The sequence below is a fragment of the Myotis daubentonii genome, chromosome 14 (genome assembly GCF_963259705.1).
Source record: "Myotis daubentonii chromosome 14, mMyoDau2.1, whole genome shotgun sequence".
Classification (NCBI taxonomy): Eukaryota; Metazoa; Chordata; class Mammalia; order Chiroptera; family Vespertilionidae; genus Myotis; species Myotis daubentonii.
Genome location: NC_081853.1, coordinates 43038468 through 43182646, shown reverse-complemented (window position 1 = coordinate 43182646; position 144179 = coordinate 43038468). Strand labels below are relative to the sequence as shown.

The following is a 144179-nucleotide window of genomic DNA, read 5'->3' as shown; positions in this document are numbered from 1 at the left end:
TGCTCACCTCAGATCTGAGCAGTTGCTGCAAATGAAGAATGCTCCTCAGGCTGAGTCCTTCACCTTCACCAAGGACGATTCTGTTAGGTGTTCTGATTTCTGCCTTTAGTTGGCCAGCTTATCACCCTCTGAGCTGCTGCTTTCTCCTGAAAGGCTTTTGCACTTTTTGGTTTGCTTGGGAAGCCCTTGGACATATTTTGGAGTCTGCAGATTTAGACTTACTTGATTTGTGGTTTTGCTGAAAATTAATTTTATATTTTCTTTGTTCTCTCTGTAAGATACACAGGAGGTAAAGAGGAAAACTACAGGCCGACACAGCCATATTTATACTGAAAGTATTATATGTTTATAAAATAATATTTCCAATACCTTGGTAGTTCCCAGATCACAACGGCTTCAGTGTAAAAGGTTTGCATTCATGGTTCTTCTGTTAGAGATGAGTGAGGAATGAGAAATCAGTAAGAAGTGATTATCTCTGTGCTACTGTCTGGATTAGGGTCTCTGCAGTTTGGTTCAAACTCAGCAACCTCCATTGGCGTTCACTTGGCTCAAGGGAAACTTACCCATCTTTGTGGTGCCACAACATGAATTTGGCATCTCTCTCCAGTCTTTTCTCTCATTGTTCAAATAGGGAAATTGGGATTGTATGCATATTTCAATAAAGTAAATCACATTAAACATGTAGTGAGTCCCACATAGAGAGACATGGTAGGTACATCTTTTCATAAAAATACCCCTGAGTGATTTTTTTTTTCAATGAATCAGACTTGTATACATCAGTTGTCTAAAAGAAGAGCACAGCTGCTCAGTTTGGTGTCCATGCAACATGCTACAAAATTGACTGAAAATTTTGAATAAAATAACAAGATTGAGACAAGAAAACAAGAAGCTAGTATTTTTCTTGGCTGGAATCCCTGAGAACCCTGAATACTCCCACATAAATATTCCATTGTCAGATTTCCTATATAAATGCTTCCTATATATTTCCTATATATATTATCTTCTTTTGCAATGCCTTTGGTGTCAAGTATCATTTTCAAAAACATTCAAGCTCTCCTATGATTTTTTAGTAACTTTCTCAAATGGGGCTGGGAAATGTCCTTTTTGCTAAACAGTGGGAGGAAATGACTGATTTTACCCTTTAAAATATGAACATTTCTTAAAGAAAATGCTTAGGTCTTTCCTGCATAAGATTAAACAAACTAAATAGGACTCAGGGGGCTGTTCCTAGTTCTGGTGTCATTTGTGGGATCAAAAAGTATTTATTAAAGACCTACAATGTTCCAGGCCCCACACTAAGAGCTGGGGTGGAGATTTTTAAAAACTGTAAATAAGACATTGCCCCAAGTCTTACTACAGTGAAGTGCAGGAGACAGATGAGAAAGTCAGCAAGCACAGAAGAGTAGAATGAACATCTTAATGGCTGCATTGGAGAGAGGTCTAGGAGCACCGGGTCGGGAGTCCTGGTAAATGGGGTCGGGAGAATAAACTGCAGGAGGACAATGTGCAGACTGTGTGCTCTGAGGGAACAGGAGCCCGAGCGCCTTCATGGAGGAAGGCAGTGATTTCAGAAAGAGGGAATTGCATGTGTGTATATACTTATGCAGATGGACCCTCCACTGAGGTCTCTCTTTCCTTTTACTTTCCTGCCCTTGTCCCCTTCTCTTTATCAGCTTCTAAACTAGGCCTTCTTTTCCTCTTCTCACTACACTGATCACACAGAGAAAATAGGAAATACTGTTCCTATTATGTATAGGAGTCACTAGCCTGGATATAAAATTGCCTCTAAGATCAACCAATGAATGCATAAATAAGGGGAACAACAAATCTTTCTCTCTCTCTCTCTCTCTCTCTCTCTCTCTCTCTCTCTCTCTCTCTCTCCCCCCCCCCCTTTTCTATCTTTTTCTCTCTTCCTCTCTCCCTCTCTCAAATCAATTTAAGAAATATCTTGCCTCTAAGGACCCTGGCCCTGACTAACAGTGGAGCTGGGAACTGGACTGACACAAAGGGCACAGTGCAATCAGATACAAGTGATGGCTACAGTGACCTCTGCCAGGAGAGGTGAATGAAGACTTCCCAGAAAGAGAGGTTCTGGGAAAGGAAGTCTCCCCCTTTCTGGAGCTCCCCACCGGGCAGGGCTTCCCAGAATCAAATCTAATTTCCTTTCGCTCAAAGGTAAGCGTCAACCTAATCACCTAGTGTGGGACACCCGAGAGCAAAACTTGGGATTCTTTTTGGCTTCTCCTCCAGGGCAGCAGGAGGGGAACTCCCTGTGGGAAGCCACGGCACCCCTCCAACACTGCTGTGAGGGAGACGGAGTAGAAAGCACAATGCTAAGGAACTGCTCCCACCTGGATTGATTTTTGCCTTTCAGCATTGAAGCTTTTTCACAAGTTACATTCCAAGAGAGAATATAGACAATGTGCAGGCTGTAGTGGAGGTTAAATTAGAGACAGAGCTTCCCCAACATGGAGCAAAGCTGTTGTGATAATGGGACGAGTTCCCTGGGGTACTGAAGGAGAAGGAAGTAATATTCCCTTAGCGTGGCGAACAAAACTTTTGAGTAGAGGCCTTTCACAGTCATTCCTATTCCCTAAGACTTTAAATAATCCTTTCTGAAAGTGAGGCGCCATCTATCTTTGCAACAGTAAATTTAGGTGCTTGTCTCTTTTCTGCTTCATTGTTATGTAAGACTGTACAAGTTTTCAGGATGCAAAGTTCTCTGAAAACTTCCTTGAATCCTGGCTCTGCCCGCTGCAGTTCTGCATAACCTCGCGAGTTCCCCTCTCTGAGACTGATTTTCCTCATCTGTAAATTAGTGAAATATCAACAGCCTCAGGACTTTCTTTAAGGTTAAATGAGAAAAATCCTTTTTAAGGGGTTGCCTAATGATTCTGTGGCAGAGATGTCTCTGTGGTAGTAATTGATGGGAAATGATTATCCATCAGGGAGGACATTTTCCAGCTCCCTTGCTGGAAAGAATGATAGGGTCAGTGCTGGCTGATAGTAAGCAATGGGTCCATCCTTGGTCCTCAGCAATTAAACACACCTGTGTACCCTCCTCATACTTTCTTCACTTCATCTCTGGCTGCTCATGTCTCCCGGAACATTGGAGCTTCAGAGTGGAAGTAAATGTGTTCCTGAGTCAACTCTCACATGATAGTTACTCAAAAAAATTTCATCATAATGTGTTTTTCAGAAATGAGAAGAAAAAAAAAAGTCATTGCCTTAAAGCGCTGAGGTTTTCAGGTTATTTGTTATAAAGTTAGCATACCTTGATTAATAGGAGTTATTATTCCACAGGGGAGTCACTAATCTATTATCCACATAGTTACTAACATCATTTCACATTTTTCCACATGGGTAATAAGCTTTAACATACTTTAATGCTAAAAAGAGCTACCAGTAGGTTTTTCACTAAGTATCAGAAAGATGTTTAAGAACGTTATACATTTTATGAGAGAAAAACTCATGTCATCTCTTTTTTGCCATTTTACTAGAGCCTTAGTATAGTGTGCTTAATAAATACTTACTCATTAAATAACATATTAGGGAGGATAACTATTGAATAACAATATACCTAAGATTTCAGTGGCTGACCCCATTAGAACTTTTTTTCTTTTTTGCTTATGCATCAGTTCACTGGGGTTCATTGGTGAGCCACTTACCATGTGGAGATTCAGGGGAGCAGGATCCTTCCATATTCTGGCTCTAGACCCTCATAGAGTCTTAGAGATCTCTGATGCATCATTTTCATACCTCTAGCAAAAGGAGATCATTAAAGATCACTAAAAGTATTTGATTGCTCTGACCTGGAAGTGATGCATCTCACTTTTGCCTATTCCATTGTCCAGAACTCAGTCACATGGCCACATGGTATCTCAGAGGAAGTTGGGAAATGTAGTCCAACTGTGTGCCCAGGAAGAATGTATGTATATCCTCTTTCTGTTGTAACAAATTACCACACATTTAGTAAATTAAAACAGCACAACTTTATTTACTTACAGTTCTGAAAGTCAAGGTCTTAAAGTGTTGGCAGGACTGGATTCCTTCTGGAGGCTCTTAAGGAGAATCTTTTCCCTTGACTTCTCTTCTAGCTTCTAGAGGCTGCCTGCATTCCTTGGTCCATGGCACTGTCTTTCATCTACAAAACCAGCTGAGTAGAGTCTTCCATCTCTACCTCTCTGACCTATGCTTCTGTCATCACACCACCTGCTCTTCCTCAGACCATATTGCTTTCCTCTTATGTGGACCCTTTTGATTACATTTGGCCCATCCAGATAATCTAGGATCATCTTCACATCTAAAGATTCTTTTTTTAAATTTAATCCTCACCTAAGGATATTTTTTTCATTGATTCTTAGAGAGAGTGGGAGGGAGGGAGGACAGAGAGAAACATTCATGTGAGAGAGACACATCAATTGGTTGCCTCCTGCACACGCCCTGACCGGGGCCCAGGCTGGGGCTTGAGCTGCAACTGAGGTATGTACCCTTGATCAGAATCAAACCTGTGGCCCTTCAGTCTGCCAGCCGATGCTCTATCCACTGAGCCAAACTGGCTAGGGACCATCTCAAGATTCTTAATCACATCTTGAAATTTCCTTTTTTCTACCTAAGGTCACATATTCACAGGTTCTAGAAATTAGGTTGTAGATATCTTGAACATCTTAGTGGTAGGGGGTAGGGGACTAATTCTTTTAACTACAAAGTGGGAACAGTTTGTGGTGAATATATAGCAGTCTCTGATATAGATTATTTAATTATGAGACGATAACAAGCATTTCCCTGAGTAGACAAGATCATCTTTGACTTTTCAACAGAATACTGTTTCCTAGCAAAGTGATTAAGGTTTAAAGAAAGACTACACTCTGGAGAATTCAAACAAAAATAAAACAGGGATCTAATTTAAAAGAAATGGGACAAGTGTCTAGCTTCTGTTCTGAAACTAGAGGGTAATGTGAGGCCTCCCTCTCTCTCTCTCTTTCTTTCTTTCTTTCTTTCTTTCTTTCTTTCTTTCTTTCTTTCTTTCTTTCTTTCTTTCTTTCTTTCTTTCTTTCTTTCTTTCTTTCTTTCTTTCTTTCTTCTTTCAGAACGAAGAAGCATCCAGTTGCTAGAATGACCTTTGGCTAGCTCTCTCATCTAAAATAAATAGGCATCTCTGCCTCTCAATTTTCTTCCAAGACTCAAGCCATGATTTATACATAATGCCTCAAAACTCTGGACCCAAAAAATTAAGAATCCTCCAGCAGAAAGTCCCCAGAAGGGCAAAATATGGTGAATGCTATTTGAACTTTACAAATCACAATTTTAAAATATCTATTTGCAAATTAGGAGGCCCTCCTAACACTAATTAAAATATCCTTATCAACCTTTGGCAGGAAGCACTGCTCTTAATTTGAAGACATGGGTTTAGAAGGAAGGTTTGGGAATAGTAAAGGAAAATAGACTTTACTCCCCTCCCCCACCAAAAGAAAACTTTCTGACTACATAAACTTTGCATACATGGATAACTATATTGATTCCAATCATAGAAAAAAGAACTCTCTCTCTCTACTTTATAGTATTAGAGATATTACATAGAAATCACTGTTTATTTTGATAGATATATATCTTACATTTATTTAATGAAACAAAACAAAAAACACACACCTCATTTGACCTTTTCCAAATGTTTGGTTAAATCTGAATGCAGAGGTTCTTTTTCATTTTTGGAAGGACGCCACGATGGAGTACTCTTGGTTGAGGCTGTTAGTCACTGACAGCAGAATCCACTGTGGCGATTAATCAGAAAGAAAGATGAGATGGTAGTCAGCAGTAAACAAGGGATTCAGGTTTAGATGTCACTCAATGCAGAAGAATGCAGCCAAATGGATCAACACATACCCAGGAACTCTCTACTAGGAGCATCACTGCTAACACCCCCTTGTAGTCAGGAATATGAGGCCAAGGACTAGACCTTGAGCCATCCCGATGGTCTACAATAACCATATATCTGCTAGCCCCAAACTGGGTCTTTCCAATGTGGGGCACTACTTTCTTTTTCTCCCTTGACCTCTAAGACATATGGGCAAAATTTAGTTCCCCTGTGGATTTCTACCTTCCTGACGGTTTTAAAATGTAATTTTCAGTTTGACCAATTCTATAGCTTAGGAAAGCAAGCTAGAGTCTGTGTTGAGAAAAGCAATATGTAGTATGAGCCATCAATATAAAGTTTCCCTCTTTTGGAGTCTCTTCCCCACTAAAAGTAAAGCATTTACTGAGCGCACAAAGGCATGTTCCTGGCATTATGTGCTTTTGCCAGGATGGAAGGTCAATACTACCAATTACATGGACCCTGGGTACCCTTGACCCCTGCCAGATCCACAAGGGTTCTGTGGCATCTCTGTGTAACAGCGACTGGATACTGTTCCTGCCTTCTGAAAGATTCTGTCTTCATTGTAATGCAGGATTGTGTTCAACTCAGCCCTGCAATTCCAAAAGCAGGAGGAAAGAAGAGTTTTGGCCCTAGACGTCATAGAACATACATGTCAATAGGGTGCATAAGGATAGCAGCCCATGGCAGCTCAGAAAAGCCTGGGTGTCTTCTTCCTCCCACTGATTTCCTGTTGTCAATGAGGCCAGGAATCAAGCATAAATCCTGTCAGGGAAATAGAGGGATCAAGCATATTCATACACATTCATAGAACACTCATATATTTATCAAGCACTTTCTTCAGAGTCTTGGGAGGTAGGCAGTTGCAAGGGAAGTCTTTGATTTCAAATAGTGAATAGCTACTTGAAGGGTAGAGTAAGAGCATAGAATACAATGTGGTAAGTGCTGGTGTAGAATTAATGCGTAGCACTTAGTGTAAACCAGTCAACATATTTAATTGACCAGAATAATTCTATATAAAAGGGAGATTGGCTGTATCTTGACCCTGAATTGAGCTATAGCTCTTGGCTAAGTTGGCTGCAAGTGCCAAACTCTATCGTGATGGGTCTTCCAGGAGAGGACCACTGTTTTCCTGGCAGGTGGCCTCCAGTGGAGTGATAACAATCTCCATCCTTGGACACCTGGTCCTTCTCCTAGAGGAATGCTGTAGAATTCCAGAAGCCTTTTCAATGAATGCATTTGTCCGTGAAAGGGCATTAGTTCTACAAGATTGCGACAAATGCTGCGGATTTCTTTCTTCTTTAGAAAGTAAACGGATCCATCTTTGTCCTCCTGAAACTTTGAAAGTGATAAAAATCATCTACAAGTGGAGCCTTGGACTGGAAGCACCACAGCTAAAAATAGAAAACTTCCTGCCAGTCACAGTTTCCAGTCTCCCCCTTCATCTGCAGATCCAAAGAACCTGAGAAGTCTTGAAGCATCCTGTAACCCAAGTGCCACATTTCTTTGTGAAGGAGATGTGATTGCAAGAAAAGAAGCTGTTGCTTTGAAAATTCAGGGGGAAAAAACATATTTCTCTAGAAATTACATATGGAATATGTGCTAACGTGTCTCTGTACATCACACTATTGCAAAGTTTACTTTCCCTCCTGGATTTGCAAGTCTGGACATTTTGGAAAAACTATTCCTCATGGTTATTTAATGTTGACTTTCTTAGGAAACCATAACTTGGAATTATAATGACCAAGAAAATATTCACTGCTTCCCCTGAGTTATATGGGAAAGCATCTCACACTACCATGACAACGAGACTCTATAAAACCAAATCACAAGCCCCTAATCCCTAAAAAAAAGCTCAGTCAACATCATGGAGAATTTCTAGCTGAAGGAAGAAATTATACACTTCAGATTATTTGGAAATAGTGAGATATTGAAACAAATTCATCAAACATAAACAGATGAAATTGTCAGCTTGCTTTAAAATGAAATCTCTATTCTAAAATAATAACTAGGGGTGTGTGTGTGTGTGTGTGTGTGTGTGTGTGTGTGTGTGTGTGTGTTTAGGTGAAAAATTGATACTCAGAAACTATTTATATCAGCCATAAAACATTTGTAAATTGCCTGTATCTTTCCTATCTACAATGGCAGTGGGATAATTTCTCAAGATGTAACATTTATTTCTTTTTTACTCTGAAGGTTACCAACTATTTTTAGGTTACTAATGAGATTTTGTCCATTAATCCAGGCTTTTCAACTTCTAATTCTAATATTTTGACACAGAACCACACCTGCAGAGTAGAAGAGAAAGGTTGGCTTCAGGCCTTTTCCTAAAAGCATGACTCCTTTTTTTAAATTCCATAATGAGATTTTTTGAAAGTTTGAAAGGAACCATTATTTTCTTTTAGTGATCGTATTTTATGTCACATTTCAACTTCTATGCCTCTGATATTTGTCACCTCAATACTGCTTTGTCAAGACTTCATCGTAGCATGGCTCCCTTTTTATTCTGCACATAATGAAAAAGAGCATTGAGTGGAAACTGACACTTTTCATGAGTTTATCCTAAGGTAGGAATTCATTTACATCATCTCAAGGATATTTTAGCATCACACTGGGTACACTAAATTTCACAGATGAGAACATTTAAAATTAATAATGCTGCTGTTCGGAAGAAAGCTAAATGGGACACAATTGCTGCCTCTTTTCACAAGATCTCCTTTGATTTAATTTGCATGCATAGAAGGTGATTTGTTTTAAAGGCTCACAAGCATTTCCTGCAGGACCTCATGTGCCCAGTCATCTACATTTTTTGCTTCCTTTTTATGGAAATAGGGGGCATGGAACAAAGAAGATATTCTCCAATGGCAACACACAGGCATGTGTCTACTCTGTTCCACTCCCAGCTGACTCCTTGTTTTATCCTCATTCCCTTTTCAGATCTTTTTTTTTTAATTAAAAAATATTTTTATTGACTTCAGAGGGGAGAGGGAAAGGGAGAGAGAGATAGAAACATCAATGATGAGAGAGAATCATTGATTGGCTGCCTCCTGCACACCCCACACTGGGGGCTGAGCCTGCAACTTGGGCATGTGCCCTGACCGGGAATCAAACTGTGATTTTCTGGTTCATAGGTTGATGCTCAACCACTGAGCCTGCCGGCTGGGCCCAGATCTTTCCAGATTCCATCCCCCACCTTCTTCAAGGAGCCACCACCAACTCTTCCCACATTGAGTTCCTCCAGTTCCCCATGTTTTTGGATTTGGTCTCTTTAAGTTTAAGGACCACGTTTTTAAAATTGTACTCTCCTCTAGTGCTAGGTGCATAGTAAATTCGTTTTCTCTGCATTTATTCAATCAATAATTCATGTTTTCTGAGAGCCCTCTAAATGTGAGGCATCACACTAAGTGCTATGAAGGCAACAGTGAACAGCATGGTCACTGCATCTTACTTAATGTAATGACTGAACCTTCAAAAAGAAGTGTTCCTTGGGAAGTAGTAGCAGCCAGCAACTTAGGGAGTGTTGTCTCCATTTCTAGCTTCCTCAGACCCCTTGGAGGTCCTCTTTGCACTCCTGCTTCTCCTCATCCACCTGGGGTTATACTTCAGGCTCACAGGCCAGAAAGCCCCAAGATGCTGGGACACAGACAACAACAGAGCCAGGATGCTCCGACACAACCCTCGGATGGTCCCATAGCATCTCAGTGGAGCGAGATACCCTAGATATGGTGAGAGAATTATGGTGACTATGGAACCTGGTGTTTTTTATTTCTGTTTCCTATACATTATGGGTCACATGGAGCAGAAGTGTAGAGGCCAAAGGCCCCTTGATTTCTCCCCATTTGTGGTCCTTACTCCCACCCCTTAGTTCCAGTACCCAAACACCAGCTTCTGGGTGAAAAAGTACAGAGGAAGGGTACCTCTCTGCTTTGGGATAAGCAACGTAAAGGAATTTCTAAGAGGCTGGAGAGCAATATTAAGGTTTGTTTTTTTTTATTCTGATATCATTTACCATTTATTACTTGCATTGTTAGGTATGTGTTGTGATCATTTCCTCTTTACCACATTGGTAAGAAATAGATTTTGCCCTACAAGGATGGCCAAACACAAGACATCCAACATTGGATAAATAATGTTGACAGCCTTTATTAGTCACATGTACTCACAGCCCAGAGGGCACACGCTACGCAAGGTTACACAGGGGTTGCACTTGGGCACCGAGGAAACAGCCAGGGGCCATGGGCAGGCTTTGGAGGAGTAAGAGACTGAGGTGCTCACTGGTTTGCATGGGAGGAAGTATTTGACTTGTTTGAATAAATTCTGTGGCTGGCAGGAAATTGAAGTACACTACTCAGGGATAATCAAGGACCTGATGATAAAGAATTGTTTGGTGAGGGGTTCTTATTCAGGGGATCAGAGTGTTCAGAAGGGAGCTTAGCAGTAATCCACTCATTCCTTTTCAGTTTCACCAGATGTCAAAGCAGCACATGATAATGAACCTAAATCTTAGGTCTTATGACTTATATCTAAGCACTCTACTATGCACTTGACAAACAACATTTCATTTAACCTTCATAATAACCCCAGTAGATAGTTATTATTATTTCTCACTTTATGGTCCAAACAACTTAAGTTCATAGAATTTAAATCACCCCAGGTGACTTCCCAGGAAATGGAAAACCAAGGATTCAAAGCTAGATCTGACTCACTGGATAGCTGTGACATGTGCAGTGATACAGCTTGTGAGGGATCTTTTGCAGGTCATACCAGGCCGCACTGTGGACTATCAATGCATTTTGACCCCAGGATGTGAATGAGGAAGCGAAGTGAAAATTCTTGGCGTTCCTGCCACCTACTTAGCATCTTCTCAATGTACTTTGGTCCTTAAACAAAGTACTAATTACTTTGCAAAACCTCAACACATTCCATTCCCCATGGATTATGTGTTCTTTACATTTTATGAAGGTTTCAGGCAATCTCCAGGAGATAGCCCAGATAAAATATAGACATATGACCTGGAATGATTTCCAATAAACTTATTTATGGTGATTTTTGGAACTGAGCTGAACATTTGCTGATATTTACCAGAATGCCTACAGTTATTTGCCGTTTATGTGAGAATCAGATAAAACACAACAGTGATATTTTGTATTGAAAGAATTTTCCAAAGGAAGAACTTGGGTTGCTTCTATGCACATCATACACATAGTTTATATCCTTTTAAAATAAAGGGTGTCCTCCAGGCTTAGAAAGCAGTGGCATTAATCATTTTCTTGCCACTTATGTTGGGGACTATTAAATTAAAGCAGTAGACAAAATTCTTGAAGGAATTCTTTTGTTCAAACCTTTAGCTTTAGATAAACTGTTGGAGTTATTTCTTATAGATTGTAACAGTCAGCTATTGTTGCCATAATAGTGCATAACAAGAAACCTAAACATCTCAATATTTTAAAAAAATGTTATGGGCTGAATTGTGTCTTCTTAATACCCATATGTTGAAATTCTAACCCCCAATGTGATGGATGGCATTAGGAGAAAGGGCCTCTGCAAGGTAATTAGGATTAGATGAGGCCGTGAGGGCTTTGCCCTCAGGGACTGAGTGCTGTCTTAAGAATCCTGGGAGAGCTTGCTTCTGACTGCTCTCCGCCATAGGAGGGTAAATGAGAAGAATGTCATCTATGAACCAGGACATGGGCTCTCGCCAGACAACGTATCTACCTGCATTCTGATCTTGGATTTCCCAGCCTCTGAAACTGTGAGAGTTTGTTTTCTGACATTTAAGCCACCCAGTCTATTGTGTCTTTGTTATAGAGACCCAGACAGACTACGACAAGGAGGAAACATTTATTTTTCTTGTTTATAGTTCTGAAGGTCAGCAAGGGCGATTCTGCTTCAAGTTACCAGGTGATTTGCTTCAGGAAGTTTGGGAATTCTGTTTCATGGGTGTCTCATTCTCCTTAGACCAGTGGCTACCTAAGATATGTTGTTCTCATGATGAATAGCAAGAGCACAGGAAGGTGAGTGGAAGCATTTGATGTCTCTTAAAGCCTGGACTGTGAACTGGCACACTGTTACTTCTGTACAGGGAGAGGTGCTGCAAGTCATAGGGCATTGGGTCATGGTCCAATCTCTACAGAGGTATTTGTTTTCCTCCTATTGGCTCTTTACACCATGCCTTCTGATTCCTATAATACCTATATGAGCAGCCACTTCAAAATGTCATTTAAGCCCTAGCCGGTTTTGCCCAGTGGGCAGAGCATCAGCCTGCAGACTGAAGGGTCCCAGGTTTGATTTCAGCCAAGGGCACACGCCTGGGTTGCAGGCTCGATCCCCAGTGTGGGGTGTTCGGGAGGCAGCCAAGCAATGATTCTCTCTCATCATTGATGTTTCTATCTCTCTCCCTCTCCCTTCCTCTCTGAAAAAAAAATAAAAATATATTTTTTAAAAAATGTCATTTAAGTTAGATAGGGCTAAAACTCTAAGAAAAAAGAAGACTAAAATTATATGGCAATTACTTTATCCCCAAAGCTGCTATTTTTCTAATTTTTGATTTTTGCTTCTCAGATGAATCACAAAGTTGTGTTTTGGTCATATCTCTCTTGTTTAGGAAAACTCAAAAACTGAATTTATGCATATTTTCCCAAAGAAAAAGGTATACCTTATGGCTGACATACCCAATGCTGTGATAGAAAAGAGCAATTGGGATTCAGCATACACCCATAATGTGATCATTTTAGTTTATCATCTTAAGCAAGACCTTTTACAGATCTCAGTACTGGCAGTGCAATGTCGTTAAGTGAAAATCAAACATTCAGGTAGTTATTAAACTGTATAGTCTATAACTTAGAATGACCAAGAGTTATTAAGCATGGCAGCTTGGTCAAGACATACAGATAATGAACACTGATGAAGTTCAACATCCCTTAATTTACAAAATGCCCAGCTCTGCCTCCCCATGACAGGTGGTAGCCAACTTCAGGAGTGACGGCCAGACTTGGGATGGGACATGTGATGTTGACATAAGGAGATGCAGCACAGAACTTCGAGTATCAGAAGATTGAGGTCATGGTCCCTGCTCTGTCTTACCAGCTCAGGGACCCCGGGGAGTCCCTAAAGGTTTGGGGTATAGATCCTTACTGAGAGAATGAGGATGATAATGATGCATAGTGGTCTTGGGCTTAAGTGAATTAGCCCAAGTGTTAAATATTATGATGAGAATGTAGACCCATGGTCTCCTGGCCTGGAGCAGCACTCTGAAGCTGCAGTTTGCCACATGGCCCCTGGAGTTGGATTGCTTGTGCTGAAATCTCTGCTGCACCTGGAGGAGGTGTTACCTTAGGTCAATTAATTATCTCTCTGTGCTTCATTTCCCTCCTCAGTAAAATGTGACACATAATAGTATCTACCTCAGAAGTTTGCTCTGAAGAGTAACCAAGGAAGGCATGAAAAGTGCTTAGCATGATGGTACATACTAATTGCTTAATATATACTATCAACTAAAAAATAATTGCTTTCATTATTTTGTGGCATGTGTTAGATTTCTGCAACAGAAAAGGGCCCCAGAGAGCATTTGAATGTATTGAGTCTTAAAAACAATTCACTTCATTTTATTTTTTGACAACTAGACTTTAACCCTGTACAACAGTTTAGTTGGCCTTTTAGACTCTGTGTAATGAGATTTGAATGGCATGGGAAAGAATATTGCAGTTGTTTTCATCTACTCTTAAAGAACATCTCTTTTTGTGAGCTCAAGGTACAAGCATCTTGTATCCTGTCTCCTGAATGAATGCTCAAAGGTTGCCCAGACCACCTAGGAAACAGGTCCTCACATGGATGGAGATGTAGGAAGAGCTGTGAGGATGAAGATTCCAGCTGATTATGACTCTCAGGTCAAAGATTAGAAAAGAAATTTAATAAACTGCATTAACATGAGCTCAGTTATTTTCCTGCGAGGTGACAAGCGGGTAGTTTTTGATTTAAAGCCTTCATTAAAAGAGGTCATTCAAATAAAATGAATTTCATCCTTTTCTGACAACCAGATCTAAGACCATTTAATCTCTGATGAAGTTTAAATCTATTTTTGGCTACCTCAGGTTAAACTTGACAGTGAAGCCATTTTGCCTAGCTAGAGTAATTAGGCTGGTTTCATGAAGCTTCATAAGTCCATGTATTTGTCTGATTCTATTATTTTCACGTATCATCATTAAATTTTAGGGCCATGGGCCTGCCTTCTCTGTGGGCGGCATGGTTTTTATAGAAAAGGGTGTAGCTATGTTGGGGACGGTGTGGAAGGTGAAAACTCAGGAAGAGCTGGGCTGGCTCAGTGGTTGAGCATCGACCTATGGACCAGGAGGTCATGATTCGATTTCCGGTCAGGGCACATGCCTGGGTTGTGGGCTCGATCCCCAGTGTGGGGCGTGCAGGAGGCAGGCGATCAATGATTCTCTCTCATCACTGATATTTCTCTCTCTCTCTTGCTCTCCCTTCCTCTCTGAAATCAATAAAAATACATATATTATTAAAAGGGTTCATGAAGAGCCACACCAGCCTCAGGACCCTCGGGGGTCGTGTGCAGGAAGGCCTGGCGCAGTAGCCCGAGAGGAAGACAAGAGCCCGACCCTGGAAGTCCCAGAACCACAGGCGAGGCAGCAGGAGAGAGGCCCATGAGCTGGCCACGCAGCCTCCTGTACCTGCAGGCATAGCGTGTGCTGTGGGCATGGGGAGGCGAGGGGCTCCCTTGTGGCGGGGTTCAGAGACGCTGTCACTTCCAGGTTCGTGGACTGTGCACCGGAGCAGGAGCGGGCAGTTGGCAGTGTCTTCCGTGGCCTCCCACACACCTGGCCTGCCTCAGTTTCCTCTCTGAGACCCTCTGAGGTCTCCAGCCTTCCTCACAGGCTGCGCGCCCTCCAGACAGCCACACACCACCCAGGGCCCATGGGAGAGTGTGGGCTCCCCTCCCTCCCCGCTCTGGGAACGGTCCAGCCACCCTTCTGCGAGCCAGCAGGTATTTCCTGCGCCTCTTCGGTGCCAGGCATTGTGCTGGCGTGCAAAATGACCAGCACAGTGCAGTGCCCACTCGCACAGAGCTCAGGGTGCAGGCAGGAGGAAAGACTGGGAGCTGGTGATGACACAGTGCACTCAGGGTTATAAGAGGAGGAGAGGGCCCTAACCAGTTTGGCTCAGTGGATAGAGCGTCAGCCTACGGACTCAAGGGTCCCAGGTTCGATTCTGGTCAAGGGCATGTACCTTGGTTTCGGGCACATCCCCAGTAGGGAGTGTGCAGGAGGCAGCTAATCGATGTTTCTAACTCTCTATCTCTCTCCGCATAGATGTTTCTAACTCTCCCTTCCTCTCTGTAAAAAATCAATATATTTAAAAAAAAAAAAAAGGAGGGGGGGGAAAGTCCATCAGGTGGAGGAACAACCCGTGCAAAGGCCCTGAGGTAAGAAAGGTGTGGGGCACTGTTCAGGAAGCCTACAGATTGAGGCCGGGGTGGCTGAGGGACCCCGCTCCGCCGGGGGTGTGAGCACGCGGGGATGGAGATTTGATGGAGGACAGATGAACCATGGAAAGTGCGTGAGCCATTGATCAGAACAAGTGGTCATCTGAAGGAGCAAGGTCTGGTGAATAGCAGGTGGGTTAATACTTCCCAGGCAAGATCTTTTAATGTGTCTTTAACTGTTTTTGAAGTGTGTGATGGTGCGTTATCATGAAGCAAAATTACTTTGCTGTGTCTTCTGGCCCATTCTGGTGGTTTTACAATCAAAGCATGGTTCAAATTGATTATTTGCTGTCAGTAGTGATCAGTATTAATGGTTTCACCTGGTTTTAGAAACTCATAATACACCACACCTTCCTGATCCCACCAAACCCAGAGCATTGTCTTCTTTCCGAATCAATTTGGCCTTGCAGTCACTGTTGATGGTTGACCTGGATCAACCATGATTTTGTGCATTTGGGATTCTCAAAATAAATCCACTTTTCATTGCCAGTCACAATTTGATGCAAAAAAGACTTTCTTTCTTGCCGTTGAAGCAACATTTTACTGAGGACTTTTTGGTTTTCCATTTGTATTTGTCTTTCGTTCAGTTGATGTGGCACCCATTCTCCTTCCTTTAAAATCTTTCCCATTTCTTGTAAATGATACGAAATTGTTTGCTGAGCAACGTTTAAACTTTCTGCAAGTTGTTTTTGAGTTTGACACGCATCTTCATCCAATAATGCTTGTAATTGTTGGTCTTCAAACTTTTTCAGTTCACCTGGATGTTCTTTGTCTTTCACATTGAAATCATCACTTTTTTTAAAAATATATTTTATTGATTTTTTACAGAGAGGAAGGGAGAGAGATAGAGAGTTAGACACATCGATGAGAGAGAAACATCGATCAGCTGCCTCCTGCACATCTCCCACTAGGGATGTGCCCGCAACCAAGGTACATGCCCCTGACCAGAACCAAACCTGGGACCTTTCAGTCCGCAGGCCGACGCTCTATCCACTGAGCCAAACCGGTTTCGGTGAAATCATCACTTTTAAAGCATTCAAACCAGGGTTCACAAGTATCTTGAGATGGAGCATGTTCACCATAAGCTTCCTGAAGTATACGATAACTTTCAGCAGCACTTTTCTTCAAAATAATGAATTAAAACTTCCCGCAAATGCTCTTTTTTTTGGCACGAAATTCGACATTTTTAAGTGTAAAAATATCTATGATGCTAACACCTTCAGAAAATTTGACATATGAAGTTTTGAAGCTTGTTGTCAATACAACAAACTAGCATACATATCGAAGCGCATATATCTCAACATATGTGTAACTCCATCTATAAAAGAAATCCACATTATTAACCGGTACACCTATTAAAAACTAAGCACGACACAGAAAAATCCAGATGTGTGATGGCATTGATTAATTGCATTTCCTGCAAAATACTTCCTGGAAATCATGGGTTAATATGATGTGTTAGTTTGTTGAGGCTGCCATAATAAAATACCATTTCTTAAACAACAGAAATTTATTTTTTTTTCATAGTTCTGGAACTCTAAGATCAGTATATGAGCAGGTTTGATTTTCTGAGGCCTCTCTCCTTGGCTTGCAGTTGGCCACCTTCTTGTTGAGTCCTCACATTTCCCTCGGGTACACACATCCCTGGTATTTCTCTGTATGTTCTAATCTTTTCTTGTGAGGACACCAGTCCTATTGGATTAGGGCACACCCTAAAGGCCTCATTTTAACTTAATTATCCTTTTGAAGGCCCTATCTCTAAATATAGTCCCATTCTGAGACATTGGGTGATAAAACAACTTTTGAGGGGAACACAATTACAGTGATAACTATGGCACCAATTGGAAAGAGTAAATGGGGGGCGGGAATCCCACAATAAAGTACTATTGCTTGTTGTCTTATAATATGAACAATGACGATATAATCTGCCAACTTTGAGTTGAGGTAAATGTGAACCTTTTCATCCCCCAAAACTGGATGTTGTCTTGAACCATTACTCTTCTCCTTGCTCTTCCCTGAAGGTTCTCTGAAGACATTCATGTCTCATAAATGAGAAGTGAATTGAGCAAGAGTTTTGTTGAAAACAGAGCTTCCTGCAAGTCCCAGCTCGCTCACTTGTTACCTGGAGACACCGTGGGTGGGTCACTGAGCATCTCTGAATCTCAGTTACTTCCCTTGGAAAATGACGTTATACTCTCTTTCTTCTTTCAAAGCGGGTGGGGGAGTCATATGACAAATAGCTATTGGGGGCTGTGTGATTATGAGGCTTAAACTTGTGTTCCTGAATCTTGGTGATTCAGGGATAGTTTCATAGAAAAGATAATGGATATCAAACTGCTTTGGATCACGAAAGCATGGGGAAACAAATGATAAGAAATCAGAACTTAAGCAATATAGAACAAGACATGAGTCTGGAACACTCTATAAATTTGAGGAAATGTAAAAGGTAGGAAATAAACAACATTTTCCCCCCTGTTTCATTACATAAAGGGTTTGAGGAGTCTTAAAGAGATACTTGTAATAAAATAGAACATTTCCAATAAGGAATTTAAAACAATCAGAATAACTGATGTTGTACATGTTGCAGAAGATGAAAAGAAGAGGAAATTAAACTGTAGCTCGATGAAATACAGCTACTAAATTAGAAGCACAGATTTCTTCTTTTTCTCTCTTAATTTCATGGCATGTGAGGCAAAAGAGGAACTTTATCATGGGTTCATATGACACTCTCCATGATGGACAGCAGTTTACTTTTTTAAGGCAGCAAAGTTTTATCAAGCACGATGTTGGAGAAGAAATTCCCAGTAGAGGCTGTCCTGTTGATTGCTGATTACTGATTGACCACCCTAGATCTCCAGAGAAGAGAGGAACCAACAGGAAACACAGAGACCAGAACCCAACCTTCAGGGATCACAGTTCAGGAGGACTGGGTGAGGCATAGGTACCCAAATCTTTCACAAGCTGTCTCAATCTGTCAGATCATTAGCCAGGCACGGGAAGCATTGATGTAGGGTATACTCAGGTATCTTAGTTTGAGTTCTTCTAATTAGTAGAAACTGAGGCAAGGATTTGAGTCCAAAGAGTTTATGTGGGAGATGAAGGGGATGCTAGTAGGGTAGTGTAGAAATGAGACAAAGAAGGAAAGACCCTCAAAATACCTGGTCATGCCTCACCAAACACATTACCATGATGAGTAAGTGGAGCTTCATCAGGCTGGGGAAACTCGGTGACAGGAGAAAGCAGAGTTTTATTGTGGGATAGATACATGCTTCCAGAGCAAAAGAGCAGGTTGTTTATATATCGAGTCCCCAGTAGCCATCAGTTGAGTGCTGCTCCTAGATGGTGGCAACTCCCTAGCATCTTCAACCTTCTTTGTAAGTGGCCAGAGAAAATCCTCATGCAAATGCATGCAGGAGGTGCCAGTTAGAATCTGACTGGTAGGAGTGAGGGTAGATGTGGCTTCCATAAAGCAAAGCATTAGATATCACTGTCACCACCATCCCAGGAGCAACCATGGAACCAAAGGACGTAATTTTCATGATTGAGAGCAATATACATGTCTTCCCTTCCCAAGACCATGGTTGACTGTCGGTACACATGGTATTTCAGGGTTGAGCACAGAGGGATGGGTGTGAAGAGAGGATGAACCATTGTGGTTCCCAAATACCAGGTTCTGCTCACTGGCTGAATAAGCTAAGGCTTGCCTTTTTCTTTTGAACCTCATGTCTCTCTTGAACAAATTAAGACAAATGTCTTATCCTATCCTCCATTTTTATCTTGGGCCTTAAAACTAAGGGCCTTAAGATGAGACTTCATAAAACTAAAGGATGACACACATGACTAAGAAGTGTGCCTTAGATGGAACAAAGGACTTTACAGGTAGTTGGATCTGGCTCCACTATTGCACATTAGCTGTGTGATTTGGGGCAGAATACTTTCAGGCTCTCAGTTTTCTCATCTGTAAAATGGGAACAATGATAGTGTATACATGGCAAGGCTATTGTGAAAACCAGGGAAGGTAGGAACATATGGAAGGAACATTATGCCAAGTGAATAATAGCTTTGGTTAGGGAAAGGTGAAACCTTTTTCATTTGTAAAAGGTTATTTGTGATTTATACACAGGACTTCCTCGGTTCATGTTTCAATGTGAAGATAGGGCTCGTCAATGGTGAAGTGCTGAAAATGTCAATTTAAGTCAGACCTGCTTGTTCCCCCAAAGCCTTGCTTCTGGGTAGAACTTTTCTAAGTTTTTGTTCTTCGTTTCTCATTTCACATTCTCTTCTTGTTACTGCATCTTGCTCCTCAGAGAGATAGGGAATTGGCAAGACTTCTGTGAGGATGAAAGACCCTGAGGGCCAACCAGCATCTTTTATGTATTTTTCTTCCAGAAGAAATGTGGGCAACCCTAAGGAAGCTGGATTGGCCCTATCCGACTCACTATAGGCCTTTTTAAAAAATTGTTATTGATTTCAAAGAGGGAGAGAGAGATAGAAACATCAGTGATGAGAGAGAATCATTGACCTGCTGCCTCCTGCATGCCCCACACTGGGGATCGAATCTGCAAACCAGGCATGTGCCTTGACTGGGAATCAAACCATGATCTCCTGGTTCATAGGTCGCTGCTCAATCACTGAGCCACCGTGGCTGGGCACTATGGGCCATTAAAATCTATTTAGCATTCAATGCCAACAGCTGGTTTGTTCATCTTTAGACCAACAGCCAGATTTCAGATCGTCCTCCATTTTATAAACTCTTCTCTGAAGAAAATAATAAATAAAATATCAAAGCAAAAAATAGAATGCTGGTCCCAACTAGTGTATTCTTTAGGGGCCTAGCTTGTAAGGTCAGATCTAAAAAACTTTTGTCAGTTGGATGCCCAGACACTCACAGGGAAAGAAAGTAAATGCATTGATTTTTTTTTATGAATAATGAGCAAAATTTAGAACATTTATCAGTCAAAGGATAATCAACTCAGTTGATTTATCAACAAGCATGATCCACTCAGTTGCCATTAGTGAGAAGCATGAGGTTTTCACTGAACTTGGGGAACACACACACACACACACACACACACACACACACACACACCTCTTAAGTGATTCATACTAGCTTTGGTTCTTTCAATGTTGAAGAAGTTAGAGCCATACATAGGAGTGGATTTCCTTTTACTGTCACCCCTCTTCTCTGGGTTGGAATGGAAAAGTCTTGGACCTTGAGGAGTTCTCCTTGCTGTGTCTATGTGACCCATTTATTCATTTGGTACATTTGGGACCATCCATGTAACGAGTTTGGGCAAATGTGGAATGAGGAATTCAGGTCTTCCTTTGCCCTGAATTCTGATTCACCTCTTTGGCTTTGGGAGAGGGCTGGGAGGGCATTTCCAAATGTGTCGTAAATGTGTTTGCCTCTGGTTTGCTTTCTGTGGATCAGACGCAGCCAACCTGGTGAATCAATGATACCACTTTGGGAAAGGGCTCTGGAAATGGAGAAGAACATTGCTTAATCGCACTTCCTCCCTCCCTGCCAGCAGGGCTGCACTTGACCACTCAGGGTGTATGATGTTAGTCAAGGGAACAAATGCTAATCAACTCTTCCTCCCCAGGAAGTTGCACCCAGATCGTTTGGAAAACCAGATCGTGCCCTATTTGTGAAAGGGAAACAGATCCTCTCACCATATCTGAAAAAATCAGAAGCTTTTTAGAATCATAGCTATTCCTTATTATAGCTCTGTGACAATGTAGAAACCTTAAATGCCTTCTGAATCCTCAAGAAACAGCTGCTGATAGCCAGTGATATTTTCATGGTGTATATTATTATGCTGTTCTGTTTCTCTGAAGAGTGGGAAACAGTTTACTGGGAGAGGCAATTGGTTCTCTGAGAGGGATGCTGGAGGAGGACTATGGAGACATGAGTGTCAATCCTCAAGCCTGAAGGGTTTCAATTTCAACACCTGTGAAATCAGTGGGTGAGATGATCTCTAGGACTCTTCCAGTCCTGACATTCTAAGACTTGGCCTGTCTCTAGTACCTTTAAGAGTTAATTAAGCAGAGTTTTCATTCTCTAACTGTGCCAGATAAATGAGCGAACTTACTCTATAAACTGAACGTCTCAAGCCAATAAGGAAAACCTACCCACATCTCAGACTGCCTTATGCTTGTTGATGTCAGAACAAGAATTATTGTGGGTAATCAGAGGAGGCCATGAAAAGAACAGCGTGTACCTGGCAGAATTTGTATATCAGTGCATTACAATTTTCCAGGGTGTTCTTGAAAGTTAAATCTTGCATTACATAATTTTTTAGCCCTTTCTTAAAAATGTTCCAGTTCGGTTGCAATGTTTTATGATTTCCCTTGCTTCACCGATGAACATATTGTCAATGATAAGGCTAAAATCCCCTGGTATTTTTTAATGTAAAAGGTTGAGGTTATGAAGCTAAAGGAGAAGGTTGAGCAAAGAAGCTGCTATTTAAAACATTTAGAACAGGGGTCCTCAAACTACGGCCCGCGGGCCACATGCAAATACAAATATTGTATTTGTTCCCGTTTTGTTTTTTTACTTCAAAATAAGATATGTGCAGTGTGCATAGGAATTTGTTCATAGTTTTTTTTTAAACTATAGTCTGGCCCTCCAACGGTCTGAGGGACAGTGAACTGGCCCCCTGTTTAAAAAGTTTGAGACCCCTGATTTAGAAGGTACGAAGGTGTATGTAATTTGTGAAAGTGTTTCTAAAGTGAATGTGACTCACCACTCAAATAAATACACATTATTTAAAATTATAAAGGGTTATCTTAGCAAGGGCTTGATTTTCCTTTCTTTGGGGATTAAAAAGGGGTATATTTAGGTAGGCATCTTTCTATGGTCTTATTTACAGAGATATATTATAATGTTGTCCTCCAGGGGGCGTTAAATCTTCAGCAAAGCTCCAAATTCTCTGAAGGTCTTCAAATCCAGTTAACCCTCAAAGCTGACAGTCTGGCTTCCTTCTTATTGGAATGCAGGAGTGTTGGGGCCCATATCCTGAATTTCACATCTCAGGCTTCTAGATTAGGCTTTAAACTTTTTAGAAAGACTAGGGTGGACATGAAAAACCAGTGGCGTTTGTGGGGTGGGGGGTGGGGGGTAGTGGAGAGGGAGGAGGGAATTGTCCCAATGTAGCCTGGTCTGAAAGCCCTACAGCAGGTCTGACCTCCATGGTTCATGCCAGTAACACTTTTAAAGTCAATTGATATGTCTAAAATGATAGCGCTTTCTAAGGGCAGAAATGTGATTCCTGGAGGCCCAAAGCTAACCTAATATGGATTAGAAAAGGTGATGTTGGTAAAAATGGCAAAGGATACCTCCTTCTCACCAAAGGCCCACAAAGGGCTATTTTTTTCTCTCTTATTTTTTTAATGCCACCATAGCTCAGAAGTGTGCAAACCTCTAGGTCTGGGAAGCCAGCAACTTTATGTAGTAAAGTCTATGACTGTAAAGTAATACAGTACAGTAGTTAAGAGGTCTGTAGGTTCTGGATTTGACTGATTGGGTCTCATTACCTGCTTTACTTACTATAGGCTCTAGGGAACTGAATTCATTATGTAAATTCCCACGTCTCTGATTCCTCATTCACAAAAGACTATCTCATAGGGTAATTGTAAGGATTAATTAAGACAACCTCAAAAAAGTACCTGGTACATAGTAAGTGTTCCATAAATACCATCAGTTACTCCTATTCCTGAGTCTGGAACTGAGATTACTATGGTCTGCCTCCAATTTGTCTCTCACTTCTCCCCCTATATAATTCCTTCATCCCAAATACCTCCCTACACTTTTATCCCTTTGCTCTCTCTGCTTCCTCTGCCTTCCTTGGCTACATCACCATCTGATGAGATCCCACCCAAATATTGAGAATTATCTGTAATGGCACCCTAACATCTCCTCAACCCCCCCAAAACAACAACAACAACAACAACACACACACACACACACACACACACACACACAATTCCCTACTCCAAGAACTAAATGAGCTTTCTCCTATTGTTCAGATATCACTGAACAATATCAGGGACATAATATCCTGAGGTATATACATTTTTTTAAACCTAATACAGTGGGGCCTTGACTTACGAGTTTAATTCGTTCCGAGACTGAGCTCTTAAGGAGCTCGTTAACTCAAATTACTCTATCAACTCAATGCAAAAAATCGGCAGAGAGACAGCTGGTATCTCAAAAAACTCCTTAGTTGGGACAATCATAAGTCAAGGCCCCACTGTATGGGTGCATTTTTAAATATGTAGTTTATATCTCTTTAAACCAACCCAGTAGGAACATAATGAGACCTCCATCTTTGGAGAGAGGAAGACTTGGTTCAAATTCAAGTTCTGATACTCTACCGGGCAAGTCATTGAAACTGTTTCACCCACAGTTTCCTCCTATGTAAATGGGGTACAGTTGTCACTTTTTCATCCTGTAGTGAAGGCTTACAGACATAATAGTAGTATTAGAATGCCTTGCACCGTGCTTGCACACAGCTGATTATTAGGACCTTCCTTTTTACCATGGCTATTTCTGTTTGTCACATACCCCTGTTCACCAGAAGGTAACGTTGAAGACAGAATATTGTCTTTTTCTTTTCCACATTTCTAGAATAGAGTAGAAGTAGTGTGTTTAGCTTTAAAAGGACCTTTATAGCTAAACACACCAACTTTTAGATAACAAACACCTGGAGGCATCCCAATTGATTAAGCCTCTGCAGAATGTGTATTCCCACCTGGGTTTACTAAGGCTCAGTACAGTATTCTAAAGTCTGACAGATACTTCACTTGGTAAATAATTCAGCAATGGCTCCCCAGTGTACAGTAGGGTTTAATAACACATCTTTCATTATGATAGTTCTTTAGGTTCAACCAGAGTTTTCTGTTCCTCTTTAAAGCAATGGAATGACTATACTGATTTCTTGACCAATAAGTCACTCTGTTTTCCATGGTTCAAAGTTAAGCTTTTATTTGGTTTTAAATTAAAAAAATAAATTTCATTATTAAATAGTGAGATGGAGCTAACTAATGTTCAGATAGTAGCTGACTCGGGAATATACCACAGGGGGTACAATTAAGGGGTGGATCACCTAAACTAAAATCATTTGATGTGTTGTCATGTCTATTAAAAGACCAACAGTGGCATAATTCAAAAGAAATGGAGATACAAAGTTTTAAATGTTTACAATGGGTGGGAGAAGTAAACCACGTATTCTACTGCAATTTCACACAAATTTCTTTCTCAACACCAGTCAGTTTGGACACTATACCACAGTGCTAATGTCATCGGGTTCATCCGCTTTCTTTTGCCTGCTTGGCAGGGATTTCAAGTATTCAAGGTGTCTCCGGGCATCCTCCTGATTTTGCCTCACGTAATACACCACATATGAGATCACCATGGTGAACCAGCCAAACATGGTAACCAGCATGGCATAATCGGTAGTTTTTTTAGGGAGGTTACAAAGGTCAGCATCATTGGCAGCATTGAGAAATGGTCTCCCGGCGTGTTCATCCAACACAGAAGTCTTACAGATCACATTGTGGGCTGTCTCGTGATTGGACGCCATGCTCCTCAGAACTTGCTGGAGAGTACAGTCGCAGTGCCAGGGGTTGTTGGCAATTCTGGCCCTGGCCTTCAGGTTATTGAAGGCATTTTTGTGCACACTTTGAATCCGGTTGTCAGACAAGTCCAGAGTCTGCAAAGTTTCAGCTACTCCTTTGAAGGCGTGCTCATCGATAAACTCAATGCCATTTTTGGACAGGTTGAGAACTCTTAGTTGATGGAGGTCCTTAAAAATCTCATTGGGAATAGATGTGATCTGATTGGAGTCCAGATACAATAAGACTGTTTCAGGAGGAAGATCTCTAGGTATTTCCTTGAGATTTGCATTGCTGCAGGTGACATTCAAACCCCCAGAGGAAGAACAAAGACAGCCCTTGGGACACATACTGGCAGAATGAAAGCACAGTATCATAAGAACAAAGCTTTGTAGGAGGAGACACATGGAGAGGGAACGGGTCAACCACAGGTCTACCAGATTCATGCTGGAATGTCCGCATAATCACAAGCCCATTCCTCATTTACTCCGACAGGCAAGCATGGCAACGGTTCCAGCTCTGTCCACACCGTTGATTTCCTTCTTGTGTGGTTCAAAAGGCTGCCGCTAGCACATGTGTCTCTTCATTATTCCTGTCCTTGCTTGGATACCTAAAGGAAAGGGAAGCAGATGCAATTAGCTTTTTTTGCAAAGGGAGGTACATTGCAATTAAAAGTGCTCTCAGGCATCTGGCATTCTATCTGGGCAGGAGGGTTGGTTACACAGGTAATTTCCACTAACACCACTGGGAGTTATCTGCGTAATGGGAGTCTCCTGTTCAAATTCCAGTTGCTGGGGGAGAAAACTGTCAATAAATAACCACATTTCCGAATGATGTCACCTTGTTTTAGTTGTGCAGAATTAGAGCCAACAGTCCAGATTTCTTACATCTCTGCTGGTTCTTTTCCTGAACCCATTCACGTCTACAGTTGTAAAATTTAATTACACCTTCCCGCCTTCCTACAATAACATGCATGAATGAAATTTAGCCCTGCATTTGGGCAGCAATGAGAAATAACAATATTTCACAGGTAATGGCCATAGGTAGCAGTATCTGTCATGGCTTTTTAATGGATTTCCAATGTGGAATATTTTCTCTACAGACATATCTTACTTGAATTAAGAAATGAATAAATGCATCCCAACCTGCATCACAAACTGTTGCTAAAGACTGACAGCCCAGAATCTCCATAAGAATTGCCTCTCATGTGACCTCCCAAAATTACAATATTCCTAGAGGATGCCCTTAACTGAATTTCCAAAGGATTCTCTCTCTATTCTCCAAATAACATATCACTCCACAATAGATTTTCAACTATGACACATACCTCCAAGCCCTTTTTAAAATATGAGACATAAAAAAAATACTAGCCTTTATGACTTCCCCAATAGCCTATTTTTCCTTCCCAATTATAAATACATGGTAAGGCAAAAGTAGGTTTACAGTTGTTGAGTATGCAAGAGTTTATTCTTGTATTATTATGTATTAATTATTGTATTGCATATGAACAACTGTAAGTCTACCTTTTCTCCTTTGAGAATATAAATTAACCCTCAAACCTATTCTCTTCTGTAGAGAGGACAGACATCTTTGGGGCCAGTTTGTAGAGGAGGTGAGTGGATCTTAGATTATATGACTTGCCCAAGGTCAAATAGCATGTAGGTGGTAAAGAAAGAACTCAAGCCAAAGACTTTGTTGTGACTCATTATTCTCACAACTCTCTCTGTCATCTCCACACCTCTCTCCCCAAATCTATCTGTCCCATGAGGACAATCAAGATCCGAGTAACATTGCTTGTTTTGATTTCTGATGCTGTTATGTTGCAGCTCAATCCCAAATGGAGGACCCCCATGGACCTCCACTGAGGGGCCCCTTTGCGTTGTGTAGGGAATCCATGCCTGCCTTCAGAGGATTCTCTCTCAGGATGGGAGAAACATTCATTCCTCTCACAGCAGTGAGCAACAACATCTTTCAGCATGAGCAACAAATGACTCTCTGCAAACTTATCTTTTCTAAAGATCCCAGATGGATAAATACAGAGGGAAATGACTCCAAATGTTACCAAACTCACAGAAGAGAAGATTAATGTGAGATGAAAATATAATGAACTGGGTTGTTAATCATGGAAAACATGAGATTGGCCACAGCAGTATAGTGCGAATGTGCTTTTGGAATCCTATGTCCCTTAAATGCCAGAGAATGCTAAAGAAGGACCCCTAGGCTTACTAAGCCATCCATCAATAGCTCACATCATTTACAGTAAATTTTTCTCTTCCTTTCATGTTTTCCTTCAGAATTGCATTGCATGGCATTTAGAGAGTCTAGTAATTGTCTAAATGGGAGAGAGAAAAAATCAACAGGTATGAGGGGAGAACTTAGGAAAGAGGGCAGCAGAACAAGGCAAAGGATCTAGGAGTGGTACATGAGAAGGATATAGAAGATGGGAGAAATGAATGTGACTAGAGAAAATAAAGGGTGTCCATGTCATCAAGCAATTTCCATCAAGTCTTGCTGAAAGGTGGGGAGCCTTTTCTGGAGGACACTCCACATCTCTTCAGAGACAAATTAAGACTCTGTCTGAAGAAACGTGTTCTGTAATTTAGACTACAAGCTTCATGAAGGCAGGGATTTGTTTTGCCTCACGTAGAAACAAGTTAACAAAAAGTAGAAAGTACTCTGGGTTTGTATTCCAGATATAGTCTTTATTAGCAGTGTGCTGCTGAGCAAGTTATTTAAACCTCACTTCCCTTATCTTCACATAAAGATTAAAAAAGCACCTAATTACAAGGTTGATCTGAGAATTATAGGAGATAATCCACAATGCCTAATAGGTTGTTAAGAGCTCAATACTTTTTAGCTATAGTTACTGTTATTATCCTAGATATATTCCCAACTCCTAGCCTAGTGCTTGACATGTAGTAAGGGCTAAATATCTATTGTATGAATGAACCAATGAAGTACTAAAGAATCTAGCTGTGCTTTTTCTTCCCTATGGTAATTACTTTTATTATTTTTAACATAAATATTGGCTCATGAAATGTCTATTGGTTTTAGATCTCAACACAATGGTTTGGGAAAAAATCCTGAGTGCAGGCTGCTAATTGATGAAAAGCAGAATAGAATTGTTTCTTAGTAGGCTCCTCTAGACTTACTCATGTTTCTCCAGAAAGGTCAATCCAATGGTCATGGTCACAGATAGGAAATGGTTAGGGTAAATCTTGAGTTCTCCACATCAGTGTGCAATCCCTCTTGAAATGGGATGCTTCATGCCCTAAATGGTCCACCTATACACTGGATGGAATTCTTATTAGGAGTACAAATTCAGAGTATCCCTTTCCTTCAAAGAAGTTGGATTCAAACAAAGACTTTCACTTTTCTCTCTATGATGTTTGACAAAAGGGGAATAAAAGTTTTGGGGATTGGATAGATGCTGAGTTGCTATGATTCAGACGGTAGAGCTTCCACCCTCAGCCAGGACAAAGTGACAAGAGATGCAGGATATAGAGAGCTGAGCCCTTGGCTGTCCAGGAGGCAGACAGCAAGGCCAACAGTATCGAGTCTAGATCATGCCCAGCAGGGAGGATGGGAGAGCTGCCTCTCCACTCTGCTATATTGAAATACTATTTCCCAAAGGGATTACCATCTTGTCATTGCCCTAAATTACTGGTTAAGTCAACAGTGGCTCTTGGAACCGGAAGACATGGGAATATGTGCCTCAGAGCAAAAGAGTGGCTATTCTTCTGATATCAGTTATTGTGCAGCAGAGTACAGAGTTAAAGACAACTGATTTGGGTAACAATAGCAGCAGCAGCCTACTGCATTTTATATTCTCACATTGTCCATGGTAAGAATTTAATAAATATTTATTGAGCCCTGCTGGCATGGTTCAGCGTCCTGATGAGGAACAAGACCAACCAAAGGGACAGACCAAATTCAACAGCATCTTTTCTCCTTCCTAACGCCCTGTGTGCACTTCTCAATTCATTAGACTACTTTATCCTTATCCCTTCACCCCCTTCTAATAGCTCTGGGGGAATTAGGAAGCTACTGTATTTCTGGATACGATGTCAGGGATGAGCTGTTCCCTGAAAGAGGGCCATATTATCCCCGGACCCATGCCTTGCTCACATTTTCCTGTCACCCATGTTTCTGAGCTACAGGAATTAATGCCAGGATTGGGTGTCAACCATCGAATACTGTTTCCAGAAGGAAAGAATCTGCCCTTCGCAGATTGCCTGAGAAGACTGTTCTTTCAGTGGTTGATTAACAACCCTGTCTTGTTTCCTGTTTCTTTCTTCTCCTCATTAGGGGACACTCAGGACTTCTAACCCCAAAACTTTCATTAGCTCTTTTGAGATACTAGAGCACAATTCAGAGAGAAATACCAGACTTCAATTTCTTCCAATTGCATCCCATGCAATTCTGCTACCAAACAGACTAATTTGATTAAAAAGCAAAATTGAATCTTTTAATTCAGGACATAACAATTCAAATTAATGAGAAAAAATAAACCTTGTGACTGGCCCAGCCAGGTGTGGCTCAGTGGTTGAGTGTCAATTCAGGAATTCAGGTCACCAGTTCAATTCTCAGCAGGGGCACATGTCCTGATTGCGGACTCGATCCCCAGTAGGGGGCATGCAGGAGGCATCATCCCCACCCAATCACATGCCTCCTCTGCTATACATCACCTGTTCTTTCCTCCTGATTTTTTTTAGAACTTTTCATTTTTATTCTTCCTTCTATCTCTCCTGTTTTATATTTTCACTGCCTCGTTTCTGTTTAAACCTCCATCTTACTATTGTGAAAGAAAGCAAACATGCCTCCTTTCTGGCCTGCCTGCGTCCAGTCTTGCCCTGCTCCCAGTCCCCTCTCATATCAGGTTAAAAAATTCTCTAATCATGGATTCCCGCTGGTCAGCAACGACCCCCTGTTGTCCATAACAATCCTTCTATTCTTATCCTGTCTCCCACACTTCCTTACCCAGACATAGAAACCTGAGCTCAATAAACATAGATCAATGACATGAAAGCTGAAGATGAATGGCGCTTCTTCTCAAAGACATCTGTTTAGTTTTATTATCAGACCATGAGATTTCAGACGGTAAAGTCAGTGTCTTACCCATTTTATATTCTCACATTGTCCACGGTAAGAATTTAATAAATATTAAGCCCTGCTGGCGTGGTTCAGTGGTGGAGTGTTTACCTACGAACCAGGAGATCATGGTTTGATTCCTAGTCAGGGCATATGCAGGGGTTGTGGGCTCGATCCCCAGTGTGGGACGTGCAGGAGGCAGCCGATCAATGATTCTCTCTCCACATTGATGTTTCTATGCCTCTCTTTCTCTCTGAAATCCATAAAAATATATTTTAAAAAGGAAATGAATTAAGACCCATTCTCATTTCATTATAAAACAATTATTTATTTGGCACTTATTGCATGCCAGGTATTAAGTGATGATCTCATTTAACAAGATGGTAAAATTGAAATTTTGATTTGGTTCCTGGTTAAGTGGATATAGAAATCCAAAGTGAGGTGGCAAGTTGCCATGTGAAGGTTGACTGATACGTGTACCACATCTCCATGCCTACTTTGAGGGTAAAAAGCATCAAGAGTTACCTAACCTATCACCTCCCCAAGGAGAGTTATTACATGACCCCTGGAGCTGCGGGGCAGAATGTCTTAAAATAATAACCATGTTGATGCATTGTTTAGTGGTGGGATTGGGTGATATTTTAATGCTGGGGTGAGCCTTTACTCCCAGACTTTGTCAGACAAGGGATGACATCCTATTTCCTATAGGTCAGATATGGCCAGATGTAGGAAGGAGATCCCCAATGGAGAGCATCTTGTGTTCTGTCTCATTGTCCTTTTGGATTCCATGGTAGGGCAGAAGGACCCCAGCAACAGAAAATGAAGGGTAGATGCTTATATTTTGGGTAAGGGGCCATCAGAAATATATCCACTACAAGGGTCAGGGGAGACCTATGGGTGAGAGTTGTGGCGGGGGGGGGGGGGAAGGGGTGGTTAATAAAAGAACCCTGGGAGAGAAGCACCAGGTTCATCCTACTATACCTTCCAGTGAGTCTCTGAGCATAGCAGCTAAAACCCAGTTATGTAAATGGCCTGGGAGAGGGATGGGGTGGAAGGGCAGAGAGGAGAAATCAAGCCACTCGCCACATCCCCTTCCCCCTGAGTTTGGAACAAAGAGGAGGGGAAAATAGTTGAACATTAAAGAAATTCAGAGCACAGGTTAATCTCTGGAACTAGGCATTGAAATGATCATATTTCATTTGTACTTCGGTTTAAATTAATTGAGTTTATGACAAAGTAATGGTAGGACAATCTATTACCTAAGACTAAGCACAAGATTATGGGACTGATGGACATTTTCACTCAGAGACTAAAAGAGGATGATCACTCACACAGAATAGAGATTGAAGAAATGGTTAGGCAACAGGTGAAGCTGCATTTTATTCTGGATACACATATATCTCCTTACACAATTCTCACAACAGCCCCAGAAGGGCACAATTATGACCCTTGTACAGATGAGGAAACTGAGGCATAGAGAGGTTATGCAATCTGCCCACTGTCTTAGCTGCTCAGTGACAGAAGCAAGATCTTAACTTAGCCCTTTGGCTTCCGAAGCTTGTGTGGTCAAAAATGTACCACGGAGCTCTTTACATCTCAACTACAGTAGTTTTCTTTCTCCTTCTCAGCTGACTCTACTAAGATGAGGAACCAGGACCAGGATGTATTTTACATTGGGAGAATTATTATGTGCTGAAAAAAAAGATGGGAAGGATAGGAGGAGGGAGGCAGAAAGGCTTTGGTATGCCTACATTAGATGCTTGTGGGGCAAGTCTATGGATATGCTCTCCTTACCTTTCAACAGCCCTGTCGGATACCTATGGTGGACATCATGAGTCCTACTTTAGTACAGTAGGGGGACTCACTGAATGGGCACAGCTGATGAGAAGGATGAACTTGGGCCCCTTATTCCTGCAGAGTAAATCCTATTCAATGCTCATTGGTTTATGTAATTCTTATACTGGCCACTTTTTGATATAGAGAGTCTGTAAATAGAAGTGCTGAGTTTCAAATGCCAAGCCAGCTCTCTGCCGACAGCCTCCTACAAAGTTTGGGAAAGTCAATAAAAGGAGGAAAAACTCCCTTTTCCTGTGAGAATCTCTTAAAAGCTATAGGGATATACAACTTTGGTCAAACTAACATGAAATCTGTATGTTCCAGATCTTAGTTTCAGGTACTGATTTTCCTCTTTTAAAACCTATTTCATAAAATAAAGATTTAAGCAAACTCTCAATGTACTGGGAGGAAAAAAACAACTCTTATGAACAAGCTGCCTCCTTCCTACATGATCTCCAGGGTGGACTTAAAAGTTCTTCCTACCCAGGAGCACACTGGAAAAACAACCAACAACAAAAATCACTTTTTTTTGGACCCACCATCTATCTCTCTGTGGAGATTAAACAGAATAAAGATAAGACTATGTCTTTGCTAATATCTGTATTTATTATTCAACATGCCCCATGTTTATAGGAAGACTGAGTGGGAACTCATCCATCTCAGTTTCTTTCTGCTATTCTATTATTTCCCAACAAGCGCCTATGTTATTAAAAATAGTGTCAGCTCTGCAAACTCAGAATCTCCATAAATGTAGACTCTCAAAGACTTGCCAGGATTCAGAGGCAACTAGAAAGCTGCCTTTAGAAAGCACTAACTTATGCTGAATTCTGTTGCATTTCTGAGTAGAATGAGTGATTGTTACCACTTTTTAAAAAATTGATCCTGCTTAACCGTATGCATGACTGGGTGGGAGGGGTACAGACTTGAGATCCAAAACCAAGGTCCAGAAACTGGATTCAACCTCCAACTTCTGAGGAATAAATTCCAGAAATTTAACAAGTCACTCACATGTTCGTGTCTTAGTTGCCCTAGGACTATGCTCAATAATATCTACCTAAGAGGTCTCATAGTTATAAGGAAAAAATCAAATAAATATATGCGAAATGTGCTTCATAAACAATCAATGACCATTCAACGATGATGTTCAATTACGGACTTCAGTATTTAGTTGTTTTCCTAAAATGTCAGATCATTCTTTATCCAGAGCCTCACATTTCTTCTTCTTAAGCATAATCAACTGGGAAATGATTCCCATAGCACCTATATACATTCATGCCAAAATATATTTAACCTGAATCTCATCAATAGTAAGTGATCTGACCAATCACAGCTTGAGACATTTTACAGGGTGTCTGGTGCTTTTCAAGAGTCATTGAAGGGAAATAAACAGAAAACAAAAATAGGCTGCAGAACTGCTCTAGATTAAAAAATAAAAAAATAAAAATACAAAAAGACATGGCCACTAAAGGCAAGGCAAGCGAACTTCTGGATTAAAACAAACAAATAAACAAACAAACAAAAAAACAGAAAAGCTAATTATTGGAACAATTGGCTAAAATTTTGAGCACAAACTGCATGTTAAATATTACATCAAATTTAAGTTTCTTGGGCTTCATCATATGAGTAGGAAAGAGCAGCTTTGTTTTCAAGAGGCCCATGCTGAAGTATTTTGGGGTGAAGTGTCATGACACAGCAACTTTCAAATCATCTAACAAAAACAAAACTGTATTTATATGTGGAATGAGAGACAAAAGTGGCAAAGGATTAACAACTGTTAAATAGAAAGTACAAAAGTGTCCATTGTATCAATTTTTCAATGTGTCTGAAAAGTTTCAAGCTTTTAAAATGAAAATTTGGAGGAGGGGAGAGTCTATACTTAAAAATAAACAACTAAAAAGAAAAACCCCATTTTAGGAATACTAGTCACAGTATGTATGGCTTATAGCCTTGTAGTGACACAAAATGGAAACCTAAGGTAAAATGAGTGTAGTTTTTTAATTGTATCTCATGTACGCCAAGACTAGAAAAAGGACTGGAACAGGACATAGGACACATGTGCAGGGGAATCTGCTTTTGGTTAGGCTGCATGGAGTTCATGGTTTGACTACTTACTAATTATGTTACCTCTGCAAAAATTTTCTCAATTGAACATGGGGGTAATGGTAGTTTCCACCCCAAAGGGGTTTCATGAGGATTGAGAAAACACATGTAAAACATTTTAGAAAAGCTTCTTGCACATGATAAACTCTCAGTAAGAGTTGCTATTATCATTTCTTCTACTACTATGTATATTGATATCATCATCATCATCATCATCATCATCATCATCATATTACACCTTGTCTTCTCTCAGCTAAGACAATGTGTGGGGTCTAGGGAGTGCTACTTTCACCTTAATGCAATAAAGTATGGAATAATTCTGATAGTGGCTAAAATTCCGTGAGCATCTACTATGTGCAAAGCACTGGACCAAATGCTTTATTTGAAGACAAGAGAAATTTTGCCCCAGAGTGTTCCCATGTCTGCTTTAGATGACTCATATGATAAGATTTGGGACTTTTGAGCTGATAATATTTAGATGAGGTTTTGAATTTTGAGTTGTTGCTATAATGGGTTAAGACTTTTGAAGATGTTGGGATATGATAAATATATTTTCTATGAGGGATGGATGCGAATCTTTGGGGGCCAGAGAGTAGATTATAGTAGGCTGAAAAATGTCCCCCAAAATATCTAGGTCCTACTCCCTGAACCCTTAAATGTTACATTTTATGGAAAAAGAGATTTTGCTGGTGTGACTATGGATTTTGAGATGAAAGGATTATCCTCAATTATCTGGGTATGACCTTATATGAAAGAGTTAGGATAGTTGACACAGAAGAGAAAGAGGCAAAATGACTATTAAAGAAAGGATTGCAGTGATGTGGCCACAAGCCAAGAAATGCTGGCAGCTTCCAGAAGCTGGAAGCAGCAAGGAATAACTTCTCCCCTAGAGCCTCTGGAGGGATTGGTCCGGTGAAACTGACTTCAAACTTCTGGCCTTCAGAACTGTAAGACAATAGATGTGTGTTACTATAAGCTACGAAGTTTGGGGTAATTTGTTACAACAGCTCTAAAATATGAACTCGGTAGTAAGTGGGAAACAGAACTCAAAAAGTCAGTTCTTCTGACCCCCTATTGCACTGGGTTAAGGACTTTTGTGGCAACTACATGCCTGGCTTAGCTCAGAGTCCCTTGGCAGCCAAAGGAAGACCAGAATATCAAGTTACAAACTGGTTCTTATCTAATACAGTGAAAGATGATTAGTTATTAGCAGAGAGAAACTTTTTCAAATTTTCAGAAATTTTATAAGATCCTTTAAAAGGGCTACCATATATAACATAATGGACAATACTTTTAAGTTTTCACTGATGATGCGTATATATTCTTCTTTGGCTTTCGGCACAAGGTGAAATCACTGCTCTGTAAAAGACTTTCTAAGCCATAGAAAGCTAAATTATCATCTAAGGATGATGTATGCTACAGATGCATAATAAAACAGGGATAGAATAGCCCTGGCTGGTCGGCCTGTGGACTGAAGGGTTCCGGGTTCGATTTCAGTCAAAGGCATATGCCTGGATTTCAAGCTTGATCCCCAGGAGGCAGCCGATCAAGGATTCTCTCTCATCATTGATGTTTCTATCTCTCTCTCCCTCTCCCTTCCTCTCTGAAGTCAATAAAAAATATACTTTAAAAAAACAGGGATATAATAGAAAATGGGGTAGAACAGGATGGTTAGCATGTCCCTTCAGGATAGTTAGCATGTCCTTTATAATGTGTGTGTCCGGGGGGGAGTGGTTCATAAAATTTATTATACAAAGTCACTCTGATAGTGAAAAGAAGTACTAGTAACAATTGTACTGGGACAACAGGCTCAAATAGAAACTGATCCAGACAAAAAGAGGCACGTGGTCATCTTATTATATACAACATCCTTAAGAGTAAGGGAGAGCCTCGTCAAATCCATAGTGTCCCTGACAAAAACAGACTTTTGTTCAGGGCTCACACTCTTTCTAGACAACAAATTAACTCCTGCAGATTATTAACTTTTCATTTTACAAATAATATTTTAAAATAAACACAATTTTTATAAATTAAAAAAGACTATGCAGAATTCAAACATCTAACAAATCAAGTATTTTATTCTTCCAGGCCTTATAAAATATGCATATGCACATATGTTTTATAATTGAAATTTTAGCATAGGTAACTTTTTTTTTCTATTTCAAGGTTCTAAATTGTCATGACATTTATCATTTTAATACCTACACATATTAGACCTATTTAAACATTATTCTTTTGTTAGATATTTTGGTCTTCTCCCATATTTTGCTAATAATGTACCATAAATAATGTGAAGTTAAAATGTATGTTTTGAGTCAATTCATTTTCCCTGTCAGATTATTTCCTTATTATAAATTCCTGAAGTGAAATTACTTGAGTCAAAGGATCTCAGCTTCTCATCTGAATTCTGTTCATGGTCTACATCATTGAAAGGGCCATTACATAACATGATGGGCAGTGTCTTTAAAATTACAGATTGGCCCAACTGCTGTGGCTCAGCAGTTGAGCGCTGAGCTAGGAACCAAGAGGTCACTGGTTTGATTCCCGGTCGGGGCACATGCCTGGGTTGTGGGCTTGATCCCCAGTAGGGATGTGCAAAAGGCAGCCAATCAATGACTCCCTCTCATCATTGATATTTCTATCTCTCTCCCTCTCCTTTCTTCTCTGAAATCAATAAAAATATACTTATAAAAATAAAATGACAGAGTTGGTTACAACTGTACAATTTATATTGAATCTTTGTCCATAATGTCAAAACCAAACTATGTAGAGTTGTTCCACAGGGAAACTGGCAGCTCCAGAAGGCTGTCTCCATCTCCTAGTTTTAGCTGTTGTGGAGCTCAGTCATAATGATATCTGACAGGACCACTGGCTCAGTCCATTTCCTCTCTGGTCAGAGCACAGCAGACCAGAGAAGCAGGCTACTATTTTTGGTCAAAATTTGGATTAAAAAAACCTGTTTATTTACAGCCCCTTTAACATTTTTTTAATAGTCCTGTATATAATGCCCTATATGTATTTTTGTTTTTCATTCAAAACATAACTGTGCAAAGACATATGTATAAGATTATTATTTCAGTGCAACACTGTCAGAGAAAAAGCAAAATAAAAAAGAATTTAAAAATAAACTAGAATTACCCTAAAAATCCATCAGTCCATCACAAAAAGATTAAAAATGGTACATCAATACAAAAGAAAGATGCAATCTAAAAATTCTGATTTAAAAAAATCTAAAATATATGTTAGGTGAAAAGTGTACATGTAAGATCACATTTATGTAAGACAAAACAGAAAGATCTACACACACACACACACATACAAGCACATACACACACACATAATTAAAAAGTTATGGAAGAACAATAAAAATTGATAATAGTCTTACCTCTTGGGGCTGGTTCTGGAACTGATGGTATGAAGAACAATTTTTACTTTTTATCTTATACCCTTTTCTACTATTGCAACTTTTGGCCATGAGCATGATCATAATAATTAGGCAATAAACAGTTCCAAGCCTAGGCCTCTCTAAGAGTCCATGCAGACTCTTGCTTTTGCTCTTGGAATTGCCCCACCCCATCCCCAGCTACCATGTGAAAAATCCCTGGCTAGCCTGCTAGATGATGAATGATCATATAAAGGAGAGGCCACTTGTCCCAGAAAAGGTACTCTAGCCTAGAGCCAGCCACACTCCAAACATGTGAGATAGCTCAGCCTAGACCCGTGGTTGGCAAACCGCGGCTTTGGAGCCACATGCAGCTCTTTGGCCCCTTGAGCGTGGCTCTTCCACAAAATACCATGTGCGGGCGCGCACGTCCAGTGTGATTGAAACTTCGTGGCCCATGTGCAGAAGTCGGTATTTTGTGGAAGAATCGGTATTTTGTGGAAGAGCCACGCTCAAGGGGCCAAAGAGCCGCATGTGGCTCGCGAACCGCGGTTTGCCAAGCCGCAGTTTGCCGACCACTGGATCACAGCCAACTATCTGACCTGCATCTGACCACAGACTCATGATTGAGCACAGCCAAGGACTAGACTAGAGAACTCATTTGCACTAGGATTATCTTTTCTTCTAGAATTTCATAATTTTTCCTTTCCAGAACCCCTATCAACCCAAGTAGGATTGCTACTCCTAAAATTTGTTAGCAGAAAAAAAAAATGGTGTTTAAATCATCTCCAACCTCAATGCAATTTGCCTTTGATTTCACATTTAGATTCTTCATTCTGTTAAGCACTTTTAAATTTCATCTTGTCCCATATTTTGATCATGTAAGATCAAAGTTTACCTCATTTATTTTATTCTATGATATATATATTTTTTTTTAAAAAAACTTAAGTCCTCCTTCAAGAAGAAGACAGAATGGAAAAACCAACCAATATCCATAGAACAATAAAGTCATACGAAGAACACACCTGGGTACTATTGATTTAATTCTATCAGAAGGATCATCAGACAGGCTACCTTCTGTTTACCTAACTATGCTAATGGATGAATGAGATAGCCCTTTTTAGATCAATGGATTGGATATAGTTTTGAAATATTCTTGTCTCTTTCTGTTCTCCACCTGAGCTTTCTACCTTCTCGGTTATACATAGGCTGCTCCCAAATATAAGAAATCTTCCCTTCATAGTAAAGAAGCTCCACAAAACAAAAAGGAAGTCAGAACCAAGATGTATGGTTTATCTTTTCCATACTGCGTAGTTCATTGAAGTTCCACAGGGAAATGGGTGGAATCACCCGGAAAAATTAACAGCTACCCAGGGACTTAGCTTGTGTCAACAACAAACCAAATACAACTTTCCAAACTCATTTAATTGTCTGCCTGATGCAATAGGACTTCCCTGTCTCCTTGCTCAGACACGATACACAAGTTGATTTTATTTTTTTGATACACCAGTTTACATAAATAAAACGAAATTGGTATTCTTCATCCTAGCATTTATTCTAGCTCAGTGAACCAACCATCCAGAAAGAGCAGTAAAAAGTAGGACTCGGTCCAGGCACAGCTAAGAAAGTCAAGCAGAGGAGAGAGAGAGAGAGAGCCATTTCCAGAAAAAGATAACAGAAAGCCCATCTGCCTCCCCTAAATGCTTGTGCAATTTTAAAAAGAAGACCATCACTCCTCACCCCAGCACTTCTTTCCCTTTCTGTCTTTACACTTCACCGATTCCTACTAAAGTCACAAATGAGAGGGTGGACAGAACAGCAAAACCTTCACGTGTGGGTGAGCCTGGGGAGAATCTGAATGTGTCAGCCGCGGGGATGCCCACAGATACCTTGGGCCAGCACCACAGTGGATGCTCAGGGCATGTTTGCTCAATGAAAGACTGGGTGGCTGACAACACTGCAAAAGCTTCTCAGGAACCTCAGAGCCAGATGGGGTGGTGGCTCAAGTCCTAAAAGTAAATCAGCCTTCCCTTACCCGCATCTGTATGGCACTCCATGGAAACGGAGGACAGAGAGCCAGTAACTGTGAGCTGCTTCTTGTGCAATCAGGTTCAAAATGAAAACAGAGCGCCTCTCACCCTGGGGAAATGAAGAAGGCAGCATCCCATTCAGAAAACCAGCATCTAGCAAGATCCCTAGGAAGACGCCACTGCTCCCCACAAACCACGCAGGGATGGGCATGGTCACAGGAGGTCATGCTCTGACATGGCTTGTTATTCAGAACGTACAGTCAAAAATATGAAGGTAAAGTACTTATGGGGAGCCCAGGCGGTGTGGCTCAGTGGTTGAGTGTTGACCTATCAACCAGGAAGTCACAGTTCGATTCCCCATCACAGCACATGCCCAGGTTTTGGGCTTGATCCCCAGTGGAGGGCGTGCAGGAGGCAATGATTCTCTCTCATCATTGATGTTTCTATCTCTCTTTCCCTCTCCCTTCCTCTCTGAAATCAATAAAAAAATCAATATATTTTTTAAAAAGTATTTATGGGGAGCAAATGGCAGAGACAGTGAATCTGTAATAAGTGGATTTTTCACTTTAAATTGGCCTGCACTGTGTCTCAGCTCTAGAAGGTAAGCCTGCATCAGCATCCCTGAGGAATATGGAGCATCTGAGAGTCTACAAAGCCTCCCTGTGCTTAGAACTCCCTGGAGTGGAGGTGAAACCATGACCTTGGCCATGTGAAGCACTGATTCTCCTACCTAGGTAGCAGATTGTTGTCTGTTTATGGGAGCCAGGTAGGTCTGTCCCAACTGGCCAATAATTATATAGGACAGAGGCTGCCCTTGCCCTTTAATAGCCAGAACTAGGTGGAGTGATTGAAAAGGGCACTCCAGGCCGTAATTATGGGGGTGAGGTGGAAATGGTCATTATTCTCTACTGGTGCTGGTGAATATTCCCCAATATTCCCCAGCTAGGCTGGACTTTGTCCCTAGCACAAAGAAGCAGCAGTTCTATTATTCTTCCTGTGATCCCTTATCTGAAACGTGTGCCTGTTTTTGCAGGGAGCATTCTCTTATCCGCTTACCAGAGAAGGACAGATGCCTGACTGTCCGGGTATGAACATATTTGTAAAGGTTAATCCCTTTTCTATGAATCTATCACTGTAGAACTTTCATGTTTTGTCTCCCCAGGTGCACCTGGGGCACCTGAGCCTTTACTGAGAGGACCAAGACAGAAGCTTCCAGGAGCTGTCTTTAGTGCCAACAAATGGACAGAAATCTCCCCAGAGGCCCTTGCAGAAGTTCTCCTTGTTTGGTGGCACTGTCCAGTGGCTGCAGGAAACAAAGCTGTGGGAGATGAAGGAGCCAGGGCTAATTCCTGATTATTCAAACCATGGATTATCTCAATCCCTGGATTCTCTCCTCCTCCTGGGGCGCTTTCACTGCTTACTGCCACCAGCATCAGAGGGAAGGCAGAGGAAACCAAGGGAGATGGAATTCAAATGAATCCACTGTGCCACTCGTTAGCAGCTCAGCTCCCAAATCCACAAGGGGAGGCGGCTGCAGCCCTCCTGTGAGTTTCAATTCTTCATGCTATTCTTGTTCCCCCTGCTGCCTGCAACATCGAGTGGGCTGCATGGAAATGATCTGGGGGATGAAAGAAGAAAGGAGGGGGAAGTTCCCTTCAACAGTAGCTTCTTCAAAGAAAAGGAAAGGGAATTATATGCTCAGTGGCAGAATGCCACGCAGATTAGTCCACATTTTATTAAACAAACTCATGTTTGGAAGCATCTTATCCCCTCAGAACTAGAGGAACAGGGATGCTGAGACCATATTTAGAGCAATTATAATGCAGAGGATGTGCTGACTGTCATAGCAGCGCAAAGAAAATAAGAAAGTATTCTTAAAAGATTATGCCAAGGACAGCAAAAGCAGAAACAAGCAAAGGCTGTACCAAAACCTTAAAGGATAATGAAAAGAAAGAAAAATACATTAAGATGTTTAAAGCCATTATCACCAACACAGATAAGATGGCAGGGAGAGAAGAAAAATCCCCTCTCTCTGAGCTTACGGCATCGGAAGGGGCTGGACTATGGTCACAATGTCCTGTCCTGCCCTGTGGTGGACACTGAGATATACCACCAAGATGCCCCTGCAATGAAGGGTTTATCCCAGCTGCAGGGAATGCCGGTGGCAGAGAATTTTCAGCTATCAGACCCTTTAGGGATCGTCTCCATGGCAGAGAGTTACTTTGCCTTCCAGCCAAATGACTGACCAAGTCCAATGACTGACCTTTACTTAGAAAGTTAAAGGCCTGACCATCTTGGCCTAATTTGGGTCAGCTCTGAAGGGCCATTCTAGATCAGGGCTGCCTGTGGGGATGGCTGAGGCTACCGCTGGGTCTGCATCACAGCTTGACTTCTCCCTCTCTCTATTCCGTCCCCTCCCATCTACAAATGTTGATCTCCAGAGCACTTCTCAATAAACCTCTTGGATGTGGACTCCCATTTCCAGAGTCTTCTCCCTTAGAAGCTCGACATGCAGTGGTCACTACTTGTTCTTCATCCTGCCTGGGATGTAGAGCTTATCAGGTTCTCTGAGCTGAAGATTCGCGTTTGCATATGCTTTGATATATACAAGCAGAGAAGCTATAAAACACATCAAAGAAGAAATGCTAGTTGATGGGGGAGAGGGAGTGGGGAATGCAGGAGAGAGAAAAAGGCTTTCAATGAGCCAGATGGAAATGGAATAAAGAGATTTGGTTTCAAATTTAATATTAAAAGAAAGTGTTAAAGTAACCATAAGGATCATGGAGCACTCAAAGTCACAACTACATCAGTCAAGAAATGTTTACGGGACCCATAGCAGGTGCCAAGAATTGGGAAGAGAACAGTGAAGGGGGCAGCGTGGTGTTTACCTGGGAAAGGTAAGGGGCATAGTCTGTGTGAATCCTCTACCATAGCTAAATCCATTAATGGGCAGGTAACCTTTTCTTTGGCTAAGCCTAAGAACATGATTTCCTATTGGGGGTGGGGGAACTACTTGCAGTACAATCTTAGAGAATATTTGCCACCAGATAAAGATATCAATAGCAGAGAGACTGGACTAAAGTATTGATTGATCTGGACATACTCCCCCACTGAATGTCATTAGACACAGCCTTTAGACCTGACGTCGGAGAGGAGTAACACAGAAAACAGCTCAATCAATGGAGATTCATGAAACCAAGAGCTTCCTGAGTTGTCTTACAGGCATTTGCCATTGATTGAACTGCCTAAGAAATTTAAGGTAGAATAATATGCAGCTATTTTTAGAAATAAAGCGATATACACACTTGTACACAGGCACTCACATACACACATACATAAAGTCTACCACATCCTAATATTTTTTTAAAAAGCCAGTTGTAGAATAGTATGCTTAGCAGTATAATTCCATTCTAATCAGCAAATACATATATGTCATCAAGAACTACATCTGACAATTTCAAAATTACTAAGTCATTTACTACACATAACCGCCCTTCAAGAAATTTACAAATATAGTCCGCATTTTTTCCAGGTGGAGAAATTGAAGCACAGGGAAGTTAGTTAATTTTCCCAAGGTCACAGAGTTAGCAAGTGGTTAAGCCAGGCTGGAACTGTTCTCTCTCTCATCAGCACATTGAAGCTGGCCCTTGCAAGTGGGAAATATAGTGACATCACTTAACGTCTGGATGATGTCTTAGGGTTTACCATGTCTTTTACAGAGGTGTCATTACAGTGCTTCATAAAATTTCAGTGCTCCTTCTGGGTAGTAGGGTTGCCTTTCTCTATCCTTTTTGTAGTTAGGGGTGGCCTTGTGATCGCTTTGGCTAATGAATTCTGAGTAGAACTTAGGTGATTTCTTTTAATCCTCACCCGAGGATATGCTCTTCATTGATTACAAAGAGAAAGGAAGGGAGGGGGGGGAGAGAGAGAGAGAAAGGGGGGGGAGAGAGAGAGAGAGAGAGAAAGCTTACAAGGGAATGTTCATCCAGCCATGATCCTGACTGAATAACCAGCAAGCCATCTAACCTGGCTGATCCATCAGAAGAAATGGGACAAATCCCCAGCAGCCAATTCATCCAGAGCATTCTGATACAGCACGGAGAGGAACAAGCCTGTAGGCGAAGGGTCAGCCAATGCCAAATATCACCAGGCCTTATACTCAGAAGAGCCCAAAGAACTAGACCAATATCTGCCTGGCAAGTTGCTGGAAAGTTAGGATAGAGGTTTATTGACATGACATTCTTCTGTAGGGGATGTAGGAAGAGTGGGTGTCCCAGCTCTGCATAAACAAACAGAGGAATACAAAATGGAAGTCTGGCCAGGCTGCTTCTGGAGCCAGAAGAACTGGTGACTACTGGGCTGCAGAGTGGGGGAAGCTGTCCTGTTCTGAGCAGGCAGTATTTCAGAGTGGAATCTGGGATTGGTTTCACTTCTTCAAAAGGGTAGAAGTCTCAGGCACCAATGGGTCCACATAGCCACAGCCTCCCCGTCTTGGACCATCGAAATGTCTGTGCTTTCATTCCTGATCTGCATCCTAGAGCTCCCCATGGGGCCCTGCCATGACACTCTGTTCCTTGGGAATCCAACTCCATGCATATCCTTGCTAACCCCTTCTTCATTTCTCTAGACCTTATGCTTCATCTAAACTGATGGGGGCCCCAGGAACTGTGATGCTGCAACTGCTCAAATCTGCCTTTGCCAATGTCTGGGATTCCAGCTGCTGAAGCTTACCCGACAGATAAGGTGACGGTGGTGTTAATGCCATCCGCATTCAGCCAGTGTTTACCATGCCCCTGGTGGTGTGATCTGACCTGCTGTTCCCTTCCTGGATGGAGCAAGGGAAGCCCTAGAGCTTCATTCATTTCCCTTTCCCAGATCCTGACTTTTCTTAACCTTCCATTTCCAAAGGGGATGGCTGAAGTGTCAGCATGCCTGGGACTGAGCAGAGCATGATTAAAATATAACTGATCTCCAAATTGAGTGGCTCTGGTTTACCAGTCATAAAAAAAATGAAGACAGATTGCTTTTGCATGTCACTTTAATACATGCTGCAGAATCCCTGTGTGGAGAAACACAGGGTGTAAATTAGGAAATCTCAGCTCTTGCATTGTTTTGGGTAAACACAATGGAAAAGTGAAACAAGAAATAGAGAGCTAATTGATGTAGAAGAAAGAAAAACAGCAATCGTTTGATGCTAACATTCTGTGGGTGAGCACCACAGGCGATACTCAATGGGAAGGCGAAGAACCATCCCACTGGGATAATGACACTCTTGTGTGAGAACCTTAAAGTCGGGGGGGGGGGGGGGGGCTCGTTCATGGAGGTCCCAGTGGGGCTTTCAAGTGAATAATGCCACCATCAAAGAGAACATTTGATTTTTCTCCAGGCCTGGGACTATCTTTCCGGAGGCTCCTGGCCAAAAAACCTATTTTCCCATCTCAGTGACAGGACTTCCTGGGGAAAATAAAAAGCTCTTCCTACCAGGAACAAAGGAAAAGGCAAGGTAGTCATGCAGTAAACCAGGTGACTAGAGAGCAACCAAAGAAGTTCTCTTCTGCAGGTGACAATGTGTGTATGCAGAGGTGGAGGTGGGTAGGGAGCAAAGCAGAAAGAGAAAGTAAACTTGAGAATTTATGAGGGAAAGATGGCAATAAGGGGACACAGATTGCCTGCAGAGGAGGTCTAAATCCCAGGGAATGTAGAAGGAAAACAAAGCAGCAGGAAGTGAATGGGTTGGACAGAGAGGAGGAGCTAGCTGCAAAGCTGTTGCCACCTCCTGAATAAGGAAAGATTGAGGGTTAACTCCACCACTTGGCTATGGTGTAAAATGGATCTGGTTAGCTGCCAATTCTGGTAAACATTGCACATACTGATTTATTAAATGAACTGATTTGTTTCTTCAATTCAAGAACCTTTGCCCATTTCAGATATACCTGTACTCATACCAGGTTCATCAACCATCTCAGTTCCAGACGGTGATTGACATTAATGATAATATAGTGATAACGATGATGATTATAATTGCAGTGGATAACATTTATTTACTCCTTACTTTGGACTCTGTGATTTATTTTATTTTTAAAACATATTTTATTGATTTCAGAGAGGAAGGGAGAGGAAGAGAGAGATAGAAACATTAATGATGAGAGAGAATCATTGATCAGCTGCCTTCTGCACGCCCCCAACTGGGGATAAAGCATGCAACCCAAGCATGTGCCCTGGCAGGAATTGAACTGTGACCTCCTGGTTCATAGGTTGACACTCAACCACTGAGCCATGCCAGCCGGGTTGGACACTATGCTTTACACACATCCTATTCCACCCTAAGGGTTATCAGGAAAGGTGGGAGCCACTATCGTTCCCTTTTACAGATAAGGAAATCAAGGCCAAAGACATTTGCTTGAGTCAGCTGCAGACCCAGAGATGCTGACTGCAAAGCCTGAGCTCATAAATATTATGGGATGTTATCTCTTGCTGTGCAGAAGTAATGGGTTTATGTCTATTCTTCCCTATTAGACTGTGAAGAAGAAAGTGTCATGAGCTGCAAATAGGTTCTCATAAATAGATTTTATTTAGCCTTGGTTTTCAAATTGATTTCCCTGTTATAACTGCATATTCAACATTATACTTTTTTAACCATAAGATCTACACCTATAATTTTTGTTAACACAATTTAATGCAATCCCAAAGGATTGACATCAGGTTATCTCTGCCTAAAAGAGTTCCATATGCACACAAAACAATGAAAAGGACAAGCAAATGCCAGCGAGAACAGAAACTCTGTGTTAGTCACCTCACTTTCTAATCTCTTCCTAGTTCTGTCTCCTTCAAAAGCTATATTTCTAAAATCCTAGTCCAAGCCACATTATTTAAATTGTCTTGCATAGTATGTGACAGGAAATATATATTTGAGAAAATAAAAGGTTAGGTTTTCTCTTCTTGGTCCAATGTTACCTTTGGGTTGTAGCTTTCAAAGGGAAATCCTATGATTAAAAATGAAGTAGTCAAGAAAAGCCATAGTTCTAAATTAGGATACTTCTCTGAAATATATGGAAACCTGTGTTTAAAGATATGCTCAAATAGGTCCCCTGTTCTGGGCTGGACCATACTTTGATTTTTTTTTTTGATGACAAGGAAACAAAAGATCTTGGAGACCAAGAAGGAGGAGCCAGCTATAGAGTTTGCCAAATGCAACGCCCAAACAATTGGTACACGGGCTTTTGGCATTCTGTCTGAATGTGTAAAAGGTCAGTTGTTTGACCACTTCTGGGCTTCTGCAGAGTAGGAGCTGCATGTCTGTGACTTGGGGTGACACACAGAGGCCTCAGGGAACTAAAGAGGTGCCTTATGTGTGACATTTCTGGGCTACCCTTTCAACAAGTGGATAAAGATGTAAAATCATAATTCTCAGTCCCATCAAGAAGTTTCCAATCTCTGCCCATGGCATTAGATCTCATCCAGAAGAAATGCCATCCAAACCTTTAAAAAATTATATTTGTTAAACAAAAATGTAGTCGATTCTTAAGTAGATTAATGAGACATCTTTCAGGATTCTTAAACACAGACAGTTCAAGCAGAACATTTACGCTTGCAATTCTCTGTTAGGAAATATTTTTAGTGGGAAAGTTCTTGAGACCTTAGGACAATGGTCATTATTTATTATATCTTTAGATTAATGTAAGAAGGAATAATTTTTACATAGCAAGGACCAGGAGATTCAGATTCCTATGGAAAATCTGAGATCTCCCAGCAATTTCAGTTAACACTAAAGCTCTGTACATCCCCTTTCCAATTAAAAAAAAAAAGAAAGACTTAACTATTAAGTACCTTTGCCACTTCTTCCACAAAAACAAAATAGCTATTCTGAAAGCTAGAATCTGTAAGTTATCAACTATATAACTTTCAGCAAGTTAGTTTAATCTCTCGGTACCTCAGTTTCCTTATCTACAAAGTGGGGACAACAATTGTCCCTGCCTTAAGATTTACTTATCTGCTTCCACAGCCATTCTACTAATTCTCCATTTGACTCTTCAGTAGAGTAGTAAGGACCTGTGATCCAAGTCTGCAGGTGAAATGGAAGTGACTCTCACATGGGCCAGAAAATTTTTTATACTCTTGCAAAGGTAGTGTTCAGAATGTCCTCCACATAGAGTTAAAAACAAAATAATAATAACTTGCAGTGAAAAGGATCCTCAGAGTAGCTATTTTCTGCATCCAGACAAACTTAACATGGATGATACCTATGTTAACCTAATAATGCATCCTTGATGTTCTAAAAGAATGGATTTTCATGCTGGATTGTGATGGGTAGGTGGTAAACTGGTGTCTGGTTTCTAAATCACAGTCCTCCTTCATAAAGCCTGCCTCTGGGCTAGACCTTGCTTCTCTTGCAGGTCTCTGGTTGGGGAGTGGGGGTGGGAGAGCAAGGGTCTGAGGTTACAAATAAGGGGTACTGGACGAGGGTGCCAGGGATGCCCATGTGCCTCTTGAGTGTTAGAGAAGAGCATAAACCTTTAGAAGACACGGAGGGTGTGCAATGCTACTGGAGGGGAAGAATGTGACACATGAAACAGCCACAGTGTGTCTGACTCTGAGGACAGGTGTTGCTCTATCTTGTGAGTCTGAACAGTTCCCTACAAAATGTAATATTCATCTCAGCAAATAGTAATGCCAACCGTTCATTCAACAACTACTTCCTGGGAGCCGACTATGTGCCAGGCACCGGTTAAAGAGCTGTGGATGCAGAAATAAGTACAGCAGTGTAAACCCCTGCTTTTCCAAGACTATAGACTTCACACAACAAGACGGTACCATCTCTGTACTTGACAAATATTTCCTAGGTCTAAATCTTAGTGACCGCAAGACATCAGGGTCCCTCAAACAAATGCCCCGCTGGCCAATCTGCTTTAACTCATACAGACCACCCCTTCTTCACATGCAAGCCCCTCCAGAGTGGCCAGAACCATGGTCACGAGCTTGTCCCTAGCAGACCTTTTAACTCTATGACAGATACACACACCCCTTTCCCCTCCTTTGGGACCATTGCCCATCACTGGACAGACCTTCCTCAGACTTCGCCCTCATGTGGTAGCTCTTGGGAAGCGCAGTCTCTGCAGCATAACGGGTGATTAAATATTTTTTCTACCAACCTACACACATTCCCACTCCCCCGAAGGAAAACATGGTGTCCTTTATGATTAATGCCTTATTTTTATGTAGCACTGTCCCATTTTCAAAATGCTGCATGAACATTATTCTCTTTGTTCCACACCCCTGTGAGTAAGGTGGATGTGGTTTTTGTCTCCACTTTGCAGATGGGGATTTTAATGACTCATCTTCATGACTAGTCCATGATGGAGCTGGAATGAGAATCCTGCTCTCTGATCCAGGACAAGGCCACTTCTACTTCCCCCTAACACCTCTCACCTGCTTTACACTGTGATTCAGAAGCACAAACATCTGCATTCCACACAGCCATCCAGGGGGTGCGTGCTGTGAAGGCTAGATTCCCACCTTCCCAAACCACGCTTCTAGACCAGTGTTCATGGACGTGCAGAATTTCAAACATCGACCAGGACTGATATAGGGTTGCCACATTTTATTTTGCCAGCTATCATCATTATTTCCTAAGAGAAGTGACATCTTTTAAAATAGGAAGGGAAACATTTTAGAATAAGGGCTGGTCTTTCCCAAGACACAAGCACTAAGGCATTTCCTATCACTTTATTTTTTAAAATATGATTGAATATTCAAGTTTAAAATGCAGAAAAAGAAAAACAAATTTCCCTTTACAATTTTCCTTTATTTCAATGGGTTGAAGCCTAGAGCTGGAGAGAAAGAGAGTGCACAGTCACCATGTTTCTCAAAGGTCTGTAAAATGAGTTTAACAATGAGTCATTGTTATTTTATTGGGTTTTCAATTTTCTAGCAAGAAAGCAGATCTTGTGTTTAAAATCCACAACATTTTAACTCTTGGCTCTTTTGTTCAGGAAGGATGTGGAGCTCAAGTTTGCAAATATAGGAGGAAAAAATCTAGGACAGATACTCAAAGTTCCAGAATGTGGTCCTGGATAAACTAATTTGCTTCACATCTCTGAGCCTCAATTTTTCAATCTGCAAAATGGGGCTAGTCTTGATACTCTAAATATAGAAATTATTTTTGTAAGATACATGAGAAGAGACCTGGTTCAACCTCTCCCAATGCCGAGAACACTATGATGAAATTAGCAAAGTAAACAATGAAGAGGGATTAAATAAAAACATTAAAATATCAGAATTCTCTCATTAGTTCTTTCAATGTAATAATAATGGCATTAATGGTTATTGAGCGTCTATTAATATCACACTGAACTATTTATGTGAATTGTTGCTTTTCTTTCTCCTAACTTAACGAGGTAGTAACAATGATTATCTCTATTTTATGCTTGGGGAAAATCAGACACAAAGTGATCAAATGACTTGCCCGAGATCACATAGTTAGCTGGTAGGACTGGGAATTCCTACAAGATTCGTGATCTCCTTCAAAAACAACAAACAAACAAAAATGACTCTTGCCTTCAGCTTATTATAAAAGCTTTGATGCTGCAATAATTCCTGATATTTTTATAGCACAGGTGGTATTTATGAGATTCCCAACCAAACAACCTGGAAATATCATTAGCTCCATTTTATAGATTTAAAAACACACACACACACACAAACCCGAAGCTCAGAAAGAAGAAACATTTTGCCCTATGATATAAGTGGCAGAGTGAACAAGAACTCAAGGCTTCAGAATAAAAATACAATGAACAGCCAGCCACCTGTGTCACCGACTGGTATTCAAGTAAGCAATGATATAGGAGGGAGGGGACAGGATTCAACACCAAATTCCTTTAGCTATTTCGGGAGAAACACTACTAATATGTCTGTCTGTATTCTAGGAGACTGGTTCACGTCTCTCATTTCTGGGAGGCAAAGTGATGAAATGACTTCTCTTTGGAACTGAGCATGTATCAGGAAATGTATATCCATTTCTAACTCACACTCACTTTTCCTGTGAGGCACACACAGCTTAAAAATGAATGGGACAAAGGAGAGAAATGATTAGAATGAGGCGCTAAACTGATGGCGAACTCAATCAGGTCCAGAAAGGGAAGGAATATTAATTCAAATAACTTTAAAAAAAAGCAAGCTAAGTAGTGTGCATGGGAAGGAAGCTCAGGGAAATCTGACTAAAGTTGGAATATAATGGAGGGATGAGGGACTTGATCTTTCACCTGGGAGGCAGTGCCTACTCCCAAGTAACAGAACTGAACCCAAATGAACTAAACTGAAATAATTGGCTTGGAAAGGGTATTTGTTAACACATCCTACTTATGGAAAATACAAGGAGTCATCTCTTCCACCAGCAGCCATATTACTTTAAGATTCAACTTCGGGTAAAGAAAAGTAATGAAGTGTGCAAAAGTTTTTTCTTTAGAATAGCAAATGGGAAACCTCTTTTATTTTCCAAGTTATTGGTTTGCTCTCTTCAGATAAGACAGATTTTTAACTAACAAAATAAACCTGAAAGAATAAAAAACAAGCAATTTGTAAAAGTTGGAGTTCAGCTCCATGACTCTGAGGTCATGATGGGGTAAAAAGGTAATAATCATCATCTCCTTATTTTATAGATACTGGTACATTTACACTATCCTATCTAATAAAAGAGAAACATGGTAATTAGCATACGACCGCTACCCTTCCCATTGGCTAATCAGGGCGATATGCAAATTAACTGCCAGCCAAGATGGCGGCTAGCAGCCAGGCAGCTGGAAGCGAACATGAGGCTTGCTTGCTTCAGTGATGGAGGACTCCAACGTTCCCCGCCTGCCTTGCCGGCCTCTGAGCTTGCAGTTTGAAACATTGTAACAAATATAGAAGCTAAACAAAACCCCAGAAACCTGCTTTCAGCCAGCCAGGATCTCAGAGCTGGAGTTATACATTGTTTCGATTATAGAACCCAAACAAACCAGATACCTGCTTTCAGTAGCCGAGGCCTCAGAGCTGGAGCCAAAGCTAAAGCTGGCCCAAAAGAAAAAAGAAAAAAAAGAAAAAAAGGAGCAGTTGGGAGCTTCAGTCGGCTTGAAAACAGCCCTCAGCCCCTCACCCAGACTGGCCAGGCACCCCAGTGGGGACCCCCACCCTGAAAAGTGTGTGACCAGCTGCAAACAGCCATCATCCCCTCACCCAGGCTGGCCAGGCACCCCAGTGGGGACCCCCACCCTGATCCAGGACACCCTTCAGGGCAAACCAGCCAGCCCCACCCATGCACCAGGCCTCTATCCTATATAGTAAAAGGGTAATATGCCTCCCAGCACCGGGATCAGCGGAGCCGCCAGGCCTCCCGGCACTGGGATCAGCGTGACAGGGGGCAGCGCCCAAACCCCCTGATCGCCCTGTGGCTCTGTGTGTGACAGGGGGCGGGGCCACAACCTCCCTATCCGCCCTGCTCTGTTCGTGACAGGGGAAGGCACCCCAACCCCCTGATCAGCTCTGCTCTGTGCCTGATAGGGGGGAGCGCCCCAACCCCCTGATCGCCCTGCGGCTCTGTGTGTGACAGGGTGCGGCGCCTCAACCCCCTGATCGGCCCTGCTCTGTGTGTGACAGGGTGCAGCGCCCCAAACCGCCCCCCCCAACACGGGCCCTGCTCTGTGTGTGATGGGGTAGAGCCATAACCTCCCCATCAGCCCTGCCCTGAGTGTGAGAGTGGCAGCACCCCAACCTCCTGATCGGCCCTGCTCTGTGGGTGATAGAGGGCGGCGCCCCAACCACCGCCCCCCCATGGGCCCTGCTCTGTGTGTGACGGGGTAGAGCCATAACCTCCCCATCGGCCCTGCCCTGAGTGTGACAGTGGCGGTGCCCCAACCCCCTGATCGGCCCTGCTCTGTGGGTGATAGAGGGCGGTGCCCCAACCCCCTGATCCGCCCTGCCCTGAGTGTGACAGGGGCGGTGCCCCAACTCCCCTATTGGCCCTACTCTGTGAGTGATAGGGGAGCTCCCCAACCCCCTGACTGACCCTGCTCTGTGTGTGACAGGGGGCATCGCCCCAACCCCCATGATGGGCCCTGCTCTGTGCATGATAGGGGGCATCGCCCCAACCCCCTGATTGGCCCTGCTCTGTGCGTGACAGGGGGTGGCACTGCAACCTCCCCATCGACCCTGCCTTGAGTGTGACAGGGGGCGGTGCCCCAACCCCCCAATCGGCTCTACCCTGAGCGTGACTGAGGATGGCATCGCAACCTCCCAATCTTCCCTGCTCTGTGCATGACAGGGTGTGACGCCCCAACTCCCCAATCGGCCCTGCTCTGGCCCGACCAGAGGCTGCACCTAGGGATTGGGCCTGCCCTCTGCCACTAGGGAACAGGCCTAAGCCAGCAGGTCGTTATCTCCCGAGAGGTCCCAGACTGGGGGAGGGCACAGGCTGGGCTGAGGGACGCCCCCCCCCCCCCGCCATTTCCCCTGAGTGCACAAATTTTTGTGCACCGGGCCTCTAGTATATATATATATTTTTTAAACCTCACCTGAGGATATTTTTCTATTGATTTTTAGAGAGACTGGAAGAGAGAGGGAAAGACAGAAATATTCATGTGAGAGAAACACATCGATTGGTTGCCTCCTGCAGGAACCCGACCAAAGCCTGGGCTGGGGAGGAGCCTGCAACCTAGGTATGGTGCCCTTGACCAGAATCGAACCCAGGGCCCTTTGGTCTGTTGGCTGACCTCTATCCACTTAGCCACACTGCCTCGGGCTAGACAATATTTTTGCTTCAAAAATCAAATCTTTCATTTTCTGGACTTAGTGAAGACAGCTCAGGTTTATTAATCAAACCTTAGAAGAAGGACCACCCAACTTTGGAAGCAATTTTCTTCCTGTTAGTAAGAGAAAGTAAATGAAAGTCAAAGGCAAAGGCGGTGGTTCTGGAAGCATGTGTCTGCCCTGGCTGCAGTGTGATATGGTGGAAGCAGCAATGACTATGCAAGTCACTCATCCCCTCATCAAATTTTTGTTTCCACCTTCACAAGCTCATGGACCTCTTGGGAACACCAGTGCATCTGTGAGCCTACCATAACATAGTTGAACTTATTTAATATTCATTGACTGAAAAAAAATAACTAATGACAGCAAGGTACTCTAAATTCAGTAGTGCTTTTGAATAAATTTGCATTTTTAAAATCTCAACAAATAGCATCTTTGTATGTTTACCCAATGTGTGTGTGTGTGTGTGTGTGTGTGTGTGTGTCATATTAAAATGTTCAATCAACAGACAATGTTTGATAAGTAGATGGATTTGAGGATCCTTATAAGTAATCTGTGGCTCCCCAGGAATCTTCAGCTGCCAGATGGGAACTACTAAACCCTTTATTTCTACTAAAGACTCCACGGTACAAAAATAGATTTTTAGAAGGCATTCCAGCATGTTATCTTGCAAAAATCTGCAGTCTATATGCATTGAAAAAGAGCCAGAGGATTATACACTGAAATGGTAATAGCGTTCACTGATGGCTTAGAATTGTTTAGGGAGGTTTATTTGCTTTTCTGTATTTTCCAACTTTTCAAATATAGTTATTTGTCCCTTACACAGTAAAAACAAACAACAACAAAAAAGGCTAAACAAAAAAACGTAACCAAAGTTTTCCTTGCCACCATATGAGGAAAGCCTTGGCAATCCTCTGTCAACTTACAAACCCAGATTCTAGGGAAATGTCCCTAATAGCTGCCCTCACTGTCTCATGGGGACCCATTCCTGCAAAGTGATGTAGAAAACTATGGAAATCTAAATGCGTATTCTACTACCATGGCATATTTATTGAAAACAAAATCTATGGCAAGAACTACATTTTTATCACAAAAGTAATCTTATCACGCTTCTCCCTAAATTCTTCAATGGCTCTCCCATTGACGTGTAGGGTAATTTCATGCCCCCAAATTTCTGATCCTCCCTGGTCTCATGCCTGACCTCTCTGCTTAGTAACCATCTCTGGACCTGTCAAGGCCCTTCAGAGCCATCTTTCTTGCTTTCTTAAAATAGTGTAGTCATTTCCCAGAGCACATCCTCTGTAACAAAGGCCTCCAGTTCTTTTAATAGCGTTCACTTATGTAGGAACAAAGACAGCTTCACTATTCTATGCATTCCCAAGAAAGATTACATAGACAGCAAACCCAGTTTTTAAAAGAATTAACAGCAATCCAGATATGTCTCCATCATCTAATTATTTGAAAAATATAGGTCAAAAACACTAGTTACGCAAAAATTAATGACAGATCCAAAACCTGATGCGCTGAAAACTGTTAGTAACTCAATTATCTATGTCTATATATGCGGGAGGGGTGTACAACAGCACCAAGTATGGTAGTGACCACTATTTATCTCCCAATTTCCAGTCAATTTTTGCTTGGCACATGACCACCTAAAATAAAAACCATATACCCCAGTCTTCTTTATAGTTATGAGTTTCCAGGCAACTAAGTTTTGGTTAAGTAAATATTAAAAGCAAGTGCTGTGTTGTGCTGTACTTCCAGAAAATCTTATCAGTGAGAAGACACACCCATTCTTACTCCATCCTACTGCATGGAATTGTATGTGATGAATGATAAGTACAGTTTTACTAGCCCTTCTGGACCATTAGGATGGAGGCACAGTCTAGAAATGACAAAATAGTGAGTTAGAAGACATTAGGTCCCTGAATGAATAATTTCTATAGTTCTCATTCCAGTTCTAGATCGCCTACGCTGAATTCTTTCCAGGTGAGAAAAGAATAAATCTTTAGGCCTTGGTATTTGCAGGATAATTTATTTTTAAAGATCTCTATACTTATAGTCAACCTTAATCTTAACAGATATATGAAACTTTGTATGACAACCAGGCATTTTAGCAGAATACAGAATTAGAACCCTTAATAAAATTAATAACTAAGTTCACTTAGTTAATATCATGTATTAGTGATGCTTAGCAATTCATTTAGAAAGATAGCATCCTCGTCAAACCTCCCAAAGGCTGAAAGACCGTGGGGTTGGGTATATTTGTCTAAACTGAGTGTTTTTCTTTTCTTGTTTTCTTTAAAGGAAGCCTTTACTAAAAGTGAAAATAATCACACAGAGAGAGTTCCCAGAATTCAAGGAGCCAAGCCATCACTACAAAACAGCTCAAATTCATTCTTAGTTTTAATGTTGTTGCTGGCAGAAACTATTAGTGATACTTTTCTTTTCAGCCCAAATCCCTATCTTTGAAAAAAATGTTATAGATGATATATTTCTGAAGTGTAAAAATAGTAATTTCTATTCTACAAAATACCTAACCAATATTCTTCAAAACTGCCAAGGTCATGAAAAACAAGGAAAGATTGAGAAATTGTCACAGACCAGAGGAGATGAGGGAGCATGATAACCAATGGTAATGTGGGTTCTGGACTGGATCCTGGGGGGTGGGCAGTGGGGTTTGTGGGGTGTGGGGAGGAGAGAAGCACTAGAGCAGGAAAAATGGTGACATCAAAATAAGGCCTGGAGTTTGTTTGATAGTGATGTACCAGTATTGGATATTTAATTTTGACAAATAAAGCTAATATAAGATGTGAATAATCAGGGAAACGGGGTGAGGACACACAGAAACTCTGCTCTATCTCTACAACTCTTTTATGCATCAAAATAATTCTAAATTTAAATCTTTATTTTAAAAAAAGCAATATATATTGATAAGTGGTTGATGAGAATGGCTAAGATAATAGGTATAAGGCCAGGGGCTTGCAGAAGGAATCCAATAAATGGCAATAAATATCCTTCCTTCCAAGTAAACCCTTTAACCCCACCAACCCTTTTGCTATTAGATAAATTTTTTATATGTACTTCAGTCTTGGTATGGCTGAAAAACTTATTTTCTTATCATAAATGCTTATAAATTTGAAGATGTTTTCCTGCCCTTTTCTTCTAAACCATCAATTATCTATTTGTTGTCAGGTTTATTTGTGGGTTTTTTTTTTTTCATAGTTATTCCTCATTCTTCCTTGGAGTTTTTTTCTATCTGTAATCTTTCTAAATTCCATACAAGAGACTAGATTTGGGATCTGAATCATACTATGTGTCCTCACAGAGGCATCCTATAGTAAGCTTCTTAAGGACAAAGTTCTTCTTTTCTTCCTCCTTCTTTCTCTCCCTGGGTCTCTCATACAGGAGGTTCCCAGTATGTTTCTGTTAAATTGATTTAAATGAATGAACATGGACTACAGTGAAATAATTGTTTCATGATTCTTAAATGATTTATTACCTTTGCAAAATTTCAGCATGATGTCAGATTTAATTACAACACTAAACTTTTATTCCTCTCCTATTTATTTCAAAGCACCAGGTTAGACACATCTTCCAGACCATGCGTTACTCTTGTGAACATGAGATGCCCCTGCAAGTTCATGATCTCTGTCAAACAACAAGGACAAAAACAGCGAAGAAAACCCCTATTTTATTTTAGTAAAATAAAAGCGTACCTAAGGTTCGACCGGAATTCCCACAATTGCCAAAAGATTCCTCGCTTATTTCCAAAGAGCGTCTGGCAAATCAGCATGCTATTTTTTAAATTCTAGGTTGTTTCTTGCTCAGTTAGCCAATTTCAGTGTCTGGTGATAGATTTCTAATACCACATATATTTTATCATTTGTTGCCTCCACTCTCTTTTCTGTAGCCATCAGTAATAAATTCCACCCTTTTCTGATAGATAACAACATTCTGAAGTTTGTTTTGGTAAATTATGATAAAAGAGAACACACAGAGTCAACTGAGAAGAAAAACACATCAACAAGACAAAGCAGTGGTGCCGCTAGGAAATTTTTTTAAAGCAAAAATGAAAAAAACTAAATGAGGAACACAAGAAGAAAACTAAAGAAGATAGAAGAGATACTTTAGTGTCTGTGATTTTTAATCACAGCAAAGTTAAATCTGATTTAGAAGTTAAATACTCAGGTAAGTTGGTCCTCTGCATCCCAGTTGGTCTTGGATGAGCAATGGGGCCAGCAGTGCTCTGGTCTGGGCAGCTCAGATCCTTTTGGGCATTAGTCAGGACCAATCCCTGGAAGCAGATGCTCTACCCTCATCACCATGGATCTCTTGATGTGCTCAAGTACACCAGCTTCTGGTGTGCTTTCACTCCCTACAACCTCCACTCTCATTTGTTGTAAGATGACCCTTAGGGTGCTGTAACCCATTTTGCTTAATCCAGTACTTCTCAAAGTGTGATCCACAGATCAGGAGATTCAGTGTCACCTGGGGACCTGTTGGAAATGCAAATTCTTGGGCCATACCTCAGACCTACTGAATCAGAAAATCTAGGAGCAGGTCTCAATAATATACATTTTAACAAGCACTCTACCTGATCCTGACACATGCTCCATTTTAGCCTCACTGACCACAGTTGGAAAGCCAAGTTCCTGGGAGTTTATATTTTTGGAAGAGGCAACCCTTAGCCAATGCCAATAAATGTGGGAATACCAACACCCTGGCTGTCTGACCCCTGGTGAGAATAAAGCAGAGGTGGAACCCAAACTGTCTCCAGAACTGCCCTGTAGAACTGAACCAAAACGACCCTCTGTGGAACTCTCTGGATGTATAACCTTACTTTGCTTCCTTCCCTTCACTTCCCTGCCTCACTGCCCGCCTCCCCTACCATTCTTTTCCTAGGACCTAATAAATCTTTTCCTAATAAATCATTTAATATGAATCTCCAATTCAGAACCTGCTTATAGGGGACTAAACCAGAACTACCTCTTTCACTGAAAATTTCAACGTCATTGGTTATGGCCCTATGGCCTGGCATTACATTATCAATTGTTACTAGACTGTATACCAGAGGCTCAACATAACAATATAAATAGGACTCTCTCTGCCCTCAGAAAACTCAGGGTTATTGTTAATAGTGGTGGGGAGCAGACACATGCATGGATTTTGTCAATAGAGCAATACTGAAATTCTCAATAGTGCTAAGGAAACATTTCTCCCCAAAATTTCTGAATGAGGCAATAGTTCAACCTACTTGATGAAGTGTGGACAAGAATTAGTGAGTCGTAGTATGAAAAGTGAAGACAATATTTCAGCCAAAACCATGAACTAAAAAGTGGAAATGAGGAACAGAGAAAAGCCACACATCCTTTGGTGTTCATGTGGTGTCAAGTTGAAAATGAAGATGGGCAGGTGATGGACTTGAAAAAATGGGAAAGTTCCAAAGCATAGGAAGATTTCTATACCTTGCTAGGCAGCGTGCATTTTATTATATGCATGATGGGTATGCACTGATGAGTTTTAAGCATGAAAATAACATGTCCAGAAGTATATAGAAAGATCCTTCTGGCTGAATTAAGAGAGGCAAGTCTATCAGCAGAGAAACCAAGTCAAAAACCATAGTGATCGTCTAAGCAAGACATAACAAGGGCCCGAACTAGAGCATAGGGAACCCAAGAAATATTTAGGATGTGAAATTGGCAAGACTTCGACTGAATGACAGGGAGGAGCCAGGTAAGGACAACCCAGGTTTTCTGGCTTGAGTGATAAAATTAACTTAGAGTCACAATCATTTCCAGTTTTGCTAGTTTAGCATGATGACTAAAACAGTCATGCTAAGAATTGCTCTCCTATCTTAGGAATGCCAGATACAACTAATATTCTAAATTTGCAGCCAGTAGAAAACTTGGTTGGAGCTGAAAGATACAAGGCAGCTTTGATTAGCATTGATATGGAATTGCCACTGATACAAAGGGGCTAGGGTTGCCAGGATATAGTGGAAATGGGAGGAAGTTGGGGCTAAATAGGGACCCCGAAAGGGGATATAGGGGCAGAAACTATTTATTAATCCTTACTAATGCGTTTCAGTATTTCAACATCTGGTATGCTGGTACCATGCACATCAGATGAATATCATCCCTAGCAAACAAGAATGTTTTTCTTGTATTAAATTCTCCAACTCTCAGAATGTGGAGTATGAAAGGAGTCTAAGAGCAGTAATAAATTAAGTTAAATTAAATCAACAAAAACAACAGGTACGATCAATAAGCCCTTTCAGTTAAATACGATTTATGCGTGATTACTTTAAATGAAAGATTATTAAAATGTTCAATATTTCTCAATTAATAACATTACAAGTCTGGAGAAAATGAGACATAGAGACATGCAAAAGTTTACCAAAGGAACAAACAGTAAAATGAAGATGTATGTGTGTGTGTGTTAACTAGGGGAAGACAAAAACATAACCAATATGAGCTGTCAATATGTCAAACTGCAAAATGAATTCCACAAATTACTATTGGGAATGAAGCAAAGACAACACCTCACTCTGGCACATAAATATTCCCATCAAATGTGCCCCTTTCTCAAAGGCAGAACATGACTTATTAATCAGTACAGAGCTTTATTTATTAATCAGGAAGAACTATATATTAATCAGTACTAATGCATTTCAATATTTCAACAGGTCTGCTGGGACCAGGCGCATTAGATGAATATCAGTTCTAGCAAACAGGGATGTTTTCCTTGTATTAAACTCTCTTCACCAAGCTGAAAGATGCCTGCAAAAACGGGAAAAGCCTGAGGAAATTGCCTGGAAGAGGTTTTATACTGGTGCCTTTGTACCTGGAGGGGCCTAACATACCACCCAGTCTAGTCCCATCCTCTTGCCCCTGATGCATTGGGAGCAAAAGTGACAGAATAGCAGAGTCAGCACAGAACTCACTTCCTCTTCTGCCCAAAGGTTAGAAAGACTCCCTGAATAACAGAGATGCACATACTCACATCTCTCTTTTCCCTCTGCTCCATTTGACTTCAGCTGCTTGGTATCCAAAACGAGAGAAATCGCAACAGGAAAGATCACTTTCAGGCTTTCACAAAAATAAGAGAAATATCAATGGGCCTCAACATCTCACCATAATCTGAGAAAAGGTTGTCTGCTGGGGAAGAAGGCTGAGTTGTGGGTAAGAGTAAGAGGCAATCGTGGGAATCAAGAGATTTCCCCACCACCAAAGGAGTTACTCTCTCCAAGAAATTTATAGTTACAGACCCAGTTTGAATAAAACAGAGCATAGTATCACACACACACACACACACACACACACACACACACACACACACACACACTAAATATCTATCTATCTATCTATCTATCTATCTATCTATCTATCTATCTATCATCTACCATCTATCTGTCTATCTATCAATCATCTATCTAAAGACATGGACAGAAACTGATCAACATGAACAATGCCATAGCTACAGCAGAGTTGAGGAGCTGGATGGTAGAGAGATTTCAGAGCGGGGTATGAGGTTGCCAGGGTATATTGGAAATGAGGAGATGTTAGGGGCTAAATGGTGGCCCATTAAGGGGACATAGAAACAGAAACTATTTATTAATCAGTACTAATGCATTTCAATATTTCAACAACTGGCCTGGTAGCCAAGCATATCAAATGAATATCGGTCCTCGCAAACAAGAATGTTTTTCTTTTACTAAACTCTTCAAATCCCAGAATGTGGAGCCCAAGTAGGGCATGGGAGAGAGTCTAAGGTCAGTAATGAATTAAATTCATCATAGTGATCTAGAAAACAAAGATGATAGGGCAGACCAGCATTAATAACTAAAGAAATGACTCAATTATCTAACTCAAGAGAAGACTAAAGAGGGACTCTTGCTGAAAGATCTGAAATTTACATTTCCTTAATGGTGAGGTTAATATGACCAGTTTTCTGGAATGGATACTAGTAAGTAAATGCTGGGGTGATATGTTAAGGACAACAGCATTTCTCAGAACAGCATTTCTCAGAAGTGCCTCAGCACCCTCAGATAATCATTAAGAGTTTCTGAGGAGTCACAGAGATCAGAACCTAGAATGTGGAGAACAGTCATGAGGGCAAGTTATCTGGGCAGGATGTGTAAACTCTCTTCATTCTGGATTTATCTGCGCTTTCCTGACCTTCCAGCCTTTGCAAGACAGAAATGTCAGAGTCCAACTCTGGATTTCGGTCTTGAGCTGAAGGAATCTAAGAAAATCAGAAAATGCAGTTAAGAAATTGATGGCAGCTGCATTAAAGAAAAATGATGATGTAATTGTTTGGGTTCTCCTTTTATTAAGTCATCTTTAAAGTGTTACCTATTCACATGCATAAAATTTATTCCTTCTTCTTTGTTCTGTTTTAAAGGTGCTAATTTATTTAAGAGAGCTAATTGTATCCAACTCTAACATTTATTCTCAAAGAATTGTCATGACTTTTAGCCTAAAAGGAAACAAATTCTGACCTGGCAAAATGAAATGAAATAGAATAAAATTCTGGTTTAAAATTCACTAGTTTTGCTGCCATGGCAATTATAATTTTTTGATTGAATAATCAGGAGGTACCTCTACCACATACATCCAGGAACCAAAGGCATAGAAATAAATCTTGGCCCAAGTAACACAAGCAAAAGCCCCATAAATTCGTCCTCCTTATGTATCGTCCTCTATTCTCAAGTTCGCTGAATTCTTGGGCTGAGTAGCGATGTAGTAATATAATGATGAGGGGAGCCCTGTTTGATTTCCCACTAAAACTCAGAGGAAGAAAAGAATGTGCAACTGGAACATCAAGGTTCTAAGAAAAGTGAGGACTTTTGCAGAGTGAGAAACACGCTGGAGTGAAACAAGGCAACAAGAAAAATCATGGGCTAAATCTGAGTGTGAAATTCTATGATGAAATTGATTTCATGATGAAACACTTTTCCAAATGAAGAGCTAAATGCAAGAGGCATTGGAGAATCATTTCAGTTCAGATGGGCTAACACTGGAGAGAAGACTACAGGGAATAATATTTCACAAAGCGGGAATGAATGAAATCAGCTGGTGCATCTTCCATTGATTTTTAGTCTCTACAGACCATTCTATTTTCAGAAAACCTAAAGAAAGCAAATCCAAAATGATTTTTCGGTTTGTTTTTTGTTTAAGTGTCCAGGCAAAACAAGTTCTTCCTGAGGAAGCAGCAACAATATAGAAATGTAAACTAAAGAGACATAAGTTGGCTATTTACACAATATTACTTACAATATCCCAATAATAATCAAGTACTTCCATCTAATCCTAGGTTCTGTCTGCGCAGTTGTATATAATCAATACAATTTTACATGCATTATCTTATTTTGACTTCCCAACAATTCCAAGAGGTTGCCAGGGCATCATTAGGCCCATTTCATAGATAATGGAACGGAGACAGAGAGAGTGGAGGACTTATTAAAGGACAAATACAAATTCTGGAACCTGAACTTGAACTCACATGTCCTTGCCACATGCAAATCCAGGAAAAGGATGGTAAGAGAGTGCTCTCAGCAGCCAGCCTGCTGGATTTGGGCCGTGTAAGGAATTAACTTCCTTATAACTCAGTTTCTTTACCTATAAAGTGGAGATAATAATAGTACCTACTTCATAGGACTGTTGTAAGGATAAAAAAAGTTAATATTTGCAAAGTGCTTGGCACCTCATAAGTACCATGCATGTGGCTGTTATTGTTAACATACATACACATATTTGGTTCCACCTCCCCTTTCCAACATAAAGATATATATTTGTGAAGTTTTGTTTCCAATATTTATACTTGTATTTACTAAAGCTCTCAACGTGCTGAGCAAAATCATTAGCAAGTTAGCATCTGACACCAACCCAGGGCCTTAATTGTATGTGGATCCTGATAAAGCCCTGCTCTTACAGCTCACCATCCCTTCTGTCAGGTAATTGATTATAGTCATGCTCATCTCATCACTCAGATGGAATGAGGTCTGTTATCTTCCTGTTTATTGTCATCGTAGATGCAACCTTCGAGTTGGAACAGACTGACAGCTGTCTGAGGGCCGGGGGGAGGGGGGCTGGATGAAAGAAGGTGGAGGGATTGGCCAAAGAACATATATGTATAATCCATAGATACAGACAACAGTGTGGTGATGGCCAGAGGGAAGGAGGGGAAGGGCAAGAAAGGGGTGATAGAGGAAGGTGGGCAAAGAGGAGTGGAGGCAAATGGGGACATCTGTAATAGTATAAACAATAGTCCTAACCGGTTTGGCTCAGTGGATAGAGTGTCAGCCTACGGACTGAAGGGTACCAGGTTCGATTCCGGTCAAGGGCATGTACCTTGGTTGCGGGCACATCCCCAGGAGGGGGTGTGCAGGAGGCAGCTGATCGATGTTTCTCTCTCACTGATGTTTCTAACTCTCTGTCCCTCTACCTTCCTCTCTGTAAAAAATCAATAAAATATATTTAAAAAATAGTATAAACAATAAAATAAATTTTAAAAAAAGATAAAGAGAATTGGGGCTGCCTAAATTATGCAAACTCACAATGACCCAGAGGAGGCACTTTGTAAAATACTGTAGATTGAAAAAACATAAAATATCCCAGTTTCCCTCTGATTGCGAATTTTTCTCTATCTCCCCAAGTGCAGCCTGCTATTTACTCCCTTATCTCAGAGATCACGTCATCTGAAAAGGTTCTGTATAAAGAATGAGGCCTTGGTAAGAATGGGCCCTGCCTCGCCCACTTGCCCACTTCCCTTCTTCTCAAAGGGTGGTGGCTGGCCCAGGACCAGCAGGACCTGGGAGCTTGTGAGAAATACCAAATCCAGGCCCCACTTCCGACCTACTGCATCAGCATCTGCATTTCAAAAAGATCTCAGGTCCCTGTGCATGCAAAGTTGGAGAAGCACAGGGCTACCTCTCTGCGGGTGGTTTATTTGAAACTTCTCTTTTACTGGAAGGGTCATTTAAAGAATAACACCCTGATAGTTGTTCCGGGGCTAGTTAGTCAAGATTAGCAGAAATTTGATAGAACTGTGGTACACTTTAACAATCGTCTAGAACTAAAGACAGCCAGGCTCTTCCTGATTTTCTCTAATGTCTTTTGTTATTTACTTATGAAAGCTTGAAACAGCAGATGTGGCCTCACCTGCCACAACCCAGAAAAATACAAGAATGAGTCATCCCACTCCATAATTAGCAGAGCGGGCCTGCCTGTTGATTCATAGCTGGATGAGCCCAGAAATGAATGAAAAGCCAGGCCAGATAATCATCTCTCTGCAAAACTGGGCCCAGAAGGCAACCTGGAAGGTAATAAACACCTTGGCTGCAATGAAGAAGTTCCAAGAGACTCCATCCAGTGAAAAAAAATGGGGCGGGGGAAGAAAAATAGCTTAATGAATCACTCTAACTCTAGAACTACTTAAAGCATGAAAGTCAAAATCTGTTTAAATGACTAACATCATCCATTCAGAGAAGCGACTTCGCAGATAAGAAAGTTGTAATGGGATCACTCAGGACAAGCTCTACCCTCAAAGAGAGACATGGGAGCCCCAGAGGAGTTAGTCACTAACCATTACTGTGCCAGCCTCCTGGTCACTTCATCTTCGGCAAGAAAGTATATTTTAAAATTGAATATAATTCAGTAAGTGTCAATTAGGCAGCAACTATATACCTCGCGTGGTGGGAATTTCAAACATGGAGGCGATTCAGGCTGTTCTTTAAGTGCTCTGCAGGCACTCATGGTGTGTGTCAAGAGTGAGCCTCTGTTACAATTTTGAGAAAAATTATTATTTTTATGCATAAATACTCTGCTTCATTTGGTGAGGAGGGGAGGGCAGAGCTGAGAATGTAGGAAGCACTCTCCAGGCAACAGGTCCATAAGCAGCAGGCCCGGTGAAATTCAAAACCATAAATTTTAATCTCTCTTTGACATTTAATGGTTTTCAAACACTTACGCATAGGCTACTGATTTGTAGATACTCTGGATCCCTATAAAGAAGATAAGGGAAGTGTTTTTCCTCCTGACTTAACAGAAAAGGCATTGCAGCTCAGAGAACGGAGTGAGTGAGTCATGCTTGCATAGACAGGAAGGGGCAGAAAAAGAATTTGGTCTCTGATTCTATATCCCAATCTAGGTCTTTGTGGACTCTCCCATGCAAAGTCCTAAGTTGCTTGCCAAGAATATCTACGTACCTTTCTTCACTCTAATGTTGACCTAACATTACCCTGTGAAGTAGAAAGCAGCAGACGAGAAGCTTGTCCAATGGCTCTAGCAATGGGTCATCAGGACTGAAGCTCCAATCTTTGGGTTCCTAAACTGGGGAGCTTTTCTCTGCTTTCCTGATGTGAGTACTCTCTGAAATCCATTTCCTAACCATCTTGGATACCTGGTTTGACTATATTTCATCACTTTCCTTGCAATTCAGTTCAGCCATGTGACTTAATTCTGGTCAATGGAATGAGAGTGCAAGGTAGGCCTCTTCTAAGGCTTGGTCCATACAAGTGTCATGTGCACAGTCTTCTAAGCCTCCTCCCCGCTCACTAACTGGAATGGAGACAACAGTGACACTCTTGTCAGTCATGTATTGACACTAGCAGAGCCACAGTCAGCCTGAGTGACTGCAGGGAGCAAAGTCACCTTTGCCTTCCACCTCACCACCAACCTCAAATTGCCCTGAACAATCACGTTTGGGTCAACTTGTTCTAATACTTGGATTATCTCGGCCCTGATACACACCAGCCCTGCAATCCCGCTGTCCGGGGCATCAGCAGCAGCCGCATACCTCTCGCTCTGCTTCATAGAGACTCTCAGACCCATCCCTGCAGTGATTCTTTGGGACACCCATTAACTCATCCAGTCAAAATAACCCAGGGAGACGAGCAATCAGACACAGCTATTTGGAGGCAGCGTAGAGAAGTAGATGAGATCAGGCTTTGTGGGATAAAAATCTCAGTCTGAAGTCTAGCTCTGTTATTTATTAGCTGTGCAAACTCTGGCTGGTCCCTTAGCTTCTCTGAGTCTTGGTTACCTCATTTTACAGATGATAATAAGCAGCAATAATGTCATGGTGAACTTTTGTACTGATATTTGGAGAGAGGGAGAGAGGGAAAGAGGGGGGGGGGGAGAGAGAGAGAGAGAGAGAGAGAGAGAGAGAGAGAGAGAGAGAGAGAGAGAGAGAGAGACATTGATGTGAGAACATCGGTTTCTTCTCGTATATGCCCTGACTGGGGATCTAACCCATAACCTAGGCATGTGGGTGGCCTGACCATAAATTGAACTTGCAACCTTTTGGTGTACAGGACGATATTCTAACCAACTGAGCTACCCGGCCAGGGCTGTTATGTTGAATTTTAAGCCATATCACAACTTATATGATATGCTTGCACAGACCCTGCCACCTAAAGGATACTCGGTAATCTCTAGGCATTATTAATACATATTTAGCATGTGCCCTGCTGACCTCTTCTGTCACCACAACACAGTTTGACTTGTGGCTGAAAGTATGGGTTGTCAATAATGGATCAGAGGCACGAGCTCTTTTTCATTTGGTATTCTAAAGAGGACACAGCTACGGACGACAGTTAAGACAAGGCGGTAAAGGTAAGTGCTGTTGAGATGAGTTAGTGAAATGAACAGAAGCACATTTATCTCCAGCATGACTGGATTTTACTAATCATCCCAGGTCAACCTGCCAAGTAAGATCTACTTATCAGCAAAATGCCTAAGTCATGCAAGTGTAGAAGGTTCCAGATTGGATTTTACCAATAGTCTACATAAACAAAGCAGCATGTAACTCAAGATACAGACAATATTATGCTTCTAAGAGGCTTTAAGAGAACTCCAGAGGGTTAAAAAGAGTTACATTTTCTTATCTGTTGGTAACTGGCTTAATGGTGATAGGGTCATAATGTTTGCTCTGTGACTGCCGGATTTCTTTCATTACTATCTTTGCCTATAATTTTAAAACTTGACTTTGGAAACTTCCCATTTACCAAAGTGCTTAGTGAACATAACACAGACACACACGTGGACACCACAGGGTTTCCATTGCTTTCAACCTAATGAAACCATCGCCAAAATAAAATGTGCCCATATAAAACGATAGCCATGCAGTATATTATTTTCAAATTCCATGCCATGCCAAAGTCTCATGTTATTCAATATTGCATTTTCAAAAGGACAATCTCTAAGTTCAAGTATATTTAGTGACATCATATGTTACCTGTTAAAATGCATTCACGTTGAGAGCAAGTACATCCTTCCTGGGATTATCAAACCATTAGGAGCTGCCTTTTCTGGAGGCAGAACAAAAGGGGATGGATGATTAGATCTGATAGCACCTTCAAAGATTGGCTGTTGTGATTTTTACTGTGATTCTCAGCCACGTCCCTTGCCGGTATTTTAGCATTAAAGCTGAAGCATGGTAAACTGGGACTCCATTCGCTGGGGTACCACTGAAAAAAATGCTCATCACCCCCCTGCACAGACATCAAAGACCACGGGCCAAAGACTGGGTGCGTCTGCCTCTGAGCTGCCTCCTTTCCATTCCCTCTTCTCCATCCTAATGGTCGCCACCCTGCTTAGTGCTACTCTGTTCTGAACCCACTTGCAATCTTCCCTTTTCGAGAAGAGACTAGGCCTCAAACTCAGAATCACTGGCAGGTGTGCATATCTAACAAGAAACGACTTGGTTTTATTTTTATGATATTATTTCCTAAAACTAAACTTCTATTTATGAAAAGTGATACTATGTTTTTTCTTTAAGGGCATTATAGAAGTATTTGATAGACAGACATATAGATATTGATACTTGTATTCTTTAAATAAATATTTAAGTAAAAATAAATCAATTTAAAGAAAAAACATTAGGCAATTGTACACCAAAAATACATGAAGATGTAAGGTAAAAACTAAAGTTAGGAAATGTCATTTTAAAGCAACATTAGCCTCCTAACGTGATATAGGTTTTATAGTTTCTTGTTTTCTTCTAAGCAATTTATTCACACTGGTGCTGTGTTCATGAAAAAATAAAAATAAAAGCCACTTTCTCTCTCCAATGGTTACCTTTGCCAATGAAACTATACACACTATTTCCTTGGCCTGACATCCGGCCCTTTACAGCATATTCTGATACTCCCTGGTATTCTCCTGCTGTTCCTTTATGCCTCCAGGCTACAGCCAAAAAAGAACTTTGTACTGACTCACCACACACTTTCTTATTTCTCTTTTTGCTTAGGTTGTCCCTCTGCCTAGCACATCCTCCTTACTCCCCGACAAAGAAGTTTTTGCTATTTCTCTCGTCTCTGAAGTATTCCTAAGGCCTATCCACATTGCTCTTCAGCATTCATTATGCCTTACTTTCCTTTACAGCTGTGTAACAAAACCTCCTGGGAGACTTTTTAGATGACCGATGCTTTAGCCCCAGCCTTAGACACTCTGGTTTAGTGTATAGCCTGGGCCTTAGAGGATTTGAGATGCTCTCCGGGAGTCACTAGTGGGCAGCAAAGTTCAGGAACTATCGCTAGAGACATATGATCTTCCCTAAGCCCCTGCTTTGGACCTTTCAGCCTTTTACGTCTGTTCACCTTGGTACCGATGGAATGGCAGTGGGAAAACAATCAAGAATCCATTTAAGCATTCTGACCAGATCTGGGGCTGGACTTGCTAAGTCTGACCTGGTCTTGCTCCAGCACAGACCCATCTCTAATGAATTCCCATCATGATTCTATCACTTTATTGTGCAGGTTATTGGAGATAGATCACCAGAAACAGGAAAGCACCACATTCAGCCAGGCTTTGGACTGCTTCCGCATCTAGGAGATGCATCATGCAGGCTGTTTTAGGTTGTTACTTAGACACGATACAACTCATGTCTGTGTAAACTAAATGCCACCAATGAGATGAATCGTTGTTTCCAACGTGGTGTCTTTCAGTATGACTGTGCCTAACACTTCCTGACACACACATGGGTGCAGTCTGTTCCTCAAAACAAACAAGAGTGAGTTTAAATGGGTAACATCCTAGGTCATAGTAAAATCTAACCCCTGGCCCTGAGTTGTAATCAGAGACATGATTTAAGGGCCTAATACACCCAGCATGGTCAAGAGTTTCAAAATCTCTGCTGGAATTCGGCTTATCTTAGTGTGATTTAAAGGACACCATCAGCTCTATATTCTGTGAGTTCTTCCTTCTGACAGTTTACAGGTTTTGTTTTATACTCCATCTCTCTCAGTCTCCCAGAGGCTTAAATCTGTGAGAGATGACATGTCAGATTCTCCAAAAATATTATTAATGACAGGCCAATTTCTGAACTCACATGTATAACCAAGCCCATCTTTGAGAATATTTCAAATCAGTCTTTTGACTGTCTTTGTTACTCTGCCTGTAGAAAATGTCAGAAACTCTAGATTTAATGGAAAAACCATCATAATACAACATGAGTTAGCCAAACTTAATGTCAGAGATGCAAGTCATTTTCCTTTCATTAATTCCCACTAATTGCTTCTTCTTACCTCATTTTTCTTTTCTCCCACCTATGTCTCTTCAATTTTTTAAAAAATCCAGGCTTTTAGGCACTTTTGTTCTCTCTTCCCTAGTGTATCCATTCACATCTTGCTCATTCTATTGTCTCCAGCTCAGCTTCTGGGGTGGCCTCTCACTAAGCATGTATCTATCTACCAAGGATGCTCTCATCCGTTCACCTCCTCCCTGACCTTGGCAATGCTTTGCACTGATGGCGGTGAAAACAGTTTCCAGCACAGTAAGGCTACAGGCTTACACCACAATAAAAGTGGCATGTGTATGGATCAGCCTAGGTCCCCGAAAAAAACAACCACCTGAAAATGTTTTGTAGTACTGTAAAATTTAGGACGATGTTTTGTCCACTTTCCTTAGTGTTGTTGTAACTCTGTTCTGCTGTTACAACTGAGTTAGTTGCATTTCAAACTTGTAAATAACAGAGGATGCACTTTAAAAAATTTTTGTCTTAATGTCTCTAAAACATCGATAGATTGTTTTTAAAAAGTGGGGTTGTGGGTGAATGGTGCAAAGTGTGAGACAAAATAATGAGTACCTCTGCAGAGGCATACTGAGTCAGGGACATTGGAAATGGCCCGTCCTCTTTATGCGCGGTTGACTCTGGACTAACGGATTCCTACACGCCCTCCCCCAAGCACCTTTATTCTTGCAGATCTTGAGCTGAGTCTGTTCTCCTACCCTCTGGAGGCTGGCATTTAGTTCCCTGGCTCCTCTGTGCTATTCCATTTGCTTCTTGGTTCTGCCCCACTTCACAGCTGTGCGATGACACCTAACACTTCCCGGCAGCAGATGCTGGGAGAAGCAGGTGCCAAAGCAGCCGAGGCTGTGAGAAATGCAGTCCCCAGCTGTCCTTCCTTCCCAGTCCCAGGGACAGGGCGGGCTTAGATGTCACACAAGTGTGGTTGTTTTGTCACCTATAACAAGGCCTTTTTGAGAATTCATTGAGATAATACATATTAAAGGGCCTAATTATAGTAAACTCTCAATATATGGTCACTTTGACGATGCTGCCCCCTTCTGAGTTAGGTTTGCAGGCTAAATAGGTGGGTAAGGAAGTTCGGGTGATTTTCCATCTATTTCAAGAAAACCACATTCTTTAGGCTAGGCAAACAGTACTTCTGTAACCCATTTGTTTGGAGAGAAGACAATCAATGAAAGTGTCTGTGGGATATATTATGACACTTCTCTCACTCATTCACTCAACAAGTATTTATTGAAAGATGTCCAGGATACAGCATTGATGAAGCAAATTCCCTGTTCCTATGGAAGCTGAGACTAGCAGAGGAGACAAATACTAACAAGGGAACACACACACACACACACACACACACACACACACACACACACACACACAGGCTCACGTTCTTCAGTAAAACAAGCACAGCTGATGCAGGGGAACTCTTACTATACATGCCTCTAGGAGTAATCATTTTAACATACCCTCCTCCATATGGAAGAAATGATTATCCATGATAATCATGAAATGGAGCAAACATAACTGCATGTATAAACTAAACTGTACACTCACCACTCTAGCTGGTTTGGCTCAGTGGATAGAGTGTCGGCCTACGGACTGAAGAGTCCAGGTTTGATTCCGGTCAAGGGCACATACCCAGGTTGCAGGCTCGATCCCCAGTGGGGGGCATGCAGGAGGCAGCTAATCAATGATTCTCTCTAATCATTGATGTTTCTATCTCTCTCCCTTCCTCTCTGAAAATTAATAAAAAAACAAAGTTGTTTTATTTTTTTAAAAAATGTACACTCACCAAACAAAATTATATAGCTGGAAATAGCTGAGTTAAACACCAAGAAAAACCACAAGTGGTCACAGAAAATGGCAGAATTAATGCAACTCAGGTTCTATTTAGTTTTACAACCACAGTGCTCCACTGTTTGCTCCGAATCTACTAGATTAATGCAAACATACATAGTACCACTGGGCTGGCGCCACCAGTTATGCGGGAAGCAAGAGAAGGATCTGGAACCATTCAGTTTTTCTTTGTGAGTGGGTAACTGAGGCTATGTGTGCCAGTCTGCATATCTGGGACTTCTCCGAATTAACTTCTGTGTAGAATACAGCATTTATTCAATAATAATAATAATGACAACAACAATAATAATGGTGATGTGCTAATTTGGAGCTTTCTTATACTATTAAAATTTAACAGTAATAAATATGCATATTGTGGGAGGAAAGAGTACTTCATTACTGACATTGTTTAGAAATGCTGGTGTTTGCTGATAAGAAGCAGAACAAGTCTTGGTTGGTTTCATGATAGCTCTAAATCTTCTATGTGCCTTTATTGCCTGCCCCACAGTAAGCTGCTACTATTGCCCCACCCTAGATATGCCACTTATGGGTTGAGCTGGGCGGCCCATTTCTCCCCATTTCTGGATCTAGCATGCTCCCGCTTCCAAATATGTTTCACACTCTCTTTCCTGGGCCTTTCAGACCCTGGATACAACAGCCCATATTCTGGAAGTAAAGTGACCTGATATGGTTTCCGAGGTTCAACAGAAAAGCTTAGTTGACTCATGAGTCAGGCAGAAAAGGTTAAGAACCATATGATTTCATTCACATGTGGGAATAAAACTGAAAGCAACAAATGAACAAACACGATAAATAAAGAAAAACTCCACAGACACAGACGATTGTGTGGTAGTTTCCAGAGGGAAAGGGGTTGGTGGGATAATAAAGGGTAAAGAGGGTCAAATATATGTTTATGGAAGGAGATTTGAGTTTGGGTGGTAAATATCAATGCAATATACAGGTGATGTATCATAGAACTGTACACTTGAAACCTATGTCATTTTACTAACCAATGTTACCCCAATAAATTTAATAAAAAGTTTTTTTTAAAGAAATGGAAGCCACTATTTATTAGAAAGAGATTTACATCACTTTTGAGAACAAATAAAAAATATTGCAGAATACTTATCATGTGTCAGATGGCAAGCTACGCAGTGAATAGAGGTACACAAAGTTATGAGACATGGTCTTGGACCATAAGACATGTAGTCTTGGACACAGCTTATAAAAGGGAAAAAATAGAGCAAATAATCTCAAGATAAAAAGTTTATTTAAAAGGAGGGATTATTGTAATCAGAGATGGTCAACTACTTGCATTAGTTCTTGACCTGGGTCTAGAAAGGATGCAATAGGAATGGACAAGTAAAAGGGAAGAGAAGGGAGGAAGTCTTAAGCAGAGACTACATCAGTGGCATAGAAAATGCAGAGTATGTGCCAAGACCATCAGTAGTGTGTATGACATCCAGCATGAGCACTGAGATGCAAAATCAAAAATATTAGGAGAAGGCGGAGGCTATGGTTAGCCTTGAATTCCACCATGAAATATATTAGGAGAAGGAGAAGGAGGCCGTGGTTGGCCTTGAATGCCAGGTTAAGGAATATGACTTAATCGATAGCTGAGAGTCACCAAGTACTTTAAGCAAGGAAGTTACCAACTCAAAGTGGCATTTTGGGAAAATGAATCTGGTGGTAATCTGAAGTAAGGCCCGAGGTAGAGGAAGAAGGTGGAAAACAAGCAAATCTGAGAACAGGCATAAACTGATAGAGACCTAAACTGAGGGAATTCTCCTTCAAATAGAATGGGAATACAAGACCTTAGGTCAAAAACCATAAAATTAAAACTCAGAGTTTAATTTTTTTAAATATGGGGAATATGTGAAAAGGACCTGGAGAAAACTGTCATATAACGGGCATCTAGAAAAATTCTCTTTACTTGTTCTTGTGCTGTTCTGAACTAAAGACGAAATGTTCTGAACTGAAGTTTCCAAAGAAACAGCACAGAGAAGTCAGAGGGGCAAAGCATTCTCTTTGAACCTTGGAGCTCAAATGTTAGTTTCTTCACAAAGGCCAGTGGAAGCTTTTCATCCTCAAAAACAAGCCAGCAAGGGAAAGAATCACTCATGTGATGTTTCAAGGAAATTCCGTCTAGTGGTTGGTCCTACCTGGGGCAGCCTGGCCTTGAGTTAGATGATACAATATGAAACCCTTGGACCCCTTTAAGATCTACTTTCTATTTCTAATTGTTTTTTAAAAAACATAAGGAGCTTCACAAATAAATAACAAAAGAGGTTTGCTTGAATCCTCTGAATGAGCTGTATTCGGGGCTGGATTTAATTTGTGATTTCTCCTGTGCTGACTTATTCACCACTCCTCTTTAAACAAAACTCCCTACAAGAAATCTTCAGTTCTCCAAAAGAATAAAAATTGCCAGTTCTTATTTTTGAGTTGCCTAAAGGGAGAAATGTGAGTTTAAGAGAATATACACAGTGTAATTCATCATTTTAAAGTATAGCCCATATTACAAATTTGATGTTTCAATTGTTCATTCTTTAAGTCACTCAAATAAATCAAAATTCTATAATTAAAACACTTTGCATCAAAATCCTGTGCTATATACTTCTTTTTTTCAGTAGATCTGAGCATTTTTATAAGGTTTCTCTTGGGTGTTTATCCATGAAAGCCCAGGTCCTAGGAGGTTTGGGCAGGATTCTGCCCCTCTGAGAAAGGGAGAGGAGAAAGCAGGTCGGATGTGCACTCTCCTTTTTTTTTGAGTCAGTTTACCAAAATTCTTATACTTCAAAATAGAGGGGGATGATGCATTTTGAAACCCATGGGTGAAGTAATTGTCCCCAAATTCAAAATATGGTTACATTTTCTTAAACTAGAAACGTCAAGTTCCACTGACCATTAAATGACCCCTTTCCTGGAAAAACTGAGATGGGGAGGGGAGAAGGCACAAGGCCCTTGAATACAGTATTGTGTCTGCAAGGTGGCAGCGAGGAAGGGGTTTCACCCTCTGAAATCAACACAATTTGCTACCTGATTCAGCTTCTATCAGGATGATTTTCTCACTTGTGAAAAAACAGAAAACCACACATCTTTCTAAACATCATGAATAATGGATTGAGATTTCTGAAAACTCCCCTTCCTTTTCTTCCACAATTTAAATCAAGCTGTTTCAAAGCCAACACACTACATGTTGATTGAAGACGGAAAAGGTTATAAATAGTAAAGGTTGAAATTTTTCCACAAAGGTAGGTAGATTAAAAAAAAAAAAGAATCCTTCTACTTTCCATGGGCAAGATGTCCCCGGCAACTCATTATCAGCACTGTCCTCCTCCATCACAGAGCTGCTGTCTTGAAAGAACACAAGGAACAGAAATGGGCCGTGGCCGTGGCCTTGGCACCAGCGTGCCTGCTGCCAAGCAGAACCCTCTGCATTTATGTCCTCCCTCCCCCAAACCAGGCATATGATGCTATTTTCTTTAGGCCTAACTTGGCACAGGGAGGCTGTGTGTAGCTTGCGTTCTCAATACAGTCTCCCTCTGCTGCTGGGCATTGTGTAAATGCTGCCTGCTCTGTGTACTTACATCTCTAAACTGTAGGCTGAGTACCAATTTCCAAGCTGGAGCATCTTTCATCTTGCTTTAAATTCTTCTGAGTTTCATTTGAAACGCCTGTCAATGAAAGGTATCAGGAGTTAAATTACGTGTCAGAAAAGCGAGACCTTTACAGAAAAAGCCGCCAAGGATATGAAAAGGGCGCTTCAGTCTGGGGTGATGGGAAGAGGTGCTTCATGGATGAGGTGGAGAAGACTTAATAATAAGTGTTTGATAATTTCTAAATGACTCTCTGAGATTTGTATCATCTGACCTTCAGAAGAGCCACGCAAGGCTCTTCCATCTCTCAGGAAGGTCCCAATAACTTCCATGCAACTAATATTTATTGAGCACCTAATACGTACCAGTGCTGGTATACCCACAATAATCAAGACTCTGCTCCCACAGAGCTCAGGGTGGAAACTGGGAGAAAGATAATACAAACACACAAATAAATTATCAAGGTAACAAAAGACAGTGAGAGGAGCCATGAAGAAAACCCATCAGGGTAATATGTTAGAGAGTGACCAAGCGTGGGAAGGCTGCTCTTAGTGGTGGCATTTGAGATGAGAACTAAAAGTGAGTAGAAAGCCATGGGGTGATCTGTGGGAGGGACATATCCGGCAGAAGGAAGTGCAAGTACAGCAGCTTTGAAGCAGGAATATGCGTGGCATGTTCTACAGACAGAAAGAAGGGCAACATGCCTGATGGGAGCTGAGGGACAGAATGGTAAGGGAAAGAAGATGGAGGAGGAAATGGGCTCATATTTGTTGAATGTTTACAATGAGCCAGGCCTTGAGCCAAGTTCACAGTCATAGGTGGCACGGCTGGGACTGCAACCAGGTTCTCTGACTCCAAATCCTTTCGTTTATACCAATACCACGCTGCCTGGCCCACACCTTGCCATCTGGAAAGCCAGCTTTGGTTCAGCCAGGTGGAAACAGGGGAAGAGAAGGAACATTGATATTCAGAATCCTACATAGTTTCTTTTTACCTGCCGGCCTATTTCCTGAGTGATTTTTATATGTGGGGCATATGTTGACCTCCTTTTTAAAAACTGGAATTTCTCTCATGCTAAGTAATATTGGCCTCTGAGCCAGAGAATCAGCTGATGGATTCTATACTCTGGGGTAAACTGAAGCACGGCCGATAGAATATAATTATCAGATGTAACTGAAAAGGAGACTGAAAAAGAAAAAGATAAAACATATTGAATGTCTCCAGGAAATGAATCCAAGTAAATCTCGATCTGTGTTACAGGAGATTGCAATATAAGTTCCTTCCTCCCGCCCTCCTTTAAGTAAGTTTGAATACTCTCTCTCGCTGCTTTCACATGAACTCAAATTGCTTTAGAAACCTGTCATATTGAATTAGCCAAAGCAGATAGTAATTCAGAGGGGTGCCAATGTGGCATTATTGAAAATTGCTGGTTGGAAGGCTTCCTTGCAGCATTATTCAGGAACAATAACTCACTTTCATCACCGTGTGTCAGTAGGAGCAAATGATGAGCTTTGCGTGGTTTGTGAATTAAACTTCCTTAAAAGTCCATCATAAAAGATGAGAAGTACACAGAGAACTCCTGCATTCGTCAACAAGAGCACAGGGGAACGAGAGCACACTTGTGCATCGGCCCCACTCTGTAGTCACTTGGTGTGAAATACACCAGACACACTGACCCTGAGGCAGTCCAGCAGAACAGTCGGGCTTCAGAAGATTCTTGACCTTGACATCAGAGGCAAGCTCAAAGGCCGTGCAAATTAGGAATAAACAGCAGAGACATTTAAAGCAAAATAGCTCTTCCTTGTGATATTAACGATCCATTAGCTCCTCAGAGAAGCCTTCCACAACACCCTGCTTCATCACTCCCTGTCACGTTACTCTCATACTTTCTTTTTCTTTATAAGACTTGGCAATTCTTTATATCACCCGATTCATCTCAGTACTTGCTTGGCTACTTCTGTCCCTCCCACTCAAGAACGTCATCTCCAGGAGAAGTAGATCTTAACCATCTTCCTCTGCCCTAGGAACAATACCTGGACCATAGTAGACACTCAATAAATAGTTAGTGAAGGACTTCTGAATTCACAAACATTTTATTATACTAGAGCAGAGGCTATTCTATAATCGTATTGTTTTATCGGCTGTAATAGACAGGCCTATGCAAGCTAGAATCCAGGAAGTCACCATGAACTGTTCGTCTTCGGGTCTGCTGCCCAGAGGCCTGCTTTATGTCTAATCGTTACTTGGTTGGTGGAGGGAATTTTAGTGGAGGAATAGCTGTGGAGCTGTTGTGGGTCTTTGCACCAATGTAAGCATGCTCCTTAGTGAGCTCAAGAAAACGTTATCCCAAACCATCGACAAAACCAAAAGACAGCCTACTGAGTGGGAGAAGATGTTTGCAAATAATAATCTGATAAAGGGTTAATATCCAAAATATATAAGAAATTCCTATATCTTAACAACAAAAAACAAGCAACCCAATTAAAAAATGGGCAGAGGATGGAATAGAGATTTTTCTAAAGAGGACATACAAATGGTCAACAGATATATGAAGAGGCTTACCATCACTAATCATCAGAGAAATGCAAATCAATTGAAAATTGGTGCAGCCAATATGGAAAATAGTATGGGGAATTCATCAAAAAACTAAAAATAGAGATACCATTCATGCCAGCAATTCCACTTCTGGGTGGTATTTATCCAAAGAAAACTAAAATACTAATTCAAAAAGACATATGGCCCCTTATATTCATTGCAGCATTATTCACAAAAGCCAAGATATGGAAGCAACCCTAGGTGTCCGCTGATAGATGAATGGATAAAGAAGAGGTGGTACACATATACAATGGATTATTATTCAGTAATAAAAAATCTTGCTATTTGCAATAACATGGATGAACCTAGATGTTATGCTAAGTGAAATAGACAAAAAAAAGATAAATATTGCATGATCTCACTTACATGTGGAATGTAAAAAATGATGAATAAACAAAATAGAAACAGATCCAAAGATAAGAAAACAATCTGATGGTAGTCAAAGTGGAAGGGGAGATGGGTAAAATAAAAACAACAAAAATTTAAAAATAGGGTGAGATGAGCAATAAAAATAATAATAACTAGAGGCTCAGTACATGAAATTTGTGCATTGGTAGGGTCCCTAGGCCTGGCCAGCGATCAGGGCCCATTTGTGGGGCAACTGGTGGGGCGATAGGAGAGCCCCCACTGGTACCTGCGTTGGCTGGCCTGGGGCCTGCAGGCTGGGGGCAGCTCCTGCATTGAGCGTCTGCCCCCTGGTGGTCAGTGCATGTGATAGCGACCAGTCGTTCCACTGGTCGTTTGGTCAATTTGCATATTAGGCTTTTATTATATAGGATTTTTTAAAAGTGTTATCCGATTCCTGAAGACCTACTTCTTGATTTATACAGTGAAATTCTTAGATTAGCTCTGTGACTTATCTCAAAAAGTCTAATATTTTCTTGCAGCTTTTTATTTTGAAAAGTTTGAAGTCTAAGTCTACAGAAAAGGTGCAAGAATTGCACAGTGAACATTCAGATTAACCAACTGTTAATATTCTGTCACATTTGCTTTCCCTCTCCATGTACATGCATCTATGGCATATGTTTAAATGTGAACACATATGTTTATGCATCTATGTATATGTATGTGCATATGTGTGTTATGTACATGTATATATCTGTGTGTTTATATGGGCATTATATGTGCAAGTGAGTATATGTGTATGTGTATATACTTTGGCTTAAACTGAGAGTTAGTTGCAGATATTGATGTATTTCATCCCTAAATATCTCAACAAAATTATTCCCTCATACTATAATTATCATATTCAGAAAATTTAATATTTAGAAGTATACTATATTCTAATACAAAGTTGGTTTTCAAATTTCCTTAAGTATATCCAAGTGTCCTTTATAATTTATTTTTTATCCAGGGTCCAATTAAGGACCATACATTGCATTTAACTAGAGGCCCAGTGCACAAAACTCATACATGGCTAGGGTCCCTAGGCCTGGCTGGTGATCAGGGCCAATCTGCGGGGCAACTGGCAGGGTGATGGGGGGAGGGCACCCACTTCGGTCAGCCTGGTGCTGCCTGTTCACTGGCCCCACCCGCAGCCACCACCACTGATTGCCTCCCTCTGTGGGGCTACTGTCAACCTGGGGCCTGTGGGCTGGGGGCAGCTCCTGTGTTGAGCATCTGCCCCCTGGTGGTCAGTGCGTGTCATAGCAACCGGTTGTTCTGCCGTTCGGTCAATTTGCATATTAGGCTTTTATTATATAGGATTGTCATATCTTTTTAGTTTCCTTTTGTTTAGAATGGTTCCCCAGACATGGTCTTTTGGGCTTTGTTTGTTTTTATTTGTTTTGGTCTTTTATGACATAGAGATTTTTATAGAGTCCAGTTGTTTTACAGAATTTCCCTTCATTTTAATTGGCCTGATTATTTCTCCTAACTATATCTGATTAAAGTCTCACATTTAAAGTACCTAACATGACCAATATAAAGTGAATGTGAAATAACTCAGATTTCCTAAAGGAATTTTCAGGCTGAAATGCCAAAACAATGAAGAATAAAACACTTCTGGCATATGTTTCAGATAGCACTTGATAAGACCTTTTCTGAATTGGTTAAAATCTTCATAATACAATTAAGTTAGTGCTTCCCACATGCTAGTCACTCACATGCTCCCTTCAAGAATTTTGTTGCATCCAAATTCTGCCGGTATTAACATTAATGCAATCATTTAATTCAATTGACTTATTTAAATTATTTCTTCACCTAAGAAATAATATTTATATTAGTGGTTTTGCTATGCTTAGTGTATATTTCTAATGCCTATCAAAGTATACATAAATATCAAAGAAATATATCTAAAACTACCTCCCATACCATAATGGAGTACTTAGGGAAACTCTGAGTAGAGTGTAATCAAATTGGTGTGTGTGTGTGTGTGTGTGTGCATGTAGATAGAGTTGGCAGAAAAGCCTGCCTTTTCAAGAACTAAGGAAACAAGAAGGTGCCACGGTTGGCAGGCCAAGCTGGGGACAGCATCCAAACAAATGACAAGACCTGCAGCTCCTGAGAACCGAGCGTCTATCTATAGTCCCCTGATGTCAGATTGATTGCTTCTCCATTCATTTCCCAAACCCTTAACCAGCAAGACTGAAAACGAGGCTCAGGAAAAGGCTTGTCAGGCAAACTCTGACACTGATGGAAGATCACTCTTTATGGCTGTAAAATATGCATACTGGGTCATAGGATTCCTGATCTTTCACACCCTCTACATTTCCCAAGAGGAGATAGAGGCCCAGAAACAGTAAGCGAGTTGTCCAAGATCACACTGCCAGTTGGTGGCAAACCAGGAACGCCATCCACAACTTCAGATGCTCAGACCAGTTCATTCCAATCCCCATGCTGAGGCCTGAGCCTATATAGCTATTTATACATAAAACTATACACACACACACACCCCATATACATATATAAAACCATATTTACACACACTCACATATAACCACATACATATATAAACCACACATATACACACACGTATATATATTAAAAAAAACCCATTCTGGCTTCCTGAGTCCATCCTAACTTCTCTTTCAACCACAAATGTGTCCAAGCCTTGTCATCTTTGTTAGTCACCAAACGGCCATCTTTCTGTGTCCCTGCATGTGTGAACTGCACAGCCTGCACTCAAATGCTTTTAGTAACTCTGGTCACCCCGAATTCTACCCATGCATGATCATACTATAAAAAGTCAGATTTAGATAACACAGCTCAGGGCTGGGCCTCCCACCTCCTTTTCCCCTCCTTTCTACCTCAGGTCAAACCCTTGTGCAATAGAAGGCTGGCCCAGGGATGGATTGAAAAACACCCCACACCTGGACTGGTAAATATCCAGCCATTCATTGGCTCAAGACTCTCCCCTCTCTTTCATCCCCACACCTAATTGGTTACTAAGGTCTATGGCATCAGTCGACTGAGCATCTCTCTCCATCCTTGATTCTCCTTCCTGGCTGATATGCCTTGGTGCAGGCCCTATTTTCCTCCCCAACACTGTTAGAAGAACTCCTTCCTATAGCCCTGTGCACTGTCTGCCCACCTAGCTACCCTTTGCACTAATGGCTCTCAGATGTTGGTCCGGGGTCTCCTGGAGGTCCCTGAAACCTGTACAATGAATCCATGAAGATGAGACTATACCTATAATATTGTAGACATGATTTGACTATAGACATAATATAGACTGTTCCCATAGTATTACATCATAATGCTAAACATATGAGTTGCCTTTTCTACTCGTATTTTATCACAAGTGTACAGCGGAGTTTTCCAAAGTCTTTCTAACATGGGATTTCACAAGAGAATGAATGCAGAAGCAGACATGAAAATGAGACGGTCTTCTATTAAGCCACACACCAAAGAGATGTGGAAAAATGTAAAATGATGTCACTCTTCTCACTGAATTATTGTTTTGGAAAATAAATTATTTTTCATAAAAATGTGCTTTTATGTTAACACATAATGGGTTTATTGTGATTTTTTAATGAATTGATAAACATTTTAAATTTGTTTTAATTTTTAATATGGTAAATATGAATAATATAGCCCACATAAACCAAAAACTCTTTGGGATCCTCAATAATTGTTGAGCATAGAAGGTTTCTGACACCAGAAAGTGTGAGAACCACTGCTTCAATTTTCTTAAAGCAAACTCATTTTATCGTGTTACTCCTCCATTTATAAACCACTGTTGTCCAGAGGATAAGGAGCCTAATATTTATCAAGGCCCTCAAGGCCATCCATTGCAGCTTTATCTCTTCACAGGGGTCATCACCCACCTACTACCTGACTACTCACCCCAATATACCCTGTGTCTCATCCAGCCACCCCCAGCATAGGTTGCCTCAGCCAACTGCATTGGTTTTGTATTGTGTTGACTTAGTTCCATTTGACCAGGTTTCCTGGAATTCCCTTACCTGTGGGAGGGAGACATATCTGTGGAAAACTGTGGGGTCAAGTTAAGGTTGGTCACAATAGAAATATGAGTGAAATTTGGAAGCAGAAGTGAAGCCTCAGCATTGCACATGAAAGGCACTGTCGCAGCTCCTACATGTTATCTCTGATCGTCTAACTTACCTAGTTTGTGAGGGCAGAGGTGGGCTCACATCTCCCCAGCTCCCACCGGCTTCCACCCTTAGTTCCTGAGTGTGTGTGTGCAGCTCCTGGGTGAAGAGCACCAGCCTCTTCTACAGGCACAGGTTTCAGTTCATCCTCCCAGGTGCCAGTGTGTCCTTGTTTCCTCTCACGTCAGCCCTATGGGCAACCTCAGGTCCACCACCAGCAGCAGAGGCGATGCCTTTTGCCAACCTCCTCATCAGCTCCCTTCATGATCCTTGCTCGGTGATTTTTCTCTGCTCCTCCACCTGAGCCCTGCCAGACCTCTGCAGCTCAAGCTGTCCCCACAACTCTGCAAGGTCTGATCCCTACAGTAAATCCATTATTCCACATCATTCATAATAAGCCCGCTTCCCTGTTCACAACCTAATTCATACCAAGTCTCCAGGGGTCTTTCCCCTCCTGTCTAATGGAATATCTATTTTATTTTAGTTTTAATTGATTTTAAAGAGAGAGAAAGGAAGAAAGAGAGAGAGAGAGAGAGAGACAGAGACAGAGAGAGAGACAGAGAGACAGAGAGTCATTGATTTGTTGTTCTACTTATTTATGAATTCATAGATTGATTCTTGTACGTGCTCTGAATGGGGATTAACCTGAAATCTTGGTGTATCAGGACAATGCTCTAAGAAACTGAGCAACCTAATCAAGGTTGGGATATAAATTTTATCTTTCCTAAATCAACCCAGGGTCTCAAAAGCCCTTTAAAACCATTATCACAAACTCACAATCCAGGTGGATATGACCCTTGTCTTCCTTGTGTCCACGCTGCGCGTAGCACATACATGTAACTCTCCACCTGTAATGCCTTTTCCACAGATACAGCTCCCTCCTATGTCTGAAAACTCTCTGAGATCAGAGACAGGATCTCATAATCTATATCTCCATATCCCCATTCTCTGGAACAAATGCCTGCTTGTTAAAGGACCTGAACACAGGGGAGGCAGAATACATGTGGCACTGTGGATTTCTAAGTGTCAGACATGGGGAAAGAGGGTGGATGAGAAAGGGTGGGGTTGAAAAATTCCATTTTTCTAAGCTGGAGGGTCTGCATAGAGCCTACAGCTTTTAAAGTCTACTGGGCATAAGACTTACTAGAACGCGTGTTAAAGTGCAGATTCCTAGTGCCACAGCTATGCTGTGACTATGGGATATGTCAGATATTCTGATTTAGCTGGTTTTGGGCAGAGTCTAGAACTCTTCAGTTTAACAAGACACAGTATTCTGATGAAGGGGGTCCTGGAAACACACCTTATGAACCATGAGCACAAAGAATATCATGGAAGAAGGGCTGCTTAGGGTAGTGACTTTTAACTGGGCTGTTCTGAATCCCTTGGTAGAGGGAGATAGGGAAAGCAAGGAAGACTTGATAAAAATGCAGTGTCCCTGGTCCCACCCAAATCTTCAGAATCTGAGGTGCTTCGAGAGAGGTGGGTGTCCAGTGGGCTGAGGGTCAGGAAACTTGACTCCTCCGGCTTAACTGCTTCATCAAAAGAACCCGGCGCAGGGGCATGAACTTCCTAACTCCCTCTGATCATCTAAACTCACCCCTGAAGCTTCCATCTACAAAGCAGAGACCACATGGTGGCCCTGGATGTAAATGATGAACATATTCAAGGAAAGGCCCTTTAGGGGGTCATATAAAAGGATCCTAAGGAGATGAGAGGAAACATATGGAAAAATACTGAATTGACAAACTAACAACTGATCCATAGAAAAGACAAAAAGCTGGAAGATAAGCATCCCTCCTAATTTTTCCAGAGAGTTTAACCATCCCCACTGTGCCAATGGATCCCTCTCCAGTTGTTCCCTCATATAATCCAGACCTGCACCACCCCATTCAGTAACTGCTAGGCACATGTCCCTACTGAGCGCTGGAAATGGGGCTAGTGACACGGAGGAGCTAAATGTTTAACTTATTGAATAATTTAACTTTAAATCTAAAAATGAATAATCGATTCAGTAACTGGAAAACATTTACATATAGTTGAAACAACTTGGCTATGTAAGTCTGCTTTTTCAACTATAAATATTATGAATTCTAAATACAGGTCAAGTGTTTCTGATGAAAATTCAGTGCTCTGTTCCATGTGCTATAAATATAAAACACACCCTGGATTTCAAAGACTCAGATGAGAAAATAATTCAATAAATTTCAATTTGACTATATGTTAAAGTGATAATCTTGGATATGTGGGGTTAAGTAAAATATATTACTAAAATTAATTTCATCTTTTTCATTATACATGTCTCACGTGGCTATTGGAAATTTTTAAATTACACGAGTAGCTAGCATTACATTTCTACTGTAGAACGTGTAGAAAGTGACTATCAAATGTTGTCACTAAATATTTTGAAATCATCTTGGAATGTTATTTAATGGAGGGAAATGAGGGCCCGTCAGAGCACTATAGGCTGATTCCAAGGACACACTCAATTTGGAAATGCAATCTTTTCAGGGTCTCATCCCTTCCCTCCTCCACCCACTATGGAGCAGCTTTCAGGGCAGCTGGTGAGCCCCTTCCAAAAACTAGCCTTAGGATTTTCAAGTCCCAGGCTGGTATTTGCACACTTTAATCACCCTCTTCATTCAGCAGCCTTACTTCAAACGACTTTGGCTTATTTAAAAACACCTGACCCACTCCAAACCACTTGAGAATTGACATTGATGAGAATATTCAAAACATTTCACTGTGGCCTCTGAAAAAAGACCCAATGCTATTTTGAATAAAGTCAACAGCATCCCTCTCTCCAAAGGGGCCAGTTTTGAAGCCAGCCACACTCTGTAGGTAGAATTCTGGCATGTTTGTCACATAAATTATCAAACAGAAAATGGCATTCTTTTATAATCCCTTCTATGGGTCTCATCTATCTGAAAGCTGCTTTGGTTGTAATTTGCCATGTTATCAGGTGTTGACTTGCACAGTGAAACAGAGAGGTTTTTAACTCAGGGTCCATAGTCCCGCAGTGTGTCCATGGCTAGAATGCAGGGGATCCACAACTGTGAAGTGTACTTTCTGATTTTTTTCCATTGATCTCCAAAGGGAATCCGAGCCCTAGCTGGTTTGGCTCAGTGGATAGAGTGTCAGTCAGCCTGCGGACCAAAGGGTCCTGGGTTTGATTGTGGTCAAGGGCACGTACCTTGGTTGCAGGCTCCTCCCTGGCCCGGGCCCTGGTCAGGGCTTGTGCGGGAGGCAACCAATCAATGTGTTTCTTTCCCATCCATGTTTCTCTCTGTCTTTCCCTCTCTCTTCTACTCTCCCTAAAAATCAATGGAAAAATATCCTCGGGTAAGGATTAACAACAACAAAAAAACAGGGGTGGTAGGGGGGTGAAATCTGACATTTCCTTTCATTTTAAAGGCAAGCAACAGATTACACTATTATCAGTACCTATCATGTCACAAGTAAAACTCACAGCTTTTTAAAAAGATGACAACACAGTTGTTCCAGAAATCCTGAAATATCATTTATACACATCATGACTTTAAGAGCATTAGAATTCATTCTTCTGACTATAGACTCTCACAATACACAGAGGCAATTATTGGTTACCTTCTCATCTGGTCACAAAGGGGGCAGCTGCATCTCCTCACTGTGACCCCCACATCTACAGTGCTTTACCGTCTTCCCTGCCTGCGCTTGTCTATTCTTTATGGATTCATGAAAAGAAGTCAGCCATTTAAATTATTTGTTGCAGTTTTGCAAAACTGAACAATACTAATGAGAGTTTTTAATTCTCCTAAGTTATCATTGTCTTTTGAAATGTGAGGGCTACAAGTCTAGACCAGGCAAGTTCAAACACATCGGATGGGTAAGTTAACTACTGAAGTGTGTTATTTAAAGCAAATTCTAAAAATATTTTTGACAGATTGGGCAGAGATGTAGGTCATGCAAAATACTGTAACTTCTGTGAGAATCAGTGTGTTTGTGTATTTTTTTTGTTTTTGTGATCCTATGTACTTACAAAAATGTAGGATCTTATATACTTTACATCTAAAAATATTTCGACATTTAATGTAAACAAATTTTTTAAAAATAAGAAGGGGTACATAGGTTTCTCTAGACTTCTGAAAGGAAAAGCAGTTAAATAAAACCCGCCCTAGGTATTACATGACTAGCCTGGAACCCTGACTAGCCATGTGTTTTTAGCTAGAGATGCCTGCTGCACGTGGAATCTGCAAATGTTACCTCTCACTGGTCACAGTCATGCTCACACTTCCCACTCCACCCACAAGTGAGTAGAAAGAAGGCTTCTCTGTATTCCTCCTCTGTTGTCAGTACACACACACACAAAGGTAGAGAAAGGAACATGAGTTTTTTTAAAAGTCATGGTGCACAATTTCATATGCAAAAAGTCCTTGAAGTTGACGATGACAGAGGGTTTGAAGCTTGAAAAGCAAACAGTCACTTCCTAGTAACTTAATAAATTACCACCAATTTTTCTAGAAACCAGCTGACTCTCCCAGCTTCAATATGAAAAGCGAACTCACATCTTACCTGTTATTATTACTGAAGCTATTTCCCTCTGTCAGTTGACTACAATATGCATCTAGATTTAGAAACACCACAGCACCTACCACCTTAAAAAGCAAGCTATGCACGGTTTACATATCGGGCGAGGCAGAAGAAAGTGATGCATACTGGAGGCCCGCATTTCTCAGCACTGTTGTCCCAACATTTAGAAACATCCCGGCATAAAAACAGGGCTGTCGCTTTTAGAAATTTTGTTCTGGGTTTTTTTTAAACACCAAAAACAAGATTCAGCCCACAATTTAATATTGTCAATACATGTTCTTCATTATACAACTGGCACGCCAACTGTTACCTAAGCACTTCAGATTCTTCAAATCCCACACCCACACGTTCTGAACTCATCTGCACCCAGATATGAATAAAGATGAATAGCATCTTGAGGAAACAGCTTCTCCATTCTCAAATGGCAAAGCCATGGAGCAAATGCCTCGTAGAGTCTGTATGATTTCTTAGACGGATGAGAAAGAAACCTAAAACCACCATACTTTCAGAAAAATCTCATTTCTTATGCAACCTGCCTATCGAGGATTTGAAATGAAAAGGTGCCTCAGAAGTCCTTTCCAATATTGAGGTGCTATGATTCTCCTATAAATAAAGTACTTTTTTATTTGCTAAACTTAAGTTTTGGTAAGTCAGCAGACCAACTCAGCCAGCATTATTTGCTTGCATGCTGGGTAAACAGGAAACCCTGCTGACTGTATTTATTTTACTATCATTACGTCTCCGTGGGATGAGCTGGTAAAAAAGTGCAAGCTGTTAAAAGCTTGATTTTACATATGTATATTTATTTACATATATGTACATATTATACATATATTACATATATAACTTACACACACACACACTATACTTAAAATAATTATTTCTCTTCATTTCAAACCATGATTTCAGGAAATCCCTAACACTTGATTGGTTTTCCAAATGTTTGTTCATAAACTGGATGTTTTCACTCCATTTATTAGTATTCATTCATTCATTCATTCAACAAGTAGCTACTGAGTGCCTATTATGTAAAAGGCTGGTGGTGAAAAATCAGGTATAGTGGTACAAAACAGGCACATTTTTGTTCAAAGAGATGTTTCACAAGGTGGCTAGGAACCCAATCTAACCTATAGTAAGTAACTTCCTGTCTCAGTCAGCCTAGGCTGCCATAACAGAATACTATAGATTGGGGAGAACAGGAATTTATTTCTCACAGTTCTTAAGACTGGAAGTCCAAGATCAAGGTGCCAGCAAGAGCAATGTCTAGTGAGGACAGTCTCCTCAGGTTGCAGATGGCCATGTTCTTGCTGTTTCCTCACATGGCCTTTCCTCTGTGTTTGTAGGTAGAAAGAGAGGAAGCAAGCTCTTTGGTCTCTTCTTATCAGGGCACTAATACCATCAGGAGGTCCCTACCCTCATGAACTCATTTAAACCTAATTACTTTTCAAAGGCCCCTCCTTCAAATACCATCACATTAGGAGTTAGGGCTCTAACACTTCCTTAATAACAAAAGTGCTATTTCACCTATAATGTTAATTCAATAGACCTACATGTTTCCAATTCATCTCAGAATAGTGGGACCTTTGCTCCTCTGCGGTTCAACTCCTGCAGTGGATAAGGGGGACAGGATCCCGGACACCAACAAGGGATGAGAGCTGTAGGAGCATCAGATACCTCGATACTGAGAGCCCAGGGAGCTTAGGAAGAGAATGAACTAGACTCTGAGGCTCAGGTCAGTTCCTGAAGCAGAGATGGTAAGATCTGTGCAGTGGGGCCCAAATCCATAACTAATGTTCTTGTGTAAATCAGGTATCTGTACTTCAAGCCCTGCCTACATCTTTGAAGCTTCTCAGGATCAAGTTCAATCAAGCAATCCAACAAAACACATAAAGATAACACAAAATCAGAACGACACAGATATTGAATGTATCAGAACAAGCCTGGGTTTTTGCAAAGCTGCAGTTACACTGTGCTTTTAACCAGGTCTGATGGAGTAGGTTGGATGCATAGCCATCTCTCAGCTGTGGGAACGTCAACACCCACCAAGCTCAGCCCCTCAACTAGAAATAATTCGACTCTTCTAAGGCTGATCATTCCCTTAAAAGCCTACATGATCAAAGCCAGCCTGGAATGGAAAGAGATCAAAAGAGGGGACATTACATAAATGCAGGTGCAGATTTTGACATGACCCTAGACTAACACGTAGGGCTGATTTCTCAGAGAATCCCCCCTCACCTCAAACAATCAACGACACACTATGCAGAGGCCACGTGTGCCTTTCCCCCATGATTCTGGACCCATGCAGGAGCAATCAATAACTTTTAGCTGAATCTCTGACATACAGACTTCCTAAAGGAATGTCAAGCTCCTTGTGATGTTTTTAGCAGAAGGAAGGGGAAAAACGACTCCTACATTTCTCTTCCCCCATCTACTGTTAAAATTAAAAAGGCAGGTGAGGACATTCGGGAATATTTGGGTGTGACTTAAATAAGGGTTGAGGCTGCACTAAGTGTAGGGCTCTGCCACAGCATGTAGGGCTGACGAATAATTCCAAAGCTTGTGTGGTTCTTTGCAAGAGCTTTTATCTCCATGGTCCAAAGGCTCCTCACAGCATGGTATGTAGGACAAGAAATATGATAGTCATTTCGCAGGAAACTAGGGCTCAGAGAGCATAAGGGCTCTCACCTATGGTCATACAGCTAATGGCAGAAGTATATTCAAAATCAGGAATTCCAATTGTAGAGCTTATCTTTAAATGTATATAAAGGAGAGGAAGGGAGGGGGAGAAGGAGAGAAACATCAATGATGACAGAGAATCATTGATCTGCTGCCTCCTGCACGCCCCATGCTGGGCATTGAGCCTGTAACCTGGGCATGTGCCCTGACCTGCAATTGAATGGTGACCTCCTGGTTCATAGGCTGATGCTCAACCACTGAGTCACACAGGCCAGGCTGTAGACCTTATCTTTCTCCAAGCTTGGGAACCTAGGACTCCACTCTCCACAGGGGGCTGAATAGAGCCTGTGGATGTGCTTTGTTGTTAATTGAATTAGTTCTACCATTAAACATTAGTAGCTTTCACATAAAAATCTGGATTTCTGACTTTTGGGGGGAGAAAGTTCAAAGGTCTGACCTGTACTGGCACAGGCAACAGAAACAGAGGGCACTGCAGCTCACTTCCCCAGGGATCTTGTGATAACCCAAATATAATCAAAGGCTCCCCTGCTACCCCCATGATCTCATGCTCAGCCACACACAATTCTGTGCTCAAATGACTTCCCTCCTCCTGGGATGCCTCTGTCTGTCCTGCCAGTTTGGTGGGTGTGTGCAATCAATCAATTCAGTTCAAATGCCCCTGGCTCCATGAAGTCAATTTCGATATCTCTGGAAAAACTAACCAGGCTTTGTTCGAGGCTCTTGAACATTTTCTTGTGCTTGTTTTACTGAACCTCTTTTCACATCACATGAGTGTATGCAATGCTGGGCACATAGTAAGCAATCCATAATATTGTGATAATTCCTAAAACAAAGACTAAATCGTATTTCTCATGTGCCAGATGCCATTCAAAGCACCTTATACATATTAACTCATTTAAGCCTCACAACTACCTATTATTATACCCACTTTACATAGAGAAAACGGAGGCATATTAAAGGTCAGGAAAATTTCCCCAAGTCACTCACTCAGCTATTAAGTGGCAGAAGAGAAATGAGAACTGAGTCTGTCTATCTCTGGATAGATGGGTGGATGGTTAGTGGATGGACAGTTGGGTGGAAGGGAAGGAAAGAAGAAGAGAGAAAGAGAAGGAGGGAGGGACAGATGAACCACCAGGAATGGGGAATGGCAAACCCAATGGAGAGAGATGTGAAGGAGCACTTTCTATTGTAGAAACTTTAAGTCTCCTGGCGAGGTGGGGGCAGTGCTCCGTGATGGTAAATTTTAACAACAAACTCTTGGGGGTGAGTGGGTGAATGGGAGGAGCGCTGCTCTGAAGTGTTTGATGGTATCTGTGGTGTAAATCAGCTATCATAGCTGATTTTAAGCTACCAGAGTTGGAAAGAAGACTCATGAACAATCGCCTGTGCTAACCAGCTCTAACACATCAGGGCACAGGACATGCCAAGGAAAATGACAGATGAAGTGACAGGCAGGACCAGGTGAGGAAGGACCTATTAAACCATACCATGGATTTAATCCTCCTCTATGCAACCAGGAGTCATTTGGAAGTTGTTAATGTGGAGTGACATGATTTATGGTTATAAAGAGTTAGACACAGGATGGATACACAGTCAACATTTTAGAAACCCCTATTCCTCTTTCCTGAGTAACAGTGATTGCTGCAAGGAAATTTATCAATGGTTCCATTTCTTTCCTACTCTATCTTTTTACCTGTCAGGTATCTTCCCCTCCACCTTCCCACTCCCATCCTTATTCTAGGTTCCCACATGTGCTCCAGGTGTCTCAGGCCCTTAGGGTCATAGTGTCCACCTATCATTGTAGCACCTGTTGCATGTAAGGACTGGGCAGCCTAAGCAAAGAAGTGGGTCTGAACCAGCTTAAACACAGAAGCCACCATATGAGTATAAATAAAACAATGCCAGACACATCTCTGACATTACAGAGCATAGAGCCCGAATGGGCTTTAGGAACCATTTAGCTTCCAATCATTCTCTTACCAGGGGAGAGGCAATCCATTTAACCAGCCCAAGGCCATCAAGCTGGTTAGAACCAAAGCTGGAATTAGAACCAGGTCGCCTGGTTCCCAGTCAAATACTCTACATGCACATAAAGAGAGTGTGTTCTTGGATCTGGCCTTCCCCCTGCCGCGTCAAAGGATTTCTTTTATTTTCTTTTTTTTAAATATATTTTTATTGATTTTTTACAGAGAGGAAGGGAGAGAGATAAAGAGTTAGAAACATCAATGAGAGAGAAACATTGATCAGCCACCTCCTGCACATCTCCCACTGGGGATGTGCCCGCAACTCAGGTACATGCCCTTGACCGGAATCGAACCCAGGACCTTTCAGTCCGCAGGCCGATGCTCTATCCACTGAGCCAAACCGGTTTCGGCCAAAGGCTTTCTTAAAAGATCTTTTTCTTCTACTGAGCAGGTTCCACTTCACCAACTAGAACAGACAGAAACATGGTGATATCTGGGAGCAGGGGCATCCTCCCTCAACACAGTATTATTAATGAATCACAGCCCCAATGATTTCATCAAGAATACAAATCAGGTATTTTCATATCCTGCAATGATGTCACAGCAATATGTACGCTCATCCCTCCTTCAAAGTGATGTAGCCTTTGGTCCCATCATTGCATCTGACAATATGAGCCATCTGTTTAGGAAACTCTGCATGGCCACAGTGCCCTCCCTATCACTCAAGACCTTATTGTCCAATTTAAGAATTCTCTAGATCTTGGCCTTTTCCATCCACCTGCCTGTACTGAGGCAAGTTCCTGATAATGAGGAAGTGGGCAGAGAAAGGAAGTGAACCTTTAAAAGCCATTGTGGACCCTCTGCTTTGAAAAAGCTTATTAGAGGAAAAGATAAAACTTTTGGCTGAAATGCAATATAGTGTGATAGTTGAACTTGACTACAGGTGAAACTGGCCAAGTTTACAGGGCATCTGGCCAAGGGGGAAACTGAAATACAGGTCAATGGTCACCCAGCCAGAAGCAGAAGCCTGCTGCTCCAATGAAGCCCATTTTCCAGTTCTTACAAAGGCATCCTGTAGCCTGGCTGTGGCCCTGACATGTGACCTTCTTTCAGCTAAAGCTATTCTCCACTTCCAATGCCACTCGGTATCCACAACCATCCTCCGTATGAACAGGGCAGAGAAATCCAATTCCTTGGGCCAGAGAAGTGAAAAATGATCTGGTGAGAAAGATCTCAGAGAGGGACAAGCTGCTAGGAGGACTTATGTCACAATTTTCCCAGGCCCGTCCCGATTCACACTTGCTGTTTCAGGGTAAAAACTTGGATCCCTCTCATTCTCAAGATTACTCCAGTTGTAGATAGTAAATTAGATGGTCACCCCAGTCCAGGGGCCTTAGGGTGGCAGACCTCCAAGGCACCTATCAATAGAATTCAAGGGATCCATAAACTCAAATGGAAAACTGTCACAAATTTGTTTGTGAGCACTGAGGGACAATTTAGCATTTCATTGTATAATGAATGCAGGCCACAAACCTCAAATGCAGCAGCAGCAGCCCCAACCATTTCATCAACAAATCAGATATTTTCATATTATAGCACAGTTCCTGCAATGATCTCATAGCAGTATGTATGCTCATTCCCACTTCAAAGTGATGGTAGCCAGTGGTCCCACAATTAGATCTTGTTATAAAGACATGAATAGGTCACATTGTTTTATATATTCGATATCGTTATCACAATAAAATTTGTACTACAATCTTCCATATTCCATTTCATGCATTTAAACACATCATTCTGGCGACCCTCAGCCTGTCAGACCATCAAAGGCACCAAGAGCCAGCACCGGTTTGGCTCAGTGGATAAAGCGTCAGCTTGCGGACTGAAAGGTCCCAGGTTCGATTCTGGTCAAGGGCATGTACCTTGGTTGCGGGCACATCCCCAGTGGGACATTTGCAAGAGGCAGCTGATCGATGTTTCTCTCTCATCGATGTTTCTCACTCTCTATCCCTCTCCCTTCCTCTCTGTAAAAAATCAATAAAATATATTTTTTTAAAAAAGAAATGTTTCATTAAAAAAAAAACACACGAAAAAACAAAGGACACTAAGACATAAATAGGATGAAGAACCCTTGACCTGGCAATAGCGAAGCCACATTAACAAGGGACAGGGGAATGTGAGAAAGAGAATCATCCCCTAACTGAGGAGTCAGGCTGCCTCTGAGTTATCTAGACTGTGAGGAATTATTTAGCAACGTTGTTATTGTTTTTTTCATATACACCTCTTCTTCTTTATCACTCCTATTAGCCTTATTTATCTTCTCCTATTTTTATGCCGTTTTCTTATCTTTCAATTTCAGCTTACTCTCAAACACCTCTTCATTTTCCTGTGCCAATCACTCCTTTCTCTTCCTTTGGGTGGTTTGTTTTCCCTGATTGCTTTTCTCTCTCCCCTCCCCCCCTTTCCTCTAACACCCATCCCAGCTGCTTCTCCGTTGCCTCTCTGGACCCTCTTGACCTGGTTGGCGATCAGCCATCCCTCTTTCATGAGTTTTATAGCAGATACTTTCGACACCAAGAGTCTATATTATCCCTCCCATTAGAGAAAGGTATTAATTTTGTTTCTAGACTCACCACCCGAATAAACAACTACGAAACATTATGGCAGGAGGCCACATAACTTTGTAAACTCGTGTTTGAATATAATTTGTAGAAAGGATGGAAAACATTTCTTCTTGATAATTCCTGATGACCAGTCATGTAGGGGAGGTCAGCAGACTGGGCTGGGTTCTTCTCATTGCATAAATCCCAGTCTAGCAAAAGGAAGCCCATTGCTTAGTCACTGCTAACAGGGTGAGCCCTCTGTAGCAGGAATGCTTTTCTAAAGCAGAACTGGGGTTAGGAGATTAGAGGAAAGGCCAGTGTGACTTCATGACCTTTGTGTTTTAGCTTTGGACAAATATACAAATGCACTGTACCTTCTCCCTGCCTCCACCAGGAGAAATATTTGCCCTTAAATAGCCATCTCTCCCAGCTAGGTACTGAATACTTACATGCAGACTGAAAGTTCTATCAATGACCCAAGAAAGGAAGAAAGAAGGAAAGGAAGAATGGAAGAAAGAAAGAAAGAACATAAAGAAGGAAGAAAAGAAATACAGAAAAAGGGGAAAGAAGGAAGGAAAAAAGGAAGAGAGGGAGGGAGGGAGGGAGGTGGAAGGAAGGGAGGAAGGAGTAAAAAGAAAACCAATCTGCATTTGAAACCATACTTAGTTTTATCAAGTGTTACTCCATGTGTGAGAATCACTCACAGTATTTTATTTTTATACATTTGTTTCCATTTTATTTGTAATAAAAGGGACAAAGCCTTTTATAAAACCTGAAGTGTAGGAACACTTGCATTGGACTAGTGTTAACATAAAAAGCAGCTCAGAGAGCTTAGGATAAAATAAAACCATAACTTTTATAAACTGTACTGATCTGTTCATTTATCCTCTTGGGGAAAAAATGTTTTTATCAATGTGGTTCTTTTTAATACTTATTCAATTATTTATATTAAATGAATTGTAGGGCCCTTACTGATAACATACTCCCATTGGGAAAGTAGTATGTTCCAAGCCTTTAAGCTCTTGAGAAGAGTTCAGACTTTATTCTCATATTCAAAGGCATTTCAGGTGTCATGTTGTGTTTTAATTCCTTAAGTTTTTATAAAGCATATATAGCTATAACTAGCATATCAGATATAAGCGCTTCCATCCTGGTTCCCAGTCACTTGTAGGATAAAGCTCATCAAGCTGTCAATCTGCAGATAAATTTATTAATCTTATGCTATTCCAATCTAAATATAGATTAAGATGTTATAATATTTATTTAAAATAAAAACCATGAACATAAAGCCTCACAGGTTCTACTTAGTCATCGTGTTTTCTTCTTTTTTCCCCTTTGCTAAGATCTTCTTCAAACTCCACAGAACCTTATTATTTGGCTTTTCTTTTTATTTTTAAAAAAATATTTGTTATTGATTTCAGAGAGGAAAAGAGAGGGAGAGAGAGATAGAAACATCAATAATGAGAGAATCATTGATCAGCTGCCTTGTCACACCCCACACTGGGATTGAGCCCACAACCTGGGCATATGCCCTGACCAGGAATCAAACTGTGATCTCCTGATTTATAGGTCGATGCCCAACCACTGAGCCATGCTGGCTGGGCATGGCTTTTGTTGTTATTAAAATGAGGTTGAGTTCAGAGGCTCTGGTTCTTGGATTTTTTCATTTTTAAATATCTAACCAAAACTGAGAATTTTCATTCATACTATGTATTGCACGAACATATTTATTCACTGTGTTCTAAATTTAAAAAGTTCTTTTTTTCATAACCTTTTCCCCAGAGCATGTTGCTTAATAGAAATTGTTATTCCAACTGTCAACAAACTCATATATATATATATATATATATATATATATATATATATATATATATATGATTTAAGATAAATACATACCCCCCAAATTTTCCCAGTTGAGGTGTTGTGTTTGCCCTTTAATACTACCCCACACAGAAGTAAAATAAGTAGAGGGCACGAGGGCCCCATAAATAGGATGAAGCTACAGCTAACTCCCCTATCCTCCCTGGAAAAGCTAAGAATTGGAACCCAAGATGTATATCCAGGTGCAAAAGGATTCTCTTGTTGTAGTTCCTACAGATAGAACATTTCCTTTAGATTTTGTCATGCTTGATTTCAATGTTACATCTTTTTTACTCTAACACCCCTTAATACAACTAAAGAGTATCCCACCTTCACAGAGTACCCTTGTGGGATGATCGGATGTTTAATAGTTTTTCCTGAAGAGTGGGCCAGCTGGTGCATATTTCCCCCACTTACACTGTAAAGACAATGTTCGTTTCTAATGCATTCTCTAGAAAGTGAATGCTTCCCTTGAGATCAATGGGGATGTTGGGATTCAGATCAGCCAACCCAACACAGAGGGCAGGCTGAGGTGGTGGAAAGCAGGGAAAGGGAAAAGAGCATCTCTTGGGAGAGGCTCTCCATGGCCATTTCTGTCACACCAAAGCCCTGGATCAACCAAGCCCCTTCTCCCTGACCCCATGCCTCCTTGCCAGCACTGCTCCCTCACCCTCACCTTTTCCTCCTCCACCCCTAGTTACTGCTAGAGGGCCTCTGACCTGGCTTGTCACAGCAACAGGGATGAAAATCCTGTCCTGGTGACATAAAGGCACCAAGTTTCCACCATCTGCCTGTAATTCTTACCCCCCCCCAACCCCCAACTGTGATTCTGAGGCTTTCCCCGCCCTCCTCTCTGTTTCCTCCAGCTGACTGTTGATTTGTCTCCAGGGGGAGTTCATCTTGGTAATACAGCCACAGAGAACAGACATGGGATGTTCTCAGAAACCAGATTTCTGTCCTACAAGAATGCCTAGGGGTACATGGGAACCCTAAGCCCCTGGAGAAAGCTCCCTTTGTCAAGGGGCTCAATGCGTGAGAAAGTAGCAAAGAACTATTTTTCCCCTTTCTGAGCCCCCAAGTCTGTTTGGCCTCAGATTTACATCAGCCTCAATTTAACCCAAGTGTCAGAAATCCAAAAGAAATAATAACAAATCATTTCATTGGGTTCAAAAGGATTTCCCCCCCGCTTTGATGTGCTACATTTTCTCTTGTTTTCAGCAAGCACTGGGAGTGGGGCAAGAAAGACCTACTCAACCTGACAGAAGAACTTCGCTAAAATGGTTGGGAATCCATTTAATTTTTATTTAGAATCATCTAAAAAGGCTGCATGGTTAGTTGATTTAGTTGATTTGAAGATATAAATATTCTACTGCAATCTTTTGCAAAACAGGCAATTTGTGGTGATTTACCCATTATATATGATGGTGACTTTTTCTGGTTATGCTGATTGAGGCATTTATGAAAAATTAGCAAAATGATCTATTTTTTAACAACCATTTCCCCTAATTAACTTTAAGATGCTGAGAAATAGCAGCAGTGAACATAATGTATTGATGTACAAACACAGTTTATTTGACCAGGGTCAGAAGACAGCGGTTCCAATACTGTTATGCTAGGAACACACTGCGTGGCCTTGCCCATCACTGTATCACCTCCCTGCCCCTGGACTGGGGTGGGGTGGGGGGAGTGGGGGCGGAGATCTGAGCTCCCTTTAGCTCTAATATTCTGTGATTCCATCACTAGAGATTTATTTGCAGAATACAGTGTCTGTAGTTTCTGACCACAGAGCAAATCTCTTCTCACATTTGGATCCCTCCTTCCATTTCTCCTCACATTTCAGAAGGGAATGTCTGCCAAAGGTTCAGAAAGGAAGTCCGATGTCAGCAGCCAGTTCCCTAAGTCTGCTTTCAGTATCAGGATCCCAGCCTACCAAGGTCCACCCCAACAGACTCTGAGGGGGGTGAGATGCACCATCAGTCTCCCCAGTGCCACAGCCACAGGGGCTCACAGGCAAGGGCTGCCACTGACAGTGGGCCCCTGGGGTTCGGAGTAATGGGCTGGAGGCCCACCACACTCCCTTGTGGACAAAGGGCCTTTAGTACCAAATAGGGCCGGGAGTGTGGAACACACCCAGTGTTCTCCACTCACAAGAGACACCAGCCCCACCACTTACTGGCTGGATGACTATGAGGCAGATAATTTCTTCCTGGCTTAGTCTCCTCACCAATAAAGTGGGATTTAATTATCTTCCAGGGTTGGTGTGCGGATTCAAACTAAAACAGTGCACATACAATACCTAGAATAATGCCCGCACAGAGTAAGGGCTCGGTAAATGCTGGCACTGGTTGCTATTATTATTACTACCTGTCTCCCCAGGATAGTTCAACACCCCGATAAAATCCCTTTGGTGTGGGTTTGAAACCTTCCTTCAATAGTTCTCAAAGGACATGTTTCATCTTGTTTCTACTGCAAAGGGAAGTGGCCTGTGCACAAATCCAGGTGATAAGAACAACCCCCCCCCCCCAAAAATACCGGATCCTGGGGCACCTGAAGCTAAATCTTGCCCATTGAATTCTGGGGTCCTACCTCAGGTATCCAGGTAATTCAGAAGAAGCCAACGCGCTCTCCCCAATCAGGAGCTGCACCCCGAGCCAGCTCAGAGGGAATTCCCCGGTCCTGCTCCTTGGGGCTCTGAAGCTTGAGGCTGGGCTGCAGGGAACTCCTTGCTCCGGGGGTGCCCCCAGATGGGAGGACCGACCTCAGGACTCCTCCCAGGAGCCTTTGCAAGTCGATGTCTCTGGCGGGAGGGTCTGGCCAAGGCGTGGGGCCCCCAAAAAGGGAACTGCCTTGAGCTGAGCTTTCTCCCAGTTGGTACAGGAGAGCCCGAGATATCCACCAGGCAACCGCAGAGACGGTTGTGCTCCTAAAAGCCTGCACGTGGTTGGTTTGAACAGGGAGGACCAGAGGGTTTTACAGGCTCCAGATCCACACAACCTGCAAATTCTCCTCTTATCGGTACAGTAGGAACCGAGAGCCGGACTCTCAGCCACAGGCGCCGCTAGGAGGGGCGTGCGCCAACCCGAAGAGAGAAGGGTTAAATGAGGTGCGTCCGGGCCTGACGCAGCCCAGCCGGGTGTGCTCCCCACCGGGATAAATGGAGTCCCCGGGGGCTGCACCTTTTTTTGCAACGGCAGTCCAGGCTCCCTCCCGCTACTGCTCTTCCATTCAGATGGCTGGGTTGCAAAGGGGAAAAGAGCCTCGCCTTCCGGCTTTGGCTAAAGCCTCTGGAACAAGCGAAAGGATCTGTCCAGAAGGGGCTGCAAAGTGGACAGCCCACCTCCGCGGGGCCTGGGGGGGAGGGGCCTTCCCTCCCCCAATGCCCACACCCCTTTGCCCTGCACGCCCTGCTCAACTCTGCTCCACGGGGCTCTCCCACTGGCTTGCTCCGCCCAGGTGCGATCTTCGGAGGGGAGGAGGGAAAGGTGGTTCCCACTGCAGCCGCCACCCCAGGGCTCCCCGTCCACCAGCTCGGGCCGCTGTCTAGTTGCTAGGCGCTGGGGATTCTCTTCCCACCCTGCACACACGTCTCCCTGGGGGCCAGGAGCCCCCTCCCCACCCTGCGGCTATGGAGACGGCCCCAACTCCCAGCACCCGCAGGGAAGGTGGGCGTGGGTCCACAGACCAACTTGGGGGGTGGAAGGGCAGAGAAGCCGGTGCCTGGGAAGGAGGGGACGACGGTCCTCAGGGAGCCGGGAAAAGCATCCCTGGTCCATGATCTATTCTAAACCACTCCGTCGCCGCCCAAGACACCAACGCATTCAGAATCTCGCCCGGAGGTTTGTCTCCCCTGGAGAGGGAGAGCGCCCCATGCCAGTCAGCCAGAAGCCTGCCTTCCCAGGTCCCCGGCCGGCATTCCAGGGCTCCATCCCTCTCTCTGCGCCTCCCAGGTACCCAGCTCCCCTTTACCCCCCCCCCCCCCCAGTATTTACACATTGGGGCCAGCACCCTCGGGATTCAAATCCCTTTTCCTGCCTATCAGATGCCTGCTGGGGGCTGGCCCCCTCGCCCGCATGCATTAGCTGAGCCTTTTTGGTTCCCCCTCAATCAGATCTAACCCTGATGCTCAGTTTCCTCCTCTACCCCTGCGAGCAACCGTTTCCCTCCCAAAACCACTCACTTCACCCACCCTGCACTTGCCGTTCCCTGGGGGCACAGCCGCAAGCGCCTCCAAGGGTTTCATGGCCGAGGAGTTGGGGGTGGCACACGCAAGGATGGAAGGACTCCCGCTGGGCAGAGCCCCCGGGGTGGCCGCAGCCTCCCCCACTTCCCACCTCCCCTATCCCACCACCTGCGCTCCTAAACTGCCCCTACAGGCTGGATGAGCACTGCTGGGTCTCAACCCCTCGCCTGTCTGGCGGTAGCTGCAGGGAGTGAAAAGTCCACTGCCGAGAACACAGAGTGAAATGGGCAGATGTACACGGCAAGGCAGGGGCGGGGGAAGGGTGCACGCGAGAACTAGACGTGCAACTTGCCAGGCATGGGGTGAGCACCGCGCAGGGAGGGGGGCACAAAAGTTTTCCGACTATTGCGTGGTAAGCCAGCTGCAAGGAGCTAAGAGCGAGGGTTCCCCCCCCCGCCATTACCCCCCCCCCCCCCCATTCCTCAGAAGGGATCTCTCCAAAGTCTGCGCCAAGGGGAGCAGGGGGTTTGGACCTGTCCGAAGTGGTGTGACAGTTCTCCTGCACTTGCTCCGGGAGGAACGGCCTAGGCACCCTGGGCGCCGGGAAGAGGGGTGATACTGCGCTTAGCGGAAAGCAACAGGCGGCCGCACCTTACCTGGCGCCAGCCCCAGGCTGCGGTGACAGCTCCATCCTGGCGGCGCAGGGAGGAGGCGTTGGGTGCGTCTGCCTGGGGGTGTGGGCTCTTCCAGAACTGCAGAGGCCGCTAGCTGCTCTCCGCACCCGACCGCTAGCCGGGTTTCCCGCTCCGGACCTGGCGACCTGGCGGGCTGGCAGTGCTGGTTCCCCCCGCCGCCGTGGCGGCAGGGTTGGTGCCGGGCGGCTGGAGCGCGGGCTGCGGGCTGGCGGGTGCGTGGCTCCGCGGGCGTCCTCTGGTGCCTCCACCCGGCGCGGGTGCGCCCCGGGCAGCCGTGCGGTGCACGGCTTGGCTCCAGCTGCTGCGGTGACCGCTGCAGACCCTGCTCTGGGGCCGGAGCCTGGAGCCTCGCAGGAGGAGGAGACAAAGGCGTGAGGGTGGCGAAGCGCAGCTCGTCCAGCTGCAATCGGCTCAGTCACTAGAGGGGAATCGCCTCCAAACCTGGGCTGGGGAGGAGGGAGGAGAGGCGAGGGACTGGCAAAGCAGGAAATGAATGTGGCAGAGCCCTGCCGCTGCCTGCCTCGCCCGTGCTGCCTTCTCATCTCCCAGGTGGGGGTCTGGGATGGAGATAGAGGGCGGGGGCTGAGCGTTTGCAGTGGGAGGCGAGGAGCGGGGGTGGGAGTATTAGCACCCTCTGCCGCCCTCGCCTTTCTTTCTAACACCCCCTTGCATAGCTTCACTCTCAGGATGCTATGGCCCCATTCCTTCTCCTGTTTGCCTAACTACTGAGACCAGAGCTAAATACAGCTGGCAGGGAAACAGAACGTGGTGATGGGCTGGTTGTCCTCTATTGGAGAAAAAGGAGAATGCTTAAAAATCAATTTGACAAATGATCACCTACTGGTTGCCAAGTACTACACTAGGTCGTGTGGGGGTGGAGGGAAGATGTGTAAGGTGAGATAGCCCCCTGAAGGCTCCATGGGCATATCTCACTCAGAAGGATCCCCTGCAGTTCCTGCAGCCAAAGTTTTGGGGTTGAGTCCTATTCCCTGATCTCTAACCCCAACCAGTTCAGTTTCCCAAAGCAGAAGGTGTTAGGAGAATTCATCTTCCCCTGGCCTTCCAGGAATAACGGTAAATGTGCAGCTGAAATGGAATCTATATGGCCCTTAAAATATGTTTTCAGATTAAAGCAAATTATTAGTTTTAGTAATGTTCTTCTTTCATAATTTAAATTATTTATCAGATTTGCACCAAAAACAAAAAACAAAACCAATTTGGGCCAAAGGAACTGTCCTGACCAGCCATTACAAATACCTCATTTTTCATAGTCCCCATACCTCACCCTTCACCCCAGGTAGAATTAATCTTTCCCTGTCTTTGCTGTCATCGTTGTGTTTGCCAATCACTTGCAGAACTTACATATTTCTAGATTTTAAAAAATTGATTTATATTGCTTCATTCTCCCGTATCACCATTTCCCTTCCTTCCTTCCTTCCTTCCTTCCTTCCTTCCTTCCTTCCTTCCTTCCTTCCTCCCTCCCTCCCTCCCTCCCTTCCTCCTTCCTCTCTCTCTCTCTCTCTCTCTCTCTCCTCTCTCTCTCTCTCTCTCTCTCTCTCTCTCTCTCTCTCTCTCTCTCTCTCTCTCTCTCTCTCTCTCTCTCTTTCTTTCCCACTGCAACATCCAGCATTCTTTTGTATCTAATGGATATTCAAGAGAAGCTTAACCAGTTGAAGGTCATTTTCTCCTTTAAACATAGTTAAATCTCAGTGTCTCTAGAATTAATGGGACTCAAGTGATGAAATTTTTAAGAGATTTGGGGGGAGGAGAGGACATTTATAGTTATACTCACAGCTCCTTTGGCCTAGAAATGTGAAACTATCTAATTTGTTTTCGTTTCTAGGCAATCTTTTTCTCCCACTGACCACCCTACCTCTGTTTGTTGAACTCCCAAAGGCAAAGGAAACAGCATAAAGCAAGAGATGTGTACTCAGCTGCCAACCTAGAGCAAACCCATTCCAGGTGAAGAATGACCAAAAAATCTTAATCATTTGGTGACCTGTGTCAAGTATGTTAAAAGCTGGTTAGGTCTCCTGATTTCCAGTGACACTCTCTTATTCTGGATAAATTTTATGACAGTTTGGGCAATATTTAACTGCTGAGAGGCTTAAAAATGTGCTTTGTAGTTTAGGGCTATTTAAAATCATTTTTTAAATTTTCGGTCCCCAGAACTTCCCATATATTATATAGGATAGAAGATAGATAGCCTAGATCGGGATGCTCTATGAAGGTCCATAATGGGTAGGATATTGGAAAAATGACTCCTAAGATATCTTCTAAGATAATATACTGTGATTAGGAGGGTTGTGGTTTGAAATTTTATTTGTTTTGTTTTGCTTTTGAAAATGGGTTTTAGGACCCAGATATAGGTACATATGGATGGCAGGTATGCAATTTGGTATAATTTCCCTGAAGGGAAACTTGGCATCATTATTGAAAACATAAAATTTTTGCAGGCCATTATCCCAATGACTTGACTTCTAGAAATTCCTCCTCAGGAAATAATTCATGATGTAGAAGATTTAGCTACAAGAATATTCACTGCAGTGTTGTTTATACTGGGAGAAAATTGAGAACAAACAAAACCAAACTCAAATGTCGAGCAAGAAAGGAATGGTACAATATATTGAAACGTTGTGAATGGAATACTAGTTGGACATTAAACTGTTACAAGTGAATAGGCGAATATTGTCATGAAGGATAATTATAATATAATTTTAGTTTAAAAAATTCAGGTGTACAAGATGAGAGATAGAACAGCAAAAATTCAAATCTGGACAAATTTAGGTTTGGAGCTGGACATTTCTACTTGCTAGCTGTGATCTTGACCTTTAAGACCTCAGCTATATAATTGGATTGATGATATTTATCTCCGATTGCTGTTTTGCTTTAAATAAAATAGTATTTATGAAGCATTTAGTACAGTGCTTATTACTACATAATAAAACCTCAATATATTTTGGGGGTTTTTGGAAATCATTAAATGTAAAGGGTGTCCCAAAATTCACGCAAGATTTGAATTTTGTGTGAGCATTAACAACAACAACAAAAAATAAAAGCCTCATTTTACTTGGTTTATTGAATCAGATTCTAATATCTGTTGCCCTTTAATTTCAATCCCTTCAATTTGATAAGCATTACCAAGTACCAATTATGGCCCAGGAGCAGGGACAATGAAGACCAATGAAGACCACAGCTTTGCGTATGTGCCAGCAAAGCTGTGGAGGCCATTTATCCGATGTGCTATTCCATACATAACCCTATACTGCATACTTTATGAACCAATAAAATATTTACAATTTTTAATTATAAACCTGTGTTTTATATCAAAATTACTTCTTGCGTAAATTTTGGGACACCCTTTATAAAGGTGAGTTCATGGTATAGTGAATTTTTGGTTACATATGTATGTAGTTAGCTCATGTCTAGACTAAAATACACCCGAGTTAATAGTGTTTATGGCTGTTAATACTAAGATTATGGGTTTCTTTTTAAAAATTTGTCTAGTAATCAAAGGCAGTGGAATTTGTTTTTAATTTACTTTTTCTTTTATTAAAAAGAAAACAATTTCTGACAATTAACACAGGAAATCTATAGACTTAGATGTTTTCAGCTTTAGTTGACTCACATAATCATCAACAAGACTTGCTGACTATTGGTGTCACCCATGCTATAAAAAGGATAAATGACAGGGCATGGAGTTTGTCACCTCTGATATAAACTTAGATTTGTTTTGTAGCAACCAGTAGTCAAGTCCAGCTCAGCAAAATTCACTGTTTAATATAAAGAGCTGATTGGCTGCTGCCCTGCCTTGTCTTGACAGCCAATAAAAAAAGAAGAGGAGAGAGGAGGTATCAGAAACTATATTTGTAACTTTTGATTAGTGAATTAGAGACAAAAGCCTAGCATTGAAAGGTCATGAGATTCAATGACCTTCACGTCTACAGTAGTGCCCTCTGGGTCAGAGATGGAGATTACGTAAAACTTGTCTGTGTATATTACAACTGTTACATATATAGAGGCAAATACCATTTATTGGTGGTTTTAGTTTAACTCTTTTTTTAAGAAATGGGAGTGCATCGTTTTAAAATTAATTTTGCATGTAAAGGAAATTCTTTGAATTTTGAGTTGTATTCTCCCTTTGAAACTGTATACAGAAATGGAAAAGCATTCCTCTGAGCTCCTGAGTTAAATTTCTGAAATCTCAGTGGTTGGGGTTTCTAAAACCTTGCTGTCTAATGAATGAATGGAATCAAGGCAAAAAAAATGTTACTGTCATGAATTCTTTGTGGAAGGTGTTCCAATTAACTATTCTTAATAACAAACCACTCTTGAACTTCTTGGCTTAAAATAATAACTATCTTTTATTAGCCTGAATCTGGAATTGGGACAAGGCTCAGGGAGGAAGGTTCATTTCTGGCTCACTCGGTGTCAGCTTAGGGCCACTGAACTCAGAACTGGAGGATGTGCTTCCCAAATGGCTCACTCTCATGCCTTAGAGACTGGGCTGGCCGCTGGCATTCAATAGGAGCTCAGGGCCAGGGACCTCACTTTCTCTCCCCCGGGGCTTCTCCATATGCATCTCTCTACAGTTTCTCATAGGTTTCCTCACTTCATGGCAGTGGGGTTCACAATGAGAACCCCAATAGAAATAAGACCTTCCCCGAGTAATGAAAACCCAGGTTGCCCATTATACAAACAATCTAGTCTCCACCCACTATTATAAATTTTACTCCAGAACTCACTGGGCAAAATAAATGAGTGAACAAGCTCGTTGTCTGAATGATTTAAGCAAATGGATCAATTTTTCTTTCATTTATTGAGATCAGGCCATTAAGAATTGGAGAACTAACTGGGAATGTAAATGGGTACAGTCACAATGGAAACCAATTCAGAGGTTTCTCAAAAAATTAAAAAAAGACCTGTCCTATGATCAAGCAATTGCACTTCTGGGTATTTATCCAGAGGAAATGAAATTATTATGTATAATGATATGTCTGTACCCCTAAGCTCACTGCAGCATTATTTACAATAGCCAAGACATGGAAACAACTTAAATGTCCACTAATGGATGAATGGATAAAGAAAATGCGTGTGTGTGTGCGCGCGCACACACACACACACACACACACACGAATGTTATTCAGCCATAAAAAAGAAGTAAATCCTGCCATTTGTGACAACATGAGTGAACTTCAAGGGTATTATGCTAAGTGAAATAAGTCAGGCAAAGACAAATATTATATGATCTCAGTCATACATGACTTAAAAAACACTGTTAGATACAGAATACCGTTGGTAGATTGGTGATTGCCAGAGACAGAGATTGGGGATATGAGAAATGGGTTTATTATTCATTTAAAAAAAATAAGAGGACTAGTCATTTAGATGAATTTATAACTCTACAGACTGAGCCAAATTTTATATGGTTTTCATGAGTTTCTGCAATTTAACGTTCTTCCCAGACCTATCTCATAGCTTCCTCTAGCTTGTCATGTTTATCCATCTGATCTGGGCCTTATGTTGACTTGTATTAGAGATAGCTGTTGACAAGTTCACCTTTCCTACTAGACTATAAGCTCCATGAGAGAAGAGACTTTATTTCAATCAGCTTATACCCACAAAACCATCTGCCCAGAGCCACACATGGAGTGGGTGCTTGATACCTGCTTATTGAAAAGATGAATAATTCAATGCCCCTCGCCTTTCCAACTCAATCATTCCATCTCCAAACTGGTAACATTGCTCCTGAGCTGCTCCACAGGGGAGCAAATGAAGTCTATGAAACTGGAAAATGTTTGGAAGTTCCACAGTACTTTGGAAGCACTCAAGAACATTAATATGATCTATTAAGATATCATTAATTCTCCAACACATAAATGGTGAATAGGCCATTTTAATGTTTTTTAATATCCTTGACTAATTTGCAGGAAGTAATCTACTCATGGATACCTATGTCGACTAAGATGTGGCCTCTTCCAGCTCTATTGTTTTGTTCATTTCTCCAGCTTCCAGAACTGCTATTTGTACATAAATATATAATATTTGTTTATATTCTCACATCATTGACACCTGCCAGAAAGGTGTCCATGATGTGAGTATCAGCCTTTTGGATGTCTTGACAGGTCGTGTGGGTACCTACAGGATGCTATGAGGGCCCTCTCAGTCCCCAGTAATGTGGTAAATATCTTGTAACTGCAAAGCTGAATGATCCAATAGGGAATCCCTGTCTCAAGCTGTGATGATCAGAATCTCTTCCCTGGCAATTTTAGACAAAAACATTGGGAGATTTGGGTTATTCACTTTTGTGGCTAAAGCCGCAAGATGTAAACTGCTGGAGCTGTGAGCAGGCACGCTTCTTCCATGTGGAGAAAGCCACACTGCAGAGTGTGTGATAAAGCCACCACCCAGGGCCAGATGTGAGACGCACAATGATTCTCCGTAGGGTCTCAGTCCCTGGTCCCAGCTGTTTGGAGGGTGAGCCATGTGTCTGCTTTTCCCACAGCTTTTTATTCATCTTCTGTTTTCAATAAATTCACCTTTTCCCTTCAATTAGTTCCAATTTGGCTTCTGTCACTTGAAACCAAAAGAATTCCAGCTAATGCAATATCAAAGAAAGATGTGAGAAATGCTTCTCAGGATATGTTTGATTAACGGTTGGAGAGAGAGCTCTTGGGGACATTTTGATATGAAGTTTATATTTTGAGAAGTTAAAAGTCCAAAGAATAACATAAATTAAACTCTGTTTTTCCAGACAATAAAAACAGGATCTGATCTGTACAAACAGGATTCCAGTATTTTGTGATTTACCGGAATGGTGGCTTCATGAGGATAGGATTTTAATTCTTTGAGCCTCTACCCTGGTGATTGTAATAGAATACTGCACATAGTAGTAATTTAATAAATATTTGTGAATGACGCCCTAACCGGTTTGGCTCAGTGGATAGAGCGTCGGCCTGCAGACTCAAGGGTCCCAGGTTCGATTCCGGTCAAGGGCATGTACCTTGGTTGTGGGTACATCCCCAGTGGGGAGTGTGCAGGAGGCAGCTGACTGATGCTTCTCTCTCATGGATGTTTCTAACTCTCTATCCCTCTCCCTTCCTCTCTGTAAAAAATCAATAATATATATTAAAAAAATAATTGTTGAGTGAGTTAATGCATATTTTTATCCTCACCCAGGGATATGTTTTATTGATTTTAGAGAGAGGAAGGTGGAGGGAGGGAGGGAGGGAGGGAGGGAGAGGGAGGGAGGGAGAGAGAGAGAGAGAGAGAGAGAGAGAGAGAGAGAGAGAGAGAGAGAGAGGGAAAGAAATGGATTGGTTACTTCTCATCACACCCTGACTGGGGATCAAATCCACTACCTGACCAGGGCGAGTTAATGTATTTTTTGTTGCATCTCTTCCTTACTTTCAGAAAGAAATAGGAAAACAAAAAAACAAAACTACTACTTATTGAATTCACACTAAAAACCAGCCACTGTGTTAAGGGTCATCAAACATCTCTTTTCATTTGTTACCAGACTAAGAAGTAGAGGTGGTGGCAACTATGAATTTAGAGAACTTGTTCTCAGAGAGTAAAGAGTTTGATCCAACAGTTTGCACACAGATTCTATATACTGGCATCAGGATTTGAACTCCACACTGTGTGCTCACTCTAGCCCACCACAATCACATATTAACATATTTCTCCAAGGGGCAGAAATCTCTTTGGGAGCAATAAGCTGAAAGGGGGTTGTCTTGGACTGTAATATTGCTTCATATATGATTCCAGTTCTAATTATTAAGAATTTAGTGAACACAGAATTAGTCCTCACTTTAAAGACAAGTGAGTTCAGGGCTATGGTGCTGCCTCCAGTACTTGCCAGTCAGCTCTTCTTTGGAAAGTCTCATCATCAGGATGGAAGCTTGTAGCTGTTGGTGCTCCACTACATGCCCTAGGCATCACCATTCCCAGTCTCACTGCTTCCTGCAAGCACCTGCTACTCTATGCCTCATCCCTTGCAGCCTGGAAGTGCTACCCAGGGGACCTACTGCCCCACCTCCAGTGACTGATCAGAATTGATGGGTAGATACCCTACACTCTACTCCTCTGCTGGTATGACTCTAAGGAATGTTCTGCACTGTCCTCAGTGTGACTGTGCCCAAGTACCCACACACTAACTTCTTAAATGTGAACTCTTTATTGGCTCCCTTTCCTTTCATGCCACACTTCTGTAGACCTCTACCAGAACTTTGCAAACAAACTACTGCAACTCTCACCTTTATCTCAAGGGTCTGCCTCTAGGGTAACTCAAGCTAAGTCATCTCTCTGGCCCCTTCACTATGACCCTGAAGGGAGTGGATCATCGAGTTTAAAAAAAAGAAACAGCTCAGCTGGCGTGGCTCAGCGGTTGAGCTTCGATCTATGAACCAGAAGGTCGCGGTTCTATTCCCAGCCAGGGCACATGCCCAGGTTGCAGGCTCGATCTCCAGTTGGGGCGTACAGAAGGCAGCTGATCAATGATTCTCTCTCATCACTGATGTTTCTATCTCTATCTCCTTCTCTGAAATCAATAAAAATATTTAAAAAAGAAAGAAGAAACTAGCAATTAGTTGTTCTTATTTTTTTGTATCCCATTATAGCTATTTTATTTATTATTTTATCAAAATGGAATCATTCTATCATATCCACATCTAAGTGTGTAACTGCTGATTCAGGCTTTCCTTCCTCTTCGGTAGCACTCATGGAAACTAGCACAATATTTCTTCTGGTTGGTCTGGAGTCAGTTCTGTATGTAGTTATGGGGTTGACTCTCTTCTTTTGTATTGAAGTTTCCTCTACCCCTGGTGGTGTTAGGGATGTGACAAGGAAGCTTCCCCTATTCCTATCATCCCTGGTTTATTGTAAGAAGGCCAGGCGTTGGGGAAATGCCCTTGTTGGAGTGGAGGCTGGGTTTTCAGTTCTCTCTCCAAATTTAAGGAGCAAAGGAAGCCATGGATGAATCACTTAATTCCCCGGGCTTCAATGTTTTCCTCTGTAAATTGAGAGGACTGGCCTAAATCATCTCTAAAGTTCCTCTTAGTCCTGACATTCCCTAAAATGCAAGCATTTTTTCCTGAAGTTTATTGACAAGTAGGTGCCAAACACCAGAGAAGTGCTGATATGTTGTTAGCTAATATTATCTTTCATCTGTTTGCAGTGTCTTGATGGAAAATAATTACTGGAAAAAGCTCCGTGTTCTGATGTTTGCTCTGAAAAGAGGTTTAGAGAACACAGGAAGAAAGAAGCAGGAATTGGAGAGGGTGGGTACCTCCAATGGGAATAGGGATGGTGTCATTTTCTTATGATGCTGAAACTGATACAGAGAAACCAACGGAAGGCTGGTCTCAGTGCCTGGAAGATGAGTATTACATAAGTGCAATTTTACTTTCTGTGTTAATCTCTGCTGAGGTAATTGCCGTCATTCTATTTTCAGTGTGTTGTTGGCAATGCTGCATGGCCAACTGACAGTTGTTCAATAAAAATAGAGATCATACTCCAGAGGCAAGTGCAATATTCACACGTGGCCAATGTTCTGTTTCTATGAGCCGCAGTACTCATTTCCTCAAGAGTTAGATTGGGAGAGATATTGCCAGTGAGCTTTACCCGGAATCAAGACTGAGTTCTGTTTACAGGTTGTTGGGTATGTCTGGCACACAGCTTGGTACACAAGGAGCCATGCAATAATTTCAGCAAGGGGAGATCTTTTCGTAATGAAGAAAACTGAAACTCACAGTCTTCTCCTTGCTCATTACATACTCACCACTAAGTCATATTCACCTTTAGCCTCCCTATGCACCGCCAAACGTCACTCTAATTATCTGTACCACATTATCCAACCCCCACCCCACTGCTGTCTTGATTCAGAGCATTATCATTTCTTACCTGAGCACTCTAACACCCTCCTAAAAAGTCTCTGTCCCCAGCTCTCCACCCACCCTCCCTTTATTCTAAGCACAACAGCTAGAGTAATCCTCTCCCTAGCCTGCACATTTCTTACTCAAAATTTTTCAGTGGTTCATACTAAAATCTTAACTTTGTTATACAGCCTACAGTCTAATTATAATCTCCGGTCTATTTTAATAGCACTAACCTCTGCCACTTCTGCTTCTTCTAGGATCCAGCAAGTTAAGTTGCTCAGTCCCCCCAAATTCACCACACTCACGTGCCTCTTGCTGAGGTACTGTCCAGCATCTTAACCTCATGAAGCCAGTTCCTCCATAGCTTTTAAGTGTTTCCCACCATATCATCCCCAAGTTACATTTCCAAATCTTCCAGGAAGACCTCAAGACTATTACCTCCTCATTCCAAATGTTCTATGTACATACTATCAATAAGGCGATAATTAAACTACCACGGTCAATGTGAACTCAAGTCTGATCATTTAAAGGCTGGGACCTAGAGTTGGATTTTCAACTCTACCACCAAACCATATAAGAGGTGCTCAATAAATGTCTAAGGAAGAGAATGGAAAGAGCATTTACTAAGCACTTATTAATATATGTCAGGCTCCATGCTTGCAATTTTAGGAGGTGGTAGACAGGTGGGGAAAGCAAGCAGTCTGTGACCTACATCTGACAGCATGATAAAAGTTAAATATAATAAAAAAAATCATGCATAGTGAAACTTCAGTAAATCAGAAAGTCCTCTAGGGTAGAACATAGTAAATCATGGACAGGAAGGCATACTAAAGTTAATATTAAGGAAATAAGAACTTGGACTCCTAATGGCTTCCAGTCTCAGTGAGTGGAAAGGCCCAAGAGACCTCAGTATTAAATCCTACTGGGATATTTGAGGATGACCTTGATGATTAAGCATCTAAGATATGAAGTAGCTCAGAAAATATAGATGTTCTAAATCAGGGGAATCCCAGTAATCACTCTTCATGATCTGTGGAGATATTGAAAGGAATTCTTAAGTAGATGACTTTATACACATAGAATTTAATCATCAGTCCCAGGAAAATTACTCTTATTCTCTTTAAATCAGTAACTTTGACTTTTTGGTAGGGAGTGTTGGATGGTGAGGCAGGCTAAGTAGCAGAGAGGAAATTATAATGAGACTTGACGACTATACTATGGAGTTAATATTTTATCATGAAGGGTATGGGGGTCATTAAAGAATTTTGAACAAGCATATCATAGTCACATTTGCAGGATAGAAGTCTCTGACTGCTGTATGCAAGATGGATGAGAGGTGTACATACAGGGATGGGGATAGTGAGATCATTAGCACTCTATCACAATTCTCAAGGTGAGAAATGTTAGTGTTCTGAATCAATACCATAGAAGGGGGGATGGTAAGTCATGAACCAATAGAGGGAGATGGTGATGAGGCAAATTAAGGCATCTGACATGATCTAAATACCTACATTATGAAAGATTCTAATCATCCCTTCCACGTGCTAACTCAGTGGGGTATGATTAGCACTTCAAGATACTCATGGCCAACAGAACTCAAGCCTCACATGGCAGAATACCACTGGAATCCAACTAAATCACCATTTTCCTCCCCAGCATTTTTTCAACAGAGCCCATTTCTCACTATAGAGGTTGAGAACCTGCTTTCCCAGAAGCCCTTGCAATGAAGTATGGGCATCAGGCATGATTCTGATGAATGGAAACCAAGGGGAAGCTTGCTGCTAGTACATTTTTTAGGAAGGGCCTTTTCCCCTTAACAAGAATTTTGAGAAAAAACAAAACACTTCCCTTCTACTAATCATGTACTTTTCCATTTCTGTGCATGATGCCTAGAACTATTGCAGTTGTTTTGAGACTATGAGGGAAAAATCCTGAAGACAGTAGCCATCATGGTGAGGAGGGAAAGAATGGAAAGACCCTGGGTTCTTATTGATGTCATAATGAGCCCTGTAACCACTTACCTCTAAACTTTTGTTATGAGAAAATACAGAAACTTATTTTACAAGTTTTTGCTATTCAAAAGGGTGGTCAGTGGACCAACTGTATTAAAATATCCTAGAATGTGTGAAAACTGCAAAATCTTGGGTATTATCCCTAAAATACTGAATCAGAATCTGCGTTTTAACAAGGTCCCCAGTACTAGTTTAAGCCACTTTTAATTAGGTATTCTGTTACTTGCAGTTGGAAGCATTCTAATTAATATACTTGCTATCTAGAGCTTTTATAAGTGGATTAGTTGTACTTTCTTCTGCTACTCTACATTTGACCACCTCTCTATCACAGTATTTGTTTTATTTTGCCATGATTATGTAGTACAGTTAGGAATATCTATGAGAGGCTGACCCACATGACTTCACACATTTCCTGAGTAGGCCCTGTGTCCTATTGACCTTTGTATTCCCCTTTCTGCCTCGAATTAAGCTATGTGAAAATAAAAATTCAAATATCTATGGAACAAAAAACAAAGGGAATAATAAGTTCTTTGCAATTCCTCTGGCCAATGAAAATTTAGAACCTCCTATAAATAGCCATATGGATTCTAAGGTATGCTGGTGATCTGCCTTGGGCTATAAATGTGTTGTTTTCTTATTCCACCACTTTTCCAGGGAGAGCCCGCTCCACAGAGCTCTTCAGAATTGAGATGTCCATAATTTCTGGGCCTTTAAAAAATATATATCTTTTATTGATTTCAGAGAGGAAGGGATAGGATGAGAGATAGAAACATCAATGATGAGAGAGAATCACTGATGGGCTGCCTCCTGCACACACTCTACTGGGGCCTGCAACCCAGGCATGCGTCTTGATCAGGAATACAACTGTGATCTCCTGGTTCATAGGTTGACGCTCAAGTACTGAGCCACACTGGCCAGGTAATCCTGGCCTTTTACATGGTGGGCCACATCACTGCCATCTTCCCAAAACTTAATTGCCTTACTATCATTAGAATTCCGAAAGTCATCTCAAGGTTTCCCCTCTCAAAGCCACCAGAGCTAGTCCTCTTGGGGTCACTTTATATATATATATATATATATATATATATATATATATATATATATATATATATATATGGCTTAATTTAGAGTAATCAATACCACAAATCAATTTACCATTGAGCATCCAGCACTGACCACTGAATATGGCCAGGAAGGAAATCCATGGCCATCTAGAATTCAGGAAAAAAAACAAAAAGGGGCCTAGCTCATTCAGCTGACTCTGCTTTTGTTAAAAGGCTCTGGCAGTGGCCAAGCTTAGTGAAGCTAGAATGCTGGGATAAATATAGAAAATTGATTTATCTTTCTCATTTAATAAAAAGCATCCACAGATTTTATAAAGTAGAAACCCCACATGTAAGTCATCCAAATAGAGGACAGACACACGCGCGCGCACACACACACTAGCTTTTTGCCATTTTATAACACAGACACTAATATATAGAAATAAAGTTTGACTTACTATTTTATCCATGATTTTGTAAATAAACCTTCATAACCAACCATAGATTTATGTGCTGGCTGGCTTCCTCAATATCTGGCAAGCAGCAGGCATTGTAGATGTGGTGAGCATAGTCTAAGTCTAAGACCTAAGATGAAGAGACCCAGGCTCTGGTCCCAATTCCGCTCTGATTAGAGGTGGGCCTATATCATGTCAATCTCAGTTTATTCAAATGAGAACCATCCTTTTAATTATGAACACCCCTCAATTTCAAATTTTGGGTGGCTAAGAAAAACTATCCTCTTATTTAAAGTAAGGGTGGGGAACCTTTTTCCTGCCGGGCCAATTGGGTATTTATAACGTCATTCGAGGGCCATACAAAATTACCAACTTAAAGTGTAGCCTGATATATTTGGTCAAAGATTTAATTAACTCACCCCTAAAGCCTTGGCAGGACCAGATCAAATGATTTCGTGGGCCCTATTCGGCCCAAGGGTTGGACGTTCCCCACCCCTGATTTAGAGGGAATAGTTTCACAAAAATCTTGGGCGATTTTCAAGATAATTTAGAAGAGGTTCCTACAATTTTTTTTTCTTTTTCAACATCTGTTTATGGACAGCTCTAAGTGGGCAAAGGAGCATATGCAATGTAGCAAAATAATCCCCACCAGTTCCTGCCATAATTCAATATTGTCTACCAAAAGCTAGACTTTATTGAACCAACTTGCCCAATAAGGCCCATAGAAAACCATACATAGACAGCTGTGGTTGTAAGTTCTCAATTGTCCTTTGCAAACAGGAAAGCTGAGAAGCTATTTTAGAATCTGGGGATGCCTATTAGCAAAATTTCCCCGCTAGCTATAATTGGTGGGGCATTTTTTTTCTTCCAGAAGGAAAACTCATTTTACGTTTATATTGGATAGATATTTTAGAGAGTCTATTCATTTGAAAATCAATGGAAGTTAATTCCTCAGTAAAGCGAACTTAGTTAACTAATTTATAGCATTTTCAACTTGAGTTTACAGACGTCCTACTTAGATGTATGATAAACACATTGCAAAAAATAGAGCCCTGGAAGGTTTGGTGACTTGCCCAAGGTCACTCAGAGGCAGAACCAGGACCACAGCCTCACTGTCACTGTCACTTTTGCTTAGAGCAGTGATTCTTAACTGGTGACAATTTTGCCCCTCCCCCTTCCAGGGACATTGGACAATGTCTTGGTTGTCACACTAGGTGGAAGGTACTACTTGCATATGCTGCTGGGATAAGGCCGGGGGATGCTGCTAAATGAGCTACCATTCACAGATCAGCTCCCCAACAAAACAGTGTCAGGGCTAAAAATCTAGGGATAGAAGTAACATTCAAATAGGAAGGCTTGCATCACACACACACACACACACACACACACACACACACACACACGCACGAAACGCAGCAATTAACCAGAAAAGGATAAAGTAGCTAACTACATTATTTCTAACACTTGCTTATAAGCAGAAGAACAATAATAATAGCAAACCTTAGAGTTTCCCATGACACGTCTCTTTCACTCACTCCACTTCTAACAACAGCACATCCAGCCAACACCACTTTCAAATTATATTCCCAAACCAACTGCTTCTTACCACCTCCTCTGACATTTCCTAGCTCTGGCCATCATTATCTCTCACCTGGACCACTGCAATAGCATTATAAATGGTGCATCTTCTTCACTCCACACGCATTCACTCTGTTTTTACTCAGCAGCCACAGAGACCTTAGCAATATAAACCTGACCCTGTCACTTCCTTGTTATAAAGCTTAGTCCTCCACGGGGACTAATTCTGTATTCCAGTGTGCTATTGGAAATGAGTAGGACATACGTTTGGCTGTATAATAAATTGGGTGTGACTAGCCTTTGGTAACCGGGGGCAGAGGAAGCCAATTGTCCTGTAATAGGAGGGATTATGAAGAACTGACTTACTTGAATTGTTCAGCATCTCTGGTAAGATGCAATAGCCTCAATACTCACTCCACTCTTCACCTTGCTCTCTGTGCTCCTGCTAGTGACCTTGACACTCCTTGAACCTGTCAATCATGTTTCAGTCTCAGGGATTTGGCACTAGTTGCTCCCTGCCTAAGAGCTCTTCCCCAAATATCCCTATGCGTTGGTCCTGTTACACTATGTCATAATCTTCTCTAAATTAGTATCCCCTTCATTAAGGTGAGGTGTTACTCTGTTAAATGTTTCTTCCTTTAATTTATCGACATCCTAGAGGCCCGGTGCACAAATTTGTGCATGGGTGGGGTCCGGCCGGCCTGCCCCAATCTGAGTGGGGGGCAAAGGCAGGGGGTCGGGGGGGCTGGCCTACGGGAGGGGCTGCAGCTGGCCAGGAGAGGGGCCATGGGCTGTTGGCCAGCTGGCCCCCCTGGTCAAACTCCGGTTGAACTCCCGGTTGAGTGGACAATTTGCATATTAGCCTTCTATTATATAGGATGATATAATAACATATGTTTATCAGTGTATTCATGTTCTTATCTGTCCTCATTATAAAGTAAGCTCAAAAAAGGGAGGGATTTTGTCTGTTTTGCTCATCTTTGTATCTTCAGTGGCTAAAACAGCACCTGCACAAGGAAGGTATTAAACAAATACATGTGGGCCCTAACCAGTTTGGCTCAGTGGATAGAGTGTCGGCCTGTGGACTGAAGGGTTCTGGGTTCAATTCTGGTCAAGGGCATGTACCTTGGTTGTGGGCACATCCCCAGTGGGGGGTGTGCAGGAGGCAGCTGATACATGTTTCTCTCTCATCAATATTTCTAACTCTCTATTCCTCTCCCTTCCTCTCTGTAAAAAATCAATAAAATATATTTAAAAAAAAACAAATACGTGTGGAATTAATACATAAATGTATATCTTCACTTGGCCAAAAAAATTCCTCTGAAATGTGTGTTCAGAGGAGAGAAAACTCATAAATTTCCTTTTAACTTCATGACTTTGTGCTTAAAAAAGCCCAACATTTCCTGAAGAAAAATCCTATATTCACCAAGGACTGCTTAGAAAATTATATTTAAGTAATAGTCTTAATTGTTATTTTAATTACCTGCTGACCAAAATCTGTGTTGGTGGACTGGGTAGTAGAAATAGGTTGAGATATGTCTCAAGAACTTTAGGAATCATGGAAGAAAAATAACAGAAAATAATCATTTCACATAAAATATAATAGTATTTTTAAGGGATGCAAAGTTTCATGGACTATTTTGTGCTGACAATCTTAAATGTGTAAACTCAATAAAAATGATGAAGTAAGATAAATTTCTCTCCACTAAGTCTGATGGGAGCTGGGAATGTGGCAGATCTGCAATTGCCTTGAGGCCTGGTTTTAGGCCAAGGGCACAAATTGCTCCTCTCAGGGAAAAGCTTGAGTTTGGGAAGACAAGCTCCCAGTATTCTTTGGGTCAGCAGGCAGAACTTGGCACCTCTCTGACCACACCTTTCTGGGCTCTGATCACCCCTGCATCTCCTTTTCCCCTGGCTAAGGAACAATAGAGATAACTGGGGTCAAGGAGAATGTCACTGTGGAGGCTCATCTTAGTCATTTGGATGTGTTGAGCCCATGTGTTTTGGGTCCAGTTCCATAGACCCTGAGCCCTAGCAGGCATTTTTGTAAAAGTGATTGATTCAGGCTGCTCTCAGGAGAAGAGAAGTGTAGGAGGCCTAACAAAGCAGGAGAAGAAATCTAAGCAAGGATGCAGTCTTAGTTGGAGTCTAGCTTCAGCCTTGATCCCTTGGGGAGCTCCAGAATATGAAGTGTACCATGGAGCTGGTCCTCCTTAAGGCAAGAGGACCAGCCTTTCATTCCCATTTGTGGGCAGCCTGGAGCCTTTGTTGTCAGGATGGGGCCCAAGTTCCCTGGGGGCAGCTGTGTACCCTCAGCAGCAAAAATCACAGAAGCTGGGCGCCCCTATCTGGTAGAGGGGATTTGGATGAAGCACCAACAGCATTTGCTTCATGTCTGGCAGTCCCAAGGAGATATGAATCACAGTTTTTAAAAAAACATACCCATGAGCACATTCTCTTAGTATCACTGCTTGGCACAGCATTATTCAGAGTGGCCTTGAGAATCACATCTGGCATCTGGAGTTTATTCTGAGGGAATTCTGCTAATGTTGGGCAATGTCAACATGGTATTTGCAACACCAAAGAGCACTCCCTTTTCTCCTTGAAATGTTCTACACATTTTGCAAACAGCCATTTAACTAGTCTCAGAGAGCAGTGGAAGTGGTGAAAAATAGATGTTAACGCAACTAAAAGATTTCAAAAAGGAGTCCATTTTATCCATTTAATTGACTAATAATTAACTGAAACCATTTCAGCAAGTCCTTTAGAAATCTCATTTGCATATGTTTTCTTTCCATTTATTCAAATCTCTGAAGCAGGATGACACGTCCCAGAGTCCTCAACCTCAGCATTACATCCACTTTGGGATGAATATTTTGGGGCTATTTACCAGCATCCTGGCCTCTCTACCTACTACATGCTAGTGGCACCCATGCCCTACCTCTCCCCCATCCCATTGCCAAAGGTCCCACAAAGGGCAAAATTGCCCCTGGTTGATAAAGCAAACGAAACCCCGGATAAGCAGAGTCCCGGCAGGGCCATGAAGCAAGCAGAAAAGTTATTCCAAACTTTGGTTTGCTCATAGGTGAAATGCAAATAATATCAATCAGATAGGACTGTTGTGATTTAAATAGAGAGCATTGGTGCAGCATAGAAGCCAGCACATGTGTGTGTGTGTGTGTGTGTGTGTGTGTGTGTGTGTGTGTGTTCTTTTCCTTCTGGACTAAAATCCTTTCAAAAGTGGTTTGTCTTCTTATGGGTAGAAAAGTGATTAAAGGACCATTTGATACAAATTAGGACATGAAGCATGGTTTTACTTCGAAGATCTAAGATCATTAGAGGAAAAAAATACCTGATTTCTTCTAAGTAGAAAAGAAGTCACTCCTACGTGTTCCCTTCCAGTATTTATTAAGTCGTCATTGTGGAAAAAATATTGGGAACTTAAATAAAATTTAAAATAACATTTTCTGAATGCTTAATTGTGTAGCAGATACTGTTAAAGACTTTGTGTGAAATATCTCTTGAGTAGATACTATTATCTCTAATTCATGGATAGGAAATAGGAGCAGAAGAAGGTTCACTAATTCTCCCCAAACAGCAGAAAATGATGGGGCTGGAACTCACACTGAAGTCATGTATTAGAAAGTAGAAGAGCCAGGTCAGGTGGTCTGGGAAGAGGGATACACCAAGAGGTACAGCCACAATGATTTGACCACCCTTTGTTGCCCTGCCTTAATCTTAACGTCTAGCCCAGTAGCCACAATTCTTCCTTGAATTAAGATTTTAGAGACCCTTAGCATGGAAGAGTTGCCCGCACATGCCATAGCAGTTCAAATTAAAACAATAAAAAAATGAATAAACTGTAAGGAACACCAAAAAAAGTCCTAATTTTTCCTATGATGAATACATTGATGCTTTTGGAAACATCTAATAACACTGTATCAAAGGTATTTCCCCTTATTTACCTTGTTTATTGGGTATCCAGTACTAATACCTCTGAGTTTTTTCATCCTCCTGCAAAATGTCTTGATATTGAATCAGTGATCTTGACCTTGGAGTGAAGGGTTCATGACCTTGGATTGAAAAACTTAGCTTCACTCTCCTAACCTTCATAAGACACACCAGCAAACTTCTTCTATAAAGGACAAGGTAGTAGATACATTAGTCTTTACGGGCTGTGGCAATTGTCAGACACTCAACTCTGCCACTGTAGTTCAAAAGCAACCACAAACAATATATAAACACATTGGCATGGCTGTGTTCCAGAAATATTATATTCCTCCAAATGGTCCGGATTTGGCATAAGAACCCTAATTTGCTGACCTCTGATCAAGGATCCCGTTATGCAACAGTATGCAAAATCGCACAATGAAAACAACAGGAGTTATGAGAAAAAACATGGGGTTAGGGAAACAACATTCATAAACTCTATCTGTGATACACAGAAAAAGATGGGAACCTAATGAAACCAGTGTTACAATTTACAAATGTTAATGGTTAAGAAATGCACAAAGACTACAATAAATATGGCACGTTGCCTTGAAAAAGATATGAAGCTCGCCTGTAGAAATAGGCTCTGAAATCTTGTATTTGAGTTATGGTGAACCTTGGTATCACACTGGTGCACAAAGCCACCTGCACGAGGTGCTCATTGCCTGTTTGGGGGGTTGTTGGGGTGTCAGGAAAAGAAGAGGTTTTAAAAATTTATAACACAACATCCTTAAAAGAGAGAAAAGAAGCTGTTCAAGTCTATCTGAGCAATAGGACTTCTCCCCAGAGTATGGGCCGTCATGCAAAAAATGTCCAGGTCCTTCAATTAAGCAAAAAACCTCTCTGTGGTGATTTTTATTAATGTGCAAATGAGTCACACCATGGGCTCCATTCTGGACAACCGGGCATCCAGCATGTTTCCCTGCTTCCCACCCATGTCAACGTTACTGCTCATTTGTGTCCTTACTGGTATATGTTTTCTCTGTTTTCATTAGAAACTAGTTGTACACCAAATGCAGATGAAATAGGTGTTTTTTAAAGTATCTAGATTTATACTAGATGTTTCTTTAAATTTAGAACTAAACCTGGCTGGTGTGTTCAGTGGTGAGAGCATCAGTCTGCACAGTGAAGGGTCTTGGGTTCAATCCCTGGTTAGGGGCACTTATCTGGATTGTGGGTTTGCTCCCCGACCCCGATCAGGGCAAGAGAGGGAGGCAACCGGTCAACGTGAGGGCTCACACCGATGTTTCTCTCGCTCCCTTTCTCTCTCTCCCCCCTTTCCTCCTTCCCTTTCATGCTCTCTGAAAAAGCAATGGAAAAAAATATCCTCAGGTGAGGATTAACAAAATAAAACAAACAAACAAAAAACCCCAAAACCAATGAACACTGACCTATCACTAATCCTGGGAAATCCCAGTATTAAGGGTTCTACATGCCTTTTATTCCATTTAATCATGTCCCTTTAAGGTATGAGATGAAGTTGACATTTTTTTAGATGAGAAACAGGGGCTCACAGAGGCCACACAGCTAGAAAGTGCCAGCACAGTCTGTTTGATTTCAACTCTCTGATCTATCTACAAAGCTGTACACATTAAATATTTCTGCACAATTATCCCCAAACTTAGCAGTTTAAAATAACCAGTATTGATGATCTCACCTGTCTGAGGTCTAGGAATCCGGGATGGTTCCAATGGAGGGAGTCTCTTAAAGTCGCAGTGAAGATGTTTCCTGGTCCTGTGGCCATCCCAATGCTTCACTGGCTTAGAGATCCAAAGTCACTCACATGCATGTTGGCAGGAAGCTTAAACTCCTCACCTTGTAGGCTGGTCCATAGGGCTGCTCACAGTATGCGAGCTGGCTTCCCCAGAGTGAATGAGCTGAGAGAGAGAGAACAATATCAAGATACAAGTTCTAGGAGGTGTTTAACCTAATCTCAGAAGTGATATGTTAGCACAATTGTCATAAAATGCTATTGCTCACGGAGGTCAATACTAATGGAACATGGAGGGCCCTGCAGAAGCGTGCGACTCCCAGAGCCAGAGACTCCCACGGGTCACATTGGAGGTTGCACATCATTGCCTACAGAGTTGAAGTCATCACATGAAAGGGACCCAACAGATGCCTTGGTTTGAGGTCTCCCTATCAGCTATATATTGGCATGGAGAATGTAGAGAAAGGCTGATCTAGGCATATTTTTTTCATAAATAATTTATTGCATATGTTATGTTATATGTTATTTAAAATAGACATATTTGCCCTAACTGGTTTGGCTCAGTGGATAAAGCATCGGCCTGCGGACTGAAAGGTCCCAGGTTCAATTCCGGTCAAGGGCATATACCTTGGTTGCAGGCACATCCCCAGGAGGGGGTGTGCAGGAGGCAACTGATCAATGTTTCTCTCTCATTGATGTTTCTAACTCTATCCCTCTCCCTTCCTCTCTGTAAAAAAAATCAATAAAATATATTAAAAACTAGACATATGTTTTCTTGATAGAAGACCAGGAAAAAGGGAGAGATAAGCTATATAAATTAGTTATTTTTGTATTCTTCACAGTGCCTTAGAGACCACTGACTGAGTGTGATATGTTGAGGGTAGTTAAACCTTCTCAGGACATGCACACCCATTTTTTATGTGTGTGTGTGTGTGTGTGTGTGTGTGTGTGTGAGAGAGAGAGAGAGAGAGAGAGAGAGAGAGAGAGAGAACTGTTTTTCTCATATCATGGCAGGACATAATCTTGCCCAGGAACTGAGAAAACCCGATGGGGTGAGAAAGGGAGAAATGAACCATAAATGTTGGAATTATTCCACAGCACCAACAAATGATAAACTCCTGCTGTTCCTCTCATAGATCTGTAACCACAATTGTACTTGTCCCTTTTAAAAATAGCAATTGGAGTCAAGAGTATTTCTAAGATAGTAGAGTGCCATCTTCATTTTTAAACATGAATAAGCTACACAGAAGCTTCTGGGGCTAAAGCATTGGACAAAAGAGACTCAGAGCAGAAAGAGGAGCAGAGGCCGATTTTATTGGGGGTCCCAGAAAAGAGCTGTTTATTCATCCACTCCTTCAACTAGCATTTAGGCAGCCTTTATTATGAGATGGCTCCTAAGCATTTGAGGGCATATGAAAATGTACAAAACACAGGCCCTGCTTTCCATAAGTGGAATATTATTGATTGATTCCCATAGATTTTTTGTACACAGACACAGCCTCAACCACTTATTCATTCAGTCATCAAATTTTGCTGTGTCAGGCATTGTGCTGGACACTGGTGTGGCAAAGATAAATAAAACATCAGTTCTCCAGAGCCTGCAGTCTAGTGAAGGGTCACAAGTCACAATTGAGGTGGATCCAGAATGATGAAAGAAAGAAAGAAAGAAAGAAAGAAAGAAAGAAAGAAAGAAGAGAGAGAGAGAGAGAGAGAGAGAGAGAGAGAGAGAGAGAGAGAGAGAGAGAGAGAGGAAGGAAGGATGGAAGGAAGGAAGGAAGGAAGGAAGGAAGGAAGGAAGGAAGGAAGGACGGACCTAATTCAGTTTGGGGGACAGGATGGGCAGATGCTAGGAGAAGTGTCTAAGGGGAAGTGGTACTGCAGCTGAGTCTCAATGGAAAACTAAATCAATCTTTAGATCCACATCTGTATGACTTTCTATCTGCCTGCCCATTAGGGGTTGTGGCTTAGAGATATAGTCATGGCCCTGGTTTGAATCCCAGCTCTGACATTTACTAGCTGTTCAATGGCAGGTAAATGCACCTCTTAATGCCTTAGTTTCCTCATCTGTGAAATGAGGATAATAATAGAGATTACTTCCTATGATCATTATGAGAACTAAATGACTTAATGTCTTGCAAAGTGGTCAAAAGAATACCAAGCTCAAATAAGCCCTATGTAAGTATTAGTTATTTCTACCTACAGAGAGAGATAGTAAAATCTCCCACTGGGAATAAAAATGAGAACTCATAAAAGGGAAAGCCCAAAATGCAATTTTGAGAGGGGTTCCAAGACATAAGGTGAGGATTTTTTTAGGGCTGCCCACCAGGAAAGTCAGAGTTGCAAAATTTGGGGTAGGTAGCAGGGACTAGAGCCAGGCATCTCAGATGCTTCACAGTATCAGAGGACTTGAGGAGGAAGCTGACAAATTTATGGATGTTCTTGGTTATATGACTACAACCTGGAGGAGCAGGAGTGCTTTGGTGTGTCCACAGCAGCTTTTTACTGGGAAGAAGATGGCAAATAAAAACTTATACTGGCTTCAATCTCCATGTCTCATCATTTCTAGCCTTTCTCACTTTCTCTTTTGGGGTGGGCCAAAGATTAAACCCACTGGGGAAATGCAGGCTGCAGTATATGACACCTATCCAAGTAACTGCTCTACAAAATATAGAGTGGGAAATCTTATTGGTAGCTTAAAAATAAAATTAAATGTTACAGTATTTTATTAACATTGTGGTACATGAAATATATGTGTGTAGTTCCAAGTCATCTAGCTCCAAACTAGCTTCCTGAGGAAGCTATTATTATTATTATTATTCCCATTTTAGAATAAGTGAGGAGACAGAGCAATTAATAACTTTTCCAGTGTTATTATTAGCAATTAGGAGAACTGGGTTTTGAGTCTGGATCAGGATGACTCTAAAGCAAATGTTTGTAACTTCTGTGATATGTGGCATCAGAAATAAGGAGTTATGGAGTTCCAGAGAAGGGATAGATGGAGAAATGATGAAGGAAGGTGGCATTTGAGTTGAGGATTAAGGATGAGCAGGGTTTACATGTGGAAAAGGTAGAGCACATTATTCTCAACTAAGATATGCGAAAGGTAATGAGGACCTGAGAGACATGAACTTCCAGGGGATGGAGAGGAGTCTGGTGTGGCTAAAGCATGGGCATGTGGTGAGAGATAAAGCTGGACAGGGCCAGGTTCATGGAGAGTCATTTATTCCCTCAACCTGATGGAAATGCAGGGCCAATGGTAGAGGGAGGAGGTGGGCAGGGAGAAGGAGGGAGTGGCCCCGTGTGGGATGATGCACCACCCTCAGACATATTCTATCCCCCCAGCCTTTTCCCCATGGTTGATACTCAGTTTCTGCATCACTGTCTGAAGACAGTGGCACGGAGCCCAGCTGCTGGGACTCTAGACACTGCGAGTGTCCCAGACGTCTGGACTGGACTTGATGATGGGAAATGAGCAGCAGAAGAGAGACCAGTAAGAACTGAACCTCAGACCGGAACCTGATAGATCATGAAGCAGAGAGGGTGCCTGGCTATGCAGGAAGAAATCCTTTCTATCTCCTCTAGACAATGATGATGTCTCACAGCGATGCCAAACTGACTAGAGTAGCACCCCACTATTTGAAAGCAGTGAGTATTGAGACTACATGAGAGATGATAAAGTCATTTTAGAATCTGAGGGAAATGTAATCTGCTTCTACAATCGTGATCCCTAAGGTGTCCAGGTAACATCCACAGGTCCATTTACATTTAAATGTGCCTTGAACCAACAGCACAGGTCCAAAAAGTCTCCCTCTCCACTGCCTCCCTGGCATGACTATGTTTGTACTTCTGCAGCCTTGAGAAAGTTATTTATGTCTCAGTTTTCTCAGGCTGTAGTATTATTGTGAAGAATACTTAAGATACTACTTTTAAGGAGAGTATTTGGCACATACTATTCACTCAATAAATATTAATAACTACTGTTAGAATTGTGATCACTGCACCCCGTTGCGATCCTATCATTCCTTTACATGTGGGGGGTGGGGGGAGCGGGGAGTCTCAGCCCCACTAGACCACATGTCCATGGGAACTTGGCTGGAGGAGGGGGTCTGGTACATAGAACATAAAGAATAAATAAATCCAGAAAGGCCAACTATCCCACTGGACAGGCCTGGGGAGAGAGCTTGGCAGGAGAAGTACTTGGAAGAGCAGAAAATGAGGTGAGCCTGGAAGAATGCAGAAGTCATTGCCAGGTGAGCAGGAGCAGCCAGAGTACTCGCTCCAGGGAGGGGCCCAGTGACTGACAGGAGGGCAGGGCTCCAGGCATCTACAAGGTGACAAGACTCAGTGAGGGGCTAAGGAATGAGGCTGGCGAGGAAGGTGGGAACGGGTATTGGAGGCCTTGAGTGGCATGTTAAGAAGCATGATCTGGTAAATGTTTTCCAAACTCCAGTAAGTATCACCTTCCCAATTTTTGCCAGATGTGAGTCATGAATTTCTCTTATCCTCTTACTTAATGTTTCCTTTAAATTGATTTACCTTTTACTGTTATAAATAACAACCCATATAATTTTGCCATAAATATAAGCTACGGGTGAGACAAGTAGTAAAGTAAAAACGAACTATATCGGTAAACTCTTGCGGATGGTTTTTCCTGCAAAGGCTCTGAGCCTACTGTCTGTCTCTTGTCTAAAAATGGAAATCCGTAGGTTTATGAGGAGTGTGAAAGCCATTGAGCACATATGGCAAGCTTTTCATTTAGAAGGATGGAGACGAGCTGGCAAGGGAGTGGGCTTGCTGCTGCGGGACCTGATGTGAAGTACGATGTCGCCAATGGTCTCTAAGAGCATCTTCAGAGCTGTCAGTGGCAACACTCCCACAATTAGGGAAACCCTCCTGCGGTGACAGGGACATCTCTGAGGGATTTTAGCCAGGAAATTTACCTGTTTAGAGCATCGTTCTGGCTATATCGTTGGTGTGGATTTATGGAAACTGTGACTGGTAGCTGGGAAATCAGGTAAATGAAAATGGCCATACCCAGGTGAGAGGTGATAAGTGTCTGATTGAGAAGAGTTGTTGAGCTGGGGAAGAGAGAAGTCACTGATGGAATGTTCAGAAGCATGGGTTGTGCTTGGGGAAGCAAAGAACCAATCTATGATTACTTCCAAGGGGTCAACTTGGGTGAGCAGGGGAAATGATGGTGCCACAGTGAGGCAGGGAATTCTGCAGGTGATGTTCCCACTTCTCTCTTTTGAACTTGTCTGCTCATCTTCTCCCAGGCTCCAGCCTCTTTCTGTTGATTTCCAGATGCTCAGACCTCACGATGTCCCCAGTCTGACCTGGGGAAGAGATCACGGTCCAAACCCATCACCCTGCCTAGGACCATCCCAGCATAGGGGGCAGGCTGAAGGCAAATCCCTCACCATCTCACCATCCCCACTTCTCTACTATCCTAGAGTTAAGAACTGGTTAAAAGGAACACCAAGTGCAGGGGGGAAAGGACCTACAAAAATTCACCGGGAGAATCCCACAAACTCAGGTGTGGATTCAGGAGCTGACCAAGTTTCGGTTTCCAGTTGGTGGGTAAGTGGGGTAGAGAAACTCAGAGGCTGAGTGCATGTGTTTGCATCTCAGACCATTTCTTATTTCTTCTGGAGGAACACTTTCCTTGGCCCCAGGCTGTCCTGCTTCACTGCTCAGACAGATATGTGTAATTGCTACAGTGGAATTGATGCCCTTTCCTCTGAGGGGATGGAGGTGATCACATTAATTTGGTGCATCCTGGGAATGACACGATCCATCTTATTCTCCTGATCCAAATGAAAATAGCAGCTGGTAGTCACTAGCTAACAAACTAGCTCACACTATGGTATAAATGACTGTGAACACGTTAACTATCTAACATTTAGCAGCAAATTAATCCAAAGCAATGGCTATCTCATGTGCAAGACCTTCAGATCCTTGGGGTTTTATTTGAAGTGGAAAATATATCTTTTCCTTCCTGTGAGGCAACCCTAAATCAACAGACACAAGGCACTAAAATTCCATTGATTTGGTGGAGTGGTCTATAAAAGACACTCCCAAGAGGGTGTATTTTCAGACTTTCAAATCAAGTTGTAGAGTCAACTAAGTTCTGAAATAAACTCCTTCTCCTATTTCTAAGAATGATCACATCTATTTCAAAGTGAAAACTCATTTGGTGATGCTTTAAATGGAAAGCACACTAAAGGTAGTGGGAAAATGCACAAAGGCTCTCTGTGGAAGATCAGAATGTTTCCATTGAACAACTTTATTAGTGGATGGAATAGTGATGTAATATGATATTTCATATGGAAATTCAAACATATTATTATCTGAACAAAAGAATGGAAGGGAACACAGGAAAAAGTGATAAACATTCCAGGAATTAAAGGAAATCCATGGTGTTCACTATTTTGAGAAAGTAGTGGCTCTCTTTTTCTCATTTATAAACATGTCAATTTTCTTTAACTGGACAGCCATTGGATTTGTTCTTGTTGACAAATATCCTACTTGAACCTTTACTACTTATTGACTTGATTTTGAACTTTTCCTACTTGAAAAGATTCAAGAAGATGCTTCTAATTAGGTTTAAAATACTTTTTAGCCCTGGATGGGAGGTCAATAGGTGTTGCAAATTGTGGCCATTTGGAATCCATAAGGTCAATGTTAGCCAACAAGTCTATTTCCTTTAACCTTTGGAAGGAGATTGCTATGTGGGAGAATCAAAATTAATGATATGTTCTATAGCACATATTTTTTTCTCTACTAAGCTATGTTTTCTAACCAGAAGTGCCTTCTGTGATACAGTACTTCGTTTAATCAGTAAAATTGTAGACTCCTTAGATAGAAAGGAACTTAAATGTACATTTACCCCTATGCTGCTACATCTAAAATAATGGTTTTCACCACTGGATGACCAAAATTCGCTGGGGAGCTTTCTAAAACATGCACATGCCTGAATCCCACTTCTGAGCTACTTGCTGGCCCAGCCATGGATACTTTTGAAAGTCACCCTCCACCTCCCTGGCCTTGAAAAACAAAATCAAACTCATCTTTCTCTCCTGTTCAGAACTTGCTTCTAAGTGGTCAAATTAAAGCAACACTGGACTCATGTATACGGGGTTTGACTTGTAAAATGAGCCCTGATGCAGTGTTTCATTTGTTTTTCTCTTTCCAGGTACAACATGAATTTTCTCTTTCTTCCATAGTCAAGAGAAGAGAGCTTGACTGAGCAAGGATGAGATTGGAGGCAAGGTTCTCCCCACAACTACCTCTTGGAGAAAATAGCAAGTTTCCCTCTCTCCTTCAAGGTTCCACCAGCAACATCCAATGAAGCCATCTGGGGTATAAGCGGAGAGCAGGGAGCCAACTAGACCCTGTGTCAACTCAGTGTGGCCTAGACTTTGTGCTCTCTGGCTGCCACAGCCTTGGCTTGCACAACAATGCATTTCTGCCTGGGGAGTGGGCCACAGGGATCCCTCCACATCAATAAGCCCAGGGGCAATGTGTCAGCTATTATAGTTGCAAGAGCCAAAGCACAAAGCAAAGGTGAATTCATATAAATTAAACCTTATTCTAGTTTTAGGATATTGGTATAATGGATTCATTTATTGGCACCTATACTCCTACTCTTAAAAATAAGGTTTTAGCCTTTAAACTTAAGGAGTCAGTGAATAATTGTTGACCTTTTACTATGCTTAACATTGTACCCAGGCAATTTAGTGAACAGAGTATAGGAACTAAATCCTCCCTTCAGCATCTATTTTGTGCACCTGAAAAAAACTGTGAATTGATAGACCAGTCATCTCTGGGGCTTTGAACACTGACCAAAATAGAAAGAATGAAAAATAATAAAATTTTACCAAAATGGGAACATATTGAGAAGAGTCCTGAGAATCCAACAGAGGAAATTACACTTGGTAAAGGGAGTCACTAAGGAATTTGCTGCCAAGAAATGCCTTGGTGGTGCTTTGAGGAGCAGTACGAGCAGAGAAGGGGGGTGGGCTGCGTGGAATGAGGGAAGCTGTTGGGATAACTCAGGTGGATGGGAGTACATGACTTTGTGGCATCGGGCCCCATTTTTGAATGGGGAAATAAGAATTCATCTTTGGTTATGGAGAACAAAGAAGAAGGATGGGTCAAAGAAGATGAAAGATTTCTAGGGGGAAAAATGAGAGTACAGACATAGTGAGTGATGTTGGAAAGAAACATAAACGTTTGTCTGGAACATTTTGAGTTTGTAACCGTTCTAGGACAGACAGCTAAATAAAAATCCCCAGTTGGTCGTGGAAGATAAGAGATTGGAGCCAGAATAAAAATAGATCTTGAGTTTTAGATTTAAAAAATGATCCACAAAGAGGGTAGTTGAAATGATGGAAATGATGGATTTTCAACCCTGGCGATCAATGGGGTGACAGATGTGGCAGCCAGATCGCCCTCACATGCCAGATTTTGTAAGATTGAGAACCTTTGGGGGGAAAGAAAAAGCAGAGAGCCACACAGAGTCTGGGAAACAGCCTCAAGAGAAGAAGAGGTCAATAGCCAGCTCTGCATGTGTGAGAGATACGCCGTGTAGTGCTGTATTTATATGTGTAAATACCTCTGGTGTAGTTTTATTTAGATTTTGCCCAAAGCAACTCCATCTTATACTATCAATTCACAAACCATTCATATAGAATAAAGTTCCTTTTGCACATGTCGGAGAGGAGGAGAATTCCCCCCTCTATTCTTCTTTAGTTCTTGCAGTGGGACTAGTAATAAAATGATAAAATTGACCCAAGACTAGATGAACAGGAGAGACAGTAATTTAGTGTGTGAGCACACAAGAACCATAATATAATGCTCAGATCACAAGACAAGGCTCAAAGAAATGATCAAACCAGGCATCGTTTTATACTTTTTAGGCAAATAAAAAATAAATTTGTGAGAAATTGACAGGACAAAGACAGTTAGTGCTTATTAGAAAGGAGTCTAAGCCAGGTTTGAGCTTGGGTAGCATATTAGTAAAGACATTACAAAGTTGGTTTATACAGGTTTTTGTACTCCTGATAGTTTAACTCTTGTGACAAGATTGTCTCTCAGCCCTCAGGAGCATAGAGGGCACCTATCATAGGACATTCCTTTTCTGCATTTAGAGAGTCAGAAAGCTCCTACCACTCCTAATGCTTCTCACGTTATTTTAATTTGAGAGCTTGTTTGGAGGGTCTAGCAGGGGAGCGCAGCTACTCATATACTCATATACCCTTGACCGAAGACCGGTCCTCTCCTGGGGGTGGGGGGGGAGTGGGGGGGAAGGTCGTCCTCTTCGACCGAGAGCACGCAGCTTCGGGAGGGACGCATATGGATCGGTGAGGGAGGAGGGGGACACCCGCCTAGCCAGCCAGATCAGCCGAATCAACCCTGGCGATCAATGGGGTGACAGATGTCGCAGCCAGATCGCCCTCACATCCAAGTTATTTTAATTTGAAATAATCAATATGCTCTGGGGTGTATCTTGAGGCAGCCTGCCCTGGGATCCACTCACATTGACCAATTAGATCTAACAGGACATTTTGTCAGATAGAAAAAAAGTACCTTAAAAAGGGAAAGACCATTACCTTTTAAAAACATGACCTTTCATTTTTCATATTTTATTCATTGTTTCTTACAGGAAAGGTTGAATTCACTGTTACTTAAGCTGCATTACTGATCCATTGAATTCATGGGAAAATTCTGAAACGTCATGGTGTTAGGAATTTCAGCCATTTTATTTCTGTTTAACTTACTAATTTTTTTCTCCAATGGTGAATCAATCATATTCCAGACTGTGAAATATGGAGCCATGCCGGGGTACTTAGCAGAGAATCAGTATGTAATGAGATTCAACAGAAAATTATACAAAATAATCATTATATCTCTCTGAGACTCTGAATAATATAACCAACGCATCTGGGTCAATTTTACTATATACAATGGGCCTGATGTGAACTGACTTGCTCATCCAATAGGTTTTCTATGAACACTAAAACTAAAAAAAAAAAAAAAAAATAACAACATATGAAAGAACTCTCTAAGCATTTAAGCCTGTAGTCATGAATGTTATCACTGTTGTAAATATGATGATCACCATGAAGCTAAGCCTCTATCAGCATGACAGTAAGGTAGACAAAGGAGTATTTAGTGGGCAGATCACCAAGCAACTCCCAGGGATGCAGAATGTGGGTATGTCTGAGATTTCTTAGTTTGAGCATCCTCTAAAAGGAAGCACTAAGGCAAGGGATTTTTTTCATGTTGTTTATTTGGCAAGGGCTGTGAGAGGGTGGGGAATGGGGACAGGGAGGATGGACAGTAAAAAGGATGCACAAATGAGCACTGTGGGCACCAGGGTTTCAGTGCTACCGGGATCCTCTGAAGGTCTTAGTATAGCACTCCTCAGAATTGTACACTGGAAGGAGAAAGTTCAGGTACTTAGTCACCAATTCCCACCCCATTCAGGAAGCCTTAACTCCCAACACTCCCAGGCTTTGACATGTAGGAGCTGAAGCAAACCACAATATGTCACCCCCAAATATACTTCTTTGACCTAAAAAAAATTACTTTGACTTGAATGCAATTACTAAGCAGCAAAAGCAGGAAAAGCTCTCTCCACTCCATCCCCCTCCCCCCCCTTTTTCTGTTTAACGGCAGGATATAAATTCTCTTACTGGTGAGGACACCAGAGGGATCGACAAACAAACTTTACTCCATTGGTTTCCTCCCATATGGTTACCTTCTTAGTCTGCCACCATTGGAAGCCAAGGACATCTTTCCTTTGCTCTGCCATTTCTCTACAAGTTTATTGCTCTTTGTTGAAGATACTATATAACCCCAATTTCTGAGCTATCTATTTGAGTTACTCATTTTCGAGTACTCCCACATGTTATATGTGTGATACACATGTTAATAAACTTATTTGATGTTCTCTTGTTAAACTGTCCTCTGTTATAGGGGCTTCAGTAGAGATCCTAAGAGAGGTAGGGGAAAAAAATTTTCTCCCCTGCAGAGCTAAGCACACTCACTGTGGCTAGAGAGCACCTTCAGATAGAGTTGCAAGAAAACAAGGGCATGTACAGGAAGGAATGCCGGTGACCTACAGGGTGGCCCAGGGGCATATGGGAGGGGCCCTGAGTCTCCGCTTTGTAGCCAGAGAGACTGGTTTTGAATCCAGGGTCTGCTTCCCATAAACTGTCCTACCTCAGCTCTTTACTCAGCTTTCCTGGCGTCATTTTCCCAGCTGCAAAATGAGGACAACAGCAGCTACCTTGCAGAATATTAATGAAATTATTATGCATCCTTTTTATGGCATGTACAGTAACCAATGTTATTAAAAAAATGAATGTCCTGGGGAAAGTTATAGCGTTAAATGAATATAGGAAACCACATTTATTTGTAGTATGAGTTCCATTTTGTAAAGTATATACATATATTTTACATATAAGGGCAATAAATGGGACAAAATACACTTAAAGATTAAGGGTGGTAGGAATTAAGATTAATTCTAGGTGGTGGAATAATAGGTAATTTCTATTTTTTATGTATACATTTATTCATTTTTAAAACTTTCTACAAAGTATGTTTTACTCCATCATCAGAAACAGGCCAATTTGATAGAAGCCATTTTTCAGGCTCTTGTGAGGATAAAAGATAATTGTACCAAAAAAAGGTATTGATTATAGTGCATGACACAGAATATGTGCTCAATATATGACATTTTAAATATGCTACTAATAAATATTACTAAATGACTGTTCACTATGCATCAGACACTGTGTATACATTTATTTTCTTTCTTAATTCTCACAAGGTACTAGCCTTACCACTATCGTAGAGATGTGGAAACTGATAATTACTAAGAAAACTGACTCTTATTAAAGAAACACCTTTGTATGCCTCAAAACCCCTCAGAATGGCTTGGGCACTTTTAAACAAATCATTCAGAATAATATTCACTCCTTTACATGTTTTAAACTTTGGAGGCTGAATCAAAAAATGGGCAAAGGACCTAAATAGACACCTTTCAAAAGAGGACATTCAGAAAGCCAAGAGACATATGAAAACATGCTCAAAGTCACTAATCATCCGAGAGATGCAAATCAAAACAGCAATGAGGTACCATCTCACACCTGTCAGACTGGCTATCATCAACAAATCAACAAACGACAAGTGCTGGAGAGGATGTGGAGAAAAAGGAACACTTGTGCACTGCTGGTGGGAATGCAGACTGGTGCAGCCACTATGGAAGACAGTATGGAGTTTCCTTAAAAAACTGAAAATGGAACTCCCATTTGACCCTGTGATCCCACTGCTAGGAATATATCCCAAGAAACCAGAAACACCAATCAGAAAGGATATATGCACCCCTATGTTCATAGCAGCACAATTCACCATAGCTAAGATCTGGAAACAGCCTAAGTGCCCATCAGTAGATGAATGGATTAGAAAACTGTGGTACATCTACACGATGGAATACTATGCTGCTGTAAAAAGGAAGGAACTCTTACCATTTGCAACGTCATGGATGGAACTGGAGAGCATTATGCTAAGTGAAATAAGCCAGTCAATAAAGGAAAAATACCACATGATCTCACTCATTTGTGGACAATAGAGACCATTATAAACTTTTGAACAATAATAGATACAGAGGCAGAGCTGCCTCAAACAGATTGTCGAGCTGCAGCGGGAAGGCCGGGGAGGGTTGGGGGGCAGGAGGTAGGGGGGCAAGAGATCAACTAAAGGACTTGTATGCATGCATATAAGCATAACCAATGGACATAAGACACTGGGTGATAGGGGAGGCTAGGGGACTGTCTAGGGCGGGGGGATAAAATGGATACATATGTAATACCCTTTGTAATACTTTAAGCAATAAAAAATAAATAAAAAATAAAAAAATAAACTTTGGAGGCTGAATATAGTTTTAATAATTGCTACTTCAGCTGAACAATGGTTACGTTTAAATGTCAAAGAGTAGCCCCAGGGCCAGAGCAGGCCCTGAGCAGACTATGTGGTTATAAGCAAATGGACCAGCCGCTCAGCCTGCAAGGTAAGATTTCTCTGCATCGCTGGAGCACAGTTATCTTTTCTAACATCAACAACAAAATGCTGGAGACAGCATTTCAGCCTGTAAAGATCCCATGTCCCAAAGATGAGAACAGAAGAGGCTGCTTTGGGGGCAGCTCTGTAGCAGGCTACATAATAAAACAAAAAAAACCAACAGGACATACCCATTATGAGCACAGCATGGGAAATAAAGGAAGATTCCTTTTGGACAGAATGGTATTACTTCATTTTATCTATTTTGCTGGCAGTAAAACCAAGACCCTTTGCTTTGTCATTGTCGGTGGTATGCTATGTCCTTTTGAAGCATTTAGGATTTAATTAAAATAGTTTGAACAGCCATAGTCTGTCAAGTTTATAATTCCCCTCGAAAACCTCTCTCTTCTCCCCTCAGTGAATTTCATTATAAGAGAATCAAAGAGAAAAGCTCTGGAAATTGTGGCCAGGAAAATAAATGGGAAGAGGGGTGGTGGGGAGGGAGGTGGAAGTGCCTGCATTTGTTTGAATAACAGCAAAGCCATTTCTATTTTTCAGCTTAATTCTCTTCAAATGACAAAGGGCTTCAGCTGCTGTTTGTCAGAGGTGTGGCCTTTGAAAATACAGAGGGAGCACTAAGTCCATTTATTCTCCCAGCACCTCTCTGATGCTGTTTCTTGGATTGGGAAGGGAAGGCAGAGCAACAGCTTTGCTTATTATGGCTGTTTTGATTTGAGCTGGCAGGAAAGCCGGTGAAGTCTTTGAACATGTGCTCCCTTTAATTGGAAGGAGGGTCCTGTGTGAACGAGCAAAAGACCTCATGTCCCAGCTAGAGAACAGATGCCGATATCTAGGGGACATGAAGACCAGACTCCCACTAGTGGGTTCATAATTGTATTCATCCCTTGTGGTGTTAAGAAAACTTAGAATTAAAATGGCCTGTTGTATTGATTTTAACATCATTCCTAGCTTCGTTTTGTGACACTTTCCTAGATTTTACTTGTATTTCCCTTCGCCGTTTTCTCATTTCTATTCTCTTGTGGTATTTTATGCATTGTTGTGAGCCACCTGAAGTTGTTTTTGGAAGAGAGTGATGTCTAAAAACAACAGAAAAAATTGTTTGTAGTAATAGTGAGGGAGCTACTCAATACTTGGAAGAAAGGTTGTCCCCCGGAGTGAAAATCAAGGGAGCCCACACTGTGGAGGGGATGCTGTGTAGATGATTGTTTCATCTGAAGAAAGAATGTTTCAGCTGAAAGGAATAATGGATAGAAAATTGGGCTAAAAGATGCCAACTTGATAGTCCATCATTGTTGTAGAGAGAGTCCCTACTACCTGGTAGTCACAACAATTCTGGCCATTGGTCAAGGGAATTGCTATTGGAGGAGGTCCATCAGACCTCACCCTAGCCTGGACAAACAGCTTCACATCATCCATTTCTTTTGGTTCTGTATCATTGCCATCCTAGCATTTTCTTATTTCCATCATCCATCCATCCATCCATCCATCCATCCATCCATCCATCCATCCATGCATTCATGTACCAAGAAATGTGCTGGGCACTGTCACAGCCCTCTGGGTGCTCCATTTAGGCTACTGTTTCTCTAAAAATTCTTGGGTTTGCCTCAGGTTTATCAGCTACCATATACTAGATGTACCGGTTATTAATGAGGATTTTGTAATCAAAGAAAACACAATCATTTCAAGAGAAACATCAAAAGTGCTTCATTCAAAGTAATGCCCATCACTAGCTACACATTTCCCTCATCTTTCAGGTAATTTGTGGATACCGTCCCAATAGAAATTTTCTTGTTTTGAGGCAGACCATTCAGAGACCCAATTTGCCACTTCTTCATACGTTGTTAAGTGCTTCTCAGAAAGTGGGTGTGCCATCAATAGGAACAAGTGGTAATCTGAAGGAGCAAGGTTTGGTGAATATGGTGGGTGTGTTAATACTTGCCAGGCAAGATCTTTTAACATGTCTCTAACTGGTTTTGAAGTGTGTGGTAGTGTGTCATCATGAAGCAAAATTACTTTGCCGTGTCTCCTGGCCCATTCTGATGGTTTTATTATCAAAGTGTGGTTCAAATTGATTATTTGTTGTTGGCAGTGATCTGTATTAACGGTTTCACCTGGTTTTAGAAGCTCATAATACCACACATTCCTGATCCCACCAAACGCAGAGCATTGTCTTCTTTCCGAAGTGATTTGGCCTTGCAGTCAATGTTGATGGTTGACCTGGATCAACCCATGATTTTGTGCATTTCAGATTCTCAAAATAAATCCACTTTTCATCGCCAGTCACAATTCAATGCAAAAAGACTTTCTTTTGTGCCATTGAAGCAACATTTTACTGATGTCTTTTCGGTTTTCCATTTGTCTTTCATCCAGTGTATGTGGCACCCATTTTCCTTCCTTTAAAATCTTTCCCATTGCTTGTAAATGATAGGAAATTGTTTGCTGAGCAACGTTTAATCTTTCTGCAAGTTGTTTTTGAGCTTGACATGCATCTTCATCCAATAATGCTTGTAATTGTTGGTCTTCAAGCTTTTTCAGTTGACCTGGATGGTCTTTGTCTTTCACATCGAAATCATCACTTTTAAAGCATTTAAACCAGCGTTCACAAGTATCTTGAGATGGAGCATGTTCACCATAAGCTTCCCGAAGTATATGATACTTATGATAATTCAGCAGCACTTTTCTTCAAAATAAAGTAATGAATTGAAACTTCACGCAAATGCTCTTCTTTGGCATGAAATTTGATATTTTTGAAGCATAAAAATATCTATGATGTTAACACCTTCAGAAAATTTGACATATGAAGTTTTGAAGCTTGTTGTCAATACAACAAAATAGCATACATATCAAATCACATATATATCAACATATGTGTAACTGCATCTATTGAAAAAAATCTGCATTATTAACCGATACACCTAGTAGAAGTCTGAGGTCAAGGCTTGGCAGGTTGGTTTCTCCTGAGGCCTCACTTCTTGGTTTGTAGGTGACCTTCTTGTGTCTTCACATGGTCTTCCCTCTCTGTGTCCATGTCCTACCGCCATTGCCTCTTCTTATAGGAACACCAGCCATATTGGACCACAGCTTACTCTAATAGCTCATTTTAACGGAATTATTTTAAAGACCCTATCACCAAATGTAGTCATATTCTGAAGTATTGAAGGTTAGGATTGCAATGTATGAATTGGGGTGGGGACACAATTCACCCATAAGGCAGTCTAATAATGGCTGGTTTTTCATGCCAGCAGATGAATTTTGGAATACTTGCTATTTGCCATTCATTTTATAAGCAGACTTAATTCATTTAATTATCCCAATATTTCTATCAGATAGATATTATGAATTCTATTTTAGATCTAAGGACACTAAAGCTCAGAGAGTTAAGTAATTTACCTAAGGTTCTGTAACGAAGAACCTGGATTTGAAACTGTATATTGCTCCAAAATCCTGGCTCTTAACCACTATGCTTTGCTTTTTATTTTAGGACACGCATGAAAGGCAGGGATAATGTCTCAGGATTATTCTCTCGGAACTATGGGCAGATATTTCTGTAATACCTAGACTTTGAAGCTTGACTGGATACAGAGTTTCACTTCTTAGCAAGCAAGACACAAATTTTCCCATGTCAGAAAACAGAGAAATACTAGCATACACCCCATCACTCAAATGTCAAACATCTTCCATTTTGTTCCTCTCTCTCAGCCAACCTCTTACTTCATCGATGCGTATATAACTTTCCTTATGATAATTTTTAAATAAGAAAAATGTTGGATTTTTATATAAATGAAATACCAAATACCAAATGATCCAGCATAGCCTGCGTAAGGTCTGTTTTCTATCTAAATTACCAGTTCTATACAGGTAGCTGACAAAGTAACTCATCCATTTAGGGGATAACAATATATTCATCAATCAAACATAAGAGTTCATTTAGTCATGCAGAGAAGGAATTAGACATTGTTTAATGGTCTTCTATGAGCCCATTTCTGTCAAGGATAATCAATGATCATCACAAACGTATTATGACATCAATGTGTTTTATTCTAAATACTAGATTAGACTAACACTTCGCATCTCAATTTCAGTTTTAAGTTGTATCTGAAGACAGCAGGAATCTTTGGGGGAAAATAGTCAATATGTGAGGCAGAAATGGTAGGATATAATGAGGATTCTAATGTCAACATGTGAATTTGGGTACTGCAATATGATTTCTAAGCAGTGAGTTTTCATGTGTAGCCATGCCATTGACTGTCAAATCATAATGAGCCCAACGGGTCCTATTTGATTGGAGTGTCTCTTGTAAAACTGGTCCTGATTTTAAATACAAATATCTGTTCCTTATTTTCCTTGCTCAAGTAATTTTTTAGCCTATGACTAGAATGTCAAAATTCTATTTACTGACATTTTATTTTTTGGAAATTTTCTTTAACTTTTTAATAAAATTTTAAGTTATTTCAAAAAGTCCAAGAAAAAATTATCAAAATATTTTTCAGGCATCAATCTTTGAAAGAACTCTCCATGACCAAAGCTCTTTGCTCAACTTATTTTATAGACCCACCCATCATCCAGCTGTTGAACTTGTTTAGTGCTTGAAAGTGCAGACTCTGATGTGGCAATGATGAGAGCTAGATCTTGAGATAAGGACTAAGATGTACTTAACTGTATCAGGAAGATAATTCCTGGAAGCAAGGATGGGGAATTGGAAAGAGGGAAAGAGAGAAGTTATCAAGGATAATCAAAGTGTATAACTTATTTGCTTACAGTGTGCACTGGGACTCAGTCTTGCCAGGGAACCTCTAGGGCAGTGGTGCTCAACCTTCTGGCCCTTTAAATACAGTTCCTCAGGTTGTGACCCAACCATAAAATTATTTTTGTTGCTACTTCATAACTAATTTGCTACTGTTATGAGTCGTAATGTAAATATCTGATATGCAGGATGGTCTTAGGCGACCCCTCTGAAAGGGTCGTTCGACCGCCAACGGGGTCACGACCCACAGGTTGAGAACCACTGCTCTAGGGCATCACATAGCATGTGACTTAGAATTTTCCCTCTGAATGTAGGTAGCATTTTCTGTCAACTCTCATTCTGTATTCATTGACGGTTGCCTGAAGGAGCATTAAATACCTTTCACTCTGGCCTGTGCCTGGTCACTGGCCGTGGGGACTTCCTAGCATTTAGAGGAAGCTCAGAGATAGAAAACCAGAAGCAATGTAGGGAGGGGGAGGGATAGCATCAGCGCCAGAGCATGGGGCTGTCTACCATGGTCACTCTGAGATCAGTGTGGGATGTGACATTGGGGCATTTAAAGCATCTTCCACAAATTAGGTGTTTGCTTTATTTTTTAAAAGTAGGATTCCTTTCTAAGGGTGAACTTTTTCCTGATGAGCATGTTTCTTTCCAGTGAGGCACAGAACACCTCTGAGCAGGGACATTTGTCCAGTCTTCTAAAGACAGATGAGAATGAAATTCAATCTGTCTCCACACACAGTGCCATCTGGACCTGGGTTTAATGACCTAAAGATGAGATCTTCAAAGCATTAATCCCAATGCAATGGCAAAGGCGTAGATATAAACATGTGTGCAAATTGGGGGCTAAAGAGTCTTTAATGACATTCCTTTTAGAAGAGATCTGCAGGGAGTATATTAAATGTGACCTTGTGAACAGATAAAATAGGTGGCCATTTACAACTTACTTTTTGAGACCTGCCATACCTGGGAGAGAGAGGCTGTACTGGCATTTTTCCCATCCTTAAATCAGGGAAATTTCATCATAATGGTCTTTTAATGGCTTTAATTGACACACAATAAACTGCATATGTTTATACTGTACAGTTTAATCAGTTTTGACATGTGAATGCCCTTGTAACCCATCACTAAGATGAAGAGAGTGAACAGATCAACTCCCAAAATTTCCTTATGCCCTTTTGGAATTCCTTTCCCATACCATCCTCTCCCCAGGCAACCACTATCTATCACTTTCTACACTATAGATTAGTTTGCATTTTATACAATGGTATATAAATAAACTCCTATAGTAGGTGTTCTTGTTTTGTCTGTCTCTTTAAACTCAGAATAATTATGTTGAGATTAATATTGTACTGCTAGATGAATCTTCCCATTAAAAGGATTTCTGTGCCTTTTTGTAAATTCCCTCCAAAGAAGTTTCAAATTTCTTTATCCACTTGTTTGTTTTTAAGGGGTAGAAAAGCAATCTTTACTAATAAAGATTGAAATCTTTAGTAATAACCTCACTTCTTCAAATCGAAGTTTAGATAAATACAAGATTTGGGTAGACACCTGAGCCAGCAGTTGCATTTGCCCATCAAACTTGAGCTTGTTATGTGATTAGGTAGACAGATCAGCAAAGCCTTGTGGTTAAACTTATGGTTTATTGGTTACATATTGTCAGGATTAATACCTAAAAAATATATCAAACTGTATTACTGTAGGGGAAGAACTTTAAAATAAAAATTTTATAGATAAGAAAATATTTGGGTTTTACTTAATGTGAAGAGAAAATTGTCATTTCTTTAACCATAAACAGATGATGACTCAGGATTGTCACTGCCCAAACTGTGTAGGATAATGCTGTTATGGTAATTATAACCTACTCATAACTTCATATTTCTAAGCTGCCTATAAACAGTCTTCTTTGTCACCACTGTGTTATTCATGCTGGAAGGGAGGGAGAGTAGGTAGAGAACAGTACACTCTGGGTGATCTAAACCAGTAGCTGAGGCAAAGGGAGATCTCAGATGTATTAGTTAGGATATTTTGGGTTGCAACTAATGAAGCATAGTATCTAAACTGGTAGAAGATGGTTATCTTGTTTGTTTTGCTTTAATATTATCTCCTATACTAAAAATGGTAAAACGGGTTGGAAACCTGGCCTTAGGTAGCACCCAAACAATGTAAAAAGGGCACAGTTTCTCTCTTTTCCTTAAAGGGCCCTTTATCAATGATGCTTTCCTTCTGTGGTCATGTAATGACTGCAGGCATCAGGGGCTACAGGCTTCTTTAATGGTCAGGTGTTGTTTTCACGTTCCTCGACTTTCTCCACTTGGTACTAAGCACAGTCATTATTATTATTTGATACCCCCGGAGCTATTCCATGCTGTACTTTCTGGAGATCAGAATCGTCTTTAATTCACTACATTTTCAGTTTGCTTAATGATGCTTCATTAAGGACACTTTTTCATCAGCGCCTGGCCCCACCTGCAATCGACTCCCCTGTTTTCTTTCTTGCTCACTTTCCCTGTGGCCCGTCTCCATGATTAGTTAGTGTTCTAGTCCAGTGCTTCTCAAACCTGTGCCAGAATCACTCAGAGAGCTGGAAAACATTCCGGAGCGCAGGGCGCCACTTCAGAGAGTCTCATTCCGGCAGTCTGGATTGGGGTTGGATAATCAGCATTTCTAACAAGCTTCCAGATGTGATGCTGATGCTGCGGATCCACGGTCACACTTTTGCACTATTCTTGCCCTATTGTATTATCCAACTTTCCCCCAACACATAAGCATGTTCTATTCCATCTGCCTAGAATGTCCTTCCCTAACCTCTTCTTTTGGCAAATTTCTACTCATCTTTTGAGCCCAAATTTAGTGTGATCTCCTCTGGAATGCTTCTTGTCCCCATCTCTTCCCCAAAAAGCAACAGTCCTTCCTCATTAGCTTTGTCCCTAGCAACTTTCCCCACTGTTACAGTTTCCCTTCATCTGTTTTCCCCATTAGATTGCGAGTTCACTGAGGTCAGAGACTATGCTTTTCTATGGCTGTGCATATCGTTCTCACTAGCAGACTTTTAGATACAAAGGCATTTACTAAATATTTGTTCTTGATTAAATTGTCACTCCGGTTCTTCCTTTCTTAGGTTAAACTTTAATCACATTACAACTTCATACTAGAGGTTTTGTTCATTTTCCCTTTTAAAAACATTCCATATACACCAGATGGCAAACGAAGGCTTTAGTTTAATTCTCCAGGTGCATTGGGGGTATTAGGTGACTGCTGTGCACAACAAAGATCTCATGGAGCATTAGCACAACCTAACAATTAAAATCCTCTTTAAAACCATTATTGTCCTCAGAGACTCCCAGCAGGCCAGAGTCATTAGCGACAAAACATCGTCAACACACTTTCCAAATAGGAAGGATGTAGTCTTTGTGCAATGGACGAAAATTGGACCAGTGAGATCGCTCACCGGACCTACCTAGGCTTCAAATTGGGACCAATCAGAGCCAGTAAATTAGCAAATTAGCTTGAGATTCATGGGAGTTAAAAATCTATCTATCTATCTGTCTATCTATCTATCTATCTATCTATCTATCATTTATCAATCATCAGGGTGATAGAAGTATATGATTTGCTACTTCCGCTTCCTTAAGCTATTCCATAAAAGAGACTGGGAATACCATAATAAAGAAGAAAGATGATTCCCTCAAAGAGTTTCATTTGTCTGGCTGAAATGTCTCACTGAGGCATTAGCATTTCCACACAGAAGCAGAGATGGGTTATAGGGAGCTGGGGGACAATCATGCATATTAGTTTTACATAATCGTTTATCCTTTCTTACAAAGGATGAGCCATAATATCCTGTAAGCCTGTGCTTCTGTGAGAACACCTGCCTGAGACTAATGACTTAACATTTACCAGCAAGGATCCATTGAACTGGATACTGTCACATAATTATTCTCACATCCAAGTACTCTTCTAGTCTCCTCTCTGCCTGAGCAACTCTGTCCTAGGGAATTGAGAAAGCAGTTTTAGTACCGATGGTTTAGCCAACCTCTAGAGTGATGGGCTAATGGTTTAGCAGAGTCTATGTTCAAAGGACATCAGTCTTAGGGAGACCAATGTTTACTTGGAGAGAAAATAAGGAGTTCTTTATGAAGGCAAATTGTCCATTCAAGCCTCACAATATTCTTACTTGATTTTGGCAAGTGCAGTGGAATCATGGATATTTATTTTATACTCTAAATTATAATCAAATATGCACTTCCCCCCCTCAAATTGTTGCAGGTTTGGCCTTTGGGAGTTCTTTCCACTGGCTCCATTGATGTACTGCTATAATTGTTGATTCTTTTATGTTGTTGTATCACTTCCTTACTTGCTGGGACTATAAGATTCTCTAGTCCTAGAATCAGCCATTTGTCCAAGGAGCCCCAGTTCCTTTATTGGAGAATGATATTCGAAATTAAGATCTGGGTGCTAGGTGTACTTGTTGCTACTGGGGTCTTATTGTTTTTAGGGCCTCTCAGTTCACAAAGCAAGGACATATTACCCTGTGTACATTACCCTGTGTTTGTACACATACCTATAAGTATTTCTCTAAGTAGCTGTCTGTATCTTTATTAAGCTAAACATGAGCTCATGCTGATGCCTCCAACTCTATCCCATTACTACATTGATCATTTTAGCCTCTTTCTCTTGCCTATCTGTAAACTCCCACTCTAATAGTGAGAAATCTGGCTCCCACCATCTTCCATTAAGTTATTTAGTCAATCCCAGTGTACATGTATAGCAGTTTCATAAGTTTTTAACCCACAGATT

At 41.5% G+C, this 144179-nt stretch overlaps 1 protein-coding gene across 7 annotated transcripts; it reads right to left on the bottom strand.

Moving 5' to 3' along the window:
• Nucleotides 1–24330: 24330 nt before the first annotated feature.
• LRRC3B (leucine rich repeat containing 3B) lies at nucleotides 24331–101205 on the bottom strand. Of its 7 annotated transcripts, XM_059664108.1 has the most exons (4): nucleotides 100841–101205; nucleotides 75161–75247; nucleotides 67446–67518; nucleotides 24331–25596 (listed from the first exon to the last, which is right to left on the bottom strand). In XM_059664108.1, the coding sequence occupies exon 4, from the start codon at nucleotides 25430–25432 to the stop codon at nucleotides 24653–24655; it is 780 nt and encodes a 259-aa protein (XP_059520091.1). In that variant the 5' UTR covers nucleotides 25433–25596; nucleotides 67446–67518; nucleotides 75161–75247; nucleotides 100841–101205; the 3' UTR covers nucleotides 24331–24652. The 7 variants fall into 7 exon arrangements, 6 of the variants coding, with proteins under 6 accessions (XP_059520091.1, XP_059520088.1, XP_059520089.1 ...); XM_059664105.1 differs by lacking the exon at nucleotides 67446–67518; XM_059664106.1 differs by lacking the exons at nucleotides 67446–67518; nucleotides 100841–101205 and adding an exon at nucleotides 98591–99538.
• Nucleotides 101206–144179: the final 42974 nt, after the last annotated feature.

What these genes read in the sequence shown, in the direction of transcription:
- LRRC3B (XM_059664108.1), bottom strand. Translation starts at nt 25,432, where the DNA reads ATGAATCTGGTAGACCTGTGGTTGACCCGTTCCCTCTCCATGTGTCTC.